Here is a 143,473-nt window from a genome sequence, read left to right as displayed (position 1 = left end):
CTTCCTGCCTTACGCACCTCTGCAGCCCCACTGGAATGCCTCCCACCTCCTTGGCTCTCTAAATCCTACATCTCAGAGGTTACCAATCCCCCTGAATCACTAAGATGAGGTGCTTGTTCCTCTCTGGGCCACAGTCATCCCCTTCCTGAGAGAATACCATTGTACCAAGATTATTTGTTGACGTGCTATCTCCCCTAAAAGATGATGAGACCTTCAAGAGCAGGGAAAAATTTCTACTCAGCCTGAGTTTTGTCCCCAGCTCCTATGAGACGATTTAGCATGAAGCACAATCGTAATGACACTAAGCAGCAATGAGAGTGACAGATGACATTTACAGAGCCTTGCTGTGCTGGGCCCTGTTTGAAAGGCTTAAGTCCATGGTCATTTTTATCTGCACAGACACCCTGGTGAGGCCCAGAAAGTAAGCCACCAGCCCCAAATCCCACAGCTCTGGAGTCAGGCCAGCCCCAGGGGGAACAATGGCCTCAACCCCTAAATATGTACTTATGTGCTCTTAGCTCTGATGGCCAATTCTGAGAATGTACCATTTAGTAGCAGACTGGCCTTTCAGCTCAGTTCTTCCTAACATCGAAGATTATGCTCTTAGGCACAAGACATTTGTGGCAGAGGCCACTAGCTCCACACCAACCCTTGGCCTTTACCCTCAGTGCACAACCTGTCCCACCTTGGGAATGTTGAGTGTGGCCAGTGGAACATGGGTGGGAGTGGCGAACACCACCCACAGACCCAGGCATGGACACTTCCCACACAGCCTTCCCTGACCCACTTCCACCACCCCTACCACTGTGTGACTATCTGGCCCCCAAGGGGAAACACAGAGCTATAGACTAAATGATCCACTGGACAGCAGGTGGCCTCACAAAACAGAGTCTGCGCCCAATTCATAATTGCTAAGTCATGGAAAAAGCCCAAGTGCCCATCGATCCACGAATGGATTAATAAACTGTGGTATATATGTACACCATGGAATATTATGCAGCCTTAAAGAAAGATGGAGACTTTACCTCTTTCATGTTTACATGGATGGAGCTGGAACATATTCTTCTTAGTAAAGTATCTCAAGAATGGAAGAAAAAGTATCCAATGTACTCAGCCCTACTATGAAACTAATTTATGGCTTTCATATGAAAGCTATAACCCAGTTACAATCTAAGAATATGGGGAAGAGGGAGAGGGAGGGGAAGAAGGGGGAGGATGGGCGGAGGAAGGGTGATTGGTGGGATTACACCTGCGGTGCATCTTACAAGGGTACATGCGAAACTTAGTAAATGTAGAATATAATTGTCTTAACACAATAACTAAGAAAATGCCAGGAAGGCCATATTAACCAGTGTGATGAAAATGTGTCGAACTGTTTATAAAACCAGTGTATGGTGCCCCATGATCGCATTAATGTACACAGCTATGATTTAATATTAATAAAATAAAAAAAAAAAGCCGAGTCCTCCACCCCCCAACAGACTTCTCTCAGACAATGCTTCCCCTCCTCCCTGGAGATGAAACAGGAAATAAACAAGTACTGTGTTGAGCCATTGAGATTTGGGTGCTGACTGTTAAAACAGTTAACCTACCCTGACTAAAACAGCACTCTCTAGATTATTGATTTTAAAGCAGGGATAGGTGACCTCTACAGGTGGAGATTTGTACCAAGACTGTAGACAAGTCTGCAGGGGTTGAGCTAAGTCAGCAGGGACATGGAGAGGGTCCCTGGTGTGCTTAGAAGAGGGGACATCCATGTGTTGGAGGCCACAGATTTCGGGGGCAGGCCACAGATTAGAGTCCTAAGGAATGACCTGCACTAAGGGTGAAGGGAGGCAAAGGGGGCCAAGCTCAGCCCCTGGGAGCAGGGAGAGGTGGGAGAGTGGCTCCGAGTGTACCTTGGGGTCCCCAGGGAAGACAGGGTGATTTCTGTTTACAGAAACAAACTTGTGGGGCTAAAGGCAACTTGAAAGAGAGAGGGCATAAAGGTCCCTCCTGAGGGCTCAGCGATGTGTGAGAGGAGCCTACGGGGCACATGGACGGGCAGCCTGGGCCACCAGCGGGGGTCTGCCATGCTCTTTCCCAGTGGCCCTCTGAGACACGAGCTGGTACTGTGTCCCTCAGCAGCTTCCCACTGCCCACTCTCTCTCCCTCTCCTTTCTCTGCACTCTCCCCTCCCTGCCACCTCCCTCCTACCCTTATAAGTCACTGCCTTATAAGTCACTGCCTTATTGACAGTCCCCAGAGGCAGAGGACACCCTAAACCTACAAGTAGACCATCCTCCTGCCCACCCAACCATTATGTAATATGCATGTCAACGTCCAGAGTGCCCTGCCGGCCCATGGAGGGCCCCTGGACAGCATGGCCACCTTCTGGACCTGGGAGCTAGCAGAGCTGGGTATGGCTCCAACGGTTAGGTGCTTGCTCTCCTGCCAGCTGAGAATGAGTAGAAGCTTCTGCAGCCTTGGTCCCTGACAGGGCTTTGCTAGCCTGGCTCAAGCTGCACAAGGCTAAAAGAAACCCAGATGCACAAAGAATCCATTTTTGAAGCCATCTGACCAGGCTTCAGGGCTCCCTCACCGCTCACCAAGTCCACCCATCAACACAGCCCTCCAGGGTCCAGCACAGACTAGCCCTCAAAACTAGAGGGAACTGCAGGAGAACATTCTGGAAACCCAATTTGGGGAGTTTTCTGCCCTCCCTTTTACAATTTCAGTGTGCAACAGCTTCCTTTTTGGGTTCAGAGGGAGCAAGAAATTTGCCCAAAAACACACAAGCATGAGGAGACCCCAGCCTTGGTCCCAGTATCTTGGAATTTCCCCCCAAGAAGCTGCTTGAGAAGTACCAGTTAACGGTTCCAGAGAACAGTTTGGGAGGAACCAGCCTCTCCAGGTCAGGGAGGTAGGGAGGGTCGTACATCGGGCGGAAATAAGCATCAGGAAAAACATCTGAGAGAGCAAACATGAGGAATGATGGCACGTGTGTGGAGAAAGGTGAGTGGATATAAAGAAGAAAAGGCAAAAACAGCAAGCAGGACCTGACATCCACATTCAGCATCATCCCAAGTGCTTCCCTGTGTGCAGTGCAAACTAGATGGATGTGCCCCTGCCCCTGCAGGCATGTCAAGCACTGCCCCTGACTCAGGAAGACAGAAACTTAACAATTCATTTATTCAGTGAAATCTGCAGGGCTCGCTATGTGTCCAGCACCGTGGTGCTAACTGGGGATGCAAAGATTAAAGACATAATCTCTGCAAGGTGCTGGCTTCATGTGTCCCTGTATCCAGCCAGCCCCTTTCCTCCCTGCCATATTTGGGTGACTGATTTCCAGGTGGAGTGATGCATCCCCCTAAGCTATCTGTGTTCCCTTGTCAGGGCAGCAGTAACCCTGATAGCACAGGAGTAAAAGCGGACTCTGGACTGCACTGATTGTGTTTAAAAGGATGCTCTGCTCCTTTCCAGCTCAGGGATCTTAGGCAGGTTCTTTATCAGGCCTCAGTTTCTTCATCTGCAAAATGAGACTAATAATAGAATTCCCCTTAGAAAGTTGAGATTGAAACTGAGTTAACACATGGGCCACTCTTAAGACAGTGTCTGATCAAGCACACCGTAAGTTCCAACTCTTGCCATCATGGCAACTGGTCTCACACATCAATGAAAGTCACCGCTAAGTATGAGGAAGCAGCAACCAATAGCTACAAACTTGGGCAAAGCTGAATGGTTTTCACAAGAAACTAGACCATGAACATGGCCTTCTTACATAGGACTCTAACCAGAGGTACAGGAAATCCAACATGCTTGACATCTATTGGCCAAGGGATGAATTGACTATTCAAATGGTGATTGGCCAGTAAGTCTGGAGAATTTCAGATTTAAACATACAGATGAAAGGCCTGCTCCTGTCCTCTCGCTCTCAACCACTGCCTAGCTGTGAGGTAGAGGAAGCGCACAGGAGTCACTGAGAGGCTTCTGGGAGGGCTCTTTGGCACAAGACCAGGAAAGGCAGGGGTCCTAACAGGAGATCAATATAACCCCAGCTTGAGAAAGGCAATGGGTGGCTAAATTTTTCACAACCTTGGCACCATCTTCCCCTTGGTGTCTTCCCACCAGCCACACCCCTCAGGGTGAGGTCAAAGGATTTAGAGGGCTGAGCCCCAAGTCCCAGGAAAACTCCTTTCTCTATTCCCCCGATTAGAAGATTAGGAGAACAAAGCAGCAATTCAGCACTGGCTTCTGCAACTCTCCCACGTCTGACTCAGCCACCACTGAGTTCCCACCATCTCAAGTGGCTGGAGAGAGGGTTGGGACCAACTGGCCGACCATAAACAGTGTCTTTGTCCAGATGCCTTTCCTGGTGGCACCACCCTGCCTTCCTATGAGTGCAGCTTGGGGTAGGAGAAAGGAAAGTGAGTGTGTAAGTGTGTACACGTGTGTGTATATGTGTGTGTGTGTGTGTGTGTGTGTGCAGGCTGCTTGGGGAAACATCAAAGGTAAAGGAGACAGGGACTGAATCAGAAAATCTCCCACAGATCTTCTATTCAGAAAAATGCTTGAAAGCTGGTTCCCACCCAGTTTTCTTAAATCCAGAAGACAGACAATGACCAAGAGGATGACCCCGGCATGACTGTTGTAACCAGCCTCGCTTCCACCAGAAACACACTCTGCAAAAGGGAGAGACTTGGTAACCTTTGGAAAACTAAGGGAGAAAAAAACATGCCCTAAATTTCATCATGGGTAGAATTTCGGTAAATTTCTTCTAGTTTCTTATGTTTCTTTTAAAATATATACAATTATTATCATGCAGTTCACACATTCTTGGGTCCTGTGCTGTCCTTTCTTAACATTATTCCACAGGCATTTTGCCACGTTCAACACATTCCTCCCTCGAAGCCTTCTTCGAAGGTGAAGGCCAATTCAGGGGCTGATGGTTGAAGGAGACTCCATGATTCACAGCAGGGTAGGGAAGACGGAAGTTGCCACGTTTATGCTTATCCATGGCTGCTTCCAAATACACTATGAGAGACACAATCTTTTCGGTTGCTTTATGCTCCAAATAAAATAAGAGGAAAGCAATGAAAACTGAAGCTGGAAGGAAAATTGTGCTGACTATGAAGATAATTATACTCTAATGTGGATGAAAGTTCTCTAGATCTTTCTGTCCCAAGATCAATTGTGGTCCTTTCTTCCTAGATGCCATGTGATCCACAAAATGTGGTTCCTCTTTGCAAAAGGGTTTAGTATTTGGCCATTCTTAATTGGTCTTTTCTTCAGTGCCTGCTTTCCTCTGTAAAACAAGGACATCCCCATTTTCCAGAACCACAGACTCCCACCTTAAACATACACCTCTTCCTCACAAATGGGTAGCATTGAGGGAGGTTCTAAAAATTACTCCTTTTCCTCCAAAACTGGGGGTTTGTTGTAAAATGCAATTTTTAGGAGGTACTAGCACATCCTGTTTTTGCCAGCATTTGGCTTCTACCCTCCTACTGTCTACACAGAGATGCCAGAGCCGGCCTTAATACAGCTTCTGACAAAGGAGAAGTGTGTTGGCTAAACCAGGAAGAAAAAGTTCTCATGTGGTGCAGGGATCTACTTATTGAGGGAATAATCTTTGGAGAGGTGAAGGTCTGTGGGGAGCAGAAGTCTCTCTATATGAAACAGAAACTCCCAGGCTTGGCTTGGAGGGTTAACATGTCTTGCTACTCGCCTCCTCTTCTCTGGGCCATGGAGCAAAGAGTGAATTGCTAAAACCAAGAGAGAGAGGAGGAGTTCACCATTCCTCACTCTCCAGCCTCCATGGGGCACCAGCTGCCACCTGCTGGTTCTAATAGGACAAGAGACTCAGCTCTATAGGGTCTTCATGGGGCAGCCCAACAGTTGCTTTGACATGGTGTTGCCATGGCCCATAGAACTCAAGAAAGAATAAAGTTATGAGTGGACCCAGAAAGCAAAGAGTATTGGTCATAGTATGGAAGGAAAAAAAGTTCTTTTCTCAGAGGTCATTTGCCTAAAGTGTTGGGAAAAGGATAAGGACAGATTTTTTCATAGCCATGCAATTATAATTGGAGGTTTCGGGAATTGACTGATACCATTGGTGCCTTTCTTCTGCCTTCTTTGGAGAATCTTTCTTAATTCTCCTTCAGCTTTCAGTATCTGAGTTCTCAGGCCCCTCACTCAACTGCCCACGAGAAATCCACTCCTGACTGAGGTGGTGATAAAAAACAGGTAGAAAGGAGAGAATCGTGGCTCAAAGGAGTAGGGCACCGGCCCCATAGGCCTGAGGTGACGGGTTCAAACCCAGCCCCGGTCAAAAAAAAAAAAGGAGAGAATCATTATAATGAAGTTTCTGAACAAAATTAAAGAGGGAAGCCAGCATTGTCTCTAGCTCACAAAACAATGAGGGCCCCAAATTGGAAAGATTCACTGTTCCAAGTCCTAAGTGGTTACCATGGGGAGAGAGTGTTGATGATTCTTTCAAGTAGTTTGTAGTTTTAAAAAAGTCGTAACATATCAATAGACGGGGGAAAGGACTTCAAGGATCATCTTGAAAATTCCTCCTTTTGCCGATGAAGACATTCAGGTTCAGTTCACCCAAAGTAAGGTGGGCAGTCGGGGCCAGAGCCAGGCTGCAGCCAGTCTCCTGAAGGCAAGTCCAGGTTCTTTACGCTGTTCCGTGCTCACGTGCACACCGCATGCCAGCCCTGAGAGCTGCACCAGGACGTGCCCCTTTCTTACACACCAAGGCTGCCTTTGATGTGGTGGCACAGGACAATGCCACACAGTGGGTGGGGAAACAGGCACAGGGCCAGGGACATCGACGGGATGTCTTCAGGGAAGGGCAAACAGCTGCACACTCAAGATGGGAAAATTTCAAAGCCAAGAGTGATGATGATGGAAAAGCTAAGAAAGATTCTGTTTTAGACAGAGCGGAAAAATGCAAACATTTGTGTTTTGTGCTCCTAACCCTCCCTCCTTTTCTCTGCCTTTTCCTCTTCTTCATGAGCCCACTTTCTTCAGGGGAGAATCTAACGAGTGCATCCACACTGAACAGAACCTACTGGAAATTCTCCTGGGCAGACTCTGTAGAACGCGCTGGGCACTAAGGTCATCAGTGCCTAGCTTCCCAAGGGCAGTCTTCAAAGGCGACCATCGTGATATTCAGCAATGAGGTCCACAGCACTTTTCTAACACGAGTTTGTGAACTTAATTGCCTGACCTCATATGTCGTCTCAGGACACTCTACCATAGGCTTCACCTGGGGCCACTTCTGTTCACCCCACGTATTTGGGACCATATTCCTTCCAAGAGGGCATTCCCCCTTCTCTCCTGGAACTCAGGAGGAATGGGATGAGACAGTACATCCTCTCCTTTTTCTTGGCCACAAGATAAACAGACCAAGCTATAGATCTCTTTATTGAAGAATTAGGGGAAAGTACAAAAGGAATGATCATCATATGGGCTAGACAAACCTCTAGTGAACTGTGAACTTAAACTCTTCCTTTTAGCTCCCAAGAGAAGGCCCTGAGGCTTAGTCAAGGGGTGGGGATTCTGACACCTTAAGGCCACATGTGGCCTTCTAGGTCCTTGGACTGAATCCAAATTTTACAGAACAAATCCTTTTATTCTTATTAATACATATTTGTTCATCTTCTAAATTTTTATTTTATTTTTAAAATGAATGTATTTAAAATACCAAAGAATAAAATAAGTTTCAATGAAATAATCCTCCCAGATTGGCACATTTAGAACATTAGTAAGCCTTAAAGGCTCAACTGATGGCTGCTATGTTCATGATGTATTTCTACAATAACTTCCCCTGCCTTATTGCTACCACTGTCATACAAGGATGTTTGGTGAGAGTTTATGGGGCACAAGTCCACCAGTCTGTTAGTGGCTTTGACAATGGTTCACAATGTTTCTGTTTGAGGTGGAATTTGTGAGTAGTGGCCCAGCTCAATAGTGGTTTTTTGTTTGTTTTTTTTTAATAGGTGAGAAAACTGAGGATTGGATTAGAGGAGACTTGACCATAGCCTCCCTGCCATGTCAATAGTGTTTTTTAATTCTGTCAGCTTAACAGTCCAGTTAGCAAAGGTCACTGATAAGCAGGATGATATATGTGAACCATTTGAAGAATACACAGCTACTAGATACCTATTAATCGGAGAACATAATGAAAGGTTCACTGACTTTGAGAATCAGGACATCACACTCCAATTATCATTTCAGCCTCACCTAGCTGGTATTGCCAAGGCACATACAGATGGAATTGATTGAGCTCTCAGTAGATGACATTTTAAAGTCATCATTTGGTGTTAAGAAAGATCCACTTGCAGGCTCGGCACCTGCATGTAGCTAAGCTGCTAGGGCGCCAGCCACATATACCGGAGATGGCGGGTTCAAACCCAGCCTAGGCCTGCCAAACAATAATGATGACTACAAGCAAAAAATAGCCAGGTATTGTGGTGGGTGCCTGTAGTCCCAGCTACTTGGGAGGCTTAGGTAACAGAATCACTTAAGCCCAAGAGTTTGAGGTTGCTGTGAGCTGTGACGCCACGGCACTCTACCTAGGGTGACATAGTGAGACTCTGTCACAGAAAAAAAAAAAGAGAGAAAGAAAGATGAACTTGAAATGTGAAAAAATGCAATAGAATACACACACCTTTAGCAATATGCCCTTAAAATGTTTTCTTGATTTTTAATCACTTATTGCTATGAAGCTACATTCTTCTACCTAACCCAAATCAAGATGGCCTCAAGGTCACAAATGACTGATACCGATCTAGAAGATCAACTGAAACTGCTGACCTCCATGCTGCAACCAAACATTCAAATGCTTTCCAAAAAAAGCAGACACAGAAAAATTACTAACTACTAATAATTATAATAATTAGATTTTTGCAAAATAGTGTACATTTTTAAGTATATCTAATTGAGAATTCCTGAATGCTTATTAGATTACAACTAAATTCATGTGGCCTTCCAACATGAAAATTTCCCCACCCCTGGCTTAGGCTTTCATAGGAAGAGGTCATGTAAGTGGGGCCATCTTGTTGTACAACAAGCTCCCCTGGCCTGTGCAGGGCACGGTCCACAGCTGTAAGGCAGCCTTTCCTTACCCCTAAGGAGACCCACCTGCACTCAGGTCATTCACCCACACTCCGGCCCTTGCTTCCACAATTCCCTGTGTCTTCCCACCCTCCTTCAGGGACTCCACCTCTCCTTTCCATACAGAGGTCTCAGTTCCTCAGATCACCCCCATTTCACTGTTTCCTATAGACCTACTCATGCAGCCTTATGGCCAATGTCAGCAGGTGGGTCACCTCCCATCTCAAAGACACCAGTAGATAAATGGGCTCCATTACCAAGAGCAAGAGAGGACGTAGATACTCTGACTATCCTGCCAGAGAGCACTGCCCCAAAGACAAGCATGAAGTGCAGATGAAGGGAAAAGAGTACAGTTTGAACCACAATGAGAAAAGGCTCTGGCCCCACCCTTCTAGTTATTGGGCAACAAGCATTTGGTTTGGGAGGTTCTTTCCTGTGGACAATTGTCCCCACCAAAGAGCTACACTGAGGTTTCCATCTAACCAAAGACTTCAGTAATAGTCTGCAGGTCCCGGACTGCATAGCCTCTCTCTGCTACATGCGTCTCAAGAGGGCAATACCGTTGGGAAATTGGATATTGGGGGAATTTTAAAAATCTTAAATATTACAATGATTTCTGGTCTTTAGAGGGTCATAGTACATATGTAGATAAGAGGATATGGGGGAGGAGGGAAAATAATAAGTAAATCAATGTCTAAAAGGGGCTCCTTATGGAAGTGATGATTTTTTTTAAAGTTGAGAAATACTGCTCTAATAGAGGAGGGAAACAGGGATGGGGGAAGTTACCATTCTTACCAGACCAAAACCAATTGTTTTTATTGCTGTCATCATCATAACTAAAAACATTTTATACCCATGGCTTAAGTTAATCCTTCTAACAATCCTAAGGGATAGGCACTATTATTCTCATGTAAGATGATGCAACTGAGCTTTTTTTTTTTTTTTTTTTTTTTTTTTTGTAGAGACAGAGTCTCGCTTTATGGCCCTTGGTAGAGTGCCGTGGCCTCACGCAGCTCACAGTAACCTCTAACTCCTGGGCTTAAGCGATTCTCTTGCCTCAGCCTCCCGAGTAGCCGGGACTACAGGCGCCCGCCACAACGCCCGGCTATTTTTTGGTTGCAGTTTGGCCGGGGCCGGGTTTGAACCCGCCACCCTCGGTATATGGGGCCGGCGCCTTACCCGCTGAGCCATAGGCGCCGCCCGATGCAACTGAGCTTTAGAGATACTGTCCAAGGTAGACGCAGCTAGTAATTGGCAAAGGAATGATATCAACCCAGTTCTGACTCCAAACTCCATGGTGTCAACCATCTTAGAATACCAACTGCTTCTTCAACCTAGTAAAAGGGAGACTGACAATAGAACAGCCCATCTCTGAATTCTACCATCTACCTCACCAACCCAAGTCTAGCTCTGAGACCAGGGGAAAAGTCATGTTCTAAGGGAAGAGACAGAGGCAGGTCTTGGGACAATTCTAAGTTGGGCTGAGCCTGGGGTGGGGAGAGATGGCCCTGCTATCCCCTGAGTCTGCCTCTTTCTCCTGTTCTAGGAAGCACCACACCCCTGCCCCCATTGAGACCAGGAGCCTAGAACATGGGGCAGACAGAAAAATGAGGAGGCCTCTGGTGTGTGTTCAGCTATTGCTGCTGAAACGCCAGCATGGGGCTGCAGCCAAGCCAAGAAGATGGGGTGACCTCTATATAAACAAAACTTCCCCAGGCGGCACTTCTGCAAATATAAACATGGATTCACCACATGATGGGTTCAACCAGTTCATGTAAACACTAAAGGGAGAAAAAATTCAAGGGAAAAAATATGTTCCAAAGGGACGGGGCAGGGTCTGTAGCTTTGTAACTCAAAGAAAAGACAGTTACAAGCCAAAGGATCTCCAAATCCACTGGGTCTGCTATCAAGTCACAGGGGCTCCCCTCAAATCTCAACCCTCTGCCTCCCCTAGCGTGGGAAATTCTTGGCCAGGGGCAGCAAGTCCATCCATGATTGGCTTTTCCCTTATATATGAAGCATATCGGACTGAAATTCCATGACAAACAGAAAGTGTAGTCCTGAAGCAGGAGGCTGGCAGTTAGGTCTCAGAAGGACTGCTGCACTGGCAGGTGCCTTTGTGGAAGGAAGGTACCACGTGAGGCTCATCTAAGCCTGGGAGCAGCCAGACGATAGAATGAACTCTGAAGGAACAGCACACCCTTCCTCCCTGCCCCTACTGTGTCCCCCTGCATTGTCTGTGTGGGTGCATCCCCCACCCGCCTCCACACCCCCCATGTCATCTGTCAGAATGCCAGAGAAGTCCCCGCTGTTTTTGCAAATAATCCGCTCTGCCTCTGTAAGAAGAGCCAGGTCCCCAGAGCACATGCACAGAGCTGTGACAGCACTCCATCTCTGCCTCTCTAGAGCTCACATGACCCCAGATAAACCTTCCAAGGAGAAGGTTGGCCACCGGGCTAAGTGGGCAGCAGTGAGGACGGGATGCTCTGTGCTGGCTCCCAGCATTTCCAGAAGAAACCACACAGCTCTGGGAAGCCACAGTGGTCAGAGCAGTCCAGAGGTCTCCACCTCTGAACAGAGCCAAGAGAACCATGGGTGTTGCTCCCAGCTCTGCCCCTGTCCTGGAATTCATTCAGGCAGGAGGAGCCTCCAGGAAGCACAGCAGGGCAGCAAAAGGCCCACCTGGCTTCTAAAATACACTGACGCCCAGTCCAGCACAAGGAAGAGGAAAAGACACAGGGTAGGCATGGCCTGCAGGGGCTGGAAGAGGCTGGGAGGCAGGATAAGGAAATACAGAAAGTGCCAAAATATATATATACACATTTTAAGAAAGGAAAAAGTTGTATTAAATTTGTAATACTAAAGTCACATTTGATTTCTGCAATTACAACAGGTGTTAAATGTGACTTGTACCCATCTTTTGTTACTGATATATATTGAGTACTATAATTTTGTTATTTTTTTAAGGTTGACTTTTTTAAATTTCAGACTAATATGAGGATAACAAACAATTAGGTGACACTGTTTACGCTTCTCAGGTAAAGCTCGAGTTGTAGTTGAGCCCTTCACCCAGGGGGTGTGCTGTACACCTTTACATTGTGCACTTTGGGGGAGAGTTTATTAATCACCCTCCCTCCTCTCCTTTCTCCTTTCCCTCCTCCCTGCTACCCTCCATTTCCCACATCACAAAAATCCCAAAGCTGCAGATGCTGGTGTGGATGTAAAGAAATAAGAACCCTTCTATACTGCTAGTGGGACTGCAAACTAAAACAGCCTCTATGGAAAGAGGTATGCAGAATCCTCAAAGAGCTAAAAGTAGACCTTCCATTTGATCCTGCAATCCCATTGCTAGGCATTTACCCAGGAGGAAAAAAAATCATTTTGCCATAAGGACATTTGCACTAGAATGAGTATTATAATTTCAATACAGTTTTTTCCATTCTTAAAATATGTATACATGTTTTTGGTACCCTCTATATGCATAAGTAGATTTCAATGTATCAAGAATAGTAAATCCTACGGATATCATTAAACACACTATCATAAGATCACATGCAAGCATTGAGGATACTTTATACAGGGCAAACCAATAACACGTGAGTTCTGTAACAGCAGAAGATATTTGGTGCAAGCCGGTCCAGTGGACTCCTAACTTCAGCACTTCTTACCCATGTCACCTTGGGCAAGTAACATGGCTCCTCCATCCCTCAGCTTTAAAATGGAATGATAGTACATGTCTTATGGAGAAACTGAATAATTGTACATGTGTCCTGGAGAAACTATGAGAATTGGAAAAAGCCTAAATGGGTTAATTTTGATGAAGCATGCAGAACAGTGCTCGGCACCACCTATCAGGCATTACAAGCATTTGTTCAACAAACATAGCCTCATATGAACTTTCCCAGCGTTTAACACCAAAGGGTCCTTCAATCTAGTCTACTTTTATTCATTCATTTGTTTACCTGATAAATATTTATTGAGCACCTACTATACATTGAGCTTAATGTTAGTGTTGCAGCCATTAAAATGAGCAGAACCAAGCATGGTCTACCCACCTTTGGGGCTTAGAATCTAAACAGAATCTCTTGTGATCAGCTTTTCTTCTAAGTACCTCCAACCTCTGTCAGGTAAAACCAGCACAAGCCTGATCAAATCTTTCCTAGGGGCATATGCCCCTAAAAAGTGCGGGATCTAAATAGAAAAGTTGCTTGGGCTTTCAAAGCTGCCCCAATCTCCACATATAGGAGAGAAACTGCCGGAGCCAGCAGGATGTGCTCCAATATCTGATTGGAAGCAATGTAAACCCCACTGAGGTGGGGCAGCAGGTCCCCTAGATTGCCTTGCTCAGCCCCATTGCAGTCCTAGCAGGTTCTCCTCTCCTGCAGGGCTTAGAAACCCAACGACGGTATTGCTAAGCCACCTAAGCAGTTAAGCTTCTGGATGTGACCTGAGACCTATTCACCAGGTCCACTCATTCAAGACCCTGATTTGGAATTAAGTTTTGAGGGAAGCGAGGACCCACCTGGGCTGTACATTTGCCTGGCACAGACTGGAGCGATGCAGGTAGCCCTGGAGCAGCCAGCTGTGGCTGTGGCTTCCTGATCACGGCAGAGGCAGCAGCTCCCACAGGGGCCTGGTATGATTTGGGGAATCATTCCTGGAACCTCTGCCTAAAATCTCCCAACCTCCCACTTTGTCTACTATATATATATTCTTCTTTATAAATTATTCATCCTACTTTAGCTGGACTGGATTCCACTGTCTGCAACTAGAAAAGTGAGAGCCCCACCCCCACCCTCCAGGCAAGTAGAACTGACCTCACCCAATAATGTAATTATTAGAGTTGAACCAAAGCCTAACCCTAATGAGAAATCTAGATCCCCTCAGATACTGGGGAAGGATGACACGCCTTATCATTTGGCCAGAACGAGGCATGAAATCCAACAAATCCTTCCTTACCATGTTCTTAATTGTAAGCTTCCCTTATTCACTAGGAAGAGAAAGGGTTTGGAAGGTTTAGGCTGTGTAGGCCATGATGAAGTAGCACAGGAAGAGATGGGTATGGCACTATGTTCTGCCCCATTCCCACCCTCAGCCATTCTGGATCGCTGTCTCTCCCTGAAACACACCAAGAGGGGCCCTGCCCCAGGGCCTCGGCCCCAACTGTCCTGCCTGCCAGGAGATGGACTTTCTATCACATTTCCCTAGTTCATCTTCTTTGCAGCACTTATTATTTTATTGATTTATTTCCTTATGTGTTTATTATCTTTTTCCCCCCCATTAGAACATAAGCTTCTGGAGGCCAAGAGTTCTGATTTGGTAGCCCTGAATCTTTAGAATGTGCAATAAGCCTGGTGAATAGGAAGGGCTCAAAACAAATTTGTTGACTGACTAACTTATTCACTGACCCTAATTCCTCAAACCTCCTTCCTAAATTCAGAGGCTTTTGTGGCAACGGAAAAGGCCCAGCAGCCAGACAGGGTATGAATTAATCCCAAGCACATCTTGAGAACAGAAGGGGCTCATGGGTTAAAATGTAAAGGTCAACAGCAGGGAAATCTTTCTCCCCTGAGAAATTAATAAGTTAAATCAGATGGAAATAAATTTAATCTTCTCCTTCTCCCCTTATTATCCTAATTGGTTTAATTTTGTGGCAACTTCTCAGCATTCTCACAATGAAAAGCAGCTCATGTTGCATTGGTAGCCCAGAAAGTAATTATCCTGTGGTTTTATTCTAATTCACTAACAGACACTCTTTGGCTTTAAGGACCCTTGAAAGTGAAGAAGTAAATAATAAAGATTAAAGAATCTTTTTCTATTTTTTTCAAAATTTTAAACTATGATAAAAAAATTAGGCATGGCAATTATCTTTTTTTGAAATTAATAAATGTATATAATTTAGAGTACAATGTGAAATATAAATAGATGTGAGCATCTAAAGGTAACTGGGCATCTCATTTGCTGGCTTTTAAGTATTGCTGAATAGAGTTTTGGTTTTATTCCAGAACTGAGTAAATTAAATGCTTTCTGGTTATCTTAACTCGGACGTAAAGTCTCCTTGTGGCTTATCCCAAGTCTCGTGTGCTTTGTGTCTTCATAGCAGGTTTTGTTGAAGAAGGAGGAGGAGAAGAAAAAAGGTGCAAAGAGCTTCTATCCAACATTGTCTCTAACAAGAGAGACTTGCAGTGTCTTACTTGCAATTTATGGAAGTTCAAGATGTCCTTTCAAGTCCCCGGCCCTCTTCTGCTGCTTCCTCCCCACTTTGCCGCCCATCAAAAAGGAAGTAAAAATCAGACAAAAGTTTCCCATCTTCTTGATATTTCTAACCCAAGTGGTATTTGTAAATTTGCACATAGTCGTTCCATCATTCTTAGGTAATGCCTCCCATGGATACAGAATGTCTTGTTTACAAAGGTATCAGGTATGACTCCTTGACACCAAACCTATCTTATATAGACAAGATTGCTAATTTCAAAAAGATGCAAAGTGATTTCTCTACCATTTTGTCATCCCCTCATTGCACCCAAATTTATCTGCAAGGTCCTTTGAAACACCTGAACAAAGTGGCAAAACAGAGGCCAGTATAATTGCCATCAGAAGGAAAGGACATGGGAACAGTACTTCAGGTACCAAGGACCTCCTGCTCACCTTGTCTCCTCCCCTTCTCAATATGGTGACATGAATTTTGAGTGTGGTAGCCTCTCCTCAAGTTTAGTCCATCACTTGTCAAGCAGTGGGTCCAGTTTTCCCATCTGGATGATTTCCTTCACCCAAACAGATAGTGACAGTTTGGCTTACCACAAAGACAGCAAGACAGGTGGAGGGGTGGGGGCTGGAAACTGGAAGGGAAAGGCTGTGGTTCATGGAGCCCCAGCACAGAGGATGCATGAGCCCTATGATTCCATAGCATCCTGACTTTCTCGTCTGCTTCTCACTCTGTCTGCACCTTCTCCTTCACAGCCCCTTTCTTCCTTCTTGGTGGTTCCTTGTGCTTGGAGAAACGTCCAAGAATCATCTAATGTGGCAACTTATGCAAGATCCAACAATTAAAAAGTGCTTCATACCTCATTGCTGAATATCACTATATTCACCTTTGAAGCTATGCACCAATGTCATCACCTAGTCCACCCTTCAAAGCAATTTTGGAACTCTTTTTCTGGAATGTCCATCAGAGCTGTTATCATACAAGGTGTGACAAGTCAATAACCATGCACGTACATTGGCAGCACTGTACAAACAACTTGATAAGGGTTTACAACCTTGGTATATTAGTGTCTCACAGCTGTATTTGTGTTGATGTGCTTCAGCATCTTGCTGAGTGGCGTTCATTATTGTTGCTAATTTCTGTGTGCCATATGCTGAAAGCTCTGATGGTCATTTCAGAAAAAGAGCCCCAAAATTGCTTTGAAGGGTGGACTAGGCACTGGTGTTGGCATAGTTTCCCAAAGGGAGTACTTTGAAAGTGACTGTGGTGATATTCAGCAATGAGGTGTGTAGCAGTTTTTCTAGGATGAGTTTGTGAACTTAATTGTCAGACCTTGTAGATAAACAAACAGTAAAATGACCTCCAAAGTTCAAGGCCAACAGAGGAATGCCAACTCACTTTCCCAGGGCTACATCACTTAGGGAGCTTCTGAGGCAAGTAATGGAGAACACAATTCAACCTGGATCAAACAGGGAGGAGGTTTATCTTCTCATGTCACTGGAAGAGCAGAGGTAGGGTGGCTTTAGACAATGTCACATTAGCCATCTAATGACATCCTTGAAGCCCCAGGGTCTTCCCCTGTCCCTGCACTGCTATCCATAGCATTTGTATTATCCCTCATGGCTGCAAGAGCCTACCACTAGCAATGGACTAAAGGCCTTCACATCAATAAGAGAAAGCAGAGAAATGACTGGCCCGGCCATGGACTATAAATCCTTCCACAGTCTAATTGGATCAGGCTAATTTGGGTCACTTTTGTGAATGATAAGTGTCACCAGTTTAGGCCAATGGTTTTCAACAGCCATAACTGAACCCTGTGTTTGAGTGAGAGAGGGTAGGGCCACGTGTCCTGCCGACTCAGAAATCTGCTGTCACAATCTAGTAGGACAGTGTGAGGCAGTCTGTGGACAGTCAGAACTTAATGAATTTATACTGGACTTGGGGGATTTTTAAAACTCTAAAAATTATTTAGGACCCCTGAGACCTTTTCTATGTTGTTATTTTCAGGTAGGTTATATCCCTCATTGGTATGTATTGCATTATGAATTAATATTGAGGAATATTTAAGAATATTTATCAATTCATTTAAAATAACAATAATAACCCATTACACATTAACATAGATGATGCATTTGTTATAAAAATAACTGTGTTTTTTAGGATTCAGTGAGAAGTGTGGCATTGGTCCACATCTTTGCAAATCTCTTTTATTTCCAGTTTAATAGAAGACAGCTGGGCTCTCATATCTGCCTCTGCATTCACTCTGTTGCAATATCACATGACAGCTAGCCTCTGGAAAACTCCAGCACATACTCATAAAAGAATGAAAGTGAAAAGGGCAAACAATGGCTTGGTATGAAAATAGCTTTGACCTCCCAGAACCCCCGAAAGGGTCTTGTGACCACACTCTGAGGACTGCCCTCTGCAGTGGGGGATGGGTGGACATCTGAGCAAAACAAGTTCCTGGTGGAAATGGGAAGGGGCACTGACTATGGTGACAACTGAGAGTGTCACCTCCCTACATGAATACTAGCAGAGACAGCAATGGCCATCTACTGTCTCCTACATTTCACTTTAAAAAAGCATTTTGATATCAAAGACGTAAAATAAGCACAATTTCATAATAAAGGATAGTGTTTTTGATTAATCCCTATAATTTAATGAAAAACTTGCTACACGATTGGACATGGAAAGAGAGGGAAAAGGAAGTAAATGGAGGGCCCATGGCTTGAGAAATGGGTGGAAGAGGATGGCACTTGCTGAAAGAGACACAGAGTGGGGGCAAGTTTGGGGCGGAAATGATGAATGCCATTTTGGACATGCTGAGCTTGGCTTGAACCTTGGAGCTGGCCAAGTCAGCCATCTGAGTACAGAGATTTAGAGCTCAGAGAGAGCTAAGGGGTCTAAAATTTGGAGTGAGTGGAAAATCCATAAAGAAGAAAATAGAGATCACCCATGTTCTTAGAACCCAGAGACAACTATGATTGGGGTTTTGTTCTGGTGTCTAACAGCCACATTCCTCAGTTTCCTGAGTAGCGTGATAGTGTGGAGGCTAAAAGCAAGCTCTCTGGGCCAGGACATCTCTGCAACCTCATTCAAAGGATGAACTTCTCTCTACCTCTCTCTGCTTCATCTGTAAAATAGGAATAATCATGATACCTAAAGCTATAAGAAGGGAATTTTAGGGATAGTGATGCCCAAATGCAATCAAGCACTATTTGGGGACCACAGCTGTAACTGAACCCTGTGTTTGGGTGAGAGAGGGTGAGGTCATGTGGCCTGCAGAATCAGAAACCTAACTCTATGTACTGATTTGACAGCCTGTGGCAGTCTGTGGACAATAGGAGCTCAAAGAATTTGAGTCCCTGCTTTTTTCATCTCAATATCCCCTAAATCTAGCACAGTTACACAGTAAGTGCTCAATAAATGTTTAGCTAATGAATTGATTAATATGATTTTCACAGATGACTTACAAAGAAGGGAATAATTAAAACTGGAGACAGTTTGGGAGGACTTCCCAACTCTAAAGCATGTGAAACCAAAGTACAGGGTCCCAGAGAGACTAATCTCAATCCCCTGGAGATACTGCCCAGCATCACAGACTTTGGTCAGTTTCAGATGGGTGCAGAGGCAGAGAAATGGCCCAATGACTCTCAGTGACCCTAATGGCCTGAGCAGAGGCAGCACACACTAGTTAAGATACCAACATAAACACCATCATCAGGCCTGGTCCAAGTCCCAGCTCAGAGAGGCATGTGGAATTCGGGGCTTTGATGGAACTTTGGCCCATGTGTAAACCCCTCCCACAATCTCACCATCTGGCAACCTAACCTCTGAACTCTACCTGACCACATCCAGGACTGGGGTCTTACTGGTTTCCCAAAGAGCCCATGCTAGTAACAGACCCTTGGAAGGATGTTAGGCAAACCTCCCTGAACACGTCATCCACATGAAGGACTACCCTAGGACATGCAACAGGGTCTGTGTCCAAGCCATGATGGTCATGACACTTACCCTACCCTCTCTCATGCCCACTGGGGCTCAGCCTCTCAGAATAACTGAGCCCAGTAGATGCTCTTTGTGAATACTTGATCCATGTCTCCAAGCAGTATTGCCAAATAAGACAAACTTATGCTAACTCTGTGAACTTGATTAAATCTCTGGCCTTTCTTAGGGTTCCATTTCCTCATCTGTAAAATGAGAAAATTACATTAGACAAACTCCCACTGAAATCTAATCTATGGCTAACATTGTGATCCTGTGATTACTCTGGCTGATAAAGTAGCAGGTGGGGAGAGAGCAGGTACACAGAACTGATGTGGGAGTCAAAAACCAGAGCTCCAGGTAGAAACAACTTTGGCGATTAGCAGAGGCTGGAAATGTGAAAAGGGGTGTTTTCACACTGCCAGAGGCTCCAGGTGCACACACAAGGCCAGGGTCTCAAGCCACTCGGGAACATGCCCACCGATGAGGAAAATCCTGCCCGTTCAACAGCTGTCAGGGTTGAGGACAAGGGTGCTCAGAGATCCAACTCAAGCCAGACCCTCAGAAAGCCCACCCATGCTGGATACAGTTCTGGATCTACAAGGAGCTTTGGGGAAGACTTGGCAAGGTCTTTTCTATTTGAGGTTTCCCCAACTCCTTAACAGTGTTTGGGAAACGCCTGGACCGGTCATAATTGAGGGAGGAAGAAAGAGTCTAAGTGGTGAGATACCAGGGGAAGGCAAAGGAAAGGAAGAATGTATGTATCCAAGGTCACAGCCTAGAAAATGCCACCCTACAGTGTGGAATGGCACTGAAATGCTCCTGCCATGTCCACCTGCACCATCTTAGCTCAGTGCCAGGGTGGTGTGTGAGCAGCATGGGAAGCAGCTCGGATTGGCAGGCTCTGGATCCCACCCCATCCCTGATTCCCAATAATTAACCTTCCTAAGCCCACTTCCTCATCTGCATCATGGGCATAGTAGTAGTACCTATCATATAAGACTTTTATGGGGATTAAGTGAGATGACATTACAAAGCACTCAGGAAAGTGTCCAGAACTTAAGACATGCCCAACAACATCAATAGTCATCTTTGTCATCACGTTAGATCTGCCCTCACCCAGCTCTATACAAACCATAGAGCCCATTCCCAAAGTTCCCAGAGTTTGAGGAGATGATGGAAGAGAGGCAAAAAGGAAAAACCATTCCCAGCGATAGACCAAAACAGTCTTTTTCTTCTGATGCCCCACACCCAGCTGTGTCTCTCACAGCTCCTGGCAAGGGGCCACAGAGAGGCAGTCAGGGAGTCTACAGCTCACGTGGGCTGCTGGACTGCTGGAGTGGCCAAGAGGCCAACCTCAGAGGTGGCAGACAGGGGGCCTAAGAAGCAGAAGCCAGTGAGAGGATCACGTGTTCAATGTGGAGGTGGGGGGAGGGGGTTGGTAGTTGTTTGCAGTGATGTGAAAGTAGCACAGGCCAGTCAGGCCAAGAGAGAAGAGAGAGCTCACTAGGCCTCAGGTGCAAAGACCTGGAAACAGCAGGGCGTGTTTTCAGAACCACTGTCCTTTGTGGCTGAAGCAGAGGCGTGAGGCAGAAGCAGCAGAGGTGGGATACCTACAAGGGCCCATCAGGAGCAGTCTGGATATGGTGACTCTTGTTCAGAACATGCCTGTGAGGAACTTTTTCAGGATCTATGAGGTACCAGGCTTTCATCCTGAGGATAAAGGAGTGAACAGGCAGGCAAGCTCACTCTTCTCATAGTACCCCTTATCCCAGAAAAAGTGAGAGCCCTTCAGACAATAAGTAAGTAAACAAGGCCATGAGAGCCAGTGACAGAACTAACCACCACACCCCTGCCTCCCTGTCTAACTACAATGCATCCTTAGATCCTCCTGGATATTATCCCCTTGATCAAGCCTCTCCTGAACCCCTTAACTGGGGTTAGGTGTCCTGCTTGGTTTTCCCAGTACCTCCTGGATTCTCACCAGCATAACACATGGTACCATTGTTGGAACGGAGAGCTGATTTCTCCATGCCACACTAGACCATAGCTCCTCAAGGGGCACAAGAACCTGCTGTTGAATCTCTAGCCCTCAGCATGGCAATTAGTACCTTGTATATGCTAAAAAAAATTACCTGGGTTTTGGATATGAGACATGTCTATGTACATGCTGGTGGAGAAACCTACTTCAGTTGGATTTATGAATCTACAAATGGGGAAAAGAATTAGGCCTTAAAATAAAATTCCCCCCCCCTTCTTTTTTACTCATTTTTTTTTTTTTTTATTGCTGGGGATTCATTGAGGGTACAATAAGCCAGGTTGCACTGATTGCATTTGTTAGGTAAAGTCCCTCTTGCAATCATGTCTTGCCCCCAAAAGGTGTGTCACACACCAAGGCCCCACCACCCTCCCTTCTTCCCTATCTCTGCTCTTCCTATCCCCACCCCTCCCTCCTTCTTTCTCTCTCTGCTCTCCCCTTCCACCACCCCCACCATGACCTAAATTGTCATTAATTGTCCTCATATCAAAATTGTCCTCATATCCTCATAGGATTCATGCTTCTCCATTCTTGTGATGCTTTACTGAGAATAATGTCTTCCACTTCCATCCAGGTTAATACGAAGGATGTAAAGTCTCCATTTTTTTCAAATAGCTGAATAGTATTCCATGGTGTACATATATCACAGCTTGTTAATCCATTCCTGGGTCGGTGGGCGTTTAGGCTGTTTCCACATTTTGGCAATTGTAAATTGAGCTACAATAAACAGTCTAGTACAAGTGTCCTTATGATAAAAGGATTTTTTTCCTTCTGGGTAGATGCCCAATAATGGGATTGCAGGATCAAATGGGAGGTCTAGCTTGAGTGCTTTGAGGTTTCTCCATACTTCCTTCCAGAAAGGTTGTACTAGTTTGCAGTCCCACCAGCAGTGTGAAAGTGTTCCCTTCTCTCCACATCCACACCAGCATCTACAGTTTTAAGATCTTGTACGTGGGCCAATCTCGCTGGGGTTACATGGTATCTCAGGGTGGTTTTGATTTGCATTTCTCTAATAGATAGGGATGATGAACATTTTTTCATATGTTTGTTAGCCATTCGTCTTGTCATCTTTAGAGAAAGTTCTATTCATGTCTCTTGCCCATTGATATATGGGATTGTTGGCTTTTTTCATGTGGATTAATTTGAGTTCTCTATAGATCCTAGTTATCAAGCTTTTGTCTCATTCAAAATATGCAAATATCCTTTCCCATTGTGTAGGTTGTCTCTTTGCTTTGGTTGTTGTCTCCTTAGCTGTACAGAAGCTTTTCAGTTTAATGAAGTCCCATTTGTTTATTTTTGTTGTCGTTGCAATTGCCATGGCAGTCTTCTTCATGAAGTCTTTCCCCAGGCCAATATCTTCCAGTGTTTTTCCTATGCTTTCTTGGAGGATTTTTATTGTTTCATGCCTTAAATTTCAGTCCTTTATCCATCTTGAATCAATTTTTGTGAGTGGGGAAAGGTGTGGGTCCAGTTTCAGTCTTTTACATGTGGATACGCAGTTCTTCCAACACCATTTATTGAATAGGGAGTCTTTCCCCCAAGATATGTTCTTCTTTGGTTTGTCAAAGATTAGGTGGTTATAAGATGTTAGTTTCATTTCCTGGTTTTCTATTTGATTCCAAGTGTCTATGTCTCTATTTTTGTGCTAGTACCATGCTGTCTTTTTTTTTTTTTTTTTTTTTTTTTTTTTTTGTAGAGACAGAGTCTCACTTTATAGCCCTCGGTAGAGTGCTGTGGCCTCACACAGCTCACAGCAACCTGCAACTCCTGGGCTTAAGCGATTCTCTTGCCTCAGCCTCCCGAGTAGCTGAGACTACAGGCACCCGCCAAAACGCCCGGCTATTTTTTGGTTGCAGTTTGGCTGGGACCGGGTTTGAATCTGCCACCCTCAGTATATGGGGCAGGCACCTTACCGACTGAGCCACAGGCGCCGCCCGTACCATGCTGTCTTGACCACTGTGGCTTTGTAGTACAGTTCAAAATCTGGTATGGTGATGCCCCCAGCTTTGTTTTTATTACTAAGAACTGCCTTAGCTATAGAGGGTTTTTTCTGGTTCCATACAAAATGCAGAACCATTTTTTCCAAATCTTAAAAGTATAATGTTGGTGTTTTAATAGGAATGGCATTGAATAGGTAGATTGCTTTGGGAAGTATAGACATTTTAACAATGCTGATTCTTCCCATCCATGAGCATGGTATGTTCTTCCATTTGTTAATATCCTCTGCTATTTCCTTTCTGAGGATTTGATAATTTTCTTTATAGAAGTCCTTCACCTCCTTCATTAGGTATATTCCTAGGTATTTCATTTTCTTTGAAAAAATGATGAAGGGAGTTGTGTCCTTAATTAGCTTCTCATCTTGACTGTTATTGGCGTATACAAAGGCTACTGACTTGTGGACATTGATTTTATATCCTGAAACATTACTGTATTTTTTGATGACTTCTAGGAGTCTTGTGGTCGAGTCTTTGGGATTCTCTTAAGTATAAGATCATGTCATCAGCAAAGAGGGAGAGTTTGACCTCCTCTGCTCCCATTTGGATTCCCTTTATTTCCTTGTCTTGCCTAATTGTATTGGCTAGAACTTCGAGCATTATGATGAACAGTAAAGGTGACAGAGGACAACCTTGTCTGGTTCCAGTCCTAAGAGGAAAAGCTTTTAGTTTTACTCCATTCAGTAAAATAGTAGCTGTGGGTTGGGCACAGATAGCTTCAATCCGTTTTAGAAATGTGCCACCTATGCCTATACTCTTCAGTGTTCTAATTAGAAAAGGATGCTGGATATATCAAAAGCTTTTTCTGCATCTATTGAGAGGATCATATGATCTCTATTTTTGCCTCTGTTAATATGATGGATAATGAATATGGACTTGCATATGTTAAACCAGCCTTGCGTCCCTGGGATGAAACCTACTTGATCATGATGTATGACTTTTTTGATGATAAGCTATAATCTATTGGCTAGGATTTTGTTGAGAATTTTTGCATCTATATTATTCATGAGTGAAATTGGTCTGAAATTCTCCTTTTTGTTTGGGTCTTTTCCTGGTTTCGGTACCAGGGTGATGTTTGCTTCATAGAATGTGTTTGGGAAGATTCCTTTCTCCTCAATTTTTTGGAATAATTTCTGCAGTACAGGAATAAGCTCTTCCTTGAAGGTTTGATACAATTCTGGTGTGAAGCCATCTGGACCAGGGCAATTTTTGGTTGGAAGCTTTTTTATTGTTTCTTTAATCTCAGTGCTTGAAATTGGTCTGTTCAGGAGCTCTATTTCTTCCTGGCTAAGTCTAGGGAGAGGCTGTGATTCCAAATATTGATCCATTTTCTTCACATTGTCAAATATTTCTGGGCATAGAATTTCTGGTAGTATTTAGAGATGATCTCTTGTATCTCCGTGGTATCAATTGTTATTTCCCCTTTATCATTTCTGATTGAGGTTACTAAAGATTTTACATTTCTGTTTCTAGTTAGTCTGGCCAATGGTTTATCTATTTTATTTATTTTTTCAAAAAAACAACTCCTTGTTTCATTAATTTTCTGAATGATTCTTTTGTTTTCAATTTCATTGATCTCTGATTTGATTTTGGATATTTCTTTTCTTCTACTGAGTTTAGGCTTAGATTGTTCTTCTGTTGCCAATTCCATAAGATGGCTTGTGAGTTTGTTGATGCGCTCTCTTTCTGTTTTTTGAATGTAGGCATCTAAAGCGATAAATTTTCCTGTCAAAACTGCTTTTGCAGTATCCCACAGGTTTTGGTAGCTTGTGTCTTCATTGTTGTTATGCTCAAGGAAGTTAATGATTTCCTGTTTTATTTCTTTCTGAACCCATCTGTCATGCAACAGAAGATTGTTTAATTTCCATACCTTTGTGTGGGGTCGAACGTTTTTGTTAGAGTTGAGTTCCACCTTTAGTGCCTTAAGGTCTGAGAAGATACAAGGTAAGATTTCAATTCTTTTGATTCTGTTGATATTTGTTTTGTGACCCAGGATATGATCAATTTTGGAGAATGTTCCATGGGGTGATGAGAAGAATGTATATTCTTTATCTTTGGGGTGGAGTGTTCTATATGCGTCTATCAAGCACAGTTGTTCTAGGGTGTCATTTAAATCTCTTATATCTTTGTTAAGTTTCTGTTTAGAGGATCTGTCCAGCTCTATAAGAGGAGTGTTAAAGTCCCCTGTTATTGTGGTATTATTGGATATCATATTGCTCAGACTGAGTAGGGTCTGTTTCAAGAATCTGTAAGCATTTAAATTGGGTGCATAAATATTTAGAATTGAAAAATCTTTTTGTTGTATTTTTCCATTTACCAATATAAAGTGACCATCTCTGTCTTTTTTGACTTTAGTTGCTTTAAATCCACATGTATCTGAAAATAAGGTTGCAACTCCTCTTTTCTTCTGAATTCCATTTGCCTGAAAAATTGTCTTCCAATACTTGACTCGGAGTTTAAATTGTCTTTTGAAGCCAGGTGTGTTTCTCGCAGGCAGCAAATGGATGGCTTGTGTTTTTTAATACAGTCAGCCAATCCATGTCCCTTCAGTGGGGAATTCAAGCCATTAACATTTATTGAGATAATTGACAAGTGTGGTAGTATTCTATTCATCTTATTTTGTGAGAGTCCATTGCTTAGTTTTATCTTTTGCATCACTGTGGAAGTTAGGTTCTGTCCTTTAATTTCTGAGTTCTTACTTTGCTGCTGGTCCATAGTGATAGTCAGTGTGTAGAACTGAAGTATTTCTTGTAGAGCTGGTCTTGTCGTGGTGAATTTCCTCAATGTTTGTATGTCCATAAATGATTTGACTTCTCTGTCAATTTTAAAGCTTAGCTTAGCAGGTATAGAATTCTGAGCTGGAAATTGTTCTGTTTAAGTAGATTAAAGGTAGATGACCACTGTCTTCTTGCTTGGAAAGTTTCATAGAAAAGTTTGCAGTCACTCTGATGCATTTGCCCCTGTAGGTCAACTGGCATTTACTCCTGGCATCTTGACAAATCTTTTCTTTGGTCTTGACTTTGGACAGGTTCATCACAATGTGTCTTGGAGAAGCTAGGTTAGAGTTGAGGCGATGTGGGGTCCCATATCTCTCTGAAAGCAGTATGTCAGAATCTTTGGTGATATTTGGGAAATTTTCCTTTATAATATTTTCTAGTATGGCTTCCATTCCTCTGGTGCATTCTTCTTCCCCTTCTGGGATTCCTATAACTTGTATGTTGGAACGCTTCATAAAGTCCCATAATTCTGACAGTGAACGTTCTGCTTTCTCTCTCTTCTTTTTTGCCTCTTTAACTATCTGAGTTATCTCAAGAACTTTGTCCTCTACCTTCGAAATTCATTCTTCTGCATGGTCTAACCTGTGGCTGATACTTTCCATTGCATCTTTAAGTTCCCTAATTGACTGCTTCAGTTCCTTCAGCTCTGCTATATTCTTTCTATATACTTCATAGCATTCATCTCTTATTTGATTCTGTTTTTGGATTTCCTTTTGGTTATTTTCCACTTTATTAGCAGTTTCCTTCATTGTTTCCATCATTTCCTTCATTGTTATCATCATGTGTATTCTAAATTCCCTTTCTGTCATTTCTAGCATTTCTTTATAGGTAGAATCCTCTGCAGTAGCTACCTCGTGGTCCTTTGGACAGGTTTCTCTGGACTGGTTCTTCATGTTGCCAGGAGTTTTCTGCTGATTCTTCCTCATGAGTGATTTATCTGTTTCCTAGCCCTTTTTCCTTTCACTTCCTTTTGCTCTTTAAGTTCCCGTGCCTGCAGACTAAGGTTTCGATGAGTCCTTTTGGTACAGGACCAGAAGGATGAGAAGGTTGAAGAGCAAGAAGGGATAAAAGAAAGAAAAAGAAAGAAAGGAAATAAAATAGAGAAAGGAGAGGGGGGTGGGTAAAAGGGAATAATGACAAAAAGAAGAGGCACAGAAACAGGGAGACAGAGCAATATAGGTGTACAGTAGGGTACCTTGACACAACCTTAAAAGAAACCCAACCTCTGGGGGTGCCTGGTTGGGTGGTTCCCTTGAGGTCAGCAGCTCTTTGCTAACCTGATCGGACACAGTACCCCACCTCCACCAAGTAGAGAGGAAAGATGAAAATGCTATAAATCAAACCAAAACAAGCAAACAGAAAACTTTATGGGATAAAATTGGGTGAAAAACCAAATAATAGGGGTAGAAACAGTAGCAAAAATGAAGTTCTAACTATTAAAAAAGGCAGCAATGGGAAATTGTATTTAAACTAGAAAAATGGAGAAAGAAAAGGAAGGGGAAAAAAGAAAGAAAAAAGAAAAGAAAAAAATCTGTATGGAGAAGGTTGAAATTAAAAAACAAAACAACAACAAAATAAACAAAAAACAAACAAACAAAACAAAAACAAAGCAGTATATATATATCTTGTTGAATATTGTCTGGGCAACAGGTGGTCTTCTGGGGTATAAGATGTTAATGACAATGCTAATACAACTGGAGGCCTCCATTGATTTCTCAAACCCCAAAGGGTGGAGACCCTAAATCTCTCTTCAACCCTCTTAAAAGGCACTTTAAACTTCTAAACTTGGCTAAGCAGAAGCTTTCCCAGGAAAGTGCTTGTCACTGGGATCACTGCTGAAGTGGCTATCCACTTACTCAGTGTGCCAAAACCAGTCTCACTCTACCCCTGAGGGTTAAGGCTGTAAGGCAGCTCAGTCCCTGCCTTTAGGCTGCTCAGTCACTAGGTTACTAGCTCCCGCCCAATCCTTGCTCTGCAACCCTGAGGGCAGAGCTTGCCGAGGCAGTTCTCTCACAATGGCTCCCTGCGGCCCACAGCCGAACACTGTTAGCTCCCTCCAGCTCAGCAGCTCAGTCTAGGGTCCTAGACAATGCCCAAAGTTTTCCACACTCATGCTCAAGCTCTCCCCAAGGCAGTTCAACTGAGTGCCAAGTCCAAAAACACCAAGACAGTTCACAGGTAAGGCCTTTTCGGTTTGCCGTCTCACTGCTGTTGTACTTACAGCTGCCGACAGGATTAGACCGATCTAACACACGCAACCACTTGCCAGTTTTCCACTGTTTTTGTCCTCCTCTTGGGGTCCAGAAGTCTCTTGTATCCTCAAAGGGATGATTATAGGCAGATCCCACCATCCAGAGATGCCTGGAGTTTTATCTCCCCAGACTCATGGTGCCCAGTTGCAGGGAAGCTGTTACTCAGCCGCCATCTTGCTCTCCCACCTAAAATAAAATTTTTAAATTCCAATATATGGATGGCATGTTGAAGCCATGGGTGTGAATATCCTTATCCAGAAACATCATAAAGTTACAAAAGTTCTTTGGCTGGGAACAAATAGATTTAACACTGGAAGACTTGAAGAAGGAAAGGGAAAAAAGCCAAACCACACACAAAAAACCAAAACCCACTTGGGGACTGGGAATCATCTGGAGGACAGACAGGTGATAACCAGGATCAGAGGAAAATCTGGTCTCTAGGTTTAGGAAGGCCAATCCAGGCCAGTTGGGGTATCTGTGAGCAGAGAAAACACCATGTGTGCTCAGTGTGGCTTGGCCTGCTTTTTCATTTGATTAAGTCTAGGGAAAGAACACCCAGGGGCATAGCTTGCCTACCTCTTGCTTAGATATGAACAGGTCCCCTTTACTGAGACCAGGACTGCACTGTTGGGTAAGCTCACCATATGAAATTTGGGTCATGTTACCAGACAAAAAAAGAGAAAATGAATCACGCAGCCAGTACACAAGTGCCCCTTATAATATGAAGTTTTACCAAACTGTCAGAATACAAAGTACTAGAAGATGTAACCCTTGTAGGATATGCAGAGTGTCCTATTGTAACTTCTAAGGAAAATCATTTACAACCATCTTCCTGAGATTATTTGAAGAGAACATTGGCTGGAAATAGAATAGACTATGTAACATCCATCTTTAGTTGTTCTTTTTAGATTTGTAAAAATCAACATTTTAGGAGAAACCAAGGGGTCCTGGGAGGTTTGCTGTCATCCATCACTGTGTCTTTCTGTGTGAGATTACATGAGTGCTGTTGCATTCTTGGTCTGGTGGGAATGGGAAGGGCTGGGGCAGGATGGGTGAGCTGTTGGAATAACCCTCTTCAGGTTTAATGGGAAGTGTCTAATTTATGTGCAGAGGTGTGTTCAGCATTGCAGGTGCATATGTCAAGATAAGCATCTAGATTTGTTGATATGCTGCAGGCAAATTGCCCTCCTGTTGAAGCACCTGGGATTGACAAATTTGGAAAAGGCCTTGCCATGCAACCAGCTGTCAAGAATGATGGATGCCAAAATCTCAGGTAGGAGGAAGGCATAAATGAAAGACTTGAGCTCTAGGAACCTGTTGGAACTTGGTTCCATTCTCTTCATCCTAGACTATCAAGGACCAGAGATGGGTGATTCTTTCCAGTTTGCCTAGAGGACATGTGAGCCAAGAAACCAGAGAAGTGATTGGAGAAGTGGAAAGAATAGCTTAGAAACTATTTGGAGGAAAAGATAAGAGAAAGGTGACTATGAAGACGGGGGTTACAGGACAGAGAACCAGTGGGGGATACCAGGAACTGATTTTTGCATGTCACAAGAAAACCAGGATAATTTTCCTTTGAAGCTATTGTTTTGGACAAGAAATTCTGTTTTCCAGCTCTAATATCTATCACCTTTCTCCTAATTTTCAAAGTTTAAGAGTCTAGAGCCTGGAAGGCCTTCCTAAATTCCCCTGCCAAGTTTATCTTGCCTTTCACTTCCCATTTCTTTGTTTCCCATTGGGATTCTGAGGGAGACTGGCAAGGAAGCAGTCAAAATGTTAGAGCCCACAGACACTATGTCCCTCAGTTTAAAAACAGCAACCATCCTCATGTGTATAGTCCTTACCAGGTTGAAAAAGTATTTCACATATGCAATCCCATCAGCCCTCTGAAATAGGGAAGGTAGGCTCTTAAAAGATAAGAAAACAATTAATAGAGAAATGAAGACAGGTATTCAAAGTAATGTGGCTGGTAAGAGGTAAAGTTGGACAGGTGAATCTCAATCCTCTTACCACAAATTCGGGGTCCTCTCTATAGTACCACACTGTCTGAAATCTCTGCTCTTCACTGCTCATCCAAGGACAAGCCCAGATTGATCTAAACCAGTGAGATAATTTATCTAAGAATTGGTCCAGGGATGAGCAATCACCCAGCGTAAGCCAACCGGCTCTTGGCATTCCCCTGGAGTAACAGTGAAGGGTTGAAGTTGCCCCAATGAGAGTGAAGCACAGGACCAGTGTTACTGGTTACTCTTGGGTATCTGACCCTTGCCATCACAGGACCCAGGGTCCCACAGTGGTTTGATGTTCTAGTTTTGCCTTATTGAAATTCTTAACAATTGTTGAACAAGGGACCCCACATTTTCCTTTCACACTGGACCCCACAAATTATATAGCCTGGCCTGCAGAAGACTATGGTTTGTTGGTGGAGCACTGGCAAGAACAAGGAAGCATGTCATAGTGGCCACAGTAGACAGCCACCAGAAAAGCCAGCCTGAGGACAAAGCCAACTTTCAGAGGGGGTCAGTGCTCAGAGAATCACAGTGAGATGAAATCCCAGAAGAGCCACGCCTAAAGTCCAGCACTCAGTTAGATTTCTTGATTTTACCAGCTAACACACCCTCTTCTTGGTTTAAGCAAATTTCAGGGAAAATTGCTGTTACTTGGAACTGAACACATCCTACCCGATACGATGACTAAGGATGGCCATCATTGCAGGGACTTAGATATTAGAGCCACACCTTCAGGGCAGTGAGCAGTGACCTCAGCTGCCTCCTCTGCAATTCTGCACAGCTGTCTCCTCCTCTTAATGAGACCTGTCCTGCCCACTTACTCCAGCCTCCAGGGTGCCCCCTTCTCAATACTCCTTGAAGCAACTCAACCAAATCAACACTCACTTCTTTCACTTGGCAAAGGACCTGGCTGGGCTAAACCATTTATGTGCCTGATAGTATTTATTTCTATATTTTTATATAAAAAGCATAAAAACTATAGTGTTTAGAGCTAGATAAGCTGTACAAAACTGAGTCCAATACCCCTTCATTTTACAGATGGGGCAAAGCCTGCAGAGAATGTGACCAACTCAAATGTATACAGCAAGTCAGGGGCTGAGCCAGGCCTCAGTCCCCATCCCCAGTTCCCCACCACCACCACCACACTTGAACTGTCCTGTGTTTCCACATGTTACTCTTTCGTCCTACTAAGGTGGAAGCGGGTGTGATACCCTGACAGTCATAAAGAGTCTGGTACACAAAACCCCTCCCACCTTTCCTAAGACTTTGACTCCACCAGACATTAACAATGTCAGAATCTGCCTAATGTCCTCTCATGATAAAAATCACTTTTTCTCCCAATTGGAAGTTTAGTCATACATATCCTAGTGCTAAACTCTCGGAGTCCCATCTTGCCCTTACTGACACTGTGACCTTAGGCAAGTTTTTCAGTGTTTCTGTGGCTCGGTTTCCTTTTCTATAAAATAGGATAATACATAATTTCTAACTCAGAAGGGAATAGGAGGGATAAAATGAACGTAAAGCACTTAAACCTGGCCTGGCCCATAATAAATGCTTACCAAAAGTTAGCTATTATAACCACCAGTGTTATTACTAGATTATTATTCTCTCCCCAGTGACACTGCTGTTAGTCATCTTGTATGGACACTTAACTCTGAAGCTGATGCTTTGCTTTCTGTGGACATATGCTTTTTTTTTTTTGACAGAGTCTTACTTTTACCCTGGGTAGGGTGCCATGCCATCACAGCTCACAGCAACTTCGAACTCTTGGGCTCAAGCAATCCTCTTGCCTCAGCCTCCCAAGTAACGTGGACTATAGGCACCTGCCACAAAGCCCAGCTCGTTTTTCTATTTTTAGTAGAGATGGGGTCACACTCTTGCTTAGGCTGGTCTCAAATTCTTGAGCTCAGACAATCCACCTGCCTCGGCCTCTGTAGACAAGACCAAAAAGAACTGGGCTCCACTATAGCTGAAGAAATTTGAGTTAGGTACCAAGAACTTTCTCACTGCATTAGGGCTCTGATAAAATTTCAAAGAAGGTCATGTGTTTTCTGGAGATTTCTAGAAAAGGTGGACACTGCTTTATTTCTAGTATGGTTGGCATGAGGACAGCAGGCAAGGGGACATCTCATGTTCTTCTGCGCACCTGAGATTAAAGTGGAGCAAAGACATCAGAGCCCTGGGACCTGCGTCCTGGAAGTGCAACACCCCAGTGGATCCCCCTGGAGTGCCCACCCCCATCACAGTAGCTGTGACCATCTCTAAGGTTGTGATGGGAGAGAATGGTTTAGAGGTACATGAGGCAGGGCAGATGTCGTTGATGCTTAACGACATTTCCCTATAGCATTTGGAGCTCCTTGGAAGAAAGATGTGGTGTAAGTTCCAGACATTATTATAATATCATGACTCAGAACTTCTTCACTTTAAATCTCTTCTATACATTAACGCTCTTAACAATGAACCATTTCTAGGAAAGAGAACAGGAGACTGGAGAGGTGGCTTTCCAATTGAGTGGAGTGTTTTGGGTTCTTTCATCTCAGTTTTCTAAGCTTTCTTTTCTCATCCCACATCAGGGATCAAATGTCACCAAGAGGCCAGACACCGTTCTGCCTAAACAGGAAATTCCCTCTCCCTGACACCAACCTTCCCTTCCTCCCCCCCCATTTTATTTACCCTTTGACCTAAACATAACATAAATATTTAATCTAATTTATTACCTGAAAATTATCCATATTTTTTTCTGTTTATTTAGTGGCAGTTCCTTAAAAACAAAACAAAAACTACAGGATTGGGTCACACAAAAAGTTTGTCTGATTTTTCCACTGAGGTAATGCTTTTTGGTATTTGATTTAGATAAATGACTAGATTCTCCCCAAACACACCAAAGATTTTCTCAGCCCTCTTGCTTTGGTCCCTTCCTGCCTACCACATCTCTTCTCTCTGAATATAATTTGAAAGTCCCCTCCTCTGTGAAGACTCCCCCAAGAGCCCCCAACCCCTTCGGGCTGGACTGGCCACTCTGTGCTGCCTGAGTTTCCAGAGTGCTTTGGGTACAGTCGCATCCTCAAAGAGGCAAAAAGATGGGGGCATCTAAGCAGGACTCCGAATCACACCACCTGGCTTCAAGGACAGACTACAGCTGTCTGGTTTGGACACCCAAGACGAGTGTCAGCCTCTCTATGGACCAGGGATCCTATCCTGTTAGATTCCACTTAGTAAGCTTCTGACACTTCAGAGATACTATACAATCCTTGGGAGATGGATTGGTAAGGAAGAAAAGGCAACTAAACTGAAGAATCAATAGAGATGGGGCTGGGGGCCTTAGAAGGAAGAGAGGGGGAAAGAAGGAAGTTTAAAAGAGAGAAGAATATATCCTTTGGGAGCAGCGGGGACATCAAACATTTGACCCCTAAGCTGGTACCCCACACTCCAACCTCACAGCTACTAAGGGCTTCCTCGGCGGACAGGGGCTATTCTGCCTGCTAACCCTGTGTTCCTGCACACCAGTGAGGTCCTGGGCTAAGACTGAGTGCCGGGTCAGGATGAGACACGCGCAGGCAGGTTCCATTGGTCTGTCCTGGCACAGGGTGCAGGGTGCAGTCCGCCTCCCAGGCAGGACCTGGCATTGGGAGTCTCCGGCCCCTCCCCTGCTAAGCCAACCTGCTTAGCTTCAGGCTGAAAAACGCCTACAGCTGTAGAACTTGGGGATCAACTTATCCTCTTAACATGCAAGTCACACCATGCCACTTCCTTGTTCCCAGTGCTCCCATGGCTTCTGCATTCACTCAGGAAACCATCTAAGGTTCTGACAGTGGCCACAGCTCCTGACTGCTTCTCCAGACTCTGTCACTTCTTGGCCTGCTGCTGTTTCTCAAATATAACACACAGGTTCCCTCTCATGGCCTTGCACTTGCTCTTCCTTTGCTAAGAATTCACTCCCCTAGATCCACATGTGGCCTGCCCCCTCCTTCATCCAGGTCTCTGCTCAAACATCACCTCTTGGGAGACATCCTCCACAGCCAGCTTCTCTAAGGTCACTCTCGTCCCACTCAGCTCTCCTGGCATTACACCTGTTACCTATTTGCTCTCTGCTTGCTTTGGGTTTTGTCTGCCTCTGCTCTAGATGTGCTGATAATTGCAAGAAATGCATTGTGTTCACCACTCTATCACCAAAGTGCATATAGTAGGTAAGCAGGAAACAACTATTAAGTGGAAGATTGAATGAAGGACTCTAAGCCCCAAATTTTTGTAAGCATCCTAGGGCCCAGAGTAGGAAGAACTTGCTCAAAGTTTTACTTGCCCTTTCACATGTGGCAAGTCCTCTATTCATCCATATCCACTTGCTTCCAAATGGATGCCTGGGTGCCAGTCCATGTGATCCGGACAAGGGCCCCTCTTCACCACCATTCATCCGCACACACCCCAGGGGAGACTCTGTGAGGCTGTTTTCACCATGGAAGGCCAGTGCACAAGGAAACCCTACACCTAGGTTGTTTTCTATGCTGTCCTAAGTCTCTTTTTATTTCTAACTCATTCTGAATCTGAATAAAAAAGAGCTTTAAGACACTAGGTCAAGATGATTGCAAGTTGGGGGTGACCAGTCATGGGCTAAGTACACAGATACTAGGAAGAGTCCACTGGGTTTAGTTAGGGTGAGGCTAGAGGGCAGGAGTCCCTGAAAGCACTGGACCATCTGGACTGAAATGAGAGTCCAAGACAGGGCAAAATATGATTAGAATCCTGCAGAGACAGGAGAAAGCCACAGCTATCCATTTGTGTAACGTCTGCTTAATCCTTCAGCCAATAGGTATTAAGTGACTATCAGAGTCTTAGGCCAGGTGCATGGGCAGGATGACCTGTGAGGCCTCTTACAATCCCAAAGAACCTGAACCCCTAGGATAGGACTTTATCCTTAAAGGGCCTCTTTCTGGAACAGTTTCTTCATCAGCCGAAGTGATGAACATAAGCGACAGGAAGAGCCCAAAAGATGAAAGTGACATAAACTTCCTCTTCCTCTCTGCTCTGCCTCCATGACTCAGGTGACAATGACATCCCCATCATCAAGTCATGGATGCTGGGCTACCTGGGCCCTCCACGGCTCACTCCACCCTTCACCCTGCCCCTAAGAAATAACTAAGAGTCAACAATACTTCTCTTGTTCCAGACAAGTATGGGCCATCCTCGGAGACTCCCCAGCACAGGGGATTCCACAGCCACCTTTGTTCAATGCCAGTGATCAGCAGCCCTTTGCAGCATAAAGTCCCCTCTGCGTTCTGCCTTGTGCCTTCCTGCTATGCCTTTTTAAGTTCGTTTATAAAGTCAGTCTCAGTCATTATTAACATTTCTCCAGACCTGGCCCCTATTGCACAATTTACTGAAGAATACATTGAAAAAATAATCAATGTGCCAATAAATATGCATTAAGGCCAGGCATGGTGGCTCACACCTGTAATGCCAGCACTTTGGGAGGCTGAGGCAGGTGGATTGCTTGAGCTCAGGAGTTTGAGACCAACCAGAGCAAGAGCAAGATCCTGTCTCTACTAAAAATAGAAAAACTAGCCAGGCAGGCACCTATAGTCCCAGCTACTTGAGAGGCTGAGTCAAGAGGATTGCTTAAGCCCAAGAGTTTGAGGTTGCTGTGAGCTATGATGCCATGGCACTCAACCCAGGGTGAGAAAGTGAGACCCTGTCTCAAAAAAAAAGTCTCAAATATGCACTGAGTATCACTAAGATGCAATAATCTATGGCGGCTGTAGGGAGGGACACAAAGAGAGGGCAGAAGAAAGAGCAGTGGGTCTGGAGGCAGAGGCCCCAGCTCTGACACCTGTCCCCACGAGGGCAAGCCTTCTTCTTGTCTCAGGTTTATCATCTGCAAACTGGGATGAGCAACTCTCCCTCCATCCAACAGACACCTGGCCCCTGGGCTGTGAGGCATGAAAAATGATGAATAACTAGGGGCTTTACGAACTGTAAAATTCCATAGAAATGTCAGTCAGATGTGATATGGTGCAGTGGAAAAATACTGAACTTAAAGCCACCGGGCTGAACAGGGCCCAAGGCCTGGCTCCGTCACTACTTCCCCGGGGACTTTGGGCAAGTCATTTAACCTCAGTTCCCTTATCTATAAAAACAGCATGTGTGAGCTGAGATGCTACATGTGAAAGCATCCATCGCTGGCTCCTGGGACCCGGGAAATCTCCATTCTATGATTGTTGGTTCATTTGCAGCCGATCGGGGGAAACCGTGCATGCAAATGGACCCAGAGGAGATGAGCAGTAGCAGTGAGAAGTTGGTCTGACCAGGCGGGAAGGATCTGCCTGGGGCCCTGAGAAATGTGATGGGAAGCAGTGGAGCGAATGCCCAACTGAGGAGTTTGGACCCCAAAGAGTTATTCATGGGCACTAGGGAGTCACTGATGGTTTTAGAGCAAAGGAATACTAGATAAACGTTTCATTGTGAGACATGGCTCAGGAATGGAGAATGCTCTGAATTGTTGGGCTCTCCACTCCAAGGCTAGCAGGATAACCTGCTAGAATGTCATGTGGGACTTAGAATGTCCAGGCCTGACTAGCCAAGCCCAGAGCAAAACCCAGAATTCTAGAACTTGAGCCCTGTATTAATCTTCTCTGGGTGCATAAGAAATTGCTTCAAGAATTTATGACTACAAACTAAAAACATCTCACAGCTTCTGAGATGAAATTTGGTAGTGCCTCCATTGGGCAGTTTGGACTCTGGGTCTCTCCTGAAGCTGCAGTCCATGTCATCTGAGGCTGCATCATCAGAGGACCTGACAGCCTGGAGACCCACTCCCAAGATGGGTCACCCACACAACTGGCACATGGTGCTGGATGCCAGCTGGGGCCTCAGTTACTTGCCATGTGAACCTCTTTGTGGGGTTATTTGAAAGCGCCTGCATGACATGACATCTGGTCTCCAGGGCAACTGTCCAGGAGGGGGTAAGGCAGGAGCTATTGTGTCTTTGCAGACCCAGCCTGAGAAGAAACACACTATCAGTCCTGATTCCATATGGGAGGGAAATACACAGGAAAGCGATTACTGGTGGTCACCTTGGGAGTTGGCTGAAGACCCTAGATGGGTGTGATGCCAAAGAGAATGACCTTGAACCAAATAGACCTGGGTTCAAATCCCAGGTCCTCGACTTTCTCCATGTGTGACCTCAGACAAGTAACTTAAATGCTTGGTATCCACAGAGATTCTTCTCTGTTAAACAGGAACAGAGGTAACAGTACCAGGGTCATAGGAAGGTTGTGAGCAGTGAGACAATGTGTGTAAAGCCTAGCACAGGCCCAAAGTTCATGTTTGGTAAATGGCAGCTTTGCTCCATGGTATATGGGACCAACATGTTGATGGAGGGTAGTTTTAGAAGCACAAATCTGTGGTCACCTGAATAATGTCCCTAAAGATGGCCATGTCCTAACCCTAGAATCTGTGAAGGCATTTCCTTCTATGACAGAAGAGACTGTGTAGATGTAAGCCAAGGACTCTGAGATGGGGACATTGTCCTGGGCTATCTGAGCAGGCCCAGTGACATAATCACAGAGTTCTTACAAGAGATAGGCAATGGAGAATAAGAGAGGACAGAATGGTGTGATGATGGGAGCAGGGATTGGAGACAGGCAGCCACAGCTAAGAAGCTGCGGTACAGAAACAACGAGCAGCTGGAAAAGCCCAGGGACGGATTTGCACCTGCAACCTCCAGAAAGGAGGTGTCCCTGCTGACATCTTGATTTTAGGCCCTTAAATCTCATTTCTGACTTCTGACTTCCAGAACTGTGAAAGAATAAATTTGTGCTGTTTTAATTCACTATTTTTGTAGTGATTTGTCACAGCAGCAAAGGGAACCTAAGAGAACACATTGAGGGGAACTCATTGGCACCTGCAGCCTGGGGAGGAGGGTGGATGGGGAGAGAGAGGATGCGGGGGTGGTGGGGAGCAGGTGGGAAGTAGGTGCACATTATAGGACTGCCTCCAGGGAACCCTGTCACCCTCTTGCAAGACAGAGTGACAGCCCTAATTCTGAGGGTTCCAGGGCTGAGTGAGAGGAACAGGCTCAGGGCCAAAAAACAGAGGAGGACAGACAGCACAGAGTGATAGCCATTGGCTGAACAGGGCCAAGGCCTGGCTCCGTCACTTACTTCCCATTGGCCAGACAAGTAAATGGAGACAGAGAGAAATTAAGTAACCTGCTGCAGGTTATGTGGGTGTTAAGCAGAGACTCCAGAGTCACAGCTAGTCCTCTGACTATGGAGGGCCTGCTCTTCCCCTCCCATGTCTAGACCATGCAGGTCCACTGCCTCAGGGGCCCAGGATACAAGAAAATCACCCTCATTTCTGGCCATGAACCCCCGCAATGCTGAAAGGAAGCAGGTGCCACATGGAAAATCTGGAATTCTAAGAGGCTTCCTTGTAGGGGGATCCACCCAGACTGTACTTGCCCCTGCAGGAGCCCAGCCCTCTCCTTGCTCCTTGGGGACCTTCTCCACTGCTCCCGCTTGGACCGCTGAGGAGCTGGGCCCTGAATCACTGGCGGAAAGAGGCTTGCTCCAACCAAGTTTCCCCAGCATCTTCAGCTAACCCTGGGGCCTGGGCTTCTTGGCTAAGGATCCTAAGATAGTTCCAAACCCTTCACAAGCCCCTCCCAAGGCAGGGAATTAAAACAAAAAGTCAGAAAGGGAGGAGGAGCCACCTGAGAACTGAACCTTTCTTCCAGCCCTGAGCCAGCCTTATGCATCCTGAGGCCTGGAACACAACAAGTTGTAACTCACCCAGAATCTTTCCCCTGCAGCTGCATCAACTAATTATAAGGGGAAAGTTGAAAGGAAGGTTTTAAACTTTCCTGACAGTGCGCTTTTCTCTTTTAACCTTCTCTCTCTCTCCTTCTCCATTCTCCCTTCTCCATTTCCTCTCCTCTTCCTCCTTTGGTTCCTGGTGACAGGTCCCCACAGAGACGTGTGGGTTTGCTACGTGTCCTGAGCACTACAGACCTACTGCAAGGGCCTTCCACAGGTCACAGCATCAAACCTCAGCCTCCTCACTTTACACAAAACCATTGCTCACCCATCAGCACGTTTGAGAAGCAGGCAAACAAATGGCCCAGACCTCTCCCTCTCACAGCAGTCTTTTAAGATGTTTATTTCTGCTCCCCGACAGCAGGGCAGAGGCCGCGGGATCACGCGCGCCCCGGCGGCCCGGGCCGGGCCCAGCCAATGGGCGGGCGGCGCCCGCATGACCCGCGCCGGCGGGAGGGCGTGGAGAGGCAGGCCGGGAGCGCACGCCGCCGGGACGGGAAGTGAGCCGCCCGCCCCGAGTGCGAGCCAGCCAGCGAGAGGGTCCCGCAGCCGCCCGCACCCGGGGGAAGCGGCGGCCGCCAAGGTGGTTTTAACCAAGAGAGCAGATCCAACTGAGCTTAGAACAGTGTTTTTGAAGTATGCAAGCATTGAAAAAAATGGTGAGTTTTTCATGTCTCCCAATGACTTTGTCACTCGATATTTGAACATTTTTGGAGAAAGCCAGCCTAATCCAAAGACGGTGGAACTTTTAAGTGGAGTGGTGGATCAGACCAAAGATGGAGGATCTCTGGGGTGGTGCAAAGAGAGGCTGAAGCTAACTTCATCCTAGTCCATTGAAGCTACAGCTGTATAGAACATAAGTCCAGCAAACATTTTTCTGTGGGAAATTTGGTTGCCTTGTTGTCCCCTGTAGTGGCTCATGGTTCAGAGGAAGTGTGACCAAGCTCACATGGAACATGAATTATCTGACTGAGTGTTTGAGATCCTTTTTTTTTTTTTCTAACTTGGTAAATTTGGAATTACAGAAAAAAATCAGAGAATCCAGTGAGCACACAGTCTGTTCTAGACTCTTCATCTATATTGACTAAATGTTAACATTTTTACCATTGTTGTGCTTTCTTTTTACATACACATGTTCTTCACATAAACACATACGTTCGTGTAATTTTTTTTTCTGGGGGAGGGCCTGGATGATTTAAGTAAAAATTGTAGGCATCATGATATTTCAGCATTTATCTTCCTTTAAGACTTAGAACACGTATAAGCAAGAAAAGAACAAGTGATCCCATTGCAGGCTGGGCAAGGGACTTGAAGAGAAACTTCTCTGAAGAAGACAGGCGCGTGGCCTACAGACATATGAAAAAATGCTCATCATCTTTAATTATCAGAGAAATGCAAATCAAAACTACTTTGAGATATCATCTAACTCCAGAAGATTAGCCCATATCACAAAATCCCAAGACTAGAGATGTTGGCGTGGATGTGGAGAAAAGGGAACACTTCTACACGGCTGGTGGGAATGCAAACTAATACATTCCTTTAGGAAAGATGTTTGGAGAACACTTACAGATCTAAAAATAGATCTGCCATTCAATCCTATAATTCCTCTACTAGGTATATACTCAGAAGACTTGTACTAGAATGTTTATTGCAGCCCAATTCATAATTGCTAAGTCATGGAAAAAGCCCAGTGCCCATCGATCCACGAATGGATTAATAAATTGTGGTATATGTACACCATGGAATATTATGCAGCCTTAAAGAAAGATGGAGACTTTACCTCTTTCATGTTTACATGTATGGAGCTGGAACATACTCCATACTTCCAGAATGGAAGAAAAAGTATCCAGTGTACTCAGCCCTGCTATGAAACTAATTTATGGCTTTCACATGAAAGCTATAACCCAGTTATAACCTAAAAATATGGGGGAGGAGGAAAGAGAGGGGAGGAAGGGGAGAGGTGGGCGGAGGGAGGGTGATTGGTGCATCTTACAAGGGTATATGTGAAACTTAGTAAATGTAGAATGTAAATGTCTTAACACAAAAACTAAGAAAATGCCAGGAAGGCTATGTTAACCAGTGTGATGAAAATGTGTCAAACAGTCTATAAAACCAGTGTATGGTGCCCCATGATCACATTAATGTACACAGCTATGATTTAATAATAATAATAAAAAAAGACTTAGGGAAAAAAAAGATGTTTATTTCTCACGGTACAAAGAATGCATACTCATTCATAAAGGTATAAAGGGAACATTTAAGAGCATTCATTGTCCCAGCAACCCAAGATAACACACTACCAACATTTTGATGTTCATTAAACTCCAAGGATTATATGTCACATATCCCCAAATTTAAGAAAATGGGAATTTTGGAGACAACCCCAAGAGGTTCTTAAGGATAAATCTAATCTACATTTGGAAGGGATGTCCTAATTTGGGGATGGAGGAGGTGCCACCCACCTTACAAATGAGAAAACTGAGGCCAAAGGGATATATCGGTTTGCTTGTGACCCTTCACTACATGGGAGTTCAAAGCGTGGCAAAGAGAAAGGAAATGCCTTGGCAGGGTCAGCAGAGAGCTGGCTGGTGCCTGAGTTGGCCAGAGTCGGAGGCACAGGGAAGCCAGCAGAAACCCTGTCTCCCGCTTGTACTGACAGGTTGAGTCCTCCAGTTTGACCAAGCCCAAGTTTTCCTGAATCCAGAGCCAGGTATGTTGTCTGGGTCTTGGCAAGGAAACCCGGGTGGTGCTGAACAGCCTCTCCTGGGCCCAGGTAGCCCCTCTCTGTAGTAGAGTGTGGGTTCCCAGGCATTAGAGCTGGGATCTAGGTATCTCCAGAGAAGGCAGCGGAGAAGGACAGGAGTAAACACCCACAGGGTATGCCCTGGGGAATGGTTCCAGAGTGGGCATCCTGCCAGGTGAACTGGGAGCGTGTGACATGGCTGGAGCCCATGTCCAGTCTGCTGCTTCACCTCTGTCCTGCACTTAACCCTATTTGATCCTGATCAAGTGTTCTGACAACTAGCATCAAGCCACAGCAAATCTGCCTTTAAAAGATGCAGACACCCAGACTGGCGATTGGGAGCCCAGCTCCATTCTAGGGCAACAAAGGAGCGCTGGGCAACCTTTAGGAGTGTGTTGCAACCTGCGATGCTTCCCTCCCATCTCCAGGATCCAGCCTGGGGCTAACAGCCCCCTCCCCGGCGCCACTGCCTGAGCACAGCCCCAAGCCAGCTGCACCACCAAGTCTTCCACTCTAACCCTGCTGAGCACCAACTCAACTGCTGCCAGATTCCCCTGAGTCCCAGCCCAGAGCCTCTGCCTGCCGCGCCCACAAAGCCCTCGCTGGACGCTCCTCTCTCTTGCCCTGGAACCTTTAGGACTTGATTTATTTTTCCCAACCACACCTAAGCTCCTGATGGCTTCTATCTTCATATTTTATCTCCTCAGTGGCTCGTCAGAGAGAAGAAAGAGAGTGCAGGAGAGCAGTCGTAAGTAATGACAGAAGAAAGGGGGAAAGATCACACAGGACGCTCAGAATCCCCGTGAGCTCATTCTTCCAACTGACCCAGTGGGGAAATTTAATTAAGAAGATCCATCGGTCAAGTTTGGGGAGGGCCTTTGGAATTCTCCAAGGACCTCCGAGGACTTGAGAAAGGTTTGGAAGTAGAAAAATTAACTGTGGAATCGTTCGAAACAACAAAAAATAAAAACACTGAATTGACTTCTGACCCGGATATTGTTTCCAGTTAGGATATAGATCCACTTTTCCGCACATGCCCTTTCCATTTGTTTTGGGGGCACTCACGCCTACATGCAGACACATGTGCATCCCACCTCCACACACAGTCCTGAAGATGCCAGGAATTAGGTGCCCACCCGGGCAGAGCTGCCAGAGCTAACAAAGAAAAATAGAGGGCACATTCAGTCAAATTTGAATTTTTGACAAACAACAATTTTTAATATGTCTCAAATACTGAGTGGGACATACTTATACTAAAATTTGTGTATCTGAAATTGAAATTTAACTGGGCATACTGGATTTTATCCAGCTTCTGTACCCTAAGGCATCTACCTCTAGATCCCCACAGAGATTCTCTCACCTAAGCCCACATAGACACTCTAATCATGAACATGAACCTTGAGCCATTGTGAACTCTTTGCCTTTTCCTGTAGTCGTCTGAAAATTATCCAGGGCCTAAGCCTGGATCGAGAGAGCAGTGGGCATTTTTAGGTGCTCACCACTTGCCTTACTCCTGCTCTCACTCAGGAATGTGGTCAATGACTCAAAGGATAGGAGTCGAGGGCTTGAATTTACCAAATAGCAAAGACCCTCGGCATCCCTAAAGGTTCTTACCTCACCCATTCTAAATTCTCCCTCCACAGCAATCCTGGGAAAGGAAGTTTGGGTTAAGAAAAGGCTAAAAGAACGGGCTTGTGTAAAAAGTTCAGTTCCCACGTGCTACAGAAAATCAAATAAGTGGCTTAAATTGCTCTTTCTGGTCTCCAAGGTAACATCGCAGAGATGCCCAGATGAGGGGTGGTGCCATCTTGGCAGATCTGTTGGTAAAGGACTAAAAGAGTATTTTGTGAGTATCATGAAAGGCCTCAACCATTTGTCCATAGAGATGGAACATGGCCAAGGAGCCAGGGTCTCAGGACATCCCCCAAGTCCTTCCCCCCACACAGCCTGGAGTGCTAGGCATTTTCCAAGTCAGTGGGCTCTCTCTCCTAGTAGAGGAGAGACAAGATCTCCTAAGTCCATGGTAAGACTCCTTGAAACATCCCTGTTGGGGCTCTTCCCTTGCTGGGCATGTGTGAACAAGATTCCTCAGGTTTCTGCCTCTCTCCGAAATGAGCTCTGCCCGGAGCTCGGGTCTCTCTGACAGCTTGACAATGAGCCTGGGATGGTAGGGGAAAGACGAATCTCTCTAGGTTTTCAAAGCTGACTTGCCTCAGAGACCCATTCTGCTAGCCGGTCTTTCTCTGAGCTTCAATTTCTGCATGTGTAGAAATGGGTTCAGTTAACCAGCCAGAGGACCATTATGTCAGGAGCACCAAAGACATAATGTCTATGAATGTATAGCAAATTCTCAAAAGCTAGGCAAAATTCTCAACACAGCAGGCATCTTGTAGGATATGGTTTAAAGCTTTCAGAACTTATTTTCTGTTCCAGGATCTTTCATTTGAGAAACTCAGAGTATTTAGGATATAGGGAAGAAAAAAAGAAATCTCTCATCTTCTGAAACCCAAACAATTTAGAGAAAAAAGATTAAGCTACAAGGCTCCCAGAGGACATATAAAGAATAATGGGAAGAAGAGTTTAAACTGCATTGAGGGGAGCAGTGTTTGATACTACAGGAGTGTCCTAAGAGAGAAGGGTGTTTAGCATAAAAACCAACAGAAGAATGAACTCTTAGCTTGCACCATCTTGCAGAGTCAACATTCTACAAAAACACAATCCCCAAACTTTTCAAGATAAGAAGAGAGGACTTCTGTGACAGCCAAGCTCCACTCAAAATCAGAAACTCCAGGAGGATGTTCTTAAGAAAGGCTGTGGGGGTTTCAAATGACAGAAAGAGAGGGGTTGTTAAAAAGGAGCACCAGGAATGCCATGGAGTGGTAGGGAAGGTGTCATAGGACCATGGAACGGAAGAGCCAAAAGCCTCTGTGATCCAGGGCCATCCCTCCCTTGATCCCAACCTCCTCACTTGCTACTGAACATTTGTTCAGCTTGTCCTTGTTTCGATATCCCAGACTCCTAAGACTTCTCCCACAACCACCACTAACTGACACTTCCTTCTGTGCCTTTCATTCGTACTTATGAAAGAGAGACTCTGATCATCCCATCCTCAGCCATGGCTAGGCCCTGATAGGATCAAGTGTCCTATCCTGGGCTAGTCACTGTGATGGAACAGGGAGGAATCAGAGCACTGAGGCTCATTCCTCATGAATGCCCAACATGGAAGGGAAAGAAGAACACACGGAGAGGCAAAGCTAAGGCGATCTTCATTTTATTTATTTATTTATTTATTGAGACAGAGTCTCACTATGTCTCCCTCACTAGAGTGCCATGGCATCACAGCTCACAGCAACCTCAAACTCTTGGGCTTAAATGATTCTCTTGCCTCATTCTCCCAAGTAGCCAGGACTACCACAACAACACCTGGCTATTTTTTGTTGCAGTTTTCATCGTTGTTTAGCAGGCCCAGGCCGGGCTTGTACCCACCAGCCTCAGTGTATGTGGCTGGCACCTTAACCACTGTGCTACAGGCGCCAAGCCCCAAAGCTATCTTTAAAAGAGAAAACACTCTCCACTATCCATGATAAATATGAAGAATTAAAACTTCAGATCAGCAAGCTATCCATTTATGAAGCAGCAGGCTAAGAATCCTCACTTCTATTATTCTGTTTAGCCTTCCTACCAACCCCACACAGTGGGATAAGTTATTTCCATTTTACAAGTAAGGAACGTTGAAGTTCAAAATGGTAGCTTGCCAAGGTCACTCAGTTAATTGGCAGAGGTGCCTCAGTCCAGCCCAGGTCTGTGCAACTCCTATTGGGTGAATGTGCAGAGTCAGATATAGAGCAAAACTCTCCCCCTGTAAATGGTGTCCAGTGAAATGCACACAGTAAAAGTCAATCTATTCTCCAAATCACCCTGAACAAGAAAGACTGGGATGAGAAAGGAGGACCAGATTTTCCTTTTCCTCAGTGAGTAGGAAGGATGCATAGTGGAAAACTGGGGACTCTGGAAGTGAGGCATGGGGTGCAGAGAAAAGTGAAGTCCAAGGTCAGAGAAAAGTGCACACTTTAAAAGACTAGATTTTTTTTTCTGTTATTTTTCATTCCTATATCAGAAGTGCCTATGAAAAAAAGAAATCCCTGATGTTGCTCCAGCAACAGGCAGAACCAGAGCCCTTTGCCAGTCAAGAGCTCTTATTCTCTTCTCCCCACCCCCAACATCTCTATTGTCAAAGACGAGGGGCAGAGGTTACCCAGATACACGGCTCAGAAGACACAGCAGAAACTCAGACCTCACTTGAACTAGAAAGAAGACAGGCATGGGGTGGTGGGGGCACATTGGTGCCCATTGATACCTGAAGCCGGTGACAAAGGCAGAGACTAAAATCAAGCGCTGAAGCTGATCCACAAAATGGCAAGAGGAAGGGGGACAGAGAGTAATGCTAAAGCTAAAACACACACACACACACGTGCACTCAGAGAAACAGAGGCCAGAATGAGAAAGGAGGCCTGCCTTGTTTATTCTCGTGAAAGACATCTGGATTTCTCAGTGACTTCCCAACTTGGTTCCATTCCTCATTTTCCAGCTGGACTGGATGGTGAAATGCCTGGCAGGAGAGGTGCTGTGAGTCAGCGCCCCAATTCTAGTTTAGTCCCTCTGCCCCTCTGCTCTGCTCCTTGCCAGACCACACAGCCTTCCTCCCCCTCGGGCCAAGCGCAGCTTAGCACACTGGCCAGGTAATACACTTCAAAGGCACCAGTGTGAGATGGGGTGGGCTGGGCCAGCCTCAGGGATGGGAGCAGTCCAAACACTCCTTCCTCATCAATGTTCTTGAATGTTTTCCCACTCCCCCATTCCCCCCTACTGCTTCCCTGACACTTTGAATAACCCCTAGAAGTTAGAAATGGAAAACCCAATTTTTCACTGGGGCTGTCACTGCAGGTCTGTGCAGCTTTACTATTGTAGGGTTGACCAGATGTCAGCCAATGTCAAAGTGCAGCCCCACAATAACATAGCTTGTATGTTTGTCCCTGGGGTTGGTCATAGGATGATGATTAGAAAGACAAGAGGGTGCTTAAATAGCCAGAAAACACAGAACATTTATCAAGGTGTGTAAATTACAGGGACACCCCTGAGAATAGGTCTTAAGCCTGCATCTCTCTTAAGACTTACCTCTATGCTGCTTCGCACTAACCACATGTGTCCGGTCTCCCATAGGAAACTGTAAAGATCTCTGCAACCAGATATTGGCACAGATGTGGACAGAGGAAACACTTTTACACTGCTGGTGAGATTGCAAACTAATATAACCTTTATGGAAAGAAGTATGAAGAATTCTTAAAAAAATAAAAGTCAATCTTCCATTTGATCCCATAATACTGTTACTAGGTTACCCAGGCTTCTAGCCATTATTTTACTGGTGGGGAACCAGAAGAAAAAAGTATAATTGACTTTCTAGCACTGTGATAAGCAGAAATCTAAGATGGACTTCAGGGGTCCTCCTCTTGAGTATTGTGGGACTTGTAACTTGCTTCTGAGCCCTAGAATATGGCAAAGATGATAGGGTATCACTCTCAAGATTATGTTATAATTCAATTATATCTTTAAAAATACTGCATTTTTTTTTTATTATTGTTGGGGATTCATTGAGGGTACAATAAGCCAGGTTACACTGATTGCAATTGTTAGGTAAAGTCCCTCAAAAATACTGCATTTTTTAAGTATAAATGGCATGTGTGTGTTTTAAACTCTGTATCACCCCTAATTCATTCTTACTTTAGTTTCCTCCTAATTTGTTAAAAAAAGTACTGTCTGATTGAGCCAGTTATTATCACCAAACTGCTACATAAGTTTTAAAATCTCTGTTGTCTTAATTATTGTCGCCTTAACAATAATGTCAGCAACACTTCCAATAATTGGCCTGCTTTCCTAGGCACAAGCTTCTTTATGAAATTTATAGGTCACTTACTCCAGCAGACCTTCCCTGACCACCTCCAACTACTAATGACCTCCTATTCTAGTCCCCTTGACCCCACGTGGCTGCCTTCACTGACCTTGCTTCTGTGCTTATTTGTTCAGTGTCTGTTTTCCTTGCTAGATTACAATCTCTGAGTGAGCAGGACCACATCTGTCTTGTGTTCCAGCTCCTGATCCAAGGCCTGGAACATAGAAAGTAATAAACACTTGCTAACTGACTGGGTTGGGGGGCCAGGGGTGTTCCAAAAGGAAATCACACTTGGAGTGATCACACTTCAATTATTTAAAAAGACAAAAAAAGAAAGAAAGAAAGTTAACCTATCGGAGAAAAGACCAATGCCATTCCCAGCAAAGGAAATTATTTTGAAAACATGGTAGCAAAGGACAGTCTATGATAACTTTTATGATTGCCTACACTTGAGTGGTCCAGCCTGGTGCTGGTATGCAGACAGGTACCTGGGAAGCTTTGGTAACTGATCACACAAAAGCAGATGGAGGTCCAGAATAATAAGATCAAAGAGTACCCCAATACAGCTCAAAAATAAAAAGTTAAATGATCCAGTTGGTGGCAGGAGTTGGGGTGAGGAATGTGGGTTCGCTGCCTCCTGCTTCCAATCTATCTCCCTTCTTCCCATCCTGCACCCAAGGCCTGGAGCTGGCAGAGAAAGGGGGAGAACACCAAGAACCAGCTTCAGTCTGATTTCCAGACCTCCACCTGCCCTAACAGATGTCCCTGGTGCTGGCACTCTGTGGCTAAGTTGAGCCACTATTGAGAAAATTCAAGGTCTATAACTGCATACTTTTCAGATGCTAAACCACTTCTAGGCAATTCCAGGAGTCTTCCCTCATGCCCAGTTTATCCCAGCTGTCTCAATGTTCATTTTTCCCCACAAGTCTCACTCTCTTCCCACCTTGACGTGATGACCAGCTCTTGACTCTGTGACCCCTGCTTCCTCCCAGCACTGCCTCTCTGACTTCCTGGGGAACCCAGAGGAGTAAGGTGCTGCCTGCCTGCACAAAAACCGAGCCTCTCTACTCACACCAGAAAGCGTCTCTGTTCCAGTTCCCTTCCCAGGCCCACCCTCTGCCTTCACCTCTTCTCTGCCTTGTCACCAGTTCCTTCACTTCCCTCTTCACATTGCAGAAACCCAGGGTTTCCTAGGGTCATTGTATCAGTCAGCATCCTCCAAACAAAAACTAATAAGATGGATAAATACATACATACGTGCACATATACATAGATAAATACACAGATACACAAATATGTAAATAAAGACGAGATTTATTGTAGGAATTGGCACATGAAATTATGGAGATGTAACTCCGGAACCAAGGCCAAGGCCTCAGCCTGGGGGCAGGGCGAGGGAAGCTTTGAACCAAAAAGACAGGAGAAGATGGATGATCCTGCTCAGGAAAAGGTAGATCCAATTGACCCGATCTTCCTCACCTTCCTCCGTTGAGCCCTTCCCAAATTGGATGGTGCCAGACCACAGTGGAGAAGACAGATCTTCTTTACATGGTTCACTGACTCAAATGCTAATCTGTTCCAGAAACACCCTCTCAGACACACTCACAAATAATGTCTTACCAGCTAGCTGAGTCTCCCTTAACCCAGAGCTGACATGAAATTGACCATCACACTCACTGATGTAGCCTGCCCATCTCCTTTCTCTCTTTCAAAAACAGTCTCTTGGGCTGCTTGGTCTGATGACTGTGCAGCTGCTCTCATTGACTTCTGTTGGCAAACCACTGCACTTTCCCTTGATTAAGGCCTCAGTGACAGTTCTTCACTGTGCTGAACCAACCAGCAGCCTTGCCCGGCAGACAGGCATGGCGGTTAAGCATGCAGCCTGCCAATGCAAACCACCCAAGCTCATAGCCCAACTCTTCTGCTTCCTAGCCACGTGGCCTTGAGCTAGTTTTCAAAAACAGTCAGTGTCACGGTGTCCTCAATTATAAAGTGAAGCTAATAACTATGTTTTCCTTTGGAAATCTGTAGTGAAGATGAGATGATACAATGCGTGTCTGGTGACTAGCATGGAGTAAACCTTCAATGCAAGCTGGCAAGGGGTGTTTTCATCATCGTTTTCTTCTTTCTCTTAAAGAGTCCCTAGTTCAAAAAAGCAGGAACTTGGGTCATAATGGTTCCTTTCATTTCTCACGTTGTTCTTTCTCCACTCCATTCGGTGGCTCCTCCTTTTCCCTTTAGAGAATAACCTGGCTCAGTGCAAGTGTCTTCTCTGCACAGTAATTCTCTCTGGGAATTCATGCCACTGTCACCAGGATTTGGTAGGCAATTCCTGGATCTTTACCACCAACTCTGTTCATTCTGGCCCTGCTGATTCCTCTTGCTCAGGGTCCCTCACCTGATGTGCCCTCCCTGCCTCCTTTCACTGCTTCTTTCTTGGGTGTGTCCTCTGTCCAGACCATCTGCCTCCGACTCCATCCTCCCAGATATCTGGACTCTGGAACCTCAAGGTCATTCATCTTCCACTGAACCGCTTTTCCAAAATCTTCACCATTAACATTGAAGTAATGACCATTTTCCTAAATGTTCATTACTGATTGCCAAATTCTTCCTCTGTGATAGAAAGAAAAGTTAAGTACCTTCCTACTTATTACTCAGAAACATTGGTTGAATTTTCAAGGTGCAGGGAGAAAGATGCTCCAAAAAATAATATTGTTCCTGAAGCAGAAGAATCATGTTTTTGTTACATTTTAAAATTAGTCAACTGGGCAAAGAAAGCAGAGATAACTGTGTACCTGGTGTGAGGTGGCTGCAGAGTAATGACGGTTCAACCTGAGAGTTGGGTTCCTTATACTATTCTGTCTGCATTTGTGTCTGTTGGAAATTCTCTGCAATGAAAAACATTTTTAATATAATTAAAAACCCAGTCAAATCTTAAAAAAAAAAAAATTTTTTTAAAGGTGAGAAGAGCCAGGCATGGTGGCTCGTACCTGTAATCCTAGTACTCTGCGAGGCCAAGGTGGGTAAAGCTCACAAGTTCGAGACCAGCCTGAGCCAGCCCAAGAGCCTATCTCTAAAAATAGCTGGCAATGTGGCAGGCACCTATAGTCCCAGCTACTCGGGAGGCTGAGGCAAGAGAATCACTTGAACTCAAGAGTTTGAGGTTGCTGTGAGCTGTGATATCATAATACTCTATGAAAGGTGACAAAGTAAGACTCTGTCTCACAAAAAAGAAATAAAATAAAAATAAAAAGGTGAGAAGAAGATAAGCCAGTGCTGTCTTCATAGTCCCATATGATAACAATAGGCATAAAGTGAATTGCAGCTGGTGCCCTTAAGCCATAGCCATGTGTCTCTGTCCCCAGCTGGCCTGCAACCTTCCTTTTTCTTCGCAGAGCTGCAACCTCTGTTTTACAGATGTGAGAAAATAGGTAGGTAGGTGTATATGCACCCAGATGATGCCAGGCAAACAGCAATTATTAGCACACTTTCAGATTTCAGTCATTTTAGAGGAGTGGGGACGAGGTCAAGAGACTACCACAGAGCAGCTTAGTACAAGACACTTCATCTCTGAGCATTTCACCCTCCAGTTCCTACCTGAGTTCAAGATTTACAGAACCTCTGACATGTTTCCAGACCAGGAACCACCTGATTTTTGGGGCCCGCACTAGTTGTTCCTCATTTAGACTTCGACTTTCAACCTCCAGACCCAATATTGACCTCAGTGGTTTCCTTCCAGACTCTGAGTAGAGTCGAGTCCCATTCCATTCTAAACGCCCAGCCCTGGCCATTTCAGCCCCCAGGAATGCCCAAAATGGACTCCAGCTCTCTCCAACACAGGCCACTCTAACCATCACCACCACCTCCCTCACAACACAGGCCTTTTCCCATCTGGTTGGGTTTCTAATGGGCCGCAGAGAACAAATGATTAGGGAGGACTTAATCATTGTCAATAAAGGAAATGAAATGTTTGATTTCATTTCTTTTCCTTTAATACTTTGGCAATCTAGAAAAGATAATAAGGAAGAGAGGCTACTGAGTAGTCAAAAGAAAAAAAATGGAAAAGGAAGAAAAAGTGGATATCTACTGGGTACAATGTACACTATTCCAGCGATGGGGACACTGAAAGCCCAAGCTTCACCACTAAACAACATATCCACATAACAAAATTCTACTGGTACACTTGTACCCCTTAAATCCATAGAATTTTTTCTAAATTATAATAAAATAAAGTAAGAAGAAATGGAAGGAAGAAAACAGAGTCCACTCATTTATCCACAAACATCTCCTGAAGACAGCCACATGAAGACTGAAGTCACGCTGCCACAAACCAAGGATCCACCAGAAGCTGGGAAAGGCACTGTGACACCTTCAGAGGGAGCTCAGCCCTGTTGCTCCCTGGGACTTCCAACCCCCAGAACTGTGAGACCATCAGTTCCTGTTCCTTAAGCCACTCAGTTTGTGGCACTTTGCTAGGGCAGCTTTAGCAAATGAAGACCCTATATAATAGGTTCTGTGCTAAGTGGTTTGCATAGATTATCTTATTTAACCCTCTTGATAACATATTGATATTTTCTATAAGAATGAATTGAACCAGAGGAAAGGTAAGTAACTTGCTCAAGGTTAAGCTGCTTTAATCAAAAAGAACAGTGACATTCACAGCTTGGGGCTCAGGAAAATCTACCCCCTATTGGGTAAATCCCACTTCTCTCTCCACTGTCTTTCAAACCTAGCTCCAAATAACTGTCCCTTTGGTTGGCTTCTGGTTGAGATGCTTCCATTCCCCCTTTATGCTGCATGCAGTGCCCCTCTCTCTTCATTCACCCACACACTGGCAGCCAGCTGTTCTTGCCCCAAGCATCTCTCTTTATAATTCCAATAATCTCTCCCACTACACACACCAGCCATAAAAGTGATTGCTGTTCTTGTCATTTATGTTTGTTTAAGTTGTGTTTTTGTCCAAGAATGTCATTCAGTTATGTGCAGATTCCTTATCCCAGTCCATCATGTGCATACAGCCTAGAAAGGAGCTCTCAGTCTATTTACAACCCACTAGTTGCCTAGTTAAACGAAGTGAGCTCACAGTCCTACAAGATGGCAGGGAACAGAATCTCACAGATAAGCTTCCTGGAGACCTAGTCAGCTCAAGGGTCTGTGAATATGTGAACTCAACTTCGTGTTCATGCTCATGTGTCTATATTCCTTGCATTGACAAAGGAGGGACATCTGTGACCCTGGACCAGAGTAACAATGTCTGAATACGTTCATGATCCCCTTGAGTATGGAACCATCTTGGATAAGACAATGAAAGATTAGACTAGCTTTTCTCAAACTGGAAAGGCCTATAAGTATATTCTCTGTAAACTGCATTGTGAAGGGTGTGTGTGTGTATTTCATTTTGCTAGTAATCTTGAAAATTAAATATATTTTAGGTCAGCCAGATGACCACCCTCTAATCCAGCACAAGAAGGCATTTCTTTATCTTCAAAGGCTTAGGAGCCAAGCAACACCACTTCCATTGTCATTTGCAAGGAAGCTAAGGAGCAGAAGTGACTAGATCTTGAAACCACGTGTGGGAGCTGAGTGAAGGCTGGTGGTGTGGTGCTGTGTTTCAAAAGTGAAGATTCTATAGTACTATTTTGTTTTGCAAATGAGTCAAGGATTTTTCATGGAGAATTCTGATTACACTCAATTTTTATATTTCAAGCTAACTTTAAAACTAACCACTTTGAAAGACAGGACTCCATTGTTGCTTAAAAAGTGGTGGGAGAATTAAACCATCAAATAGGACATCAAATGTGTACACCAAGCTCAAAAAACTTGCAACATAACAGTTAACCCATAATGACAACATGAGTAGTGATTTATTTTCAGCAAAACATCAACCAAATATCAATCAACACACTAAATCAATGGTGTCATTTTGCATTTTGTTGGGTTTGTAACTTTGGTTGAGTTTATTTACAAATTTGTTGGATTTTGCAATGAGGTAAATACACAGAGCTTATTGTATACCTTAACATGTTTGTACATATTTAAGTTACATTGCAATTAATATATTTCAAGTCCAACATTAGGGCTCTTGGAATTTTTTAAATAGTCCATAAGTTACATTTGAAACATATAAGATCGACTAGTCTAATATATAAAAGGATTAAAAAAAATCAACATAGACATTACCAACAGTCAGGCAGAATGTGCAGAAATAAACATGGGTGTTTAGAAAGATATTCGAATCATAATTAGCAAAATAATAATTTTACCTTCAATTGAAACTAGTGTATGAAGCACTTTCCGTGCCAGGAACTGTACCAGGTGGTCATGGCCAAGAGGTAGGGACGGAAAACCAAGAGGAATATGATCTTGGGCCCTTGGAGTCACTCAGTCTGAGGGGGAAGGCAGGGCTGCTCCAGGTAACATTGATTAACACGGTTTACAGGACTGTCTCATTCAAGGCTCGGAACAACCCTGACAACATTGTCCCCCTGTTTCACTGATAAGGACACAGAGGACCCCGTGGGTAAGAGTGAGGTGCCCTGAGGAAAGCACATGAGAAACCTTCCAGAGTAAATACTAGTTCATCTGGGTCTCTCATGATGACTAGGAGTTCACCACTCAGCACAGAGGGGGAAAAGCACTCCTGTCTGAGTGAACAGTGTGTGTACAAAGACATGGGAACATGGAAAAGCATGGTTTTGCTAAGGAAGGGTACAAGGGCTGAGATGGACCCTAGGAGGACGTGGGCAGAGATAGCTGCTTAGAAAGAGTTCAGCCCTCAGCACGATAATGGATCAAATCATGTCACTGGACTAAACCTTTCCAGACTGGTAGAAAAGCAGGAAAAGCACCTTTCCTGAAGATGCAGAACCAGGCTGACTCTTCCAACCAGGGTTACTCTGCATGGCACAGCAAGAGCCCCAGACATCACAGTATGTACAGTGACAATAACAGTTTCCTGCAGGAGGAATTAAAGTTCCTTGTCCTAAGAGAATCTGATAAAGAAGAGCAAAGTGTCTTGAGGAAGGGCATCTCTTCCTAAATCACACACATTTGCCCTATGCACTAACAGTGGTAAGCCAGCTCATACCGCTACTCCTTCCTGAACTGTGTGGAACTTAGATTCCACCCATGCACTGTGTTTTTATTTGGCCTTTACATGGTTCAAATGCATCATATTAAACCTGCTCCAAGCAGTTAACACCCTGTCTCTCTCCTCCTATTTTATGGGATTCCATCTTTTCTGCCTACCCCATTTCTCTGTATCTCTTAGACCTACACCTACCAACACTGTTTTCTAAGTCACAACAGATCACTTTTTCTGGTTAATCTCATTTACCAAAATTGAAACACAGCTTCCAAGCTGTCCACTGTAGCAACATGCCAGATCCCATGATCCAAGAAGATAGGAGGGCTACAACCAGAAACAGTATTTATGGAACCCGCCCCATTCTGCCCTATCTGTCTGGAACTGCTCCAGAAGCCTCCTAAACATCAATTCGTAAAACTATTAACTTATGTACTGCTCACACAGGGATATAAATCACTCTGAGTCACTGCTGGCTCCGGCTCCTTTAACAGCCAGCCTCAGGGTCAATAGACTCTAGTTAAATTGCCACCGCCGCAAGCACCACTACAAAATTAACTCTAACATAGAACTTTGTTTCACCCTCCAAATCATTCTAGCTCTGTTTTATAGGAAAGTTCATGTAGTAGAGGGGGATGGGTGGGAGGTGGGAGATTCGATAGAGGGAGGGTAAATGGTGGGACCACACCTATGGAGCACATTGTAAGGATGCAAGTCAAATCTACAAAGTATAGAACATAAATGTCTTAAGACAATAATTAAGTAAATGAGGTGAAGGCTATATTAATTAGTTGGATGTAACCATTCCAAATTGTATTAAAAAATCAACACATTGTACCCCCACAAAAGCATAAATGTATTAATGATCTATGTGTATATGACTTAATAAAAGGAAAAAGAAAAGAAAGTTCATGTAAAATTTAGAAAAACATTGTGCAGAAAGGAAAGAGAAGAATTTGGGGAGAATGGCTACCTCTGCCCAGGGCAAGGCATGGCAGGGCGGGGCAGGAGGTGAACTGTTACCTGTCAGGCTGTATTTCTCTTTTTACAAAATTTTCAACAATAATGGCAAAATGTCAACATGTGTTGAGGGAGTGTGAGGAGTTGAGGATACCTTTTATATTACCTTCTGTAATTTGAATGTTGGAAATACACCATAATTCACATTTTAAAATTTTTAAAGGGGAATTTTGCATGCGCTTTGGCTGACAATCACACTCTGATTATTGGTCTGAGAAGGTTAAAGACATCCTTTGATGAACCCAAAGTCATCAAGTTCTGTCCAGGCTGTCACCTGTCTCCCAGGTAAAGTAATGTGAACATAGCTGCTGGAGGGACTTGGAGGATTTGGCACACCAGGCTAGATTGGTGTTGTCATAGCAACAATGGCAGTGCCATGTCTGGGGCAGCATGTAAGTGGACCCACAGCGTGTTGACATACATCCTTCCACCCAGACTTGTGCTTCTCCATCCCACTGTTAAAGACTCCACCGTGCCTATTCTCCAGCTCTTTGTGGACGGAGGCGTGTTTGCAATGATGTATCTATCCTGCCACCTAGCCTTCAGCCACGTCACTACAGCAAAGCTGCCTTATGCCCTTCTGCCCCACAGACCTGGGTCCTGTTGAATTTCTCAGATCTAGGGAAGGACCTAAGCAACTGGTCCTTCTTTCTGGAAGGTCGCTGTAACTTAGTTTGGGATCCGATCCTGATGTATGCTGTTGTCTGGGAAAGGGACTGAAGTCAATGCCATGAGGTCTGTAAAGTGGAGCAAACAATAAGCCCATCTGAGAAAGTGGTGAGAGCAGCACCGAGAAGAGAAGGCAGAATGTCAGCTGACATTGCCCTGCCAACCACAGGAGTCCCTAATGCTTTGTGTCCTATTACAAAGACCAGTTTTCCCAAACCATGTTATCAGGCAGCATCCTTACCTTGAAAATCACCTAGAAACTCACAGAAAATGACCTCAGGTAAGGACTCTGAAGGTTTATCAAATAATAATGCTACCCACCTTTTGAAAAGTTATTCAAATAAAAGAGAGCACATTTTTCACTCTGCTGCACTTCTTGAAACTGGGTTTTGACGTGCTGTTAATCTCGCAAAATAAAGGGAAGGGGTGATTTCTAGGGAAATGTGACATAAATGGATGATGTTAACTTCTCACTTCTCCAAGAAAGATGTGGTTGAACAGAGTTGGGCAGCAAGGAAGGTCCTGGGAAAGGAATTTCACCTCTGATATTAGCCTCTCCCAGCTACTTCTGAGAACAGAAACACCACCTTCCCACTCCACTGTTGTATAGTAATTATGGACTCTCAGAAGCAAACCCCATGCAGCCAGTCCCCCATCTTTCGATGAAATCCCTCTACAGTCCCAGGCTACTGAGAATTCTTCTTTCAAATGCCTTCCCGGGAAGGCTGCAGGATCTCTGGGACATCAGCTCCAGCCCTTGCATCCCTCATAACACAAGCCATTTCTAAGGGGAGATTGAGAAAGGTTGCTTAACGTTTTCTGGATCTTGAAGAGTAACCTCTCTCCACAGCCCCCTCTACCACCCGGTCCCAAGGGCCATTTTCATCTTCTCTGAATCATCCCCTCCTCCTTTTCCCTGCCATCACACATTGTCTTGCCCAGCCACTGGAAGTCAGCTAGACAAAAAGAGATGTCACTGGAGGCCACCTCTCTCGGCATACAGGGTGGCTGGAACGAGGCAACTCATGTTTCTTTGGAAGAAGTACACAATTTCCCCATTCAGCTCAAATGCTACAGTTTGCATGGTGTGGACCAAGCTGCGGAAGGTGTGCAAAAAGAAACAAGAACAGGGACCGGAACACACTCTGCTGCCAGTCTTATAGTTCAAACTTGTCACAAATAAGAAAATAACACATGATTCCCCCTTGCCTCTAAACTATTTCAACCAAAGTTTTGACTATTAATTTCCTCCTACCTTACCAAGTCCCGCAGGCAGAGGGGAGAATCGGTTGGAAAGAGGTTTGCTATTATTTTTTTTTTTAACTCCTTACATACAGTTCTCCTCCCTCTTCCAGCCAACACCTAAAACGCCTCTGGCAATCCGAGCAAAGGCACAACAATTTTCAATTTTATTCTTGTTTTAAAATATGCCTTTGGGCAACTAGATAAAAAGAGATCAGGATCTGCAGTGTTAACAGCATAAAGCCTGAAGCTCCCAACTGAACTAGCAAGAGAAAATATTTTCTTAAAAGCTATCGCCAGAAAGAATTCTTATCATAGATAAGGGTGCAGTCTAGTGGCAAACTTCATGAAATGCAGCCCCTTCTCTAAAGAAAAAACGAGAGCCGTTCTCCAGGGAGGATGGACCGTGTAAAAGACATGGGAGTCTCACCCCAAATCCTCCAGGTGGGTTTCTTACTAACCTGCCTGTGAGGGCCACGGCCCACCTATGTCAACTTCAGGAAAAGCTAAAATCACCACCTTCCTTCTTCCAATGTATTAATTTTCTTTTGTTTTATGAAAGAAAGAAGGGGTCCCTAGTGTCCCCATAGGATGTCTGAGGTTTCAAGTGGCAAAGAATGTTCCTGGTCAGGATTTCTTCCCAGTAGGTCCTGTCTGCTCAGGCTCATATTCCTGCGATGCTCACTGATGCTCACGTGAGCACTCATTAACCTCATAGCATGATCTCCCTCTGGTCTGTCACCCATTCCCTCCAGGCATGTGGCCCTGCCCAGTAGAAATACTCTGTAAAACAACATGGAGGTTATGTATCACTGCAAGCCACCGTTCTCCCTCTAAAACCCCAGACACAAGGACTGGTCAGGTCAGCAGGCAAGGTTCTCAGACTTAACAGCATTTCCTCCCAAGTGTCAGTTTCTGTAACCCACTGCTCCAAACAAGGCTGTTGTGTGAGTGCTCCTCCCTGCAACACAACCCAACACCACACACACAGACCCCTCCTGGGGAGCAGTGTAGCTGAAGGAAAGTGGCCACCTCTTGAACCACATGAGCAAAGACAGTCACCCCATGAGCAACAGAAACACCTTTAATTAAATCCTCTTCTCCAGACTTTGAGACAGGAAATTTGATTTTTCTTCCTTTCCTTTCCTTTTTGTAAATTCAGCTCACCAGCCATCACTGGCCATTCTACACTACCAGCCCCCCCAACACACACACACATGTGCACACACACACACACATGTGCACACACACACACACCTTACATAGTAACTTAGACACTAGCAGACAGTCGTTTTCCAAAGCTTGGGAGGATTTCTTGGACACCGTGTATTTTCAGCTGGCTAATAAGAAAAGGCTTCTCTCTCCAGCCTGTGCCTTGACTAGTTCAGGGATAGGAGGGATCCAGATACCAAGTTCCTCTCCCCATTGCGTCCACCCTGCTTGGAGTAACTCTCGCTTCCCCTCACCCCTCCACCTCCTCCCTCCCCTGGGTAGCCCCAGCCTGTCCCCCTTGCCCCTTTCCTACATTCCGGGGGGAGGAGGGCGCAGTACAGGGAGCGAAGGGGAGCCCCCTCGTGTCTAGAAGGCCTCTCCCCGCCCCCACCCCGTGTGAGTTTGTTCTGCAAAGCTCCTTGGCATCCTTGCCTGGGTTGGGTGTTGGGGAGCTCAAATTGCAGCTACAAACTGGCTGGCAGCCAGCGCCATCTATTTAAAAGCGCTTGCTCGCCCCGAGCCCTTAGTCTCTTTGGAAACTTCTGCCGGGGAAAAGAGCTCTCGGAAAGAGCTGCGAAGCGGTGTGGGCTTTTTTCTTTTTTGCTCCTTTTGATTACCTCCTCCTCCGTTTGCACCCTTCTCCGGACTAAACGCAGAAACTGCGAATTTCGAAGAGGTGGTGGCAGAGTGGGAGAAAAGAAGTGTTAGGATTTGAGGTTTTTTTGTTTTTTTTTTTTTAATTTCTTGATATCAACATTTTTCTCCCACTACTTCGGCTGCAGCCAAAGCTGCTTACCTGTTCCGCGGCAGCCGCGCGCCGCTGGCAGCTGAGGGTTAGAAAGGAGTAGGGTGTATTTTAAATTTTAAGCAAAAATTTTTTAAGATAAATCTATTTTTCTCCCCCCACCCACCTCCATCTCCACAGCCTCTGAACTCATTATTCGGTGGTTGCCTTGAGGTGAACAGTTTTGTGCTTTTTCCCCGCTACAATTCTGATCAGATCCGGCTTGGGGGTTCCTCTGGCCTCCGCTCCCTCCGCGCGCACCTGACGCTGCCCTTTTTCCCCCAACCTGTTGCAAGACTTTGATCCTTGCAATTGGGCTCCCTTGCAGGCATCCTAGTCTTCCATCTCTCCCTACATTTTGTTAAGTGTCTGGGGAGGACACCTGCTCTACCTGCCAGAGATTTTTTTAAAAAAATCTCCGGGCGCCCTCTTGGCCCCTTTATCCCTGCACCCTCGCTCTCTGCCCCGCCCTGAGGTAAAGGGGAGGCTCAGAGAAGATGGTGCTCACCGCGGTCCTCCTGCTGCTGGCCGCCTGCGCGGGGCAGGCCCAGGGCCTGGGCTCCTTCGTGCACTGCGAGCCCTGCGACGAGAAAGCCCTCTCCATGTGTCCCCCCAGCCCCCTGGGCTGCGAGCTGGTCAAGGAGCCGGGCTGCGGCTGCTGCATGACTTGCGCCCTGGCCGAGGGGCAGTCGTGCGGCGTCTACACTGAACGCTGCGCCCAGGGGCTGCGCTGCCTCCCCCGGCAGGACGAGGAGAAGCCGCTGCACGCCCTGCTGCACGGCCGCGGGGTTTGCCTCAACGAAAAGAGCTACCGCGAGCAAGCCAAGATCGGTGAGCACGCTCAGTGTGCCAGTCAGTCACGCGGCGCACGGGCTGGGGACGCGGGACCGGCTGGGCCCGCGCGCTTTGCGCAGCAAGTGGCTTAGAGCTGGGGTGTAACTGAGGAGCAATCGGGGAGGGTCCTTGCACCTCAGAATTGAAGCCTAGCCTATCCTATTCCCTGGGCTGCTGTCTAGTCGAGTCTCTTCCAGGTTTCGCTCCTTCTCCTTCCCCTACTCCCACCTTACCCGCCCCCCCCGTACTCCATTAGAATACTGACTCTGAGCTCCAATTTGGTCTCATGGCCCAATTCCCCTAGAACCAATCTCCAACTCCTCCCCCCAATTTTTTTTCTAAACTTGAAAAAAAATCTCTTTTGTTAAAATAATGTTTTCATTGGGGCCTGGAAGCTTTACCCATCTTCTGAGCTAATTACACCTTTGACCCTCCCGGTTCTCTCCCCTGCACTCCCACCCCCGTGCCGCTTGACGTTTTTATCCCTTAGTCCCTAGACAGACACACACACACACACACACCGTGCTTGGTAGCTAATGCCTTTTGGGTGGGGGCCTCGATGCCCCTCCCTCGTGCACACCCATTGCTTTTGATTTAATATGATTGATTGTGGTAGATGGCAAACCATATTAACTGCAAAATGTCTTTTATTTCCTCCCAGAAAGACTACTTTAGGAGAAGTGGTGGGGGATGGGTTTGGAGTTCAGTGCGGGGTGTTGGTCCCTGAGTTTAATTCCTTTTTTCCCCTCTCCCCATTCAGATTTTACCTAGGTTGAAAGGTGGACCTAAGGGCTGGGAGGCCAAAGCGGGTGTGAGATTCAGACATAGCAACTTCCCCGCCTATGCTGATTCCCACCCACACCCCCCGCGCAATCCTCCCCTTTGCAATCTCCCCCAACTCCCAGCTCTTAAACCAGATCCCAAGTGGGTGTGGAATAAGTGGTTGAAGGGCTGGGAAAACGCATAATGCAAAATGAAAGGGGCGGAGACAGGAAAGCCACGCCCTGGGAGCCTCTCCTCTTGCTCCGCCCCCTGTTCGCCCCGCCCCCGAATTCTCAGCTCCCTGAGTCCTGTGTTTAAATGATTGACAGAGCTACTTGTTCAATCAGAACAGTTTTGTTTCCTTAGCCGAGGTTTCTTTTTGGAAAGTTACCTGATCTTACTTTTTTTTTTTTTTTAAGTTTAATAAAGTACACAAAAGTCTGGGTTCTAAGACGTCAACCTGGGTATTGATTATCTCCAAAATGTACTAAGGCCAAACAATTTTAATTTGGATTAGTTTCTTTCTGTCCCCTTCCAATTCTCATGAGCACCCCAAAGTGAGTTTTCTTAAGTGCCAACTACCGACACTATCGAATAGCAGGGGAGTGTGTCTGGGCTTGCCAAGAGACAGGGGAGCTTTCCGGGGTTCAGCCTCGATCCCCTAGAAGCCTGCAGATTTTGACTGCCGCAGGCGCCAGCCCCTCCAGCTTTGCAAGAGGGAGTCGTTTTCCAAGTTGTAGCCCACAAAAAGAGAGGGGAGAACGTGCAGACTCCGGAAGTCCCTGGGGCCGGCTTGGGGAGTTATTTTTATTAAGATCCACTTTTCAAAGGCGGTCCCTTCCTTCATCTTGGGGGATGCAGATTTGGAAAAACTTAGCGCGGGGGAAGGGGGAGGGGCCGGGGTAAAGGGAGGGAATAAATTGATTTCCTGGCTTGGAAGCGAGCGCCCTGGCTAACAATCCCATCAGGTCGAAAGAATGCAAGGTCTCCTGCAGCCGCAACCTGGCCCACTTTTATTTGCCCAACCGCGTGATTGGTGTGGTGTGGATGGCTTGGAGGGTGTGCGCGCAGGCCACACGCGCGCACGGAATTGCCAGGCGAGCAGAGAAGGAGTATCCAACTTCCCAATTCCACCTACTGCGCGCGCGCGCGCGCGCGCCCACACACACACACACACACACACACACACACACACACACACACACACACACACACACACACACACACACGCTTTGATCCCAAGCTAGGCTCTTTTTACAATTCTCGGCAGCTACTTCCTCAGCCCCCACCCATAGGGTGCCTTTGGGGCAACCCTAAGCAGACTCCCTTCTCCACCCTCGCAGGCCCCAACCCGGCACTTTCCGGCGCGGACTCCACCCAAGCAGGTGTTTGGCGGGCTGCAGTTGCGGATTGGCTGCGCTCCACTGTCGCGGTGGCCGACGCCTTCCCCCGGGATAAATGGAGTGGGGGTGGATGCTCCTTGAAGAGAGCCTAGAGAACCGTTGAGTGAGCCCCCCCAAGTGGAGATTGTGCACAAACAGTTCTTAAAGAGAGGGAAATGGACCGAGAGAGGGAAGAGAGCGTTCCCTTGGTCCTTTAGCCAAAATTCCTGCTCCCCAACTCACTTTCCACCTCCCACCTCCCAATTCCCCCCAAATCTAAACAGTGGGGAAATGGCTTTGCCCACAGATATATAAACACACGCAGGCACACACAGGCACACACACACATATATAGCATACTATATCACATTCTATCCGAATACTATATTGTATAAATAGTATGTGCTGTGTTATATATTTTTACACAACCCCCACAAAAGGTGTGTTTCTAGAATAGTATTTGAGAACAGAGGAGTGAGGTGGCAGGCAGCCAGAGCTTCTGGGACGGAGAGGAGAGGGCAGTGGAGACCCGTGTTTTGCTAGGTGGTTGCTGAGCAACAGGAGACGGAGTCCGCCCGAGAGCCGGGTGTTAGGAGCGCGCCTGGCCCTGCATTTTATTTTAGCCAGTTCAGGGTCAGAGATAGATATAGAAAAAGGGAGGTGTGTGTGAGCCTGGAGGGAGTCAGAGAGAGAGGAGTTATTTACTTGGGCAAGCTCGGTAAATATCCATGAGTTGGAGGGAGCCGGGGAAGGACCAAGGAAGGACTGGACTCTGCGCAAGGCTGTATGATTGGGGGAAGAAGCCTTGTAGCTGGATGGGCTGGTGCCAGCATGGTTGCCCGTTCTGGGAGGTCTCTCCTGTGCTGGTGAGATATTAAGTTTGAGATGTAGGGAGCAGTGGGTCTGGGTTTCCGCTTTGTCATTGAGAAATAAAAGACAAAGAGGGGTAGAAACTATGCCCTGGAAAAGAAAGAAAAAAATTACCTAAATAAAAATGAATTCAGCCTTTGCTTCTGTGAGGGCTTTGGCTTCCATCACCCTGGCTTCAATTCCAAGCTTGGTCCAAATGCCATGTTGAAGTCAAGTTCCAGAGTTAGGTTTATTGGCCAAATTTATGTCTGGGTTGAGCAAGATCATGGAAAACTGAAGGAGCCAGATTCCTTTCTCACCCACACCCCCTCCCTTTGAAACAAGTCTTTGAGAAGATGGCTGTGCCCTGAGCCAACCAAAACGGGAAGACAAGAGATAGGGCTTTAACCGGACCTTTCTTGCAACCTCCCCCGACTTCTTTCTGCTGTGTCAGCTCAGACTGGAAGAACAAGCACAGTTGGCTATAATGAGAGTTCATTTTCTTTCCGTTTCTCTATTTTTGCTTTCTTACCCCTCCCTCCTACTCCTCTTTCCTCCCCTCCCCCACTCCCTCAACTCTTGATCCCCATCCCCCAACTCTAAAGCACCCCCAAGGCTTGAGTTTTAAGTCAGAGCAGCTGCAAGTTGTTCCTGGGGCTTGGGCTGGATTTGATGGGGCAGGTGGGCCTGCAGCTGCTGCCAAAGGACCAGGCTGACCCCAGGAGCCAGAGGTCACCGTGGGGGTTGCAGCAGAGGTCATGGGAGCAGGAATCCCTGCAGAAGCCCTCCTCTCCTAAAGGGAAGGGGGAGCAGCTATCAGGAAGGGGAGATAAAATTTGGCTAACGTTTTACTTTGTACCTGAGCATTGCCTATGAGACTTTAAGGTTTTAATGTGTGTAAAATAAAACTTGGAAGAAGGAATCACCACCGTCCAGACCCACAACTTCCAGAAACTGAAAGAACACCATAAACAACCAGGTATCAAAAGGGACCTGGAGGAAAAGTGAAAAGTCGAGAAAATGGTTGCAGTAAGAGATAAGTAGGCAACTTATAAGATTTTTATTTAGTTTTTGTTTTGCCTTTTTACTACAGTTTTTCTAAAAGTTGCAGTTCTTCAAAACTATCCTTAAATGGTAATCTGGACATGTTATTCAAAACAATAAGAGTGATTACATATTTACAAGAATAAATCATCAAATCAACAAGGAAGCCAGTCATAGGCATTTATTTCCTTCCCCCTAATGTCCAGAGAATGTACCCCTTTTATTTCCAGTTCTATTTCCTTCCACAATTTCTGTTATGATGTCATCCTTCATAGATTAGATATAGGTACCGATGTAGGTCTAGACATAGATATATATGGAAGTAGATATAGATCTCCCCAGGGGAATGGCTGCACATCTCCTTGACAGGGGAAGTAGCGTTTCCTGCCTGGCCACTAGGCTTAGCTCAGTCCTTACATCTCTCCAGGAATTGTCTGGGTATTGGCCAAAGAATGTTAAGGCTGAAAGGAACCCACAGTGATCATCACAGTCCAGGCCCTAGTGTTAGGTTGAGGATGCTGAGGCCCTGGATGGGATATCAATTGCCCAAGATGAGGCTGCAGGGTTAGAGGCAGCTCTTCCTCGGGGATCCAGCTCTGCATCCCGCCATTCCTGGCTTTCTGGCTAGTCACTGGAGCTCCTGCCCCGGCCTTGGCAAACATCACCAGATGTTATCATCCCATGAAATAAGAAGCCACACCTTAGGGGTGCTCTGTTTGAGGGCAGTAGGAAGAGTGAAGTAGCCCTAACATGGAGAATGCAACCTTCTTCTTATTTTCACACTCACTCTGTCCCTTTTTCTGCATGGTCTTGCAAACAAGGCTGGCTGAGGACAGCCTTGCAAACAAGGAAGGGTGTGAAGGAGTGACGTCTGGTCCACATGCCACACCTCATATCCTGAATGACAGGGAGCTCTCCTGATGTCCAGAGGCAGGCAGGCCCTTGCTGTCCCTGGACCATGCAGAGGCCCATGGTCTTGGAGGAGAAACAGCACAGAACTGGCCTGCATTCCATGTCAGCCTGCCCCCCACAGCACAGGCCTCACTGAGGCCTGTGAGCAGGGCATCAAGGGAGGTTGCGGTGGGGTGAGGTGAGAAGGGTGGGTGGGGGATTTCTGCATCAGAAGACAAGGAGAAAAATCATGCTTGGAAAAAGTGGGTAAGGCAGACAGCCACCTGCTTGCTTTTTTTTTTTTTTTTTTACTCTATACTAGTGGTGGAAGACCTTTCAGTAGGAGAGGAGAGAGAGACTTCTAGAATACAGCTGAGGGCCTTCAGCTGGGCTAAAGGAAGTGCTGGGAGCCATCCAGATACAGCCTGGAGGCTTAAGAAGGAGGCAGATGGGGCCCCTTTTCCAGATAGGTTGGACCTGCCAGGTGAACCCTAGGGAAGTCTTAAATTAAGTAGTTTATCTTATTTTTGACCCTTCAACCTAAAGGACTTTCCCTTGTTCAATCCTGAAGTAAGACTTCCCTGAATTTGCCCACAGATCCAAACATGACATCCGCCAGCTTGGAGAGTTGTTTTATGTGGGGTACAGTTGTCCTGAACCATTTAGATTTTATCATCATGGCTGTGACACCCCTCTTTCACCTTGGCAAAGATGTCTGTCCTTCCAGATCCTTTAAAATGGCACTTTCAATTGAAATATAAGCCACATACCACATATGTACTTTTTCATTTTCTAGTAGCCACATTTTTAACAAGATAAAGAGAAACAGGTGAAATAATTGTAATAATATGTTGAACTCAGTATATCCAAAATACTATCCTTTTACCAGGTGCTCAAAATAAGCAGAGCCAATAAGATAGTTTCCCTTCTTTCATATGAAGTCTTTCAAATCTGCCATGTAGTTTGCACACATGGCACATCTCAGTTTGGACACAAAATTTTCTTTGGAAATATTGGATCTGAATTCTAAAACATACAGTTTAAAAAGTAGATTCACCTATGCACCTCCTCCCAAACATACTGAAACGTTTCCAATAACCAAACATCCATTTTTAAATTTAAACTGATTAAAATTATATAATTAATTATATAAATTATAAGCTAGTTCCTCAATCACACTGGCCACATTTCAGGTGTTCAATAGTCCCCTGAAGCTAATGCCACTTAATTGGACACCTAAGAAGCCTTACCCAAGACACCTCCCTTAAACTATATAGTTTAATTTAATCTAAGGGTGGGGGAATCATTACCCCCACCCTTCCCGCTTGCCCCCAAAGAGTCAAAGAAGGAAAGAATGAGCTTTCATGGGCAGCTGTGCCTTCCTTGTTTGACCCTTGACATAGCCCCTCTTCTTAGGGGGCCTGGAGGGAGGAGTAAGCTGCCACTCCCTGCCCCCTTCTGCTCATCCAAGACTGGGAAATGTGGCCACTTGTAATGTTCTGGACAGGCTGTGATGGCTCATGCTGGAAAAGGACCAGATCAGGAGTGACCCAGTTCTTCCACCAGGGGCCACTGGCTCGCCATCATCTTCTCATCTGGGGTATGATGGGGAACAGATATAGACATTTCTCCTGAGCAAGCTCCCCCTGCCCCAACTCCAGGAGAGAACTGGCTGGAGATGCTCATCTTAGGAGCTGAGAATAAATATGTATTTCCTATGTATACATTTATCACCAACCAAGAAATGTGTCCTGGAGTCACAGACCTGAATATTAGTTTATCCTCAGAAAAAAAATGAGGAGGTTTTCTTTACCTTGGGCCCCTGGCCAGTGGGGCATGTGGAAGTGGAACCTCAGTCATTCATTCTGTGGGGTATCAACTTGACACCTGCTACAACTGCACGGTAGAAGGTGGCAGTTCACCTTGTCTCCACCTTTAGGGAAGGAGACCTAGGCCCCTTAAAATACGGAATGAAGGAATGGGATTAGGCAGAGGAAAAAAATCCAGGTAAGCTCTTTAAATGGAGACTGGTTCACAGCATTGGTGCAAAACCCTTCTCACCTAGTGTTGACGAACTCCCCTGGGACTTCACTTTCTGGCAAATCTTCCTACAGCCTGCGGAGCCTTAGATCTGTGGTCTACAAGGGGGTATCTGTCCAACCAGGTGCCACAGCACTCGAATTTTTAGTTGATGATTAGAACTAGGTAGGTGAGAGGCACCAGACCTCACAGGCTGAAACCTGTGCTAAGTTAATTAGCACGTCTTAGCTCATATAATCCTTACGACAATCCCATGGAGAAGGGGCTCTTGTCATTCTCCCATAAGTCAAATGAGAAAACCAAAACAGAGAGCGGAAGAAAATCTGCCCAAGGTTATTGGTCAGCAGTCCCAGCTTCCTCCCAGGAAAGGTGCCTGGAGGTTAAGGGTGGCACAGCTTGATGCGGAGCTGGGCTTTGACCTCAGGTGTTCTGCCTCCAGACTCTGTACGTAATCCACTGTGCTCTATGGTCAGCAGGGAGATGTTACATTCCCACCTTGGCCAAATTTACTGTTGGCTTAGCGCACTTAACCATTTTGGCTGTCCCACCTGAAATAGGGTAGCAGATCTCAGCCAGGGAGGCCCCATGGCCTTCCTGGTCCAGTCAGCGGGGTTCTTGGAGTCCTCCCGACTCCCCTCTGGGGTCTGCCCCCAGCCCTCTCCCTTCTTGCAACTGCTTTTCAGGCTGGCAGTTGTTTGGATTGTTTTTTCTGTTGGAAAGGTAGTGTTCCTTTCCTCCTCAGCCCCATCCTTCAGGTTAAAAAGAACCCAGAACATGTGTCTCTGTTATTGACTACAGAGGAAAAAAAAAAAAACAGCATCTTCTGAAAGAGACTGGGCCCAGGCAGATGCTGGTCAGGGGAGGGATGGGTATGAAGAGGGGCAGTGTAGCTCTCGTGGCAGGTTCTGCAGCCCCCTACCACCCTTGGACCCTTTCTCCCTATGCAAACACACACACACATACACCCCATGCGTCTGGGTCATCAGGCACACACAGCTGGCAAAGAGTCGGACTTCAGGTGGCTGAGACATGGATTGCATTTTTTTCAGCAGTGAGCAGTTGGTCCTTCATTCCCCCATAAGCCCTGTGTTGCAGTAAAAAGCAGATTGGCTAGGAACAGGGCAAGGCAGTGAGAGGGTCTGAAGAGCACCCAGTGGGGGCCTTGCTGTTTTCAGATATACTAAGACACAGATCAGTAGAATTCTCTGTGATGATGGAAACGTTCTGGATCTACACTGTCCAACATACTACCCAATAGTCACCTGTGGTTATGGAGCACTTGAGATCTGGCTAGAGTGACTAAGGAACTAAATTTCTTATTTAATATTTATTAATTTCAATAACCACATTGGCTAGCAGCTACTACATTAGATAGCCCAGCCTGAGGTCAAACAGAAGCCCAGTATACCCAGGGCTTCCTACTGCCAGGTTGTCCCTCTGCCTGCCTCCTGCGCCCTGCTGCAGCAGAAGGGGCATGGATGAGAAGACCTCCTGAGGCATCTACTGTAGTATAATACTACAGAAATACTTATACTACAGAAATACTTCTAGACCCACTTCTCTTTGCCTCTTGGGCAGACTTACACACATTCTTATTTATAGATTATTTATTGAATGTCATTTGATTTGCTGAAGAGATTAAGATAAATGGCAAAGCTCTGCCTTTAAGAAGTTTACTGTTTCAATCCCACAGAGGGAGCTAGAACAAGAGCCATGGGAAACCCAACTCCCTTTTTCATTCCTTGTAGAGAGATTTGGGACATCTCCATTTTGGCTTCTGGATAGAAAAAGAGACTAGAGAACCTCCCCAGGTCCCGGAGGTCTGCCAAGGCCCTTCCTGGGCTGTGAATTTCAAGTATGCCTCAGTTTCTTCAATTTTTCTAAGTCAAGTCACAATATCTGGGCCACCCAGTTTTCTCTTATGTTTTATTATGAGGTCAAGCAAGATAGAGTGAGAAACTGACACCAGCCCAAGAACAGGCTGTTGATGGTGCCAGGGCATAACTAAGAGCTCAGGGTGGGAGGTGGGATTTCTGGCAGCAGCAGGTCCCCACCTGGACCTATCCATTGGAAGCAAGGTGGCTTCGGAATGCTTCTGAAGGCTACCTCTGCTGGCCCAGCCTTCTCCCCTTGTGAGAACACACGCAGCCACAAGAGGGCGTGTTGGAGCAAGTGGCCCAGTTTGGGGAGGGTACATGCCTTGTGCAATTGCGCTGTGTGTACCGCAGCCCACCCCAGAATGCCACTGAGTCCCCAGCAGCTGGGCCTGCAGCCAGGCACCGTCTGCGTTTGCTGGGTCGTAGAGGATGGCACAGTCCTCAACACGTGTTCACGCTGCCACGGGGTGAGGCCAGTGTACCTTTATAGATGCTGGTACACACGCGTTTTCATAAGCAAACAACTTATGACAGAAGGAGGAGCTGAGCCGGCCATCCTAACACGGCAGGACGTGGCAGGGGCTAGAGGTATTAGACAGCTGTTTGGAAGGATGGGGGGTAGAAGCCAGAGTAGACTCAGATCCCATTATCCCAGTCTGATAATACTGTATCAGAATAATATGATAGTGCCCTCTTAATCATTGAATAATGTCATGAAATTAAAGGCTCTGCCTCCATAGCTTCCGGGGGAGGAAAAGATACTAAGCCTTCCACGTTTCCCATCCCAGGCGGACTCCTCTGAGAATGGCATCTGGAGGCAGGCAGGGAGCTCTGGGATATGTTTCCCTTCCTTCCTGGACGGTTCTCCAGTTGCAGATTACAGAATGCAAATGAGCCTCGTTCGCCACTGCTTCTGCCCTCCACTCTCCCGCCTACAGGGTCTTTTTAGGTCTCGCTTGTTAATCTACCTGACTCTAAATGCAAGAAAGAGAGGAAAAGGATTTTGGTGATTATCAGAAAAGTGGGAGAGAGATACACACAACTTCCAGGTTTCAAAAATGCTTACAGTCCCTAGGAATGAGCGCACATGCGTGGACATCAGTCTCCTACGCCATCTACTGGCCATCTGGGGGTACTGACCTGTTTGTCAAACATTGCAGGGCCTGCTGCACCCGTGCAGAGCAATTCTCACCAGGAAGTCCTCCGTGGTACCCCACCCAAAATCCCTTCTGCAACCTGAATTCATCATCTCTTGATGCAATAGTTCTGGGGTAGCCAGTCTACTTTGCCTTCTTGTTTTATCTAAAACTTAAAGTCTTCCAAAATTGAAAGCCTGTTTAGGACTCAGGCACAGGGTAGCTGAGCGGGGCTAGCTGGCTCTGGCATCTTGCCTCCAGGCTTATTTTCCAGCACTTTAATCTTCGTGGCTCTGCACTGGTTCTCATCCAAGTTTCCACTGTCTCTGGAGCCTACAGGTGACCACAAGACCCTGATTAGTATCTTTGATACTGGACTCTCCTGCTGCCTAAGCAATAGATCTCATGGGGTTCAGTGGCACCAGGACCTGGGAAACACATCAAAACTTTAAGCCTGCCCTTCAGAAGCAGCCAAAGAGCCTGCAGACTGGGAGGTCTGCCCTCAGGAGACCAGGAAAAGGAGAAGGGGTTCACAAAAGTTTTCTAAGTCCCTCAAATTAAGAAAGATACCAGAATATACTAGAATATTCTTTTTCTCCCAATGTCATTGTTGTTTGGCCCTAGGACTTCAACATTTTCAAAGAAAAGAGTAAGAGAAGTCAAAATAAATTTGCCCCAAGGTTGATTGAACCATTGCCAACAGTCCCATCCTCCCAGGAAGGGTGACTCAAGGTTAAGGATAGTCCCAATAAGTGCTTCTTAGAAAAAGTCTCAAAGACGAAGAGTCCTAAGAAGAGCTGCTGATACAAGTGAGGCTGTGGGCACCATGCTTCTGTATCTGCCAAGGCCAAAGAATGAGAACAAACTGAAATGATAGTTGGAGAATGGCACCCAAAAGCAATGGAGCCCTCCCTCAAAAAAAAAGGTGGCCAGAGGAAGATGGAGTGGCATCCCCATCCCAGATGTCTTTAGGAACTAGAAAGAGCACCAAAGAGATAGGGGTGTATAATTGTTTCTGCTTGGACACAGGGATGGGCTGGTTGACCTTTGGAAAGGACTCCAGGAGCTAAGGCAGTCACTGGGGCAAGGCAGCTTCCCAGGCTCTCTCCCCTTATAGAGGTGACAATATGCTGGCTCCGTAGGCCAGGCTGGAGCAGTCCACAGGAGGACACACTCATCTTTCTTCCACACCTTGCTCAGCAGCCAGCCTGCCCTTACTTTATCTGGTTACAATTTTGTTTATCTTGTTTGAGGTAGGAATTGGGCCACATACCCTAGAACACCTCCTGGCTGTCAATGGTAACCATCCCCTGGCCAGCCAACTATCTTCTGAGGGTCAGAACACTTGACGATGCCCGGAGAAGCTGATTGTCTCGAGCCCTTGAATAAGATGTGAGGCCCATGGTTAACTCTCCCTCTTCTCACTGCCCCCAAGCCCAGCACCTGAGCCTTGGGCTAGGCCCTGCGTTACCAGATAACAGAGCATGAGCCTTTCAATGCACAGTGTCCCCAAACCAGCCATGCCCCACCCCCTACATCTCCCTAGCAATCTAACTTATCTCACGACCAGGAAAAGTTGGTTCACCCCCAAAACATCACTCTTCTAACTAACCCACCTACCAGGCACACTGGGGCTTGATAGAGCAGGGTTAGGGCACTGCGACATCAAGACAGACTGGGAAGAGGACTCAAAAGCCCCAAGGGAGACACCAAGATTCTGATACTGAACTTTCTGGCAGAGTCTGTCTTTGCAGTCTGCTTCCTCTTCGTTGTCATTCTCTCCAGTGAGCACTTCCCTTCCTGTCTTGTCAGTCAACCCAAAGTAACTACCCTCCAGGAACACAGCAAAGACTTGGAAGCTTCTTCAGGGCAGGAAACTTCTCCACCAAAGCCTTCAAGTCCAGATAATTAGTTCATTAAACTTCACAAATCCTGAGCCAAGACAGAAGCAGGTGGTTGGGCACTGCCTGCCACCCTGGCCTGGAGGGGTCAGGTCTGCAAAAGCCTTCCCAGCTCACACCTAGAAAGTCTCCTGGGGCATGAGACACTGTCTTCACAAAAAGCTTCTCTTTCCCTGCATCCTCCCTCCTCCCCACTTCCTTGAATTCTTCTCCTTCCTTGACTTCCCATCCCAAGTGCTATCACCCTTTCCCAGAATGGTGGAGGGGCTGGAGAATAGGATTTTCCTTCACCCCATATTTGGATTTGGGTCACCCAAAGTCCCATTTTCTTTTTCAAGGAACTGCTCCTGCTCATCCCTATACCCAGCCACACCCTGCCTACCTGGGAGCAGCAAAGGTCTCCCCCCACTCTGGGTCTGCTAAGGCTGGGGAGCAACCAAACTGAGAGGAGAAAGGGACCCAGAGAAAGGTGTCTGTGGGACAAGAATTTAGTGGAAATCTATGGACCAAGAAGAGGCCAGGCGGGTGGAATTGAGGTTCAACAAATACATGAAAAAAGTCCTGCTTCTCTAAAGGTCAACGGTCAGCTAAGTATAGACTGTCACCAACTCACTCCTATATATAACTGCCCAGTCCTGCCAGCTGCTGGCCTCTCTCATGCTGGAGCTGAGCAACATGCCAGCCTCCCAGGGCCAGAGCTTGCTGCCAGGTCTGACTCAGAGTGGGAGCGAGACCTCTGGATCCCACGCGCCCTTGTGCTTTTTCCCACTGAACCCACATTTCTGACTTTTCTATCTCCTAGCCCCCTCATCTTATGCTTCATGATGGCCCCACCAGGCTTCTGCTCCAGTCCCTGGGACCCCCTAGTGTCCCAAGTCAATGCCCATCAGTTCTAAAAGTGCACAGACCCATGCCCTGTCTTCCCCTAGCAGCCCAGATCTCCAGGCCCCCAGCAAGCAAGCCACTTACCGCCACCTTTACCCTTCCCTGGGCCGCTCTTCTTGACCTTCCTCCTTCCAGCCCCAGGCTGTCCTCTCCCTCCTGCCACACCTTCCTCGTCGTCTATCAGTCTTCCAATATTCTTCCCTGAGCACAGTCTTCCTCCCTCCACTCTGCTCAACTGCAGGAATGCCAGAAACCTCTTAGCACCTTCATGAGCATGTCAACTCTTCTTCCTTGTCCTCATTCCCCAACCTTCCCCAGTCTGGAGAGCTCCCAGAGGGTGAAGAGCCTGTCTGCTTCTGCCTGTGTCACTTCCCACACCCAGACCTCCCAGGCCCAAGCCCCAGATGCAGGCAGCTGACCCTCAGCCACTTCTCTCTGCAGAGAGAGACTCTCGTGAGCATGAGGAGCCGACCACCTCTGAGATGGCTGAGGAGACCTACTCCCCCAAGATCTTCCGGCCCAAGCACACCCGCATCTCGGAGCTGAAGGCCGAGGCAGTGAAGAAGGACCGCAGAAAGAAGCTGACCCAGTCCAAGTTTGTTGGGGGAGCGGAGAACACTGCCCACCCCAGGGTCATGTCTGCACCTGAGATGAGACAGGAATCTGAGCAGGTGCGTCTCAGGATTCACCACCCCTAATCTCTCTCCTCTGCCACTGCCTGGCTTTGGGACTTTTGCCCTTCGTCTAAATGGGCATTCCAGACAGCTGGAGGTGTTTAGGCTGGAGCTGGGAAAGGAACCAGGTGTCTCAGCTTAGGAGAACTTTCAGAGCTTGCATTTGTCAGGACAGGGGGCTTGTCCAAGTGAGTGGAAATAGAAGTAATATTCATTCCTGGAAAGTGCCCACCAGCATCCTGAGCACATGCAGGGCAAGTGAGCCCTGGATGGAGCAGTGTGCAGGCCTTGGCAGACACTGAGCGTAGAGCATCCAGAGACAACTCTGGTCTCCATTAGAACAGAAAAGCTGAGGATGGCTGGCCTGTAAAACTCAAAGGTAAATACGGCTCTATCCCTGGCCACATGCAGGCTTTGTACACTCCGGGGCACAGGACAGGGGAGAGGGAGGGAAGATCATGTGTTTGCACATGGGGTGGTTCCGCTTGGTCCTGCCACTCCCTCACCCTCCTGTCCACACAGGGCCCCTGCCGCAGACACATGGAGGCCTCCCTGCAGGAGCTCAAAGCCAGCCCACGCATGGTCCCCCGCGCTGTGTACTTGCCCAACTGTGACCGCAAGGGATTCTACAAGAGAAAGCAGGTACAGCCCTGGCCCATGCTCCCAGGTTCAGATGACTCCTAAAATGACACCTGCCTGGAAACTTGACTGGGGCAAGCACCTGAGATTTCCACATTAACAATTTTTATTTTATTTTATTTTATTGTTAAATCATAGCTGTGTACATTAGTGCACTCAAGGGGTACAATGAGCTGGTTTCATATACAATCTGAAATATTCTCATCAAACCGTTCAACGTAGCCTTCATGGCATGTTCGTACTTCTTGTATGTAGACATTTGTATTAGTGTTTCCTAAACTTCAAATACCCGTTCACATGCCACAGCCATGATTTTCCCTATTCCCTCCTGTCCCAGAATTTACTTGGCTTTCCACAGATTCACTTTATCCACTTGTGTTCATTTGTAACACTGTATCATGTACACATCCTCTGTGCTCCTTAAATTCCTTTCTGGTGTACACACACAGCACATTCACACACATGGCTTTAAGACCTGTTTTCTTTGGACACCACCTGAAACCATCACGCCCCTTCACAGCCAGGCTAGCCTTGGGTGACAGCCCTCAAATGCCACTGGGGGGGCTTGTTAAAGCAGCTGGCAGCTGGGCCCTACCGCCCCCAGGGGGCCTAGGGGAGACTCTAGGACTTTGCATTTCCTGATGCAACTTAAGGGTCCCACCAATCTAAAGAGCCAGACTGCACTGGGGTCAATCTTGGCTCTGCCACTTATGCCATTCCTCTTTCCCCATCATTTATTATCTCTGTGCCTCCCTCACAGCGGATGAGGAATAACACTCTCTAACATATTAAGGAATTGAGGAATAACATACTAAGTATTGAGAATTGTCTCATAAAGCTACACAGGGGGTGCCACCTATCATTATTATTATTACCATTACTATTATCATTATCATGAAACTCTCTTGAGAATCCCTGGAGAGAACCAACTGGGAGGAACTCAAGTGGACGACGTTAAAAAAAGATCATGGCCAGGCCTGGTGGCTCATGCCTCAAATCCCAGCAAGTTGGGAGGCCAAGGTGGGAGGATCGCTTGAGGCTAAGAGTTCAAGAACAGCCTGGGCAACATAGTGAGACCCTGTCTCTACAAAAAGAAAAATTAGCTAGGTGTGGTGGCACCTGCCTAGAGTCTCAGCAACTTGGGATGCTGAAGTAGGATGATCACTTGAGCCCAGGAGTTTGAAGCTACAGTGAGCTATGATCACACCACTGCACTCTTGCCTGGGTGACAGAGTAAAACATTGTCTCAAAAAAAAAAAAAGAGAGAGAGATGGTAGGGGCTAACCAAGGGCAGGTTGCCTAAATTCATTTTCCCCCAGGCCTTCATGCAATAGGGATGCCAGGACCCCTGGGGATGAGAGTCCGTCTTGGGACGGGGAGGAGGCAGGGTGGGCAGAAGCAAGGCTCACCGCGCAGTGTCCTCACCTCCACTGCTCTGCCCACCCCAGTGCAAGCCTTCCCGTGGCCGCAAGCGTGGCATCTGCTGGTGCGTGGACAAGTACGGGATGAAGCTGCCGGGCATGGAGTACGTGGACGGGGACTTTCAGTGCCACACCTTCGACAGTAGCAATGTTGAGTGACGCGTCCCCTCCCCGCTCCCCCTCACCCCCACCTACCCCCAGCCCCAACTCCAGCCAGCGACTCCCTCCACCCCCAGACGCCACTCATTTCATCTCATTTAAGGGAAAAGAATATACGTATATATCTGTGTGAGGAAACTGAGGACCTCGGAATCTCTAGCAAGGGCTCAACTTTGAAAACGGCAACAACAGAGATGATGCAAAAAGCTAAGGAGACACGCCCCCTTTAAATGGCTTTCTTTTTGAGGCAAGTTGAATGAACAGAGAAGACAGGAGAGGAGAAGAGGGACAGGAGGGAAGAAAGTGTCTGTGGGAAGGGGGGAAGGGGGGACGGACGAGTAGAGTTATGAAGAGGAAGGCAAGCACGTGCCAGGAAGGAAAGGGGCAGGGTCTGGGGCTGGGCCAGCTCTCTCGTCCAGCCCTGGCCTGGGGTCAGGAGAGGTCTGGACATCAGAAGGCGGAGCCTAAGATGTGGTATTTGGTGACACCCTTGGAGTTTTCCCAGGTTGGATTGGTCAGGGGGAGAAAAGAAAAGATTGACATGCCGGGGTCTCTCCCAGCTCTCTCCTCCTCCAGCCAGCGGTGTGGACACCTCGACCCCTGGCCTTACCCCGACAGAGTGTTGTCTCTTCCCCAAATTTATGGAGACTAAAATGCATTCCAGTCCTCTGAAAACAAATTTGTAACACAGCAACATTAGATAGCAGCGAGGCGAGGTTTTCCTGAGCAGAGACATGAGTGTTAAATACATGTGCATGGTCACACCCCATGCAGACTCTTAGAAATCAGCACACACCCCAATGTTGGAAAGACTTGTTTTTCCAGGGGGACTTAAAAAAAAACAAACATGCCGAAGCTGTGGTTTCAGCCCTCATTTCATTCAATTCCCAACTAGCATAGCAGCCTCTGTGGGGGAGGATAGGCTGAAAAAAAAAGTGGGCTTATATTTATCTACAAGACTGCTATAGTCATATATAGGCATATAAATCTATTACCTTTCTTTCTTTTTTTTCTTTCTTTCTTCCTTTCTTCCAAAGGCTTGCATTAACTCTGCAGAGTAGCTCTGTGGGGCACTGAGGAGCTTTCTCATTCTGGGGAAACTAAGAAAACCCACATTCCCCAATACAAACCTTTATGCCAGTTTTCCTTCCTCTAGTCAGGGCTCCCCATGAGCAGCAAACTCAGCTTTTTGTGGGACCTAGTGTGGGATTTGATGGTGACTCCCCACAGGTGTTCACACATAACCACCCAGCCAGGTAAGGCCAGCACTGGATGGACACCACATTCCCCGATATGTCCCAAATTAGTCTTTAAACCCCAAGGAAGCAGCTGTGTCTGGACACCACACCAGATGAGCCCAATAAATCCCCCTGATCCCACCCTGGCCCTTTCATTTCATCGGGACAGGACCTGAGTTCTGGAAGCTTCCCTCAGTCTCCACACTGGCAGAGCAGGAGAGAGACTAAAATGAGAGAGGGCAAAGAGGGAGATGGCAGAGAAAGGTTTCACAGGCAGGGAAACAGTAAACTGGACTGTTCAGGCCAGGAGAGATGGGCTGGAGGGCTGGAGGGATGGGGGCCAATTGCCCCATCCTAGCTTTGGAGCAAAGCGGCAGAAGGCAAGAAATGCCAGTAGATTTTTCTTTGGCTCCCCACACCCATATGCCTTCTGGGATTCAAGAAGAAGGAGAGAGAAAAATGGGGGGATGGGTCATGAAATAAAAATGAGCTTGAGCCAGGCCACAGAGCAGGGGAAGGTGGGAACTGCGGGTGGGTCCTAGACCTTGGAAGTTGGATGGGAAAAAGGATCAGTGGACAATGGTCATGCCTGTGAAGTGCCTGATGCCCACCCTCAGCCACGATGAGGGATGGAGGCCAAAGAATCCTTCAAACTCTTCCCCTATGCTGGCCAGTCCTTGCTCCCTCTCCAGAGTGGCAGATGGAAAAGAGGCCCAGGACAGCCAGGAAATGTGCTTCAAGGGTGCTGGCATATGGCAGCCAGATTCCAAACCAAGAAAAGTTCCATTCTCCACTGACTTCCTCAGCCAATGGATGGCCTCCAACTGTCCTGTGAGGCTGAAGATAACCTGCCAGGGAAGGGGGCTTGGACACTGACAAAGGAGACCCTTCCTTGCTATGGACCCAGCTCTCCCTATTCTTTCCTGACTGCATGACACAGTGGAGACTGCCTCCAGCACCAAACTTGGGGCAATGAAAAAGAAAATGTATCAGGAAGAGGGACAGCAAGGAAGCGAATATGTTCCCACAGCTGTGCACCTCGGGCTGTCTCCTGCTCCCCCAACAGACAATTGGGACACACAGTTGGCTAAAGATGGGAGGGGTGCTCAGGCTCCTGGAGACAAAGGGCCCGGTGGTCCGGCAGCCGTGAGGACTTTCTTGACCTGCGAAGTCAGAGCACCCCATCTCTCTGCATGACTGTCCCCAAGCCCTGACTTACATTTCTGCATGTCTTAGGCCAGTACCCTAAACCTTTTCCGCATCACTCTTCTTTCTGTCCATTCTTTCTCTGGACCTTGAGCAGTTTTCTTACTGGGATCTGCCATGTGGATACTGGGGTACCACTCCCCCTAAGAAAAGACTGAGCCAGGAACTGCAAACTCCCCCATCCTTCCCAGGGCTGGACTGGATTCCCAAGGGGAGCTCTCTCTTCTCCCCACTGTGTGCTGGACTCTGAGCAGGCCTCTGCCCTTTATGCTGGCCCTTTGCTGTTAGCAATGGTGGGGGAATCACAGCCTGGGTGACCTCCACCAGACATTCATGCCTGCTAACCCGAGTCTGTGTGTCCACTGCTCACAGAAGCGCTTCTGAGCAGCTGCTCATTCCCTAGACAAGTTGGACCTTCGTGGACAGATGAGATTGAACCTCCTAAATGGAGGTCTGGTTGCCCCGGGAAAGGAGCCCCGAAGGAAGACAGCAGCTCCTCCCCTTCAAAGGGCATGTGTCCAGGCCTGAGCAGGGGTCTCTTTGCCTCTAGGCTGCCCTTTGACCAACTATCTGCTTACTTGGAGGCCTGGGACTCTGGGTTATCTCAGGCCTAGCTCTGGTTCTAAGGCCTGCCCACTCCACGCCCCAGGAAGGTCTCTCTCCTCCCACTTTCGACTCCCACCTCACTCCAGCAGTGGAGAAGAACCCCTGTCTTCCCCATGACTGCCAGGGAACTGAGGAAGGCCCAGCCAGGACTGACCCTCCTTCTACAGCCTGCCCTGACCCACTGGGCAGAGCAGAGCACCAGGAAGGAAGAGACTAGAAAGTTTCTCTGACAGCCAGGCCTGGGGATGGGGACACCTGGCCCCACACGGGAGGAAGATAGGCCCAGGAGGCCCAGGGAGGGCCTCTCAGCCCCTGACAACCAGCTTTCCACCCCCACCTCTGGGTCTACCCACTGGGCTGGCCACTGCTGGAGAGCTGGGCCCCAACACCTTGACCCCACCATGGTGCGCTAACCACCACCATCCTCCCTACATCTACTCAGCCCTGGCCCCAGATGGGACCTTCAGAGAGGAGAAGGCCAAGGAGAAGAAACCCTTTAGTCTTGGAAGGGACATGCTTGGCTTCCAGCAGAAAGGAGGCTCAGTTTTGCAAAATGGAGGGACAAGGGAATGAATGGGGGTTTTACCAGCCAACACCCTGGGCCTTGTACTGTCTGTATTTTTAAAACCACTAAAGTGCAAGAATTATTTTGCGCTGTTTCTAACCTTTTTTTTTTTTCTTGTAGGCTTTTGTTTTCTTTTTTAAAACATACTTTCTTGGGTTTCTAATGGAGCATTTAGGTTAGCCATTCCACAGACTCTGGCCTCCTCTCCTAACTCCTTTTGGATGGGGAAAGGGAAGGTAGGGAGGCCCCGGCCACCCTGCTCACACACTCCACTTCTCTGGTCCCTGTCACCAGCCTGTTCCCCATCTGTACCACACCACCACACGGTAGCACACATGGATAGCACAGTTGTCAGACAAGATTCCTTCAGATTCCGAGTTACCTACTGGTTGTTTGGGTTTTTTGTTTTTTTTGGTTTTTTTTTTTTTCTTTTTTTGAAAACAGCAATAGCCACAGCACATATTACTATAGTTCTTTATAGTTTTACATACATACATACCATAGGTCTGTTCTCTCTTCTTGTTTGTTTTCAACTTTAAAAAAATAAAATAAATGCTCATAATCTTGACTGGTGAAAAGGATTTTTAAAAAATCAACAAACAAAAACAAAAGCAGGAAAAATCACCTGAATGCGGAAGAGCTCGGCTCCTGTTAGCATTTTGTACTTAAGGAAATAAATACAAAAAGAAAAAAGAAAAAAAAACGGAGGATCTCACGTTTTATTAAAAAGTGAAGATTGCTGTATACTATTTATTCAACTTATAATTTATGTTACTCCTCGATCTTTGTCTTTTGTCATGACAAAGCATTTATTTAATAAAGGTATGCCTTCAGTTAGCCTGCGTTGGCGTTCTCCAAGGGCTCAGGGAAGGTAGACAGAGGGTGAGGTGACAACCCAGGACTCTCCTCGGGCCACCATTCAGTGGGGCAGGGGAGAGGACCCAGGCTGGGTCAAGGAGGAGCCTGCTCTCTCCAGAGGAGACCCTGATCCTCCTGGACAAGCCCTAGCCCCAGAACTCTGGTGGCCCCTTCTCCAACCATTCAAAAGTCTCTGCAGACACATGACCCAGGGCACCTTCTCAACCTGCTGATACCTCTCTGTCCTTGCAGATAAAACCTTACAGAGCTGTTATGAGGATGCAACTAGTTAATGCACACAAAGACGTAGGGCCGCCAGCATCCAGTACTTGGTCAGCTACTTTTCTGACCATTGCTGTTATTACCATCAACTAGTCTCAGCCCCTGATGTTAAATAAAGTGGCTTTTATCTACCCTTACACAAATGATGAGTCTCTTCTCTTTGGTGAGGATTTTGAAGAAGGCATTTCTAGAATGTTTCTCCATCACTTAATCCCGTGCCTAGTAAGGTCTTAACTCCTGGCAGAGATAAGTCCTACCTCCAGGTCTCACTGGCCACGGTGAATCTACAGCTCCCACTCAGCCCTGCTGCAGTTTGTGCCCACCGAAGGGGAAAATTGAAATGGCAGCTCTGATTCTGACCCTTTGGTGGTGTGAAGGGCACGGTCACGCATCCTCCTATGGCTACCTCAGTCACCCTGCTACCTCCCTTCCTCTCCGGCCCCATGTCCTGTCTCCCCGGCCCTTCCCGAAACTCCCTGGGGCCCTCTTTGTTCCCAGAGCTAGCTGCACAGAAGGTGGCCCTGTAAGTGTCCCACTGGCACTACTGGGAGATGGAGCTGGTGGTATCTCCCCTCTGCCCAGCTCGGGACCCCAGGCGCTCTACTCTGCCCATGTCACCTGGGGTGTCCCTGCCTTGCTCCAAGGGCTATCTTGTCATCAGGCACAGGTCCTGAGACTTGTTGGACCCAGATTGCCTTTAGTTGGTTGAGGAGTCCAGCTGAGGAGGCCTGGGCGCAGCATTCAGATGCCAGGTCACTTGAGCCCTACCCCGTGAAGCCCCTTCCCTCATGACAGTGAAGGTAAAGATGGAGGATGCAGAGATGTGGGAGGGGGAGAGGGAGGGGCTCCTCCTCCTCTTCCCCCTCCAGTGGTGCCTAGAGAGGGCCCGTATGGTGCATCCTTCCTCTCCTCCCCTGTGCCTCCTTCCCTTCTGTGCAGCCCTTGGCTCTTATCTTCCTGCTCACATCCTATGGCTGCTGGGGATCCCCTCCACAGCCCTACCAGGCACCCAGTGATCGGGCGACTCCCGGGCTCCTCAAGGTTCAGCAGACAGGCAGCTGGCAGCTGGCAGCTGCCCTCTCCCCATACCCCCAGCGGCCTGGGCACTCCATCCCTGTCCCCAGCACTGTTTGCTTAAACCACATGCTGAGCATTGGAACCCCAAAGGGCTCCAGGTCTGAAATCTGAAAATCCCACTCTCACATTCCAGTTACAGTCTAATCCTGAGAGACTGAGGCAGGACAACCCACCTCCGGGGTTCCCCATGCCTGCCCTCCAGCCCTCAGCTGTGTGGCCCAGCTGGGACAGCCCTCCTGCACAGGTCCGTGGGGCTCTGCAGGGAAAGCACCACCCCCTGGTGGGCCAACTTCCCAGAGACCCTGAGGCTTCTCTTAGGACCCCTACATGTCTCCTTCCCATATCCCCTCACTCCTGGCTGGCCCGTGCCTTCTCTCCCTCAAAGAGAACTCCCCGCCTCTCTCCTCCCAACCCCAGCAAGATCATTCCCAAAGCCAACTCTGTGTCCTGTCTCCTCCTGTGTCAGTCTTCCTCTGCTCCCAAGGGACAACCTCTTTCCCCCTCCCCACATCTTGTCCCCCATCAACCACCCCCTCTCCCTCTGTGCTGGTGACAAAGGACAGGGACAGGAAGAAACAGAGATGGACAGAGGTTTACAGACAGCGCTGATGGGAACTGCCCATGAATTGGACCTCAGGATGAGAAAGAGGGAATTCAAGGATGTCTTCTCCACCCAATGTCCCTCAGGCAACTCAAATCCAAGGTGCCTGAAGCTGAACTCACCTGAAAACTCAGGCACTTTGCCCCTCTCATTTTATCTTAGGCCTCATGAAGTACAAGTTCAATAGTAAGAAAACTTGAAGTATCATCTTCCCATCTTCCTCCCCACTAAGCCATCCTTTCTCCTCCTCCTTCTCTTCCCTCTTCACCCCGGTCCCCTTTGTCCCCATAGGAGGACACCACGCCCACTGCACTGCCCAGGCCTAAGCCCCAGGCATCAGTCCTACTCTGCATTTACCCCCTACATCCAATAGGCCACCAATTTCCAGGAATCAGCAACCTCACAGACAACCTTTGAACCTGACCTTCCATCTGCCCAACCCATGCTCATTCAGGCCCTGCCACTTCTCACCTGGCTCTCTGGGATTCCTCCCACAGGACATCCTGCCCACTGGCCTTCCGCGCCTTCTCCTCCATGCTGGACACCTCATCCATGGTTCACTCTCAAACACCTATCCCATCATGCCCATCCTCTGCCCAATTTCCCTCCTTGGCACTTTGCTAGCTTTTGGTGCCAAATTTAAATCCCTCAGCAAGGCACCAGAGGTCCCTCCAGATGGCTCTGGTTTCCTTTTCACCTGCTCCTCCGCCTGCATCCTCCCTCCACCACGTGTGTCCCCAGCCACATGCAGGTGTCCAAATTCATTGTGCAGCTCATGACTAAAGGCTTTGCACCTCTGTCTGAGCCAGCCAAACACACACACTCATATATACTCAGATGCACACACACCCACGTACATGTACACACATCTCCCCACTTCTTTCCCCCTGATTCCAACTTCCTCCTTACAGCAACTCTGCCCTCACACCCTCCTCTGAGATGCCAGACAGAGATAGTTCCCCGACTCAATCCCACAGCACCTGCTGGAAGGCTCTCCACCATTGCACCGAGGGCCATCCCTTCATGAGCACATCAGCCCTTCAGGACAAAGGCCATAATCTTTGTCATCTTCATGTCCTGACACCCTAACATCGAGCCTAGCAGACAGTGAGAACTATATTTAGGCAGCACTTAGTATATGTTCTCTTTGAGAGGAAGAAGATAGAAATGATATTTTTTGTTTTACATAATATTTAATTTATTCCTTATACCCTATGAAATGCACTCTAACAAAGGAATATATGTCTTATAAAATATATCAAACTGATACAAAACAAATAAAAACATTGACAGAAATGATTTTATATTCCCAAAGCAACTCTTTGAGAAAGAAAGCACCCCAATATTTAAATATGAAGTAAAGAAGGTTCATAGATTAGAAGCATGTCCAAAGCCACATAACTCCGAAGTTATAGCCTGCAGATCCTGCTCCAAGGCCGCCTTGCTTGCACGCCAGCACTCTGAACCCTCACACTGAACACAGCTATTATTCAGGGACTACAGCAGTGGTTGTTCAGACCCAGAGGGTATACGAGATGGGTCAACAGTGTCATGGGCATGCAACCTGTGCAGCTGCTTGGTCTAACACTCTGCTGTCAGTCTTCACATCCTTAATAATTATTGCTCAACAAGGGGCTCCATATTTTCATTTTGCACTGGGTCCTACAAATTGAGTCACTAGTTCTACCTAAGAAGCACATAGGAGGCATGTTTCTGTGCAGATTCCCAGGTCCCTTCCCCCACTTCTCTCTGAGGCCATCCGGGCAGGGCTTGTAATGACAGCCAGGGAGAGCTCCTAAGATCAACGCTCTCTCCAAGACCCCATAGGCGCTCGGCTGCAGTTCCATATGCTACCTCATGGTGGCAGTAGAAGCCCGGCCATGCTTAAACTTGGAAGAGGCGCCGTCTGTTTGACCGCTGCTGAGATCCCGGCCCAGCCAGCCATCTGCCTACTAGAATGCAATTGTGCTGCCTCTCAGGGAGGGTTTCCGGGCCACACGACTGGTCGGTTAGTGTGAGCTACAGCCACGGCAGAGGTGCTGGTCACACACCCATAAAGCTTTCGAAGGTTTTGCTTCAAGCGCTGTATGGGCAACTGTCAGAGAAGCACCCTGCTCATTGTTGCAAAAAAGGGCTGAGCAAGCACCGCGGGGTGTGAGGTCCGGCGGAGGGCCAACTGGTCAGTAACCTGCCTGTCCTACACTGCCCGGTAGCTTTTCAAGCGTCTTCACACATGTAGTCGCCTTGACACTACCCTCTTGTTTGAGGCAGAAATCGCCCCCATTAGACAGATGAGGAAAACTGAGACTCAGAGAAGGCACATGATGCAGCTCCAGGCAATGGAATGGTAAGAGATGGGACTGGATCCAAACCCAGACATCCTAACTCCAACATTCTTCTCATCACTTCCCTGGGCCAAATTACACTGGAACCTAAGAAAGAAAAAAAGACCCTGCCTGGGCCAGTTGGATGGGATTCTCTGAGGGTGACACACTGGCAGCTGTTTTTTTCTAAGCATCCCTGTTGATTCAAATGTTCACCAAGATTGAGAACCATTGTGCTTCCCAGGGGAGCAGACACAGCTGTCCCCTACTCAAGGGGATGAGAGAGGGATGGCCAGATTACAGACCCCATGGAGGGGCTGCCTGTGCCCAGAGTACCCTAGCCTCTCTTCAAGCACCCCTGGCCTGTTTCCTGAACCCAGGGATAGGTAGCTACCACCCTGTGGAGGGGTCTCCAGCCCCAGGGCAGGGGAGTTTGGGCACTTCCAGGGTACTTTCCCTCATCAGTAAAGTGGACTAATAATAGTACTTCTTTCATAGATTCATGAGGATTAACCGAATCAATGCACTTTCAGGGCAGCCAGCCACATGCTGGTCTTGGCCTGCTGCAGCCTAGAACTCCCTCTTGGCAAAGCTCTGCCTATTCTTAGGAATTCCATTTCCTTGCACTTCAAGAAAGCTGATCTCATGCCTTTGTGGAAGTTTCTTTGGTTTTCCAGACAAACTCATCTCACACCTGGTCAAGGCCCTGGTGTGCCTCGGCCTCTCCAGAATTACTAGATGGACAGTAAGAAGGGAGGTGGATTGGCAGAGCCATAGGAGCACCCCTGCTCTGTGCCCAGGAGGGTTCAGACTTCAGATGCAGGAGAGGAGGAACAGGCAAGGTCTGGCTCTGGCCATGTGCTGAGGACGTGACCATGGCCCCAAGAGCTGAGCATTCCTCCCCACTCCTGGGATTCACAGCAGAACAAGTGGTGGAGCTCTTACACTCAGCCCTCATGCCCCTCAGGTCCCATAGTCCACAGCCTGTTTCTTTACAGACAGCCCTTGGTTTCCTGACATTGCTGTTCTGGAGCCAGTTATGCAGGCCTCTCAGAGAGCAGCACATGCCTTCTCAGTGGTGACACCTCTGAATGTGCCACTCAACAGCAGTCCCACCCCCTTTCTTTAGGAACTGAGTTGAAATGTCTCCCCCTGGGAGAGGGAGCTCTCTTTTCAGGGCCAGAGAATCCCAATTCCAGGGAGAATCCCAATTCCTGGATCCCCTTCCCAGGGAGGCCCCAAAGACTCAGGCAAGAGACATCACTTTAGTTTTCCTTCTTTTAATCTTAAGCAAAAGAGACACAGGGGTTCAAAAATAAAAATTTCTTCCCCCCCCCAAAGCTTTATCCCAGCTCCCCTACCATAGCTCCCCTTCCTCCCCAGGGAGCGAGCAAGAAGGGAGGGGTGTAGGCATCTCCAGCTGGGGGCTGAGGGGGGTAGGCAGGGGAGGGTGCCGAGCTTGGTGCTGGTCTCTTGCCAAATATAAATACACAGGTCAAGGACTCCTGGAAGATCCCCCACCACCCATCACCCGAGCACTCTCCGTTTTCTGCGGGGTCTAGAGAGGGGTGGGGTGGAGGGCCAGGCACCGCTGGCTGTGGTTTACTGCACCCGCTGGGTGTGCACCCCGTGAGCCTCCTGCTGCTCATTGTAGAAGAGATGACACTCAGGGTCCCCCCGGATGGTGGGGGCTCCCTGGATCAGCTTCCCAGTGTTGGGGTTGACACACCAGCACTCTCCACGCTGCCCATTCAGAGACATCTTGCACTGGGGAGAGAGAGAGAAGCGCATGAAGGGGCACTCCCGTGGGCGCAGGGTTCCTTCCTCCCCTTGAGGCCCGCTCCCTGGGCTGTTGCCCTGTGCTCAACTGGCACTGTAAGGTGGGCTTCCCAACCTCGAATGTGCCTGGGGACACTTGCTGAAATGCAGAGTCCCATTCAGGAGGTCTGTGGTGGGCCAGGAACCCTGCACGCATAACGAGCTCCACCATGATGCTGATGCTGCCAGCCCAGAGACCACTCTGATTAGCATGGCATGAGGATGCCCAGAGGTGAAAAGCCTGAGCCCCCAGCCTCAAGGTGGTCCCACCCAGTGGGAGACCCAGTATACAGGACTTTACCCATAGTGCAAGGTAAAAAATCGCATGTCACAATAAGTCAGTATGTGCCAGGCTCTGTGTGAGCACCTGACACGCTGCTCACTCCCATTTCTGTCTCACACAGAGATTCATTATATCCTCATGACCACCTTGTGGATTAGATAATGTCATTCCCACATCACAGATGAGACTGAAGCACAGACTGGTTAGGCAACTTGCCTGAGGTCCCACAGCTAGTAACAGGCAAAGCGGCCATGTGAAGCCAGACCCTTCCATGATGAGAGCTGGAGACCTCCAGCTTCTCTCTCCTCCTCCCTCTCACACCTTCTCTCCGCCTTATGGGAAATGCACAGATATAAGGGGTGAAGAGGTGGAGAAAGGCAGGGTGGGCTATGCTGAAGGACAACTGATTCATGTTTGACCCCTGCCAAGTCTATGGCTATGTCAAGTTCATTTATAATGTTAGAGTACTTACTGCACATGCACCTTGGTCATTAAAATGCACATGAACAGGAAGTGAGGGGAGATGGGAGAGGGCTCCTGGGGGGTTTACCTAAACTTTCTATGTCTTACGTACTTCTGATTTTTCTATTATAGTTTTTAGAAATATTTTCAATGGTATTTCTCCATCCCCTAAGATACTTAGAAACCAGAATGGCTATTTGGCCAGTGAATCAGTGATTCTGAGTGGGGGGGTCCACAGACCATTGGCATCACCTGGGAGCTGGTGAGAACTCCAACTACTGTCAGCATGTCCCACCTCACCTACCACACTAGCATCTGGGGCATGCTACTTTGCCACGAAAGGTGAGCTGCTCTGGTCCAAGCCCATTTCTCTCCAAGAGCCTCCCTCCCAACCTGGACACCAAGGGTGGCTGGCAGCTGGCTCCCCAACCCCGTCAATCTCAGAAGTCTGAGTCTCCTGATCAGCTCAGATCTCAGGGGTTTCTGGGCACACCCAGGGCCTGGAGGCCAGCAGGAAAAGGAGCCTTTCTGACCCAGGGACACACACGCTCACCTGTTTGAGGTTGTACAGGCCATGCTTGTCACAGTTGGGGATGTGCAGGGAGTAGAGGTGCTCCAGAGGGCCCCGCTCATCTGGAAGGCGCATGGTGGAGATCCGCTCCAGGACCTGGTCCAGTTCCTGCTGGCAGGGGGTCTGGGAGAACAGACAGGCGCAGGGCATTGAGTCAGTAACAAGCCACTCAACACCAGGGCTGGGTGCAGCCTCGGGAAGGACCTCACGCACAGGGAAGGAGCTTCCCAAGGCCATACACTTGCAGGTAGACTTCTGACACCCAGTCCAGGGACCTCACTCCCATACTGTCATGCCCAACCCCACCCACTACAGAAAATGGAAAGGATATAAATTTTCTCCTCTCCTCACTCTGTGACAAAGACTTCCATGGGTCAAAATGGGCTCTACCTGCAAACACTGCTTCAAGTGGTTGTTCTCAGAGTATCCATACCCCATCCCAGGAGCCCGAGCTCCACTCCTTCCCATAAAGCCACCCAGGCCAAACCCCAAGACAGCAGAGCTAGCCAGGCGGGAAGTATATCCCAGCAATGGTCAGCAGGCTTCAGGGAAACCATCTTCAGCTCTGGCAAGCATTTTCTTCCTCCATGTCCCCAAACCAGACATGTGGAGGTTTTAAGAGGAAGGGACTTCAAAAAACCATATGTCCAGACCATTTCGCAGCCAGAGATACTGACGGACCCAAAGGTCACACTGAATATGTTGGTGGCAGAACTGGAAAGAAAATGCTTTGCCATCAGGTACCAGGACAAGGGTCTCCTGGGACACCTGCTCCAACTGAGACACCCTGTCCATGTGCTCCCACACCCAGTGAACCCCACTAACCCTGGCAGGTGGGGGCCGCAGCTTCTTGGGCTCCTCCAGGCCAAGGTGGTGCTTGCCACCCTTGCCCATCTGCCGGTGCTGCTCCGTGACCTTCTCCCGGAACACGGCCAGCTCCTTCATGCCAGACTTGAGGGGCTTCCGTCCAGCGCTGCCTCCACCCCCCAGCATGTTCATGGTCCCGTCTACATGATTCTCGACCAAGCCTCCTTCTGAGTGGTCATCGCCATTGTCTGCTTAGAGGCAAAGGAAAAAAGAGCTGTAGGTCCATCTTCCTGGACAGAAAGGCCCTCCAGCGACCACCTGGACTCCTAACGAGGACAAGGATAGAGATGACAAGCACCCCAAAGTGCTGACAACACACCAGGGCAGTGCTGGGTAAAGATGTGACTGATCAGTTTCAGCTCCACAGCCACTCAGAGGTGGTGCCATGAGCGCCCCACCCACCTCTCACAGATGGAGACATTGAGGAACCCAGAGGCCAGTAAGAGGATCAAGACTACAAACCTAGGCAGTGCCCATAACTCAGTGGGTAAGGGCACCAGCCACATACACCGAGGCTGGTGGTTTCGAACCCAGCCCGCGCCAGCTGAAACAACAAAGCCAGGTGTTGTGGCAGGCACCTGTAGTCCCAGCTGCTTGGGAGGCTGTGGTAAGAGAATTGCTTAAGTCCAAGACTTTAAGATTGTTGTGAGCTATGATGTCATAGCACTCTACTCAGGGTGACAGCTTAAGACTGTCTCAAAAAAAAAAAATTACAAACTTGGGGCGGCACCTGTGGCTCAGTGGGTAGGGCACTGGCCCAATATACCAAGGGTGGCGAGTTCAAACCCGGCTCTGGCCAAACTGCAACAAAAAATAGCCAGGCATTGTGTCAAGTGCCTATAGTCCGAGTTACTTGGGAGGCTGAGGCAAGAGAATCTCCTTATCCCAGGAGTTGTAGGTTGCTGTGAGCTATGATGTCACAGCAATCTACCCAGGGTAAGAGCTTGAAGCTCTGTCTCAAAAATAAAAAGAAGTGTCTTCTTAAACCTATCGTGTGCACAGCCCAGGTGAGGAGGGCTGTGAAAGCAGACTCCACCTACCACCATCTGGCTCTGGCTAAAGCATGACCAGTTAGGGCACAGTGAGTTGTGACCAGAAAGACCAGCCCAGCAAACTCCAGAAGGGCTGGGACTCAAACCCCCCAGCTCTGGCCCCTCAGAGATAGCCTCGGACCACATCGTCTGGAGCTGCCTGTCTGCAGGTCCCAACAAGATCTGGGTGGGTGCAGCGGGTGTTTTTCAACAAACCTTGCATATTTTCTCTCCCTCTTTAATGTACCCTCAGAAAACATGCAGCTCTAACAGCACAGATGAATGACTCTTAAAAATATTTCTACACAAGGGTTTCAGACAAGGCACCTGGAACTTGGTGGTCCTCTCGGAATCCAGGTACAATGGTGGACTCCAGTGGTCACCCTGCTGGGCAGTGCTGTATAGTAGAAAGGGCTGGCACCTATCCAGAAGGGGGTTGTAGGACCCCCCCTCTGGGTGGTTGTGAGCTGAGTGATGGTCACTCACCAACTAAGGGAGGGAGCCCCACTTCCAGGCCAGGTAGGTACCTAGGCTGGCTTCACGGCAGTTTCTGCTATCAAGCAGTGGCCAGGACAGCCCCCAGCAGACAGAAGCATCCAATACGGCTTTGCACCATTCTTTCCCTCCCCCAGGTCTGGCATCTGCCCATCCTCACAAGCCACACAGCACCATCCCTTTAGAACTTGGAGTGTCATCTTCAGGGTAGCAGCCTGGTTAAGGGGCCACACTCGGGTTAAAATCCCAGGTCAGCCAGTTTCTGTACCACCTGTGTTTCTCCTGCACACTTCCAACCTTTCTTTTTTTTTTTTTTTTTTGTAGAGACAGAGTCTTACTGTACCGCCCTCGGGTAGAGTGCCGTGGCGTCACACGGCTCACAGCAACCTCTAACTCCTGGGCTTCCGCGATTCTCTTGCCTCAGTCTCCCGAGTAGCTGGGACTACAGGCGCCCGCCACAACACCCGGCTACACTTCCAACCTTTCTGTGCCTCTGCTTCCTGAACTGTAAATTGTTTAATAATAATAGTTCTGACTTCAGAGAACTGTTAGGAGGATGTCGGAGGCAGAGCAGTTAAAATGACCTGAGACATGGAAATTCTACAGCCACACTGCTGGTGGTTATGATCAGGATGATGACAACAATCACATCGGTTACCTGCTACCTGGCAGTGGGGACCCCAGCAAGAACCAGGAGGCAAAAGAAAACAAGCCTCATAGCTGTCATCACATCTGTGCATTTTAAAGTCTTGGCATTTTCTGCCCAAGATGAGGAAAGAATCACCACATGAAGAACCTTGACGGTTCCAACAATATTGCTCCGGGGAGCCTGGTTTCCAAGGCCCCTAAGGAAGAAAATCGACAAGATTAAAAGGAAAGAAAGAATGCACGTGGACCCCAGTGGCAAGAAGTTTTCAGATGGCAGGGAGGAAAAAGAACACTGAAAAAAAAAACAAGAACTCTGGGGACATTTTGTGCATGGCAAATAATACCACACCACCAATGACTCCCAGGAACTTCTTTGTGTAAGTACTTAGTTACTCCCACAAACTAAGACTTGTGTTTATGATGACAACGACCGTGGGACACTGACAAGGGGAAGGGGATTAAAATTTCATGTTTTCGGGGGTGCCTGTGGCTCAGTGGGTGGGGCATCAGCCACGTGCACCAAGGCTGGCAGGTTCGAACCTCGGCCTGGGCCAGCTATAAAAACAACAATGACAACTACAACAACAAGAAAAAAATTCATGTTTTCAGCATTAATAAAGACTTCCATCCAAAACTGTTAAATTTTAGAAAAAAAAATTTGAAATATTTAAATACGTCTGAAACCTAGAAAACTCTTATCTAGAATGGTTATTCCCTGGGGCTCTGGGTTTTGTCATAAATGAAGCAAACACTGAATTCTGTTCGTGACAGTCCATGGCCATCGGCAGGGAAAGGCAGATTCAGCAGCTGTCTCCGGGCTGGGTGGGAGTACTATCCCGCCACATTAAATCAGACTGCCTACAGCCCCAGAGGAGAGCCTTCTGCCTCTATCCCAGCCACCCAGGACCAGCATAAGAAAGACAAAATGAAATGGGAGCCTCTGGGTGACCTCACCAAAGCCCTTTGCACCCAAGGTCACCCTTGGCATCACCCTCCTCACCACACTTAGCCCTGCTCACCTTCTGCCCACAGATGCAGAAGCATTTCTGGAAACCTTCGCACCACTTCCAGGATGTGAGACCATGTTCTGCTCAGACGGTAGTTAGAGAAGACACCAGCTCTGGGAATTTGCTGGTGCAGCAAACTGCCACCATTCCTGGAACCTTCCACTTTGTAGGCACAAAGCCTGTAACTCTCAGAAGGTCACCTGGTGCTGCCCTTTAGGAAAGAGTCTCACCTGCCTGCCCAAGGTTTGGGTTAAGACTGTCGGTCTTTGTTACAGCTAAAATTACATGTTCTCTAGTTGAAGAAAGGAAAGGTAGCTCATGTTCAGACCTATCCTGAAGCTTCTGGAAAGGTGCCACTCATCTAAACCCAATGCCTGGCATGTCCCATGGTACCAGGGTCTCTCCAGCTCAGCAGCACTACTAACGTCTGGACCAGATAATTCTTCATCACAGGGGTCGCCCTGTGCATGCCAGATATTGAGCTGTATCCCTGGCCTCTACCCACAAGATGAGAGTAGCATCCTCCCCAAGTCAGACAATGCCATCATACAGTGCCAAATGGCCCCTGGGAGGCAAAATCCCTCCAAGTAGAAAATCACTGTTCTAGAGTTAGGCTTTTCCCCAAGACCTGGAAGTTCCCAGTCCATTGCAGAAATTACTCCAGGCCCCACATAAGGCACATCTAGCTCAGACCTTCACCACCCTCGCTAGTCCATGGCTTCTTGAGGCAGGGTGCAGGGGTCTTCCCTGGGCATCCCAGAGGACCTGTAGCCTACAGCTCCCCCTTCCCACACCCTCCCGGCAGGTGCACCACAGACAGTGGCCAGAGAAGCATCTCTTGGCCGAGACTCAGAGGTCAACTCAACATTTAATTAATCCTCAGAGGCCCTCTACAAGCTCTGAAAACACATTTGAGGAAAGAGAGATATATGTGCATTGGGCCTTGGGGATTCCCAGTAGGGCCAACTTGGCCACTGGCAAGGGCCTAGAAGACATTTTAGGTCTTTTAGAATCAGAAAAAAAAATTAAGTTGTAGATCAAAAAGTCTTAATATACAATATCAATAAATTTGCATTTACAAAGCCAGTCATACAATATACTTTTATATCTTTTAAATATAAAGATGCAAAAGTATCCAGTGTCCACAAATGTGATGTGACCCAGGCTCCCAGTCCCAGAAGGCAGAGTCAAGTGGGCAGTGTTCTCCCATGAGGACAGACCTGGCTTCCTGCCCTGAGGTGTCCCTACAGGAACACCTGAGGTAAAGGTCAGTTTGTCCATCCTCACAGAGGCCACCTGGATTCAAGGGCATGTTTCATTCCATTCCTTTATCGATCTCACCACTGCGGATGAACACGCCAATGAGATGAGGAAATCCGTGGGCCTGCTTTGCTGACACATTCCCTACTTAAAGGGAATATAGCACCTGTTTCCTTCTCTGGAATAGGCTTTAGGACCCAAGTTCAATGGCCAGCTCTGAACTTCACATCTTGAAAAAGTCCAAAGGTGATCAAAAAGGATTATAGGCTGAGAAAAACCTTGATTCCTTGTTACTATTTCACCCTGGGAAATTCAGGCCCCAGGGTGTAACTGCCTGAGTCTGAATCTCAGCTTTCCCATTTAGCTGTGTCGTCTCAGATAAACTGTTAATCGCTCTGTTCCTTTTTGGGCTCATCTCTCACAAGAGCACAAACAGCATCCACCTTGGATGGGCTGCTGGGAGGATCCCAAGAGATGCTGTGGGCACACACAGTGAGTGCCCGGCACACCAGAGGAGCACCCAGGTTTAGCTCTTAGCTGCTTCCATTTCCTCCCCACCAGGAAAGTACCCGCGCAGCTCCCTACACTCAGACAAGGGCATCCCTGCACGGTACCAAGTTCGTCCCAGATATTCCCCTTTAGGCTACAGAAGTAAGCCACAGGAAAACATTCCAGATGCAGAACTCCAGCTAGAGATGGAATTTGCCCTCAGAACAAAAATACCAAGTTGCGCTTTTTTTCCTGCCTAGGAGAGTGCCTTCAGAATAATATTTATTAAGCAACCACCTACGTATGCAACTCTGTGGGCTACAGGGCAAAGGTCACTATAAGAAATGGTTCTTAGCAACTCAAATGCCATCACTGGAAAAGGCTCCAGGCTTGCAGATAGTTGACAGGTACCTCCAAGGCCCCCTATGGATTAGTAAGCATTAGCTCTTCAGTCCTATGTAGCGCCTAAAGAAATGGGTCAACACTAAAGCAGGGAATTTCGTGATTATATATAGAAGGTTACATTTTCCAAAGAGAAGTGAGGGAGATGATGGAGTGGACAATTCCAGTGCCATCCCTGGAGGGGCTTGAAGAGCAGAGAAGAACTCCCGTACCTGCCTTAGGTGTCCTGCCACATCCTTCTACATTACACACCTGGAGAGCTAAAGATGAGAAAGACAGATGGATTACGAGGCAATGGAACAGTTGTTCCACTTGACAGATGGCAAAGGACTACCATCTGGATCTACAGGAGCCAACACATCTCTGCATCATCAGAGGTGTTTCACAAGTGGCGTGGGGTCCCTACATTGTCCTTTGGCCCACCCATCTAGCCAAGGAGCATAGCTGGAAGCTGACACCCCAGGAGAAGGAGCATCCACTTCTGTGCATTCATACTTTCATTTTCAAACTTAATTTCAATGTAGTCCATTTTTCCCAATGTAGTCTTATTTAATTGTAACATTGATGACCTTACCCATCAAATCAAAACCCTCTGTTCAATAGATCCTTACTCTCATAAAACCTCACTTTCTCCCTGGTGTAGTTGTTTTTTGTTTTTTTGTTTTTTGAGACAGAGTCTCACTATGTCTCTCCGCAGTAGAGTGCTGTGACATCATAGCTCACAGCAACCTCAAACTCTTGGGCTCAAGCTATTCTCTAACCTCAGCCTCCCAAGTAGCTGGGACTACAGGCTCCCACCACAATGCCTGGCTATTTTTTGTTTTAGCAGGGCCAGGCTAGGTTCAAACCCAACAGCCCCAGTGCATGCGTCTGTCACCCTGACCCCTGAGCTATGGGCGCCGAGCCTTGATGTAGTATTTTAATCTCAGTGCTCAATTTGGAAATTGGTGATTCCTGATCTGTGAGGGACCTTAAAGCTTTCTTAGGAAAATAAGCCCCAAGAATCTAAAAGCAACCCCATAGGCCTTTTGCTTGCAGTGTACAATATCGGTCCTTACCCAGGCCTGATGAGAAAATGAAACCTTTCCTGCAAACCGTCGTGAATCTTCCTAATAGCCCAACAAGTCTTCCTTCTTTCTTCTATTCTCTATTCTAAAGAAACTCTCATCATTTTCCAGCCTTCTCCTCCTATATCATGCTTATCTTGAAATCTAAGAGCTGGGGCACCACAGAGATGCTCTAACCCAATCCCTAACCTATCATTCCTCCAGGGGACTCACCTCCTTCAACAGGCAATAGCATCCCAGGCCTTCAAGAGTATATTCTGAGCAAGAGGACCCCAGAATGAAGGCTAACTGCTGCTCTCCTGGTTCCACTTGGCTCCTTCTTTGTTAATGTCTCCAAAAATGCACTTAGCCTTGACATAAGTTGGACAAAAGAATAAATACTAACCACCATCTATCCTCCTCCTCCCCAGATAACTTCTCCACTACCATCCATGGTAGTGAGCAATTCATCAATAAACTCAAACGTGCAGAGAATACCAAACGTCAAGCACCCCCAAACCCAGTGTTGCCCCTTATGATTCCCTCATGAATCATAACCCTTTAACCTCTCCTAGCTCTAATTGACTGATAATCCAGCAAAATCAAAGCTGCTGTTTAAATGGGAGACAGTATTTTTAGTACTCAAACTCTCATTGTATGCAAAATCAAGCTTTGGAAAAAATGTTCAGACGATCTATTTCCTGAAAGAGTAAAAGAAAAGTATACCTGCTATGTAAGAGGAAGCATAGGTGATGTCCCGTCTGCAGAGAGGCCAAATGCATGGGAAAATGAGTTATGAGAGAGATCTGCAATACTGTCTATTTGCAGGTTTCTTCTAAAGCTTGATTTTATTGCAGAAACTCCCTGTATTGCTAAATATCAAAGCTCTCTGCTATCTGATGAAGTCTTTGGGCAAGAATGAATTTGCCTAAATTAAATTTAGCTTTGTTTACAGAGTTTAGGGGACAAAAGGAAGGGAGGGAGGAAAGGACAGGTGGTGGTTTGCGATTGTGATGCAGGTACAGATGAGGCAGAGCTTAAGGTAAACATACCAACGTTCTCCCAGGAACCAGCTTTAGTTGGAGAGAATTCGAAGGCAGTTCCTTCAGATGGCTGATGGTGGTCACCAAACTCCATCTAGCATGCAGCCACTATGTTCAATAACAGAACCCACCAAAAGGCTAGGATTAATAATTCAGCCATGCGGGGGTGGGGGGGTGGGGGAGGGTGAGGAAGTAGACAGAAGTCAGAAGGGAGTAGGTAGACCAGCGGGTGCCCGTAGCTCAGACGGCAGGACGCCAGCCACATACACCAACTGGTGGGTTCGAATCCGGCCCAGGGCAGCTAAAGCAGCAATGACAACTGCAACACAAAAATAGCCGGGCGTTGTGGCGGGTGCCTGTAGTCCCAGATACTGGGGAGGCTGAGGCAAGAGAATCACTTAAGCCTAGGAGTTGGAGGTTGCTGTGAGCTGTGACGCACTCTACCAAGGGCAACAAAGTGAGACTCTGTCTCAAAAAGAAAAAGAAAGAGAGTAGGTAGAAAGGGGTTACCTTTGTTATTGTTTAGCTAATGTTTAACCTGAGCTCCTTAGTCTCTCTGGGAGAGAGACATTGTTTACTCATCTTCCCCCACCTTTATTTCCAAAGGTCAGAGGTGGAATTCTACATAGTGTGCATGGATGTTGTCCTGGTGTGGGCTAGCACCAGGACACATTCCAGCTTAGTCAATGACATGCTCCCTTTTGGGTCACCTAACCCCTGTGGACACCCTGCTTCACTGCAATCTCCCTTCCCTTTCTTTCAGCCCTCTGAACTCCTGCTTTCTGCAAGGAAGCCAGCCAGGTAAAGCCCAACACCTCTCAGATTCCAACCCCAGGCTGGGAGAAATCCGCAGGCCTTCCTCAGCATGGTTTTCAAACAATAGGTCATTCCCCCTCCGCATTCCCTTTGTGTTGGGAAATAACTGCAAACAGCCTTCTTAGATGTTCCACTTGAGCCCCTCAAGTTGAAAGAGTGCACAACCTTTCCCATCCGGAGACCAACTCTCCGCACCTGCAGCTCCCAGGGGCCTGTCCCCCAGCCAAGTGCCCAAGAGCTCAGTGAACTCCGGCAAGTGGAGTGGCCAGCGGGCACTTGGCCTGGCCCTTATATGGGGAGGGAATGCCTCCAGGGGATGACAGAGCAGGAAGGGAGGGTAGAGAGCCCCTATGTGGCCAATGACTGCCCTCCATGGCAAGCCACCCTGAATTCTTCTTGGATTTCCTTTGGAGCACTGGCTCTTGGGTTCAAAGCCTCGGCCAAACAATTCTAGTGAGGCAGGAAGCACAGTGCTAGTCAGAAAGCCAGAGGATCCTGAGATTCTGAATGAAGCCAGGCAGGGTATTGACCTTATACAGGCTTCAGTGTGCCCATCTGTAATTCAGGGAGTTAGACTAGGTCAGTGGTTCTCAACATAGCTGTTCATCAGAAATCATCTGAAGGGCTTGCTAAAAATAGTGTCCTGGACCCTAGCCCCAGAAATTCAGACATAGCAAGTATGGACAAGGTCCAAGGAATCTATATACCCTTCAAGCTCTGGCATTGCCAGGGCCCCTATCCCTCTGATTCTCCACTGTGTGCTTGAGTTTCCTGAAGAACAACTTGGTGAGGAGAGAAAGATGCCTCTTCTTTTCAGGAGGCATGGCCTCCCATGTACACTTTGCAAAGATACAGCCTCGTACGCTTTCTACCACTAACTTGTGGGTATATAAACACAAATACGAGTGTCTGGATGCACGCAGAGGGGCATCACGGAGATTTCTAGAGCATGCCCTTACGCCGCCGTCTCATCGCAGGCTCCCTCTGAGTGGGCAGAAACAGCACAGCCTCTTTACAGCCTCCCACCTTTGCACTCTGTAAAGGGCTGCTTTATAAACACCAGGGTCATTCCTGGAATTGCAAAGACCTGGGGAAGGTCAGGGCTGAGGCAGACAGCTTGAGAAAACAAAAACATGCTCAAATTCAGCCAAGGTCCTCTGGGGCTCTGTAAGCCAAGCTGTCCTTGAAGAACCAGAGAACCTGATATCAAGATGGCAAACAGCACTACCAGCTTTCACTCCTTTCCATGGGTCCCAAACATTTCTCCTCTGGCTCAACGAAAGCCATCTGGGAACCTGACAAGATGACCTAGTTGCCAAGGTACAAGTGAGTAAATTGGTGCAAATTTGGACCAGGGGCCTTGGGAACAGGAAGAATGTTTCTGACGCAGCAATTCTACTTCTCTCTACATGTGCACAAGGGCGCACACACAAAAATGTTCATTACAGCATTATTTGTACTTGAAAAAAACTATTAGCAGCTTAAATGGAAAGTGTTTCAATTTTGAATGGATAAATCAAACGTGTAGAGTAATGCAAAGGAATAATATATAGCAGTTAAAAAGAACAGTTCTGGCCTATGTATACAACATTAGATCTCGAAAACCTAATTTAAGAGGACAGAACGAAATCTTTATGTACATTTTCAATTTATTGCCACAGAACAACTTGGATGTTATTGGTCATCCCTCAAATATATACATACGAATCTGTTTAGCTAAGAAAAAGAAACACTTTACAGCTTCTGTGGCTGTCTTTAAAAAAAGAAAAGGGAAAGATAAGTACTACACCCTAGTGGACAAAATATCAAACACTCACAGTTTTGGGTTATTGTGTTCTTAGCACTTTTCCACATATTTTAATTTTTCTTTGAAATTTCTCACAACATCCACCCCTCACCTTCCTTATCAAGCAGGGGTATCAGGACCTTGGGTGTCCCTGGACTCTGCTGGCCGGAAGAAGATCAAACAATAGTGACACGGCAAACTTCAAGACCACTCCGAATGGCCAGTGTGATGTTACCAGGGTCACCCACAAGTCAGAACCTGGCCATGGTCTTCTGGCCAGTTCTTCATGCTGTGAAGAACTGAGGAATGAGTCAGAGGAAAGACTCAAAGATAAAAGAAGAGGGTCACAGAATGGAGAAGGGGGAGAGAGCAGAATCAAGATGACTCAGGCCTGAGAGCAGACAGCCCAGGAACAAGCTCATCCCAGCAAAGCCCAAAGGGCACAAAGCAGCGGAGGTGCCCAAGGGCCAGTAATACCTGATGCAGGGCCCAGGGAGAAAACAGCCTTAAACCAAAACAGGAGAGATCCGGATTAGAAGCCATCCAAGAATTTCATAAGAAAGAACAAAAACAAGTTATAAATTGCAGATGGGAAGAAACTGCAGGGACTTCCTCTGCCACGGTTGAGGAGAAAACTTTAAGGAGGACGAAGGATGAACACTGTGGCCTTTGCGCATCCAGAAGCCACTCGACCTGAGCCAGTGAAAGGCATCACTAGGCCAAGTCTGCCAGTAATTTGACTCAACTTCCCTTTCAGCACTTTAGCCTTAGTCCATTGCCAAAAAGCAGTGGTCCATGTTTTTCCTTTCTCCTCTGAAGGATGGAAGTTCTTGAAGACATAAACTTGGTTTTACCTTTCATAAAGCTTTTTAAAAAACTGTATGTGGCCAGGCAAGGTGGCTCGTGCCTGTAATCGTAGAACTGGGAGACCAAGGCAGGTGGATCACCTGAATTCAGGAATTCAAGACCAATCTGAACAAGATCAAGACCTCGTCTATACTAAAAATAGGGAAAAAATAGCTAGGCATTGTGTAGTCCCAGCTACTCAGGAGGCTGAGGCAAGAGGATTGCTTGAAGCCAGAAGTCTGAGGTTGCTGTGAACTATGATGACATCAGGGCATTGGCAACAGAGTAAGACTCTGTTTCAAAAAAAAAAAAAACTTATATGTACTGAAAGAAGGACAGAAAAGATCGTATGCTCAATTTGCTCTTTTGGAAGGAAGATATTGTACCTTCTTTTTCTAAGGGTAAAGAAGGAAATACCTATCAAACTTGATCCTCTTACTTCTGTGAGGAACTTCATTATTTAACATAAAGGAACTTCATTATTTAACACTAAGACCTTCCCAAGAACCTCGGTCAAAAGGCTAAAACAGGCAGCCATTTATTTGCACAGTGTGTATTTATAGATCTTTACTGACTTGGTTTTTTTTTCTAGGTAATATTCAACTTTTTAAAATGCTTTTCTCATCCCCTTCCAACATCAAAAGGCATGTATCACAGGTGGTATGGAGACCACTTTTTAACACAGTTGCTTAGCTTGCACATGGTGTGTACCAGTGTTCACATGTTTGAAAAGCTGACTGTCCCCAGAGCATCAACCATTTTGCCCTAGAGAACTTTCATTGTGTTAATTCTTCTTCTGGCTCCTCTGCCCTCTCCCTTACCCTCCAAGGCTCATTTCAACAACAGCGCTGGAGGTAAAGAAAGGCAGTGAGCAAACGGAAGCATGAGAAGGGATGGGGAAGACGCTTGCCTCTCCCAGGACCTACATTCAAACAGCTGCCCGACCTACACTCAGTTGCCGTGACCCAGTCCCACAGCCCAACTCCCATAGAGTAATAAAAACCAAATCCTCCCAACCGCTCTCCCACCACCCTCGCCTTCTGCCTACCTCTTCTCCATCACTACTCCCAGACACTTCAAGCCTGATGAATTAAACTTTGGAGGATGTAAAAAGAAATTTAAAACCTGCAAAGATGTCCAGGATTGCCAGCCACACTCTCAAACCAGTACAAGAAGTGTCCTGAATATAAATAAGTGTTTTTAAATAGGTCACCATGCTTTCCTCTGTCTTCAACTGATTTGGGCTGATATAACACCGCATCGCATCTGTTACCTTCGTTGGGCACATTCTCTTGGTTTCAGGGCCAGCAAACCAAACCAAGCAGCTGGGCTTTGAGTGAAGAGTCCTACCTTCTGGGGCACAAACAGGCCATGGGCAGCCATCGAGCTATTGGTTGAAGCACAGTAAGCGACAATGGTATCCGGGTCATGCTGTCCAACGGAAAACCCTCAACCACTGCTCCGACTCCCCTCTGGACCAGGCTTTCCAAAGCTAATGAGGCTGTCCAGGTAAGCCACCCCTCATGGAATAAACCACACCCCCAACAGTATTCTTAAAATGATCAATCATAAAACATCTAAAAAACAGGCATTTACCATTCTCCTGTTCTGTGTGGAGATCACAGGGAGAGAAAAAGCAGGTATCAGAACCTCCACTATCTCATTTGATTATCCAGAGTTTCGGTGCTACGTGGTTTGTATACATAACTTTGTTTTCTTATCAAGCAAGCACACGAGGCTGATAATTTCTTATCCTCTCTCATATTTGATAAAAGAGCTATAGCTTGAGGGCAACTGCACAAAGTCACATAGCCAGTGGCTGAGCCAAAACCAAAGCCAGGTTGTTTAGCTCCAGGGCTCTTAACCAACCAGAATGACGCGTGATCACTCGCCATCACTTGAGCAGTGACCACGCATGACATTTTAATCCCAGGGCTTTGTTTTTTCAGTCTTCAAAGGGAAGGAGCTATGGGTCATAGCCGGGTGCCCCGCCCAACCTCAAAAGACTTATGCTCTAGTGAACCCATCCCTCCTGGCCCCCATATCCTACTTGACACACCTCCCACTACTGTTGCCACAGAAATCACCCCACATTATCAGGCAGTCCCAGGGGCAGGGCGTGGGCACAGGGAATTGCCATTTTCATTTTCCCTTGGCCTCAGGCACTTTAGAAAGCAAGTTCACCATCCAGAAGCAACTTGGCACCTCTATCCAGAAGTAAAGACAATAGACCTAAAAGAAACTTCCTGGAGAGTTGCGTAAAGGAACATTTTTGAGAAGCTATGCCTTAATTACTACCTCCCAGGGAAAAGGAGCTTTTCCAAGACGCAGCATATAATTCACTGCTCTGTAGCATGTGTGAGTCTGATAGAACGGAGCGCCCACTGGAACGAGAACGCAGAGGCTCAGACTGCACTCCGGTCTGCATTTACCCCAGCATTTGAACCTTGGTGCAACGTTGATTCATTTCTTCATCTGTCAAGTGGGAAGAATCCCAAGGCTAAAACAGAGCTGAGGGGGACAAATACAAAACACAACACACAAAACAAAAACCACTGGACTCTCTGGTAGAGGTGACAACGACTGGGACAAAGTGGGGTTTTTTGCTTTTTTTGTTTGTTTGTTTTGTTTTTTTGAGACAGAGCCTCAAGCTGTCGCCCTCAATAGAGTGCTATGGCATCACAGCTCACAGCGACCTCCAACTCCTGGGCTCAAGTGATTCTCCTGCCTCCAGCTTCCAAATAGCTGGGAATACAGGTGCCCGCCACAACGCCCGGCTATTTTTTGGTTGCAGCCGTCATTGTTGTTTGGCAGGCCCGGGCTGGATTTGAACCCACCAGCTCAGATGTATGTAGCTGGTGCCTTACTCACTTGAGCCATGGGTGCCAAGCCGCACAAATTGTTTTTAATTACTATTTTATCATTTACCCCTTTGAGGTGGCACTTTTTTGCTTATGACTCTGCACCCCGAACTCCAGCCTGGATCTCTGCAGCTCAACTGTGGTCAAGATGCCACATAGGGAGCACAGCCCTTCTGCCTCCTCCCTCCACCCTACCAAGAGCTCTGGAACTCAGCCCCTCCCCCCACTGTGTCCTGGCTAGGAGGGCTTAGTTCTGATTGAACACAGACTGACACACCTTCACCCAACCCATTAATTAGAAACCTCCCCAGGCTTCACTCCCGCCAACTTCACCAGGGCCTGTGGGCCAATTCCCCTGTCCGGCAGCCGGAAGTTTGCCAGCCCCTGCCCCCTTCTCCACAAACTTCCATCCTGCCCTGCCTTCCAGCAGCCAGGAAGAGATGTGGGGCTGGTGGCCAGAGGGCCCCAGGAACTGCCAAGTGTTCCTCCTCCCCCCACACAAAAGAGGGAAGGGAAAAAATTCCTGAGTACAGTCAACTCTGTATTTCTTTCAGGGCGGGGGGGTGGTGGTGGCTGGTTTCTGAGGAAGGTCTCCCTCTGGGTTGTGACTGATACCCAGAGGCTGAGCCAGCCCAGATGTTCCCTGGTTTTGTCAAGGAACAGGAGTGGCCACAGGATGGGACAGGGGAGGGAAGGGCCAGAGGGTTAGCAGCCAAGGAAGAGGAGAGGGACGAGGAGACCATCATTTCTCTGGGAGAGAAAACTAAATCTCCTGCACCCCCGTAAAGCCTGCTCTTTGTAGGGGTGGAGTCACTTTGGAACCTGGAAACCAGTACATTTCCCTGGACTACCCCATCTGTAAAATATGCCTTTCCTTCCCCCTGCCACTAGGAAAGCCTTCAGAGAGTCTAGGAGAGCTATTCCACCCCAGTATCCAAGTGGCAATATTGTGCTTTGCCCCCACTGGTTTGGGTTTCCCCCTAAGTATCCACTGGCCCCAAAGACTCCAGCATCCACTTTCTCCACCTTCCTGGAGCCTCACCTCCCGAGATGCCAGAGGAGAGAGCTGTCACTGTGCACAGACGGGCTGCCACTCAGAAGGCCTCCTAGTACCCCAGATGGAATCAGATACTGGAAAGGACCCCAGTGCCCAGAAACACCCCCCAACCTAGCCCCTGCAAAATGAGATGCTGCTCCCCCCAGTCTGGAGTTAGTAAACTCTGGAGACAATGGAGCAAGAAAATGTCACTTTTTTGGAAAGAACATCTGATTTTTTGCCAGGATCACGTTCAGCATGTTCTGGCATCCTAGGTTCAGGGCTTTGAAAGCCCCATTTTCCTGGCACAGGAAATAGGTGCCATGCGGTCGCTACTGGCTCTGACAACTGTGTACTCTTGAGCACACCGTATGCGTTCAGCATGTTAAGACCACTCTGGTTAGTACTTGATCCTGTTATCTGAGCCTGGGTCCCAGTAACTTTCCCCTAGAGGGCCATGTATACAAAAAGGACCTTCCCCCACCATGAGATGTGGCTTTGGGGATTCTCCAGTGCTCTGGACACTGACGGCTGAGAGGCTGCATCTTCTAGGTGAGGTGGGACTCAGCATGCATCACCTGGTTGTGAATCCAGGTGCCTCCTGAATCCCTCCCATCCCCATTCTAGGCATGCAGAGAGAAGCTCCCATACCAAGAATGGTCAGTCCCAGACATTTGAACACGGCTCCCAAAGAGCACTGCCAACTCAGCTATAAAAAAGGCAAGCCTGCTGACCACCAACCACATGTTCACTGTTCACTGGGTTTAAACTACACTTAAAATACAGTTACATGACCTTTTGCCAAACAGCCTCACTATAGCCCTATGAAAGCAGGTCAGAAAGGTATGGCCGTTTCCATTGCATAGGTGAAAAGATGGAAATCAAGTGACTCATCCCAGAACACGAGTACTGGGATGAGTACACGGGTTTTATACAGGTACTGTACATCTTTACACACATGCACACCCATGCAGGCACCACCTGATGGATTTGGTACTGTCAATTTCCGATTCACAGAGAAGAAAACTAAGGTTCAGCAAGAATTAATCCCTTATCCCAAGTGACTAGTATGTGGAAGACACCCAGGATTTGAACCTCCAGAGATGAGTGGCGTGCCTGAGGTGTCCAGTTGAGCCTTCACTTTAAGGGCCAGCTAACTAACTATGACAGGGGAGCTGCTACCTGCCAAGATCAAGGCAGCCAACGTGAATGAGAACCTACTATGTGCCAGGCACTTACATTGTCACAATCACCCTGAGACACAGCAAAGGTAACATCGTCCTTATTTTACCAACAGGACCTGGAGTTTGAGGAAAGCCCTTACCTACCACTAAAGTCTTTTTTTTTTTTTTGAGACAGAGTCTCACTTTGTCACCCTCACTTTCGGTAAAGTGCTGTGGCATCATAGCTCACAGCAACCTCAAGCTCTTGGGCTGAAGGACTTCTCTTGCCTCAGCCTCCTGAGGACTACAGGCCCCCAATACAATGCCTAATTATTTTTAGAGGTGGGATCTTGCTCTTGCTCAGGCCGGTCTGGAACTTCTGAGTTCAGGCAATCTACCTGCCTCAGCCTTCCAGAGTGTTAGGATTACAGGCGTGCACCTGCATTTTTCTTTCCTTTTTATTTTTTTGTTTTTTTCTGGTTCATCAGGCCCAGGCAAGGTTCCAACTCACCACCACTGTGCACTAACCACTGAGCTATGGCTTTCAGCTACCACTCAGGTCTTAAGAGATGAGTCTGCATGGGAACCCAGGTCAATGTGACAGCAAAGGCCAGGCTGCTTCCACCAGCTTGTGCCACCTGTCCACTCTCTATAGATGCCTGCACTGTGACCCTCTTGTCTCTCCTGACTGGCCACTGCACAGGCTACTTAAATTTCTGAAGTCCGCAAGCTCCGGGACTTAGGCCTTTCACGGGAATCAAGGGCATGTAAATAACCAAAATCTGGCAGTGGTTTACTGTGGCCCACACATCCCTTGCACACAGCAGGTGGCCAGGAACAAAACGTTTGGCCCACAAGGTCAAAAGCTATTTTCTGCCAACTGCCCACCTTGGTTGGTCATGGAGGCGGAGGGATGCAGAAGGAAAGAAGCTAGGCCAGTCTCTAGGCTCCTTACTTACCTGCTGATTGGCCCCTGCCTGATCTCCACTGTAACACAGGTAGAAGAGACTTCCTTGCAGGAATGGCAGAAGACAGGAGACAACATGTACAAAACGCCAGCTCACAACAGGGTAAGGACAGACAGGAGGGTGACCAATCTCCTGGTAGCCGCTGCACTATCAGTAAAGTCTGGCCAAAGGGAGTATGCAGAAGCAGAGGGGCCTACGCTATCTTATCACCAGATCATCCGCTCCCCTGGTAAATTAAAACACCATTCTCCTCCTCCAGGCCTTGGTTCAGCAGAAGCAGCATGAGTGCTGCGCCCTGTGGGAGGGCATCTCATTTCCCCAGCCCACAGAAGTCCTCCCTCAAAGCTCAGCCACTCAGCCACCCTCTTCATTTAAGTATGTGAATTTTTTCAAACATTCTAGTCTCCAATTGCCTAGACAGCACCCCTCAGACTGGATCTCTGCAGAAGGTTGGGGTCACTCTTTTTTCCACTCCATGTTTTTGAGGTCTGTCCCCTTTACCCAGTGAACAGCCAGGTGTTCTCACTGGGCCAATAGCAGGAAAGGCCCAGGAAAAAGAAGAGCATGGTCTGCAGTGACTGAGGGACAGGATGCGGGAAACTGGAAAGGGCAGCGGTAGACAAAGAAGGAGACTGGGACCAAATGCAGTCCCTGGATAGAGAGTACCTTGGGGGGAAAATCCCCAGATACACACTCTCTAAAAATAAAAAAGATAATAAAACAACATGAGCTTTTTCTTTTTTTCTGATAGTGTTTCAGTATGTGAGGAGGACCAACAACAAACCAATTGTGAGCCTAGCCTCCTGGCCCATCCGCACGGTTGGAAAATTAAGTTCTCAAACTCATCCTAGAAAAAGTGCTACATGCCTCACTGTTGCATATCACTATGGTCACCTTCGAAGCACCTAGTCCACCCTTCAAAGCAGTTTTTCCAGAATGAGCTTGAGAACTTAATTGTCAGAACTTACATGACAACAGCTCCATTGTTCATTCCAAAAAAGAGAGTTCCACAATTGCTTTGAAGGATGAACTAGGCCCTGGCATCAGTGCATCCTTTCCCAAGGAGAGTACTTCAAAGGTGACTGCAGAGATATTTGGCAATGAGCTCCGTAGCACTTTTCCTAGGATGAGTTCATGAACTTAATTGTCAAACCTTGTACATTCTGCTCCTCTCTCACTCCCTTCAGCAGCTCCTGCCTGGCCCTGCCAGGTGCTGTACATATTCACCCTGTTCTCTTATTCCATGAGGGCCAAGAACTTTCAGAACTTCCTCGTGTTAGAACTTTGCAGCTGTACATCCCATTTTTGGTGGCAGAGAACCGCAGAGCTGAGAACCAACTGGAGGCTAACCTGATCCCTGGGCCAGAGAACAGAGATTCTCTCAAAGCCCTCATATGTCTGATCATGGGGGACTGGCAAGCTCCTACTTTCAGGTAACCCATGCCATCTTTATAGGATTAATTTCCATGTAGTCTCCTAACCCAGCATCTGTTCCAGGCTAAAGACCCTAACCTGCTTCAGGGATTTGAGAAGCAGGAGAATTAGTTTTCTGGCTTAGAGGAGAACGAATGCAGAGTGGAAAAAATACTTAAACGTTAAGAAGGAAATGCACCACACACTTTATTAAAACAGTCAAACATCCAAGCAATTCTATGAACTAAAAGTCCCTTTGCTGATTCTTACCTTAAAGCCCAGTACTAAGGTAAGTAACAGTGAGAACCATCTAAGCCTCCCTCTTCCCTCTGCCTGCCAAGAAACTCAATAGTCCAACTAGCTAAGAGCCCTGGTGCAGATGATCCTCGTGACCACAATGAATGGGTTCTTCTCCCCTTCTAAACTCTGAGAAATAGAGATGTCTTAGCCCTATTTCAAAGATACTTTAACATTGTTATATAGGATACTTTTTCTCAGATCTTCCTCAAATATCTTGTTTGCGGAATTGGATCATTATTATCACACATAGAGATCTATCACAGTAAACATTTTGGGCATATGTGGAAGGTGAATAAGGAAACTTCCAGCAAAAAAGACCCAATTATGCGGTTTCCTTCAATCCCAGCCCATCACTGGCAAATGACAGCCCCAGGCGGCAGACCAGAACCTGTTCGGCAACGCCCCAGACTAACCCCGCCCCCAAGGCTAGAGCCACAGACCCCCTGCGGCGGGGGTCTCTCAGACAGCTCCTGGGAGCAGCCGTCCACCCCACCCCTCCTTCCCCCGCACAGTGCCGGGAATGCTGTCCAGATGGGGGGAGGGGCGGCGGAAGGTAGTGGTGTTAACAATCGGTGACAGTGGGTCCCACTCATTTCCCTAGTCTATTTTACGACTTTGAACTCGGTATGCAAATTTATGCAAGACGAGATGCAAAGCAGTGCTCTGAGCCAGAAGTCCCGTTGCTTTTTCCCCCTCTTTTTTGAAGCTGCACTGAACCACTGTAAATCAGTGCGGGCCTCTTCTCGCCTTCCTTCTCTCCCAGCAACTACAGATGAAGAGCCTCCCCGCCCGCCCTCCTGTCTGCCCTGGGACTTTGAGTGACTGCACATTTCTATAGCACCTTTATATGTGCAGCGGCCCAGACGGCCTCTTGGGCGCCCCGCCCCTCGGCATAATCCCCAGCATTGTACACCGCAGGGAAGGAGGCTGGGGAGACGCCGAGGGCACCAGTCCAGCCCGGCCTCGATTCTGAAAGGGCCCGGCCTGGCCCAAGCCTGCTCCTCCTCTTCCCCTGACATTTCTAGGCACTTCTGCCCACTCCACCACCAAACACACCCACATGCTTTTAAAGTCCTGGTTTCAGGCAGATCACGGGGGTCCTCCTTCCATTTTCTTCCAGGCCTACCCACTCCGGCCCCCTTTAGTACTTCACAGTTTCTTTGAACCAAGAGGTCGGAGGCCATCATCCCTAAGGATGCAGGCTCACCATCACCCACTTCTTCTACCCGCCCACCGCCGTGCCTCCCCCGCCCCCACCGCCGGCATCCCTGCCATCCTCAGGAAGCCAGAAACACAGCCCCTGAGTCCTGGGAACAAAGACAAAAGAGCTAACAGCAAAGCCGGAACTACTGGGGTTTGCTGCCTCGAAATAAGAGGGTATGTTTAAAATTCTCAAAAGCAACCTGCTCCAAGAGGAATGCAGGCTGGGGGGGGGGGGGGGTGCTTGTTCCTCAGAGAAGAGGGATGATGGAAACAGGAGAGTAGGAGAAAGCAGGACTCAGTGCAAAGGTCTGGCATGGGCCGGTCTCCACCCCCCAACTGGGATCCTACCGCTCTACACAGGGACCCCAGCCCAAAACGCTCTCCCGCACTGAAGCCTCCAACCTTAGTCCCTCTCCTCCCTGTACCCTGCAAGGCCAGGCCTCTCCCAAAGAGCTCCTCTCCCCAGCCCCACTCTTGTTCTTGTCTCAGGCACCCCCAATGTTGGTCACTTCTCTCCAGTGCTCCCATTCGACTTCCATTTCCCCCACACACACCCACCCCTGCTTAATGTCCCCTCTTCCCAGGCTGCAGCACAAGAGGAAAATGGGGAAGGTGTCTGGGTACTGGGAGGAGAAGGCTGAGGAGGCAGCTGGGGCGAGCTGGTGGAAGGGAAATCCCATAACCAGGCAGAAAATCCAGAGTGACATTCTTCCCATGAACTCCCCCCATTGTCCCCAGGCTCCCCTGACAACCCCTCCCTAGCTCAGGCTCAGGGAAAAGTGAAGGGGGAGGGGAATCCCCTCCGCATCTGTTCCCGCATCTGTTCCAGGCTAAAGACCCTAACCTGCTTCAGGGATTTGAGAAGCAGGAGAATTAGTTTTCTGGCTTAGAGTGAGAACGAATGCAGAGTGGAAAAAATACTAAAACGTTAGGAAGGAAATGCACCACACACTTTATTAAAACAGTCAAACATCCAAGCAATTCTATGAACTAAGAGTCCCTTTGAAAAGTTCACCCTTGCTGAGAAAGATGTTTAGTTTGTAGAGCTCAGCTCAGAAACTGCCTGATGGACCTAGGAGGGAGGGTAATGGAGAGACAAGATGAAGGGGTTGGCACCCCAACAGGCAGTGAAAGGATTTTGGGGGGGTCCTTTTTCCTTTTTTTATCACTTTCTTCCTCCCCATCCCCCCAGTGGTAAGACAGGATTTTTTTTTCTTTTCTTTTTTTTTTTTATTGTTGGGGATTCATTGAGAGTACAATAAGCCAGGTTACACTGATTGCAATTGTTAAGTAAAGTCCCTCTTGCAATCATGTCTTGCCCCCCAAGGACAGGATTTTTATTAGACAGAAAGGAATACAGAAGTAAAAAGCACCAGAGCCCCTGGCAAAGGGAAAGACCCAAGTCGGAAATCTCTCATCACTTTCTAAGAGAAGCAAAAGGGAAGGGTTAATTTCCAAGTGGGCTGGGGCAGGAAGCAAGCAAGGAAAAAGAAAGGGACTGGGGGGGGTTCCACTTAGAGGAAGCCCCAACTTGCTCTGTGCTCCAGGACAAAATGTGCCAGAGAAATGGGAGAAAGATTTCAACTCTGACCCCTAATTCCATTCTCAAGGAGAACAGGAAAAAAACAATAGCAGCCCAGAGGAAGGGGGGAGAAATGTATGGGGGGGGGGTTACAAAGACCGCAGAAGCTGCGAAGCAAGCAAGAATGTTTTCACTTTTCTTTTTTTTTTTTTTTCCTTAAGTTCGAGAAACTTGGTCAGACTCACTTGCTTTTTAAACAGCAGCAGCAGGCAGTGGACACATTTCACCACTGTCTCGAAGAGGAAAGAAAATAATTACAGCTTCCTCTGGACCACTGGGGCAGGAGGCTTTCATAATTTAAAAAAAAAAAAATTCCCTAGAGCCTGGTTGTTCCCTTACATACCTTTTTGAGAAGGATGGGGGCCCCTAAACAAAGAACCCCAGGATCTCCAGTCTGTCGGACAAGAGGGTCGCTCAATTTAGGGTGGGGGGTGGGGTGTAACACATCAATCAAGTAAGAGCGGCTGCTTCCACCGCCCAGGCATCCTCCTGCCTCTGACCAGAGGCCCAGATAAACTCCATACCTTGGCTGCCCCCTGGCCCGGGAACAGAGCCGGCGAGCGGGTTTACATTACACTAAGTCAATCAACTGCTGGGGTCTCTACCTCGCCTCCCGAATGCCCCCCTTTCATTTTTCCATTTAACCTGGTAGTAAGAACCCTCTACACGAAATAGTAGCGTTCCTTTTCTTTTTTTCTGCCAGGCAACCCACACTACAAAGTGCCAACAAGTCCTTTCGTCCCACCTCACAACCACAGTAGAAGGATCTCTTGATGCGCCAGCGCTGCCTCCTACCGTCCTCTGCTCAGCGAGGTTCTCAGTGTCACCAGCACCCGCAGCCTCCGCCTCCCTGCAGCGCCCCACAGAAGCTCCACGTTTTCACTCCTGCAGATCTAACTAACGCCTTCCTCCCTAGAAACTCCCTCCTCCAGATTAGAAGTCGGGGTACGTTCCGCCCGGGGAAGACTTCGGAGACAAGGATGCCCTTCCTCTCCCCATTCATATCCACCGAATTAGGAGCCAGACTCTTCCGCTTGTCTAACTCCAGTTCCCCTCCCTGGGCCTGCCTCTCGGGTACGCACTCTCAGCAGTCCCCCTAGTTGGGGTCAAAGACTCCACTCTTCCTCCCTTAAAATAATCCCTGGGGTCCCGCCGCACACTCCTTCACTACCCAGCGGCGGCCAGCCAAGCTCCTCCGCTGCCCTCCAAGTTTCTCCCAACTAGCTGTCCCAGCCCGCCTTACCTGCAACCTGCTCCGGGCTGGCGCCGTACTCGGCGTCCCGGCGCTTTTCGCAAGTGCCCTCGCCCATGACCAGCGCCTGCAGGGGCAGTTCGGAGTCCGGGTCGGGATAGCAGCGCAGCCCCTGGGCGCAGCGCGGGGTGTAGACGCCGCACGCCTCGCCCTCCATCCGGGCGCACACCGAGCAGCAGCCGCAGCCCGGCTCCCGGACCAGCTCCGCGCAGGGCGCACGAGCGCCAGTGGCCGCCCCAGCCACCGCGGCGGGTGGCGCGGCCGGCGGGGGCCCGCAGACGGCCAGCCGCTCCGGCGTGCAGAGCGGGCAGCGGAACAGCACCTCGGCGCGCGCCCCGAGGCCACCGCCTCCCGCTCCCAGCAACAGCAGCAGCGGCGACAGCAGCAGCGGCAGCGCGGGGCCGCCCAGTCTCGGCAGCATGTTGGCGGTAAGGAGCGCGACGGCAGCGAGTGAGCGGGCAGGTGGCACGGCCCTGCGAGCGCGAGAGCCGCCTCCTCGGCTTCTTTCTCCTCCCCCGCCTCCGCAGCCGGGTCCTAAAGGGCCTGCTTCTCCCCGCCCCCTGCCTTCTCCCCTCCCTCTTTTGGAGACCACCCCCTTCCCCCGACACTCCGGCGCGCCGGCACGTGCATGCGCGCACGCCCACTCCGCCAGCCCTCAGTGGATTCCTGTCTCCGCGGGTCCCCTCACCTCCCCAGCCACGTTTCGCCACCGTGGTCCTCTGTCCCTGGCTCCTGGAGAGTAAGAATAACTTGCAGGTTGGGGGTAGGATCGGGTTGGGACTGGAGAAGACTGGGTGCTTTTGTCTCCTTTCAGTTCAGTTCTGAAGGACTTAGTCGCACGCTGCCCCTGTGGCCACGGCAGCGGGGCTGACTGCCCAGGAACACAAAGGACATAAGGTACAGTCTTTACCTTCGAGTAGATTTCAGTCAGCTCCCAGCAAGCCCCTCCACCCTCGGTATCACCCACCGCTGACCCCGCGTGAAACAATGACTCGGTGTCAGGAGTGTCATATGGAAGTTCAGACCTGCCTAGACCAGGCTAGCTCCAAACAGGCTCTCTTAATGACCATAGCAGTTTCCCAAATTCTGGAGCTTGTGATAGCAATAGATGAGATCCCCAAGTGCAATTTCTGGGCACTGAGAAACCTGTTCCCTTCCTCTTCCCCAAACCCCTCCCCTGTCCATCCTGCCAAAATAAGCCCTTATTAATTTGGGCCCCCACCTACAAATCCCGAGGCCTTTGCTGCAGAAGATACCCCTGAACACACTACTGCAGGGGTCTTGGAAGGTCACATCAGCCCTCTAGATGTGAGAAAACGCTCTGGGGTAAGGCCATTTATGGTTTCTGGACAAGTGTGGCCTTTCATTGTTTGATACGCTTGGAGAGCCATCTCTCCAAGCTGCCGCGGGAACCCCCAGCTCTCCAGGCTGAGGTCAGCCTCAGTCATTGCTCATCTCTTTGGGTTGTGACCCTAACGGAGACCTTTGTCAGAGAGATTCTCTCAGCCAGGGTTTAATTTCCCCATATGGTAATGACTCTTTTCTATCTTTAAGGCTTAGAGCCCATTTGATTCAATTCAACAGCTACTCACCTGAAGGTGAGCTAGGGTCCTCCAGAAAGGCAAGTTCCTCATCTTAAGAAACTAAGAGTTAGTGGGGAAGAGTTTGGTAAGACAAAAACAAGTCATTGTCAGAGTCTGAGAAATATTCTGTTAGAGAGGTGATGGGTAGTGGGGAGCAGGGAGTTTCCTAGGTAAGTCAGAATGGAAGGAGAAGCTTGGAATTCTGTCAGGAGAAATGCCGGGTTGACAAGGACACTCCAAGCAGAGGGACTAGCCTCTGCAGCAACACAGGAATGGGAAAACAAGGGAGAGATCAGAAAGTTAGTCTCACCCAGCGTGGTGGCTCACGCCTATAATCCTAGCACACTGGGAGGCTGAGGCGGGTAGATTGTCTGAGTTCCCTAGTTTGAGACCAGCCTGAGCTAAGAGCAAGACCCTGTCTCTAAAAATAGCCGGGTGTTGTGTAGGGCACCTGTAGTCTCAGCTAGTCGAGAGGCTGAGGCAAGAGAATCACTTGAGCCCAAGAGTTTGAGGTTGCTGTGAGGTATGTCACCACGGCACTCTACCGAGGGTGACAAAGTGAGACTCTGTCTCAAAAAAGAAAAGAAAGTCAGTCTGCTTCTGCCAGAGAGCTGACCACTGGTGAGGGGTGGACAGCAGGGGAGGCAGGAAATCCAGTTGACCACATGGAGATTTGGCGGGCAGGAGGAATAAGCATCCATGCTTGAGCAGAGAAATGAAATGAACAAGAGCTGTGCAGAGTGCAGATCTGATGGACTTGAGGGGACTTCTCATCTCTCCGCTGGTGTGTGCTCTGGCGTTTATGCCTGCCTTGTCACTTGTCTTGTTGTTGGTCCCACCCATTGAGCTCCTATAGAGTGGGCACAAGGTCTAACAGAGGGCTGTCCAGTAGAAATCTAATGCAAATTGCAACTGTAAGCCACATGTGCAATTTTAAATTTTGCGATAACCACATTAAAATATAGTAAAAAGAAATATGGGACATCCACTTCAAAGTTAATATCCTTAAACTTAATACATCCAAAATATTATCATTTCAATGTGTAATCAATATTAAAAAGTATTAATTGAAACATTCAACATTCCCTTTTTTTCATCCTAAGTCCTCAAGCTCTGATGCGTGTCTCATACAGCACATTTCAATTTGAACTAGCCAAAATTCAAATGCTCAATAGCCCCATGTAGCTCGTAGCTACAATTAGACAGTACACAGGTCTAGAATATAGTGCCTGGGACCTAGTAGGCACTTAAGAAATATTTGTGGAGTGAATGAAAGGTACTACCTAAAAAAATACTCCTGGCAGGGCCCCTCATTTTCTTTCTGTCTTCTGGATGCTGCTCAGCAGCTGGAGATAAAAAGTGGTGAAAAGTCTCCTTAAAGGCTAAAAGTGACACTCATTCATTCATCCAGCTACTCATTTTGAGATCCATTCTCTTTCTACCTTCTTTTAAAGTTCTTGATCTTTTAGGCAAGCACTGTAGAGATGAGCAGGCAAAGTGATGCTGACTTGACAAATGCCAAGAACTCAATTAGATTTCTCCTTTTTTTTTTGAGATCTTCTCATTCTGTCACCCTGGGTAGAGTGCTGTAGTGTCATAGCTCATAGCAACCTCAAACTCCTGGGTTCAAGCTACCCTCTTGCCTCAGCCTCTCGAGTAGCTAGGACTACAGGTACCTGCAACAACTCTCAGGTAGTTTTTCTACTTTTAGTAGAGACAGGGCCTCACTCTTGCTCAGGCTGGTCTTCAACTCCTGAGCTCAAGCAATCCACAGACCTTGGCCTCTCAGAGTGCTAGGATTACAGGCGTGAGCCATCACCCAGCCTAGATTTCTCTTTCTGATAAGTCTGAAGACCACACTCCATTTCATTACTCCTAGTTCTCAGGTTAGTAGCCAGTTTTGTCCTCCTCCACTCTAAAAACACACACACATCACACACGCACATGCACATGCATTCGCCTGTAACAACCCTGTCTTTTTACGGCCTTCTGTAACCGCTGGAGCCTCAGAGTCCCAATCCTCAAAAGCCAGCTGCCACAGAGGCTTGAGTCTCAGAGACCCTCAATCTGCTGGAGCCTAGAGAAGTGGAAAGACTAGGCCAGGGTCCTAGGCCTTGGTGCCTGGCTAGTCTAAGACACGACACTTACTCATCATTGTGGGCCAACGGCCAAGAATAGTGCCTGTCACACAGACACTCGTAAATATTTGCTCAGTGGACCCAGGTTCTCCACTCCTGTCTCTTTCTTTGCCTGCTTATTGAGGGCTCATTACTTTGAAATGCTCATGAGTCCTCTATGAAGAATCTGTCCTTATGCTTGAGAGCCTGTCTGTGCCCAGCCATAAGGACCAGTTGAGAGATGCGGGCAGGCCAAGACTGGTTTTCCTACCCTTCCCCTTAATCCCTGCTGTTTCTCATTTGAACAGTGTCTCATAAACCCCACCCTCACATAGTTTACTGTAACTAGGTACCACTTGTACTGTTATTTACATAATGTTTTTTATGTAAGTCAATTCATTTATTTTTTACTTAAGGCCATTTTTAAAATAAACTTTATGTCACTGCCATAAATGGAAACCCAGTATTGATGGCCATATATAGATGGTAACCATAAAAATAAACACAATGAAAACAAAACAATGTTATTTGATTCAAGCTGGATACTATTGCTTGCTAAAGCCTCTGACTCGGCATACTTTCCCCTAGTTAAAAAAGATGAGCCAGTGGGTGGTGCCTGTGGCTCAAAGGAGTAGGGTGCTGGCCCCATATGCCGGAGGTGGTGGGTTCAAACCCAGCCCTGGCCAGAAACTGCAAAAAAAATAAAAAATAAATTGAGCCAGTATAAGAAAAGTGTTAAAGGCAAGTCAGACCCAAGCTGGGATTTTCTGCACTAAGTCATCAGAAGGATAAGAATGTTTCTAAAAGTATTTTATTGAAATATAATAGAAAGGCGGGCAGCGCCTGTGGCTCAGTGAGTAGGGCGCCGGCCCCATATGCCGAGGGTGGCGGGTTCAAACCCAGCCCCGGCCAAACTGCAACAAAAAGAAAAAGTAGCTGGGCGTTGTGGTGGGTGCCTGTAGGCCCAGCTGCTCGGGAGGCTGAGGCAAGAGAATCGTGTAAGCCCAAGAGTTAGAGGTTGCTGTGAGCCGTGTGATGCCACGGCACTCTACCCGAGGGCAATACAGTGAGACTCTGTCTCTACAAAAAAAAAAAGAAAGAAAGAAAAAAAGAAATATAATAGAAAGGCAAAAAAGCACACCTGTTATAAATTTGATAAATATTCACAAATTGGCATGCTGTATAACCACCATCCAGATCAAGAAGGAGAACATTGACAGCACACAGAAGCCCCCGTCAGGCTGCTTCCAGTTACCACCCACACCCACCAGCGTAAACAGTATTCTACTGGCATGGATGACTTTTGCCTGTGCTTGCATTGTAAATGAAAATATACAGTGTGCAGTATTGAAAAGTCCCTGCCTTCCTTTTGTTTTCTTGAAGCAATTTTATGAACAACATCTCTACTGTCTTTTGCCTAACATTTTGCATGGAAGATCCACCCATTATCTTTGCACATAGTTGTACGTTCATTCTTCTCATTGTTGGGTAGCACTCCACAGGATGAGGACTGTACGATGTTTTGATCCATTCTGGTTTTTTTTTTTTTTTTTTTTTTTTGAGACAGAGCCTCCAACTGTTGCCCTGGGTAGAGTGCTATGGCGTCACAGCTCACAGCAACCTCCAACTCCTGGGCTTAAGCGATTCTCCTGCCTCCACCTCCCAAGTAGGTGGGACTACAAGCACCCGCCACAATGCACAATGCCTGGCTATTTTTCGGTTGCAGCTGTCATTGTTGTTTGGTGGGCCCAGCCTGGACTCGAACCCACCAGCTCCGGTGTATGTGGCTGGCACCTTAGCTGCTTGAGCCACAGGTGCCAAGCCAGATCCATTCTGTTGTTGAATGGGCATTTTGATAGTTTACAATATTTTACTGTTGTGATATTGGCTTGTTCAACATTTCCACTTGATTCTGGCTAAGTCTTGGAAGGTGACATGCTTCCAAGTATTGGTCAATTTCCTTCAGATTTTCATATTTCTTTTTTTTATTTATTTATTTTTTTTTTGTAGAGACAGAGTCTCACTTTATGGCCCTCGGTAGAGTGCTATGGCGTCACACAGCTCACAGCAACCTCCAACTCCTGGGCTTACACGATTCTCTTGCCTCAGCCTCCCGAGTAGCTGGGACTACAGGCGCCCGCCACAACGCCCGGCTATTTTTTTGTTGTTGCAGTTTGGCCAGGGCCGGGTTTGAACCCGCCACCCTCGGCATATGGGGCTGGCGCCCTACTCACTGAGCCACAGGCACCGCCCAGATTTTCATATTTCTGAGAATAAAGTTTCTTGTAATATTCATTAAGGATTTTTTGAATTTCTGAGGAGTCTGTTGTTATTTCGTCTTTGTCATTCCTGCTTGATGAAATTAGAGATTTTACTCTTTTTTTCCTGGTTAGGTTAGCCAGTTTTATTATAGGGAGTTGCTACAACTTCCCAGAACGCGTTCTTTTGAACATGTACCTGCACTTCTGTGGGGTCTACATATAGACATGGAATTTCTGGGTCAGAGAGTGTGACTGTGTTTGCCTTTAATAAATATAGCCAAAAAATTTTGCCAAATAAATGTACAAATGTATACACCTATCAGAAGTGCATAAGATATCCACTTGCTCCCTAGCTTTGCCAATAATTGGCATTCTCCATTTTTTCTCAATTTACCCATTCTGGTTGAGCGCTTTTTTTCTGATAGAATAGGAGGAATTTTTTTTTTTTTGGCCGGGGCTAGGTTCGAACCCGCCACCTCCGGCATATGGGACCGGCGTCCTACTCCTTGAGCCACAGGCGCCGCCCCAGAATAGGAGGAATTTTAAAGGGGAATCACATTACGCAGTTTCATGTAATGTCATGCCCGTGTATCATAAGTGAATATGTTGGGTAATACCTAAAATCATCATACGTTGCCCTGGCTGAGGAACAATCACAGCATACTGTGGCCTTGAACTCCTGGCTTCAAGAGATCCTCCAACCTCAGCCTCCTGAGCAGATGGGACTACAGGAAGCACAGCACCTAGCTCGCATACTTTTTATTATAGGGAGTTTAGTTTTAGTTTTAGTTGTTTTCAGCAGAAGGGAAGAGGCTCAAAAAAGATAAAAACATTGTGTGAGCAGAGGATGGGTCCTCTAGTCTTTAGACATTCCCCTAAGACTTCTAAAGACCAGCACAGCCCCCTCCTCACTGAGCCCTGAGACAAAATGAACAGGGCGAAGACCTGCGGCTTTTTTCACCCAATTCCTTGGTTAGAAACTTCATACTAGAAATCTGGGAAGCATCACTATGGAAAAGATTAAGAATGAAAAATGTGCTTTGGTGTAACTAAGGCTAGGCTGCATGCTTTGTGGTGATTTTCTGAACCAGCCTCAAGTGCCAACAGCTTGATCTGATCCTCATTGGTCACCTTTGCTTTTAAAAAACCTTAAGCAAGTGCCTCTTCCTAAGTGCTCCCTTAGGTTTTTGGTGTGGCTTTGCCCTCTGGAAGTTGCTGAATCAGGATGATGACTTTCGAGTGACCAAATGGAAAAGACACGAAAGAAAAGAATTAGAATCGGGGCGGCGCCTGTGGCTCAGTCAGTAAGGCGCCGGCCACATATACCGAGGGTGGCAGGTTCAAACCCGGCCCCGGCCCTGGCCAAACTGCAACCAAAAAATAGCCGGGCATTGTGGCAGGCGCCTGTAGTCCCAGCTACTCGGGAGGCTGAGGCAAGAGAATCGCTTAAGCCCAGGAGTTGGAGGTTGCTGTGAGCTGTGTGAGGCCACGGCGCTCTACCGAGAGCCATAAAGTGAGACTCTGTCTCTACAAAAAAAAAAAAGAAAGAAAGAAAAGAATTAGAATCAGAACGTGAGCCTTTCAGGCTGGCAGAAGAGTTGAGAGGGAAGGGCCTGGATTCCAGTCCAACTCCTCCACTCACTGGCTGTGTAATTTGGGGCAAGTTATTTAACCTGTCTGGGCCTCAATTTCCTCACCCATAAAAGGAGATGATAATAATAGTACCTGCTTCAAAGGGTTGCTGCACAGAGTAAGTGAGACGATCAAGGTGAAATCCTAGCACACTGCCTGGTACGTGGCCCTCAGCCATTCACACAGGGAGGCCCGTGTCCTTTGGCAGGGTGATGCTGAGAGTTCCTCAGGGTGAGGCAAGCCAATTCCCTTCCTCTAGCCAGTTGGGAAGGTGTTTGCACAGAGGGAGGGATTCAAGGGCACTACTCAGTGACAAGAGATTGGAATTGTCACCTAGAATGTAAGGAGGCAGGAAAGGGAGAGGGGCCCGTATGCACTGAGCTTCCAGCAAGTGTGCTGAAGAGTAGCTAAGAATAAAGCAGAAGAAATCGGAGCACAGCAGTCCTCAGAGGCCTGGAAGAAGGTGTGGAAACTGGTCATAAGGACTGAGCATCTTATTCCAGGTCAGAGGTCTGGTTGATCTGCATGGCCAGAGTAACAAACAGTGAGGTGTAGTGATAAGAGAAAGAAAGGAACAAAACTACCAGGCCTAACTCTGTGCAGATTGTTTTATAGGTGCTATTTCATTTAATTCTCCAATTCTTTGTCAAATGAGGCTCAGACAAGTTAAGTGAGCTGTTCATACTCAACTAGTCTGGTAAAACCTTACCTTTCCACTACCCTTGAGAACTGCTGCCAACCTCAGGGTGTGTGGTCTTAGGCACACTCTGGCACTTCATTCAAGTTCTCTAGGTTTATACAGATTCTTCTGAAGAATTAGGGGTTCATAAGGTTGTTGGGAGTATATCAAGGAAAGGCTATCTTTGAGAGCAAGCTAGTGTGCTTAAGAGCCATGATTCTGGAGCCACACTGCCTGGGCTCAACTCTTGGCTCAAACTACTGTGGTAGAGATTGCTAATATTCACCACATCTGTGCTCCTTTGCCTCCTGAGCACACAGAAGCCTAACTCAGCCAGAGTCATAAGTGACTATTTGTGGGTAGTGAGCTGCAGTGGAGTGACACGTCACTGCCAGGTGGAGGCAATGAAACAAACCCTGTGACCTCTCAGCTCTGTCCTCATAATGTTCTATATGGCTAGGCTACAATATGGCAGGGTGTCCATCAGCCTGGATCCTGAGTGCCTCTATGGAACAGAGAACAGAGGCCCCTGCCAACTGCCTTGAATAGGTCATCAATGTGAAATAAACCTTTGTTATATTAAGGGAGAGAGGGTTAATTGTTACTGTAATATACACTAGTCTATTCTGACTAATGCAACTATTTACTAGCTGTGTAAACTTGGACAAGTCACTTAACCCCCATGTGCCTCAGTTTTCTCCTCCATAAAATGGAGACAATTATAATACCTATTTCATAAGGTTGTTGGGAAAATATAAATAACTTAACATTTTAGGCACTTCAGAATTAAAAATAATGCTTAAAGTGTTGTAAGTACTGGGCAGCGCCTGTGGCTCAAAGGAGCAGGGCACTGGCTCCATATGCTGGAGGTGGCAGGTTCAAACCCAGTCACGGCCAAAAACTGCAAAAAAAAAAAAAAAAAAAAAAGAACCATTGGGTGGCGCCTGTGGCTCAAAGGGGAAGGGCACCAGTCCCATATGCCGGAGGTGGTGGGTTCAAACCCAGCCCTGGCCAAAAACCACACACACACAAAAATAAATAAATAAATAAAATAAAATAAAAAATCTATTAAAAAAAGATAAATTTGTTAAAAAAAAAAAAACATTGTAAGTACTATGTATTATTTAGTACCTTATTCTATGAGATTATTTCCCCAGTAGCATTAGGAATTGTCAGTCTCAGGCCTGGCACCTGTAGCTCAGCAGTGAGGGCACCAGCCTTGTACACTGGAGCTGGTGGGTTCAATTCCAGCCCTGGCCTGCCAAACAACGCTGACAATTACAACCAAAAAATGGCTGGGTGTTGTGGCAGGAGCCTATAGTCCCAACTACTTGGGAGGCTGAGGCAAGAGAATCACTAGAGCCTAGGAGTTTGAGGCTGTGCACTGTAACACCACAGCACTCTACCCAGGGTGATATAATGAGACGCTATCTCAAAAAAAAAAAAAAAGTGGGGGGGGTTGGCACTTGTGGCTCAGTGAGTAGGGTGCCGGCTCCATATACCCAGGGTGGCGAGTTCAAACCTGCCCCTGGCCAAACTGCAACAAGAAAATAACCAGGCATTGTGGCAGGCACCTGTAGTCCCAGCTACTTGGGAGGCTGTGGCAAGAGAATTGCCTAAGCCCAAGAGCTGGAGATTGCTGTGAGCTGCGACATCACAGCACTCTACGGAGGGTGACAAAATGAGATTCTGTCTCTAAAAAAAAAAGGGGGGGAACTGTCAGTTTCAATTAAAATATAAGTACTGCCACAGATCTGAGTTTACATCCTGACTCTGCCACCTGCTTGTTGAATGAGTTTGACCCATTCAGCACTTCTGAGACTCCAAATTTTCTTATCTTTGACATGGACAATAGTTTCTGCATCAGAGGGTAGTTGTGAGGATTCTTTGAGCTCAAAGGGGCTTTAAAAAAAACCCTCTTTGTTTATATTTTGTAGTTAGGAGTTGCTGGTGTTTCTCCTCTACAAAGGGGGCACCAAAGCACAGAGGGAAAAGCCCGAGTTGCCTACAACTGGAGGAAGCTGTCCAGACCAACGCAATGGAAGTCCACCGAGAACTAGCCAGATGGCCCCACCTGGTCAGGCAGCAAGCAGCGGGAGCCATGTCCATCACCTCTTGTGATGTGGGTTGGCTGGACTCAGCTGGGTACTTTTCATGGGGACTCTACTGTGTGGGGCTAGTAGACAGTGTCTAAGACTAGAGTTCTCAGCAGGCAGGGCTGAGCTGCATCCAAGCAGGCAGCCCACTCACTAGGTGGCAGGGGCTGCTGGTTGCTGCCTGCTGGCTACTGGCTAGGAGCGATGGAGCGGAGCAGGGCAGCCAACACGAGCACCTACCTGTGGCTTTTCTGCGTGGCCTGGGCTTCTCACAGTGTACAGCTGAGTTTCCAGAGGGAGTGTCCCATGAGAGGGTGCTCCAACAGACCTGATGGCAGTTGCAGGGCTTCTTGGCATCCACCGTCCCCCAGCATCACTTCCCCTGCATTCTACTAGATACACAGTCACCAGGTCAGCCCATGTTCCAGGGGGGTAGGACAGAAGGTATATGCTGGGGGCACAGTTGGCACAGTGTCTACACCTCCTCCCTAAATATCTGTATGTAAATCAGGCCTTGTTCCTGGGAGGCAACAAGCAGTCCCATTAGCTGTCTGCTCCTCCTACTACTGGTCATGCCGTGGGGACCAAGGGACAGCTGCTGCTCACCAGAGGCAGCCTTTCTGAATAAACGAGTCAACCCTCTTCTGGTCATCACTCTGCGCAGCCCCTGAGGCTCATAGTTTTACAAAGAGCACTAAAGGGAGAGGTCCAAGGCTTGGGTAGAGCGGCCACCCATCAGACAAATTACAAACAAAGGGAAATTTTTCCCTCCCCTTTTGGAATGTTGTTGTCCTTTTGGGTCCAGGACACTGGGGCCCTTTGCATCTGAAGGAGAGGACTGTTGAGCAAAGCATCCCTCAGCCAGAATTCTCTAGATTAGGAGTTGGCAGACTTTTTCTGTAGAGGGCCCTATGGTAAACATTTTAAGCTTTGCAGTCTTCATATGGTCTCTGTTGCAACTACTCCACTCTCCCATTATTCCACAAAAGCAGCCAAGGACAATATTCAAACAAATGAGCATGGCTGTGTTCCAATAAAATTTTATTTACAAGAACAGCTGGAGGCCAGAATCAGCCCATAGGCTGGAGTTAGCTGACCCCTGCTCTAGGCCTCCTCAGTTTTAGAGGGAAGATTTTCAAAGGGGTCTGCGCCCAGGAGGTAACTCAGAGCCTGAAGTCTGGCTTCCCAGCCTGCCTCCAGCCCATGCCCCATCCCGGCATCCCTCCAGGGCACCCCAAGGAGCAATAGGTGCCTGTGGGAAAGGCCAGCTCCAGGAATGTCAGCTGCTCCATGAGGATCCCTGACCCCCACGGTTTCCCTCCTGGTCCCTACTCTTTGGGTCCCTGCTCCCTCCTAGAATCCCTCCTTAAGGTGCTCCTAGCTGGGGGAGCTACAGAGGAGATGTCAACCTGGCAACTCATCAGGCCGTGGCAGACCCTCCTGTGCATCCAGGAGAAGACACAGAGCAGGGAAGGGCCCTGAGGAGGCCAGGCGGCCTCCCTGGAAAGGTTTCAGGCAGGGTGCAGCATCTGTGGACAATCTGAGCCCTGCTGCTGCCTCCTCAGAGGGGCCGCCCCCCTTTGCGCTGCAGCTTTTCTTTCGAGGAACAAGACTACATCTGTTTGGTGATATTCTATCTGAAATCGTTAAATAAACCTCTCAGGTCCTGGCAAACAACAGCCCATCTTATTCTGATGGGGGAGCCCCTGAACACAGCAGACTTCTTAATCCTAAATCTGTCTGCTGGCGCCCACCCCTGCCCTACAAATCCCTGCTCCCCCCATGCCCTGGCCACTGCCAGCCTGGAGAAAGATTGTACATGCTGGCCCCTTCAACCCCTCTCAACTCTAGAAGGTTCTTGTTTTTGAATCTTTGTGTGTACTTTTAGATTGGTTTCTCAATCTGCCCTTTCTTTGGAGGTGAGGGTCCCTCTCTCATTCTTCTCTGTCTCTTCCTCCTCTCTCCCTCCCTCAATGGGTCTCAGCCACACAATACTGTCTGAGCAAACTTGTTCAGGCCCCCACTATTATCTCATCTCTCCATTGCCCCCACCCTCACCCTCCTGAGGCCACTGAGAAGAAAGCAAAGTTAAACAAATAAAGGATGGGAAGCAACCCAGCCAGCTTTTCCAAGTCCCTGGCGATGGGAAATCTCAAGCTCACTGCTCAGCTTGTCTTCTGCTCCCCACAGTCAGTCCCCCCCGCCAACACACACACACACACACACACACACACACAACTTCCTACAGCTGAAACCCAAGCCCACAGCAGAGGCGGGTGAAGGGAGGGTTACAGACCCTGTGTGCCCAGCTGTGCACACAGCCCTCTCCCCTGCCCCATCCTCTCACCCCCTTCCCTCAATGCAGACACTCTCATTGTCCTAGCTCCCCTTTCCAGGAAATCTCCAGCTACAGCAAATAGTCATGGAAAGCAAGAAGTTGCTGTGGGCACATTTGGTTTCTGATAAAATTGCAGCTGGGTGGTAGTGAGAACTAAGTTTAAACTGCATCCTTCCACCCCCAACTCTTTCTGGCCTGGGAGAAGGATGTGTAGACAGCATGCTAGGATTTTACAGCAGGCCTTGTTTCTCAGTTGTTCTGTGATTAAACTACAGCCTCCCTCCTCCAATCAAACGCCAGCCCAGTGAAGCTGTAACTGCTCCACCAAGATTGAGGGGGAAGGGAGGGAGATTTGAGTATTATGAAAACTCTGTCACTGGGGGATGGGGGAGCAAAGAATCCTTCCCTAGGGGAAAAGGAGGCCCCTCCATTTGGAAATTGTGTATAGGCCAACTGAAGGGTTAGGGATGTTCCTTGTGGGAGGAAGTCTCTCTTCTAAAATGACTCATGGTTCCACCCTTGCAGAGGACCTTCCAGAAGGTGAAACAAGCCTAACCTAGCCCTGTCCTTCTGTCCTTCTGCTGCTCCTACCACCAGGAATGGAGCTGACCTAAGACCTGAGTCTATGTTGCTCTGTGTTCCTTTTTGTTCCCTGATGACATAGAAAGCTCAGTGAGGGCAGGGACTGGCTGCTCTTCTCTGATTCTTGATCCTCCATCCCCTCAACCCTCTCCCCAGAACACTCCTGCCTGGCTTTGCCCACAGAGATCATCCCATTCTCCCAATATGTCTGCACATCAGCAGCCTCAGTTAAGCTGCCTGGTATAAACAGAAGAAAACTGCTGCCTGGTGAAAAGAAGCTTCATGCTCAAGGTCAACAGATGATCTCGTGACTTCGCTTCCAAAGCAAGGGCCACTGCAGAGTGCACTCCCACCTCCTCCCCCTGGCTGCCTCAGAGTAACACACCTCTGGGTCAGCACTCCTGCATAAGAGCCAACACCAAGCAGTGTTTCCCAAACAGCAGTCATTTAAGAACCTCCCCCTGATGTTTGCCATACCTTTGTCAATTATCAGTTCTTTTTGTTTTGTTTTGTTTTGTTTTTTGAGACAAAAAACAAAACAAAACAAAACAAAAGGGCCTGAATTCAGTGGCATTATCATAGCTCACTGCAAACCTGGAACCCCGCAAACCTGGAACCCCTGCGCTCAATCAGTCCTCCTGGGACTATAGGCATGTACCACCACTCCCGGCTAATTTATTTTATTCTATTTAATTTTTATATGATTTGATTTGATTTTAGGACAGACTCTTACTGTGTTGCCCAGGTTGGTCTCAAACTTCTAGCTTCATTGACCCTCCCACCTTAGCAATATGCAATATTTATGTTTAAATCAATTCACTTATTTTATTAAATAAAAACACCACTAACAAAAATATCCTTGAAATTACAGGTTTAATGTATCATTTTTCCTATTACACATAAACTGCTTACCTTGTCCAATAAAAAATGTGCCTTGCAATACCACCTGAAGTCAACTTGGGAACTTTCTGTTGATACAAAATGTAGAAGGGTATTTTTTGTTTGTTTGTTTGTTTGTTTTGAGACAGAGCCTCAAGCTGTCGCCATGGGCATCACAGCTCACAGCAACCTCCAACTCTTGGACTCAAGCGATTCTCCTGCCTCCGCGTCCCAAGTAGCTGGGACTACAGGCACCCACCACAATGCCCCACTATTTTTTGGTTGCAGCCCTCATTGTTGTTTGGCAGGCCCAGGCTGGATTTGAACCCACCAGCTCAGGTGTATGTGGCTGGCGCCTTAGCCACTTTAGCCACAGGTGCCAAGCCATGTAGAAGATATTTTAACCTTTTAGGCCGGTGGGAGCTTTTTGTCATGTCTCTGAGGCTCAGTCCCCTCATCTTTAAAATAGGAATAACATAATAATGCCTGTTCTGCCTTCATGAAATAATAAATACTTCATGAGAGGCAGTGGACGGTATAAAGAGCTAGTAAGAAGGGAATTTTTAATAAAAGTCATGGCCAGGAGAATGGCATAAAATTTCATAAGCATGGGAATTTTTTAAAAAGCATAATGGGAAAGAAATAGAGAGCAGGGTTCGTGCCTAAAAAACAGGAGCTTTGCACCAGATACTGCAAAGGAGATAGAACAGAAATAGTAGAGAAATGTACAGGCTATTAAAAGAAACAATACACACCCACAGGAAAAACACAAATAAAAGAGCCTATAGAGAAATAGAGGCTGATTATAATTTTGCGGAGCTATGAATGCAAAGCAAAGGGACAGTGAGCCTCTGGATGAATCGTGGGGAACTCTGTAGCCCAAACAGTGGGCCCAGAGGGCTTCCTGGAGGTGGCATTCACATCAGAGGTCTGTCTCCTTGGTTGTGAGGATGTTTCTGGAATCCTTTGTCTCTGTCCCACGTTTGCCTTGGGTTTCAGAGGTGGATAGCAGCTCCCTGTTTGACGGCCTAGTGGTTGACAGGGTCTCAGGGCCATGGGAAGCAACAGCACCAAGTCTCTGGGTGTCTGTCAGCACCCCGCTCCCTCCATGGCTCCCAGCGTTCTCTACACCCTCCACTCACACCCTCCCAGCCACAGCTCCCCGACTGGGGGTGCGCTGGCTTCCCACTTGAAACCGTTTCCACTGCCACCTCCGGTGAAACTTCTCTTGCTCACTTTCTGTAAAGTGTTTCTGTCTCCGCTCGGCAACGTGTCACAGTGCAACTATTTCTATCTTTTATTTTGTTGTTTCTCTGTCACGCTGTAGCTTATCTTAGGGTTGGTCTCCTCTCTCTCTCCTCTCTCTGCATTCTCTGCTTCTTTTTCTCCATCATCATTATCTTCATCCTCTACCCGCCCTTCCCACCCACCTCCATCCCCCAATGCATCCTCCTACGATCCAGCCCTTTGCTCAGGTAGAGTCAGTAGTGACTCTGCTAGATTGGAATGATAATCAGTGACCAAGGGACTCTAAGGTATAACTGGGTGTGGGGAGAGTGGAAGGGAAGGTTTAGAGAGTCGCAAAGCATCTTTTAAATTTGTTCCACTAGCCACACGCACCCACATGCACACACACACACAACACAAATGCACGCTGTGTGGCTTGGGTACCACACTGGGCATCTTACCAATATTTTCTAAATTGTGCCTTCTGCCCAGGAGCCAGAATGGGGAATCAATAATTATTTCCATCCACACCTTTACAAAATAGTAAACAACCCAGAGGCTCAGCCAATCAATGACCTCAGTTCCTGCTCTTTGTCCAGAATCCTGCTCTCTGGACTTTTAGTGTGTAAGGGGCATGTGAGTTGTAACACAAAGATATCTCAGAGCATGGACCAACCAGAGCAAGCACAGCACACTTTACAGGCAGCAATTTTGGGGGGTGGGGGGGTGGAGTTGAATGGAAATGGACTAAGAACACCTAGCTCATGGCACTTTTGTAAGGATTGAGCAGAATCACCTGTGATGGTCTCAGGCAGCAGTATGTCTGATCCAAAGTGTGGGTTCAACTCCGTGTTTCCAAAGCTGAAGTTGAGTCTTTGGTGTGGGGCATTTGCTTCTTGAAGCATTCCTTTGACTTTTTAACTTAGGTCTCATATATGGGGTGCCTAATACTCTTCAAGACCACTTGAGAGTACCCCAAGTTCCATCCCTCCTTCCCTGGGCATAACAGTTCCGAGGGGCCTCGTCAAGCCAGAGTAGCATGCTTGTATAGAGACCTTCACCTCTCAGGTGTGCCGTCTGCCTGCCCACTCTACCTGGTCCTCACTGTCTGGAACAGGACCTTCTCTCTGAGGGAAAATATTACTGTTTTCTTTGGCCCCTTGTTTGATCCTCCAGAGTCAATATTTGCAGAGATAAGCACTGCGTGGTGTAGCCAGGGGAGTTGTTTATGACTCTGCTCTCATCCCTTTGCGTTCTCATCCCTTCTAGGCCATAGCATGGGGCTGGTGGGAGCATTTCAGCAGCAGTCTATCCCGGTACTCACCAACTGCCTCGGAAGGGTTTGGAAGAGGAGCCGGAGTCAGTGTGCTCCTGTCTTCTGAAGGTGTGTCCTCAGCCCACTCTGAGGGCTGCAAGGCAAGAATTTAACGTGACCTTCCCAGGAAGCTCCAGCCTGATCTCCCATCCCTGCTGAGCCTTTCCCAAAACACACATCCCAAACCTATTCATTTTCTTTACTAGAAAGTGAGGTTCCATGGGAATCTTTCTATAAAAATAACATTTTCTTTTTCCACTTCACATAAAAATGCCTTCAGAGATTTTCCACCATTGGAGGGCTTATTTCAAATGATTCAACTTAAAATATAGGCTATGAACAGTATGCAAAATTCCCTTATGATGCGACCTGCAGGAGGCCACCCCAGTAACTGGTGGGCAGCCATTCTTATGAGCAACTCTTTGTAGAATACCATGAGGGGCAGAGTGACATCTGGTTAGGAGAGACTCACTGCCCAGATTAAGCTATGATGTCATGAGGACAGACAGTCCAAAGTTGCAATTGAAGCAACACATATACTTCTAAGGGAGTGGATGTAGCACAGATTTGTTTAACTAAGGGTAATTAGGCAATTGTTTTCTGGGGAAGCACAAGGACACTGCCTCACTAATAATAATAGCAACCACAAGAGTGGGGGCTGGAGAGGAATGGGCAGGAGAAGGAGGAAGAAGGATAAACAGGGCAGCAGCACAGTGGGGTGGCCCAACTGTGCGACAGCCTCTTGGCAGAGTATTTTCCACAAACGCTCCCATTTAATCTTACTTAATTCTCACAAAAATCCTGCCAAGCATCTCTTATCATTCCCACTTTCCAGATGAGGAAAATGAGGCTCTGAGAAGTTAAAGGGCCTTGCCCAAGGCCATGCAACTTACCAAAAGCAGATACCAAGTGAGGTCTTACCGACCTTGACCGTGGAATTTCCCAGAAATCCATTTTTGAGAAACTCACTGTTCTCTACACAGACTGGACCCCTTATCACTGTCCTACACATGCTGCTTCCTTGATCGTGGTCCTTCTCCCTTTTGAAAGGAGAGCAGGATCCTTTCTCCTCCATGGGAGTGCCTTCTAGGCCCTCGTACAATTTAGTTAAATGAGTCTAGATTGCTGCCTGACTTAGCCAGCCAAGGATCTGAGGTCCACATACACATGCCCTGAAGGTCTTGGGCATTTCTGAGGCAAACATGCACTTGCTACATGCCACACACAATTTTAGTTTTGGAGGGATAGATCAGTGACCCAAACAGACAACTGTCTCCTGCCCTAGTGGAGCATACATTTGGGAGGCAGAGCAAAATGATTGCCAGATACCAGAAGTTTCTTCTTGCTGCCTTCTTGCTTAGAAAGCAAAGCCTTGGGCAGCACCTGTGGCTCAAAGGTGTAGGGAGCCGGCCCCATATGCCAGAGATGGGGGGTTCAAACACAGCCCTGGCCAAAAACTGCAAAAAAAAAAAAAAAGCAAGGCCTTGCTCCATTCCATTCTCTGCACTGTAGCCAGAGAAAACTCTTTTCCAAATAGACAGCTGATCAACCCTGCTCAGAACCTCTCAGTGGCTGTCAGTGATCTTAGGATAAAGAGCTAAAGCCTCAGACCTGCTTTCAAGGTCCTGCATGGGCTCGGTGCCCTCGACCAACCCCATTCCACACCATTATCAGCTCTTCCAGTCCCTGCCCCCCTTTAGCCAACCCCTCCTTCAACTGTCAGACAGCTGCCCTCCCTCCATCAGCCTATTCTTGTCACACCTTTCCTGTCACACTCCTCATAGTCACACCTTTATGTTTGTTTGTGGGAGTTTCTAATGGACGTCTGCCTCCTGCACTGGCCCATAAGCCTCTTGCACACAAGGATCATGTCTACTGCCCTCACCGTCTTGTGTCTGGAACCTTGCCAAGGCCTGGCACAGCACAACATGCTGAATAAATGACTCTCACACATTGCAATCATCTGATCTCTGCAAATTTCTCTTTCTAAGAAACCAGAAGTACAGGGGATGGCAAGCTGTGGGCATGGTGCCCGCGGCACCTAAATCTTCCATCAGAACCCCTGGTCTCACAGTGCACGTGCACATGCCAGGGACAAAGGCAGAATGGCTGACCTCAGACAGCGTGGGTCATTTTGTTACCATACTGTGATGGAAAAGTAGAAGCCACTTCAGTGTGAACCCTGGGAGAAGGAATGGGATGAAATGAGTTTCTAGCCAACTCCGTATCTGGGAAAATGTTGAGCAGAAGCCCTTTAGCCTCACAAAGCATGGAGCTGCCCCCTCAGGAGTTCTATTCGACATCACCTACCCACCTCTTCACTGGAAAAGTACTCACTCAACATCCATGGATTAAGCTGAGTTCTGGGGATAGAAAAATAAGCTAGACGGGCTGAGTGCTGTGGCTCACACCTATAATCCTAGAACTCTTGGAGGCTGAGATGGATGGATTGCTTGAGCTCAGGAGTTTGAGAACAGCCTAAGCGAGAGGGAGACCTTGTCTCTACTAAAAATAGAAAAAATTAGCTGGGCATTTGTAGTGCATGACTATAGGTGTGCTACTTGGGAGGTTGAGGCAGGATTGCTTAAACCCAGGAATCTGAGATTGCTGACAGCTAGCTGACACCATGGCACTCTAGCCTGAACAACAGTGAGACTCTGTCTCAAAAAAAAAAAAAAAATCTAGACTATTGCTGTTCTTGTCCTAAAAGAACTGACTCTTGGTGGCCCTGTGGAATTACAGGGCTTGGGCTAGGTGTCAGGACATGTGCCTCCCCCTGGAAGGACTTCCTAGAGGTGGTAGAAACTCAGGAATGGAGTCGAGAGGTCAGATAGATGGTGCATTGGAAAGGCATAGCCAGAGGCATAGAAGCAGACAGAGCCTGGGGCCGCAGCAACTGACAGTGGTTTGGTGTTCCTGGAAAGTCCAGAGACAGGGAATAGCAGGAAATGGAGGTGGGGCAGAAGGGAGTGGCTGGGTCACAGAGCAAACTCTAAGTCCTACTGAGAATCTTGAGCTCTCTCAGGTTGGAACAACAGAGTAGCGTCAGAGGTTTAAGCAGAAGAGTAACGTGGTCAAACGCCTTTCAGGGAGGCAACCGTGGTGGGAGAAAGGAGGACGAGGAGCATCAGCGTGGCCAAGCTGTGGCCACTTCATGGAAATGAGAGCAAGACTGGGAGTTATAGGGAAGACATGGAAGGGGGAGGTTCAAGAAAGGCTGGGAGGGCGGCGCCTTGGCTCAGTGAGTAGGTGCCAGCCCCATATACCGAGGGTGGTGGGTTCAAATCCAGCCCCGGCCAAACTGCAACAAAAAAAAAAAAAGAAAGGCTGGGAGTCTGCACCTAGAAGTGCTAGAGTATGATGGAACAAAGCAGCGCCTTCCTTCCTCGTGGGACACTCTGGGGAGCTTTGTATACATAGGCAAGGGGGTCCAGGCTGAGGAAAGGTCTGGAAGCCCTGGGACCCTCTCTGGAGGGCAACATGCCTTGGAAATGCTGTACTGATGTTAGGACAGCCACTGCTCAGCTTCCAACTGTGCTGAGGTTGGGCAGAGAAATGCAGTAGGGGACAGAGAAAACGGTAGAAATGGGAGAGAGCGTGTCCCAAGAGTTAGGACAAGACCTTCAAGAATAATCACATTAGAGCCATTCTGAGAGTCCAAAGTTTTGTTTGGTTGTTTGTTCTCAAGACAGGCTCTCACTCTGTCACTTGGGCTGGAGGGCAGTGGTTCGAACATAGTTCACCGTAACCTCAAATTCCTGGGCTCACAAGGCCCTCCCTTCTCTGTCTCCTGAGTGGCAGGGATTACAAGCATGTGCTACCACACCCAGCTTGTTGTTTTATTTTCTGTAGAGATGGTGTCTCACTATGTTGCCCAAGCTGGTCCAGATATCCTGGGCACAAGTGATTCTCCCACTTTGGCCTCTGAAGTGGTGTAATTGCTGGGCATGGTGGCTCCCACCTGTAATCCTAGCACTCTAGGAGGCTCCCACCTGTAATCCTAGCAACTCCAGGAGATCAAGGTGAGTAGACTGCCTGAGCTCATGGGTTCAAGGCCAACTTGAGCAAGAGTAAGACCCATCTCTTAAAAATAGCTGGGTATTGTGGCGGGCTCCTGAAGTCCCAGCTACTTCAAGAGAATCTATTGAGCCCTAGAGTTTGAGGTTGCTATGAACTATGATGCCAGGGCACTCTACTGAGGGTGGGAAAGTGAGACTCTGTTTCTAAATAAATAAATAAATAAATAAAGTGCTGGGATTACGTGCATGAGCCACCACACCCAGCAAGAGCCCAAAGTTTAGACAAATGTTTGCAGACTCAAATGTCTATATGTACCAGAAATAGAACATCAGTAAGTGAGATAAGCAGAGATCCAGACAATCAGGAGTGGTGGGGACTGTGGCTAGGGGAGAGCCCATGTGCCATCTGGAAGGGGCAGCCACCGCTCAGCTCCAACTGACAGTGGCCTTGCAAGAACAAAGGTCCAAGGTAGCCAAAGTGGCTGATTTTCAAAGCAAAATCAGTTCTCCAGACTTTTACATTAATTCTCCCAATTTGGCAAGCAATTCAAAATTCAAAAAAGAAAAGAAAACATGGTATAAATTATACCCAGCACACCTATAGGCTAGATGTGAGTTTAGGATTGCAGTAGAATTATACAGAGGAAAAGGAGAAACAGGGCAGGGTGTAACAGTGCCACCAGGACCAAAAGCGTTGTTCAGAGTCCAGGAGACATGTGCCTGCTTGCTGACACAGTGTGGTCATGTCTCCTTTCCATCATGTGACAGGGTCTGCAAGGACATGCCTCCCTGGAGTGCGGAAGATAAGGTGTGCACAAGGGGTGTCAGGCATCGGAGAGCACCTTTAGCCCTCTGGTAGCGCACCAAGATGTGCACACCTGACACTTTGGGAAAAGGTGTGAGTGTGCCGACTGCCTGCTTTTTGTCCCTCCTGTTTTCCTCATGCACCCATCCTCTAGTCCCCTTCTAGAGTCCCCATTTTGGTGCCTAGTTTGTGACCTTGGTTTGATACCTTCCCTTCAGACCCTGTAGCTGCACTTGGCTTCCCTCTTCAGCTCCATCCTGACCACTGTGCTATCCCCAGGGTGCAACCCCTGCTCAAGTCTGACCTCGAAACCCCAGGTTTCATCTTGCAGGTGCTATGATTCAAAAGAGAGGTCAGGTAGAAATGTGGCCATGGAAAGAACTTTAAGATCAGTAATCACTATAACAGCAAACAAGAGTGGGAATAGAAGTTTTGTCCTCACAATTCCCAGAGGCAGGGCCAGTGGACAGTGATCTGGGTGGTTTATCCAACTCAAATCAAGGAGCACCTAGAATCACACCTGCAATCCTAGCATTGTGGGAGGCCAAGGCAGGAGGATCTCTTGAGCTCCCTCACAAATTTGAGACCAGCCTGAGCAAGAGCAATATTCTATCTCTAAAAAATAGCCGGGCATTATAGCAGATACCTGTAGTTCCAGCCACTTGGGAGGCTGAGGCAAGAGAATCACTTGAGCCCAAGAGTTTGAGCTTGCTGTGAGCTATGACAGCACAGCACTCTACCACTCCCCCAAGGGCAACGAAGTGAGACTCCACTCAAAAAAAAAAAAAAAGAACAAGGGGCTGGGAGAGTTAACTGCTAAGGCTAACTTAGAGCCTTGCTGTGAACTTGGAGAATTTGCACAATAATCCCATAGGGTGGAGGCCATTGTTTTTCCCCCTTTTACAGAGGAAAACTGAGGTACAGAGAGGTGACCTCACTTGTCCCAAGACATTTATTTTTTCACACACAGCCTCAGCTCCAGGGGGTGTGCTCCAAAGTGGTGCTTTTCAAATCATTTCCGGTGAAGGACCCATTTCTGCCCCCCAGTTCATTACAGATTGACACTTTTATAAAATACAAGTTCCAAATGGGTTGCTAGAAAAAAAAACAATCAGTGCTTGAAAGGTGCAGCAATATCAGGTTATTCTAGAAGTTTCTGAAGACTTTCTGGTGCCACATGGAGTAGAACCCGGCTAATCCACCTCACCGTGCACTTGCTCAGGCTCTAAGGATGGAAACTACCGAGCTGGGTGCTGTGAACTGTTAGCCTCCACCAATTCACTGCCCTGTGTCTGGTCTTGGTGATTTAGGGAGAAGCCCCCTTTATTAAATCGGAATGAAATTAATTTGCTCCGAAAGTCCCTTCCAAAACCCCAAATGCTAAGATTCTGTCTCCTTTTACACCATCCCAGCTCAGCAGGAATGTCTGCAGGGCCAGCTGTTTTTGCTCTTGCATTCATTAATAAAAGTAGTGAATGCAACAAGAGCCACCCTTTTCTTTCCTTTGTCTTGTTGGAAAGGGGGCAGGGAGGGAGCAGGAGAGCGGCAGACGCAGGGGACGTGTGGGACGTGCGACAGGAAGGGCTCAGGGAGGCAGGTTGGCGGATGGCAGGCAGATGGGGGAGGAGGGGGGCCCACCCGGTGACCCAGGCAGACCGCCAGGGGGAACCAGTCACCCCAGACAGGGGGTGGGGGCGCACCTGAGCATTACAAAGACACCTGGCATGCTTGCTGGACCAGAGAAGGATTAGAAGTCACTGAGGAAAGAGGGTCTGCCTATGGAGCTGGGTCTGGGGTGTAGGGAGGACACAGGAGCATGGCTCAGCTCACTTAGGGACCTTATTTTGACATCTGGGCTCTTGGTGATTGGGGAGTGGATATTTCTACCTGTCTGTATCGGTCAGAGTCCTGCCAGGGAAGCAGGAGAGCTGAGGACTCCCTAAGACTTTTATTTAGAGACATTGATGAAAGAAAAGTTACAGATGGGCTAGAAAAGCCTTTTGGGGGTGTAAGGACCACAAGGGAAGTGTTTTTCCAGAGCTCTAGAACAAGGGCTCTCCAGGGTTGTCGCATAAAATACAGGTTGGTGCATAAAATACAGGATGGTTGAATTTGAATTTCAGATAAGTAAAAAACAATTGCTACTATTTAAAAAATCAGGGTAGAATGTATTAAATGGCACGGAATTGTACATTTTTTTGAAGGTTAAAATGGTAAAATGTATTTTACCATAATCAAAAATTTAATATATCTTCAGTTTATCTTCAATTCAAATTTAACTGGTGTCCTGTATTTGATTTATTAAATCGGGCCATCCTGGGTGTGGGGGCTGCCCCCAGGGAACTTGGGCTACATAGGAGACACGGCCTGCTGCCAGGGCGCACATGACACATACCTAGCAGAAAGTGGAAGGAACAGAGGCGGAAGAAAGGATGAAGAGGAGGAGGAGGACAAAGATGGGGAGGAGGAAGAGGAAATGAGAAGAGGGAGGAGGAGGGGTGGAGAGAGGAAGAGGAGGGCAGGAGGCCCTCCGTGATTTGGCTTCCTTCAATTAACTACCTGCAAGCCAGAGGGCAAAGGTATGGAAGAAATGCAGAGGCAGGGAAGGAATCCCAGAACAAGCATGCAGTCATTTTAAATGACCCAGGGAAGCTAGACCTGCCTGGCCCAATAAGCAGCTTTATTCACTGCGCAGTCTGAAATGAAGCCACTGCTCCCCGCATCCGGATCCATGAGCCTGCTGCCAAGAAAGAAGACAAGAACACCTGTGTGGCGCGGCTTCTGTGTACCAAGCCCCAGCTGGGAGTGGAGGAGGGTGCCGCAGCTGGGAAGTTTAGGGTACTGTTCTCCAATGTCCATTTATTTATTCATTCATTCAACAACAATGTAGAGATGGGTATCATGCATGGCAATTAACTACATGCCGTAAAGAAAGCAGACACACTCCACGTTCTCAAGATGCTTACAGCTCTGGTTGGCTGGGGTGATATCAAATGCAGTAAGACTAAATGGATGGTCCAAGGGATGCCTACAGTAGTTAGCACATGCTCCGCATGGGGCCAGACGCTGGGGACAGCCAGGCAGAACAGGGTATGTGTCCCCAGCTCTTTCCAGGACCTCACCCTAGTGACTACCAATATTTACCCACCCATCTCAGCATCTTTTAACCCAGCGGGGAGACCATCGGTTGCCTTTAGTTGCCCAGAGCCCTTTGGTTCTTGCCAGGCTCAGCTTCCAGTTCTGGGGGTCCAAGGATCTCAGCTCACCAACAGCCCTCCCTGAAGTGGCAGAAGCTGCATCCCATCATTGTGACTCTGGAGCACCAAGCTCAAAGCTCTGAACCACTGATTCAACAAACATTCACGGGTCACCTTGTGCAGTGACAAACATTCTTCACTCGGCCAAACTTCAGTCAGGCTTCTGAGTCTCCTGCTAGGCCCATCTGTGCACTTCTTTGTAAAATCCAGTTTTAGCAAAGCCTGTAAGACAGGTTAGCAAGACCCTCACCCCCATCCTCACTATGTGATCACCTCCTATGTCTGATCAGGTTCCTCATCCACCCCCACCCCCGGTGATGTCTGATCACTTGGCCTGTCTTCAGTAAGAATCCTATGAGGTTGGTTTCACTAGAATCCACCTCACTTCTGATGTTTCTTTTTAGTAATTTTCCATCCACCAACTCCCACCTGGCCCTGGCTATACATTCCCACTTACCTGTTGGGTATTCAGAGCTCAGCTCTCCCTCTCTGCAAGATCTCATTGCCACGGTCCCTTTGGCAATTATACTGAATAAAGTCTGCCTTACTGTGCTTTAACAATTTATCAGTGAATAATTTTTTTTTTTCTCTGACAGGAGTAACCAGGAATCAGACCAGACCATGTTGTGACATCAGGCTTGATGATGTCTGGGCTGAAAGGCTCAGCCCCTCAAGGCCTCTAGCCTTGCAGGGCCTGCAGAAAGAGGCTTAATTGGAGAGCTGTCCCTCACCTCACTGGGCTCTCCTTCTCCAATGCTGAGTGAACTCTTGAAAGCCCTGTGAAGTCTGTATCCTGGCTTTCTTGAGGTCAAGCCAATTTAGCAAGGTCATCATTGCTTTGACCAGCAGTGTCCAACCATCCCACCAATGCCCACTTTGCATAAGAAAGCTGCTGTCAGCCTATAGCACAGCTCCTCTGCAGGCTGAAAGCAGAGATCACTAACAGATCTTTCCACCAGCTCGCCAGCTCCCTCCTCACACTCAAACTCCAAGGCCAAAAGGAATGGCCTATGTCATCCAGACTCTTATTCTTGAAAATATCTTACTAGCATAACCTTGGAGTTCTGGGCTGGGCAAGCATGACTAGTCACTCTGAGAGGCACTAATTCCATGGCCATTCTGTTTGCACCAAATCACCTCCATCTCTGTGCCAGGAAGGGCACAGCACCCTATTGAATGACCCAGCACCCTCTCTAAAAAAACAGCTCTGGAATAGGTGTTGCCAAGTCCAAACAAGAAAAGGGAAATGAGTAAAGCTTGCAGGTGTGATAACAGTGAGTGTCAGGAATATGGCAAACTGGAAAATAGGGTAGCTGGAAATCTGAGGTTTTATGTGAAATCTCCAAAATTTTAAACACAGACACCTAATTTCAAAATCTTTAACCATCATGCAGGCCAAGCAAAAACTGTCTGGGAGCCTGACTCAGCCTGTCAGTATCAGTGGTCTGCCTCATCCAAGTGGTTCTCAAACTTAAGCGTGCATCAGAGTCATTAGAAAGGCTTGTTAAAACATGGATTGCTAGGCCTGCCCCAGAGTTTCGATTCTATAGGGCTGTTCTGGGGCCTGAGAAGTTACATTTCTATTAAGCTCCTAGGTAATGCTAAGGCAGGTGACCTAGGAAACATACTTTGAAAACCATTGCTCTATACTACAAGAACACCCCCCGACACACATTATTCTCTACATCAGTGGTTCTCAACCTTCCTAATGCCATGACCCTTTAATACAGTTCCTGATGTGGTGACCCCCAACCATAAAATTATTTTTGTTGCTACTTCATAACTGTAATTTTGCTACTGTTATGAATCATAATGTAAATATCTGATATGCAGGATGTAAATAGGTGACTCCTGTGAAAGGGTAGTTTGACCCTCAAAGGGGTCACGACCCACAGGTTGAGAACTGCTGCTCTACACGATGCCAAAGCAGCTTCTTGTGAGACCTTACTGAGATTCTGGGCCCCTAATTTAACAACCAGGGTGATCATGATGACAATGATGAATGAATGAAGTAGGCACTACATATAGCTCATTATTTTACATGAAAATAGATACTAGGTGGTGGATCTGAAGCCAGGCAGACAGACTCCAAAGACACTTCCCTCTACAAGAATTCACAGCTCCCTTACACATTCCACCTTCATCTGTGAGCTACAACAAAATACCTGAGGGTAACTTCTAAAGAATAAACCAGCCTGAGCAAGAGCAAGAGCTCATCTCTACTAAAAAAAAAAAAAAATAGCCAGGTTTTGTGGCAGGTGCCTATAGTCTCAGCTACTAAGAAGTCTGAGGCAAGAGGATCACTTGAGCCCAGAAGTCTGAAGTTGCTGTGAGCTATGTTGCCATGGCACTCTACCCAGGGCAACAGAGTAAGACTGTCTTAAAAAATATATATATATATATATATATATAAAACTTAATTTCTCACAGTTTCAAAAACTGGGAAGTTCAAGCACTAATAGGTTTAGTGTCTAGTGAGGGCTCAGTTCCTTCTTTGAAGATGGCATCTTGTGGGCGTGGTGGCTCCCGCCTGTAATCCTAGCACTCTAGAAGGCCAAGGTGGGTAGATTGCTTGAGCTCAGGAGTTTGAGACCAGCCTGAACAAGAATGAGACCCCGGATTTACTAAAAATAGAAAAAACTAGGCAGATATCATGGGGGGTACCTCTAGTCCAACTACTCAGGAGGCTACAGCAAGAATCACTTGAGCTCAGTAATTTGAAGTTGCTGTGAGGTATGATGCCATAACATTCTACCCAGGGCTACTGAGTGAGACTCTGTCTCAAAAAATTAATAAAATAATAATTTAAAAAAGATAGCATCTTGCCACCACATCCTCCAAAGAGGATGAACACTGTGTCCTCACATGATAGAAGGAAAGGAAAGGATAAACACCGCCCCCCAAGCCCTTCAATAAGGCACTAGTGGCTGAGCTCTCCTGGCCTAATTACCTCCGAAAGGCCCTAGCTCTTAATACTGTTGTACTCAGGATTAAGTTTCAAAAAGAATTTCAGAGGAGACTCAAACGTTCAAACCATACAATATACAGATCCTTCAGATCATATTTTTTTATGAAAATGTTGCCACAAGTCAAAGCAAAATGTGTGTTAGTTATTCATTCCCTTGAATGAATTTGAGTTTATAGTATAGCTACAGGTCCTGCCACGAAAAGGAAGATAGCAAGCAAGGTTGGGGAGCGACGGGGAAGAAGACAGAGCGGCTCAGGGGAGAAAAAGTGATGTCTTTTCCTTACTGCTACAAGGTTCACAGCAGATGCCCCATAATAAAAGATAGAAGACAAAAAGCATATGGATTTAAATAAGGCTTATGTGACACAGGAACTTTCGAAATGAGGACCCAGAGACACAGAGAAAATTGTATACTTTGATGCTGAGTTTCGATGAAAAATGTGCAGGTGTGTAGAAGCATGATTGGTCAAAGAAGGTATGATCCAATGGGAATGAAATGTCGGGAACTTAGCAGATCTGTTTGTTTCTTCTCGGTATTCCTGTGTCTTCATTCCTCTTCCCCAGGTAGAGGGCAAGACATGTGTTCCGTGAGGGTCTTAGGACTTACTTTCAGGAGAAGTAGATCAGAGAATTCATCAGTGGCCAGTTCTCACACAGAAAGGCAAGAGAACATCAGAGAGTGACTCACATTGCCATACTTTAGGGTTCTAAATCTTGCACTCCGTCAGTTAACAGAGAAGGCCTCTCCAAGGGGGTGACATTTGAGCAGAGACTAAATGTAATGAGTAAGCAAGGATTTGAGAAAGAGGATTTAGCAAGTGCAAAGGCCCTTGAATAAAAGTGTGGCATGTTCTAGGCACACCAAGAAGACCAATGTGACCAAGGAGACAGAGTCGGAGAACCAGCTAGGTATCTTAAAGGCTGAGCCAAGCAGTCTGCATGTTATTCCAAGTGTGATGGGAAACTGTGGGAGGGCTTTGAGCAGGTCAGTGACAGGATCTGATTAGATTCCATCCAGGCTTCCATGGTTGCAGGGTGATGGCCAGCCTTCAGGGAGACAAGACTGGAAGAAAATGGAACTTGTGTCCCAATGACAAGATGCCCAAGGATGCCAGACAAATGCGTTGCTACAACCTGTCTCAGCCTTGGGAGACTGAGGAGGAAAATGGTGAAAGGACAAGAAAGAGTAAGAGGAAAGGAAGTGAATACCAGATGCAAATGTGAAAACTGCCTGATAAATCAGGGCATGGGAAGTTCTGCCTCCCTTATGGGAATTCAGGAACATGTAGGAAAAGGAGGACAGCAGCATTTTATGGATATCCAGCAATTCGGAACACTCAGCCACCTAGTTTCTTAGCTCTCAGTCTTGGTACTTGGAGCTCTACTTTGCTGCGGAGTTGAGGTGACTTCCCACATGAGGCATGAATCTGCAGAAAGACAGCTTCTGTTCCCAGACCACTCTCCTGTTAAGCCTGTCTGAAATGCTTGAGATTTCCCATTAGGAAACATGCAAATATTTACAAACTAGATCGTAGTGATGCTTGCGCAAATGTATCAATTTGTGAAAAGTCATCACACTGTACACTTCCTAGAGGTGAACATAATGGTATGTAAATCCTACCTCTATAAAGTTATTTTAAAGAGAAAAAACAAAGCCAAGTACAGTGTGCTTATGCCTGTAATTCCAGAACTTTGGGAGGCCAAGGAGAGAACCCTGCTTTAGGCCATGAGTTTGAGATCACTAGTTTGGGTGACATAGCAAAAAAATTTCAAAAAAAATTTTTTTTTGAAAAATCAGCTGGGTATGAGGGTGGGACACATGTAGTTCCAGCTACTCCAGAAACTGAGGCAGAAGGATGCTTGAGCCCAGGAGTTCAAGGTTTCAGTGAGCTAGGGCCCTGCCACTGCACTACAGCTTAGGTGAGCCAGACACTTGGGAAGGCAGGGAAAGGGGAAGGGAAGGGAAGGGAAGACCATTTGCTTATAAAGAATTATCCTTTGAATCTTAAGCATCTAAGAGTTTGCCTTCCATAACATTGCCTACAGCACTTTAAAAATACAGATGATAGGCTACAACAAATAGAATAACAAGTAACCACGGAAACTCATACTTTTGAAAACATAGAGAAATAATTACAAAATAAATGTAAGGGATTTTTTTTCCTAAAAAAGAGTATGAAACTATGTATATAATGTCAGTTTTGTCATATGTGTTCTCATGTTCGTGTGTGTGTGTGTGTATAGAGAGAGAGAACCCAAACAAGGAGAGACTTGGACATTAACTCTAGGTGCTGCAATTAAGTTCTATTTCTGTTTTCTATTCCCAGCTTTTCTTTCTTTCTTTCTTTTTCTTTTTTTTTTTTTTTCGAGACATAAGCTTACTCTGTCCCCCTGGGTAGAGTGCCATGGTGTCATAGCTCAAATCACAAACTCCTGGGCTCCAGTGATCCTCTTGCCTCACCCTCCTGAGTAGCCCATTAGTTTTCCAGCACCCAGAAAGTTTTTCTATTTTTAATAGAGACAAGGTCTTCTTCTTGCTCAGGCTGGTCTCAAACTCCTGAGCTCAAGCAATCCATCCACCTCGGCCTCCCACAGTGCTTTGTTATAGGGGTGAGCCACCACTTCTGGCCTCTCCTATTTTTGATTTTCCAAATTTTCTACAATTAATGTTAATAGTAAATATTCCTCCACTACATACATGCGTGCAAACTAAAACCTGTATAAAATAAAGTTAGGAGAAACAATGGCCAGAAAACAGGTCAAGGGTACTTACCTTGGCCCTGCAAATTGTCTGTATGTAAGATCAGCAGCGGACGAGACAAAGAAAAAAGAGAAGTCAAAGGAAACAAACTAAACTATTGACAATGGAATCGTAGGTGAGTTCAACGTTTTCCTCTTTGCTGATCTCCGTTCTCATTTCTCACCCGTGCACACGTATTATTTGCCCAATGAAAAGGAGGCATAAAATCTTATAAATCATTGGCACGATGATGTTACAGATTACTTCCTTATTTTTCATGGGCTATTTCATTCCTGTTTTTCCACTGTGACAATTTAATTTAGTTCAAAAATTCCACAACTATTTATGGAACGCTTATTTTATACCAGGCACTGTCCTAGGCACGGCAGGAAATGGAAAGATTAATGAGGCACGATCAGGTCTCTTCTGTCCATTTGGAAAGACACAGAGGACGGTACCGCCAGATGGTGTGGATTATATGTGCAGAGATGGAAGTATAAGGTACAAGGGGAATTCAGTTCGTTAGTCAGCAAAAATGCTTTTTAAAGGAAACCCTATTATTATTGCAAACACTTCTGACAGAATTAATCCCTCTGGCCTTATAAGCTTGCCAAGTGCAGATCTCTGGTGGACTGAGTTATGTGAGTAGGTGGTAAGGAACTAATAGTTATCAGGCATCGACTCTGTGCTGGGCATTGTGCTTTATGTTCATTTAACCCTCACAACTGCCTGAGGCCAATTTAGTGCTTACTTTAGAGGGGAAGGGGAATACAGAATAGCAGTTAAAAGCCCAGGCTTTGAGGCCAAACCCCCTGGATTTCAATCTTGTTCTCCTGCTTGCTAGTTATATAACCTACAGCAAGTTTCTTAACCTTTCTGTGCCTTAGTTTCTCCATCCATAAAATGGGGATAATAACAATACCTCATAGGATTTGTGGCCAGGACTAAACACATCATTGTGTACTCAGAACATTACCTAATGAACAGAAAGCACTCTAGAATTTTATTATCTTGTATTTATAGGCCACCAAGTAAATATTCACGCTACTTTGGATTTCCTTTCATTATCATTATTGTTCCTAAACAGCCAATTTATGACAATGATTCAGCAAACATTTCTGCTCATTTATAATGTGCCCAGTACTGTTTGACTTGTGGGAAAAGCAAAGATAAATAGATACGATCCTATCTTGGGGCTGCT

The 143,473-nt window shown here is 47.2% G+C and overlaps 2 protein-coding genes across 4 annotated transcripts; one reads left to right on the top strand and one right to left on the bottom strand.

The window, feature by feature from the left end:
* Nucleotides 1-59,620: 59,620 nt before the first annotated feature.
* IGFBP5 (insulin like growth factor binding protein 5) lies at nucleotides 59,621-76,507 on the top strand. Its single transcript, XM_053596737.1, has 4 exons — nucleotides 59,621-60,706; nucleotides 73,918-74,147; nucleotides 74,673-74,792; nucleotides 76,238-76,507. The coding sequence occupies exons 1-4, from the start codon at nucleotides 60,373-60,375 to the stop codon at nucleotides 76,367-76,369; spliced, it is 816 nt and encodes a 271-aa protein (XP_053452712.1). The 5' UTR covers nucleotides 59,621-60,372; the 3' UTR covers nucleotides 76,370-76,507.
* A 9,888-nt stretch (nucleotides 76,508-86,395) lies between these two features.
* IGFBP2 (insulin like growth factor binding protein 2) lies at nucleotides 86,396-112,304 on the bottom strand. 3 transcript variants are annotated; one of them, XM_053596733.1, is made up of 4 exons: nucleotides 111,766-112,304; nucleotides 89,086-89,315; nucleotides 88,243-88,383; nucleotides 86,396-86,893 (listed from the first exon to the last, which is right to left on the bottom strand). In XM_053596733.1, the coding sequence occupies exons 1-4, from the start codon at nucleotides 112,193-112,195 to the stop codon at nucleotides 86,729-86,731; spliced, it is 966 nt and encodes a 321-aa protein (XP_053452708.1). In that variant the 5' UTR covers nucleotides 112,196-112,304; the 3' UTR covers nucleotides 86,396-86,728. The 3 variants fall into 3 exon arrangements, with proteins under 3 accessions (XP_053452708.1, XP_053452710.1, XP_053452711.1); XM_053596735.1 differs by having other exon boundaries at nucleotides 89,086-89,318; nucleotides 111,766-112,293; XM_053596736.1 differs by lacking the exon at nucleotides 111,766-112,304 and adding an exon at nucleotides 111,268-111,288.
* Between the last annotated feature and the right edge of the window lie 31,169 nt (nucleotides 112,305-143,473).

This window comes from Nycticebus coucang, chromosome 7 (assembly GCF_027406575.1).
Source record: "Nycticebus coucang isolate mNycCou1 chromosome 7, mNycCou1.pri, whole genome shotgun sequence".
Lineage (NCBI taxonomy): Eukaryota > Metazoa > Chordata > Mammalia > Primates > Lorisidae > Nycticebus > Nycticebus coucang.
The sequence above is the reverse complement of the archived record's forward strand: the minus strand, read 5'-3'. Positions and strand labels throughout refer to the sequence as shown.

What these genes read in the sequence shown, in the direction of transcription:
- IGFBP5 (XM_053596737.1), top strand. Translation starts at nt 60,373, where the DNA reads ATGGTGCTCACCGCGGTCCTCCTGCTGCTGGCCGCCTGCGCGGGGCAG. An exon ending in CCGCGAGCAAGCCAAGATCG is followed by an intron (nt 60,707 to 73,917) that starts GTGAGCACGCTC and finishes TTCTCTCTGCAG; the next exon opens with AGAGAGACTCTCGTGAGCAT. An exon ending in TGAGACAGGAATCTGAGCAG is followed by an intron (nt 74,148 to 74,672) that starts GTGCGTCTCAGG and finishes CTGTCCACACAG; the next exon opens with GGCCCCTGCCGCAGACACAT.
- IGFBP2 (XM_053596735.1), bottom strand. Translation starts at nt 112,195, where the DNA reads ATGCTGCCGAGACTGGGCGGCCCCGCGCTGCCGCTGCTGCTGTCGCCG. An exon ending in CAGCCCGGAGCAGGTTGCAG is followed by an intron (nt 89,319 to 111,765) that starts GTAAGGCGGGCT and finishes TTTGCCTCTAAG; the next exon opens with CAGACAATGGCGATGACCAC. An exon ending in GCCTGTACAACCTCAAACAG is followed by an intron (nt 86,894 to 88,242) that starts GTGAGCGTGTGT and finishes CTCTCTCCCCAG; the next exon opens with TGCAAGATGTCTCTGAATGG.